General features: G+C 49.5%; 4 protein-coding genes and 18 pseudogenes across 18 annotated transcripts; 16 read left to right on the top strand and 6 right to left on the bottom strand.

The window, feature by feature from the left end:
- Positions 1–7,568: 7,568 nt before the first annotated feature.
- LOC102104796 (feather keratin Cos1-2 pseudogene) lies at positions 7,569–8,439 on the bottom strand (annotated as a pseudogene). The gene is made up of 2 exons (XR_015774693.1): positions 8,405–8,439; positions 7,569–8,103 (listed from the first exon to the last, which is right to left on the bottom strand). The product of XR_015774693.1 is annotated as a feather keratin Cos1-2 pseudogene (transcript).
- A 5,224-nt stretch (positions 8,440–13,663) lies between these two features.
- Positions 13,664–14,652, bottom strand: LOC102103892 (feather keratin Cos1-2 pseudogene; annotated as a pseudogene). Its single transcript, XR_015774672.1, has 2 exons — positions 14,611–14,652; positions 13,664–14,301 (listed from the first exon to the last, which is right to left on the bottom strand). The product of XR_015774672.1 is annotated as a feather keratin Cos1-2 pseudogene (transcript).
- A 2,459-nt stretch (positions 14,653–17,111) lies between these two features.
- Positions 17,112–18,066, top strand: LOC102103708 (feather keratin Cos1-2 pseudogene; annotated as a pseudogene). Its single transcript, XR_015774667.1, has 2 exons — positions 17,112–17,145; positions 17,441–18,066. The product of XR_015774667.1 is annotated as a feather keratin Cos1-2 pseudogene (transcript).
- Positions 18,067–24,902: 6,836 nt separating this feature from the next.
- On the top strand, positions 24,903–25,742 carry LOC102103523 (feather keratin Cos2-2 pseudogene; annotated as a pseudogene). Its single transcript, XR_015774679.1, has 2 exons — positions 24,903–24,931; positions 25,238–25,742. The product of XR_015774679.1 is annotated as a feather keratin Cos2-2 pseudogene (transcript).
- Positions 25,743–29,718: 3,976 nt separating this feature from the next.
- Positions 29,719–30,311, top strand: LOC102103344 (feather keratin Cos1-2 pseudogene; annotated as a pseudogene).
- Positions 30,312–32,184: 1,873 nt separating this feature from the next.
- Positions 32,185–33,076, bottom strand: LOC148182481 (feather keratin Cos2-3 pseudogene; annotated as a pseudogene). Its single transcript, XR_015774692.1, has 2 exons — positions 33,053–33,076; positions 32,185–32,677 (listed from the first exon to the last, which is right to left on the bottom strand). The product of XR_015774692.1 is annotated as a feather keratin Cos2-3 pseudogene (transcript).
- Positions 33,077–36,390: 3,314 nt separating this feature from the next.
- Positions 36,391–37,014, top strand: LOC102102974 (feather keratin Cos1-2 pseudogene; annotated as a pseudogene).
- Positions 37,015–38,743: 1,729 nt separating this feature from the next.
- Positions 38,744–39,756, top strand: LOC102103163 (feather keratin Cos2-2-like). The gene is made up of 2 exons (XM_005534226.3): positions 38,744–38,767; positions 39,142–39,756. Exon 2 carries the CDS (start codon positions 39,163–39,165, stop codon positions 39,490–39,492), a length of 330 nt encoding a protein of 109 aa, XP_005534283.2. The 5' UTR covers positions 38,744–38,767; positions 39,142–39,162; the 3' UTR covers positions 39,493–39,756.
- A 1,436-nt stretch (positions 39,757–41,192) lies between these two features.
- On the top strand, positions 41,193–42,150 carry LOC148182480 (feather keratin Cos2-2 pseudogene; annotated as a pseudogene).
- Positions 42,151–43,879: 1,729 nt separating this feature from the next.
- On the top strand, positions 43,880–44,892 carry LOC148182479 (feather keratin Cos2-2-like). The gene is made up of 2 exons (XM_088068145.1): positions 43,880–43,903; positions 44,278–44,892. Exon 2 carries the CDS (start codon positions 44,299–44,301, stop codon positions 44,626–44,628), a length of 330 nt encoding a protein of 109 aa, XP_087924271.1. The 5' UTR covers positions 43,880–43,903; positions 44,278–44,298; the 3' UTR covers positions 44,629–44,892.
- A 1,770-nt stretch (positions 44,893–46,662) lies between these two features.
- On the top strand, positions 46,663–47,286 carry LOC148182478 (feather keratin Cos2-2 pseudogene; annotated as a pseudogene).
- Positions 47,287–49,015: 1,729 nt separating this feature from the next.
- Positions 49,016–50,033, top strand: LOC148182477 (feather keratin Cos2-2-like). Its single transcript, XM_088068141.1, has 2 exons — positions 49,016–49,039; positions 49,414–50,033. Exon 2 carries the CDS (start codon positions 49,435–49,437, stop codon positions 49,762–49,764), a length of 330 nt encoding a protein of 109 aa, XP_087924267.1. The 5' UTR covers positions 49,016–49,039; positions 49,414–49,434; the 3' UTR covers positions 49,765–50,033.
- A 1,430-nt stretch (positions 50,034–51,463) lies between these two features.
- LOC148182476 (feather keratin Cos2-2 pseudogene) lies at positions 51,464–52,421 on the top strand (annotated as a pseudogene). The gene is made up of 2 exons (XR_015774680.1): positions 51,464–51,492; positions 51,795–52,421. The product of XR_015774680.1 is annotated as a feather keratin Cos2-2 pseudogene (transcript).
- Positions 52,422–54,150: 1,729 nt separating this feature from the next.
- Positions 54,151–55,163, top strand: LOC148182475 (feather keratin Cos2-2-like). Its single transcript, XM_088068142.1, has 2 exons — positions 54,151–54,174; positions 54,549–55,163. Exon 2 carries the CDS (start codon positions 54,570–54,572, stop codon positions 54,897–54,899), a length of 330 nt encoding a protein of 109 aa, XP_087924268.1. The 5' UTR covers positions 54,151–54,174; positions 54,549–54,569; the 3' UTR covers positions 54,900–55,163.
- Positions 55,164–56,603: 1,440 nt separating this feature from the next.
- Positions 56,604–57,518, top strand: LOC102113161 (feather keratin Cos1-2 pseudogene; annotated as a pseudogene). Its single transcript, XR_015774681.1, has 2 exons — positions 56,604–56,625; positions 56,915–57,518. The product of XR_015774681.1 is annotated as a feather keratin Cos1-2 pseudogene (transcript).
- Positions 57,519–65,391: 7,873 nt separating this feature from the next.
- LOC102112973 (feather keratin Cos2-2 pseudogene) lies at positions 65,392–66,341 on the top strand (annotated as a pseudogene). The gene is made up of 2 exons (XR_015774677.1): positions 65,392–65,419; positions 65,709–66,341. The product of XR_015774677.1 is annotated as a feather keratin Cos2-2 pseudogene (transcript).
- Positions 66,342–69,980: 3,639 nt separating this feature from the next.
- Positions 69,981–70,742, top strand: LOC148182474 (feather keratin Cos2-2 pseudogene; annotated as a pseudogene). Its single transcript, XR_015774678.1, has 2 exons — positions 69,981–70,008; positions 70,317–70,742. The product of XR_015774678.1 is annotated as a feather keratin Cos2-2 pseudogene (transcript).
- A 3,857-nt stretch (positions 70,743–74,599) lies between these two features.
- Positions 74,600–75,569, top strand: LOC102112786 (feather keratin Cos1-2 pseudogene; annotated as a pseudogene). The gene is made up of 2 exons (XR_015774669.1): positions 74,600–74,627; positions 74,936–75,569. The product of XR_015774669.1 is annotated as a feather keratin Cos1-2 pseudogene (transcript).
- Positions 75,570–80,624: 5,055 nt separating this feature from the next.
- LOC102112596 (feather keratin Cos2-2 pseudogene) lies at positions 80,625–81,589 on the bottom strand (annotated as a pseudogene). The gene is made up of 2 exons (XR_015774674.1): positions 81,562–81,589; positions 80,625–81,250 (listed from the first exon to the last, which is right to left on the bottom strand). The product of XR_015774674.1 is annotated as a feather keratin Cos2-2 pseudogene (transcript).
- Positions 81,590–89,122: 7,533 nt separating this feature from the next.
- LOC102112403 (feather keratin Cos1-2 pseudogene) lies at positions 89,123–90,066 on the top strand (annotated as a pseudogene). The gene is made up of 2 exons (XR_015774670.1): positions 89,123–89,150; positions 89,451–90,066. The product of XR_015774670.1 is annotated as a feather keratin Cos1-2 pseudogene (transcript).
- Positions 90,067–95,636: 5,570 nt separating this feature from the next.
- Positions 95,637–96,652, bottom strand: LOC148182473 (feather keratin Cos1-2 pseudogene; annotated as a pseudogene). The gene is made up of 2 exons (XR_015774684.1): positions 96,590–96,652; positions 95,637–96,292 (listed from the first exon to the last, which is right to left on the bottom strand). The product of XR_015774684.1 is annotated as a feather keratin Cos1-2 pseudogene (transcript).
- Positions 96,653–101,791: 5,139 nt separating this feature from the next.
- On the bottom strand, positions 101,792–102,807 carry LOC148182472 (feather keratin Cos1-2 pseudogene; annotated as a pseudogene). The gene is made up of 2 exons (XR_015774685.1): positions 102,745–102,807; positions 101,792–102,447 (listed from the first exon to the last, which is right to left on the bottom strand). The product of XR_015774685.1 is annotated as a feather keratin Cos1-2 pseudogene (transcript).
- Positions 102,808–105,721: the final 2,914 nt, after the last annotated feature.

The raw sequence follows: 105,721 nt of genomic DNA, 5'->3' as shown, positions 1-105,721 counted from the left end.
GCACTTAGGCAGATCATAAATTCCTTTGAATGCATGGCATGGAGAAATTTGCATGCAATGCTGTGCAGATGAGCACAAATGAGTCTGTGCATTTCTGGCACTCATCACAACAGGATGTGATGGCCATCCCTTCAGCTCGTGTTCCTCACCACAGCCTGGCCCTGCAGGCTGGGTTGCCTCTTGCATTCTCCATGTTAAAAAGCTTAAAAGAGCATTACCTCTGTGAAGGGAGAAATGCCAAGAGATCCTGCCCAGCTTGTGCATGGATCCCTGAGTGGATCTGCTTCCAGTGCTGCATGGGGAGTGCCTGTCTCATGGAGTCAAGAGCTTCAGCTGCACAGGGCAAGGAAGGCAGGGCAGATGGGGACCATGGCAAACCAGGTCAGGGGGAGGTTGTCAAGGGGAGGAAGGCTGGAAGCTGGTGAGTTTTGGCAATACAAAAAAGGCTTCTGCTCCTCTGTGGACTTTAACTTCAGGTGCTGTCAACTGCAAACTGGTAAGGACAAAAAGACACAATAGGGAATTTGCCAGAGGAACCTGTGCTCAAATATTTTTTCCTCCTGTGACATCTTCAGGAGACTCCCTCTCTTAGGAAACTTAAGCACCAGTCTCCTAACCTGATCTGATGTCTTGAGAGGTTTCTTGTTGAATAAGAAGGCTGCTGAGCTTGCCCTGCCTTTGGAGTAATACCATTTGCTGCTCTTTGATGTGGGCTCCAGGGATAATGTCCAAAGTGTTCCTAGAGTGACTACAGAGCTCTGGGATGAAGTAAAGGTGGGAGGGCCCAAGTTGGAAAAGACTGAGTAGAAAAGAACTCATCCTGTGGGTGAACACCTGACTGCAGGCTTTGTGTTGCAGGTGGGGATTTGGTTTTGATTGCCAGGGAAATGTCTTTGATGAATGAGGGGTATTGAACAAGGATGGGAAATATTTGACAAAGTCATGCAAATAATCTTTAAATTTCATAAGAAATCAACAGCATCTTTTACCTACCTTTTTATTCATCCTTCTCTTGGGTGTTATATTGGTATTGAATCTGTGCTGCTCACTGCACTCCTGAGGAGACATAGAGAAGTGGCTCCCCTTGGCACAGACAGGCCCTCTAAGGTTCCCAGAGGAACAGTTTTTCTACAGTAGCATCAGACCCCTCTAGACCTCCTGCTGCCTGGCTTGCCTGCAATGCTTTTAAAACATGTGTGATCTCCCTAAAGGCATCACATGGCCCTGCCCCTAATGAAGTGTGGAATGTTTCTCACCACTCATTAAGAACTGGAAGGCAAATCCTTCCCTTGTGGTTAATTAGGGAGCTTTTCCAGTTTTGTTGGCTTGTTTGGTTTTACTGGCACAGGAGATGGCCAACAGGAGGATTTATTCAGCTCTCAAGACAGTGGCATTTCCTTCTGTATTCTTTTGTCTGAGCCTTTGCCTTTTGTTTCTGGTAAAATCAAGACATTCTGATGATGCAAATTTAGTGGATCAAGATGCCTGTGTGGGAGATGCACTATTTAGCTCTGGTGAGAATCCTCTGAGCCTGGACATCTAGTGGAATTTTCACCCACCTTAAACTCCAGCTTGTATCTCCCCAGTTTGGCTATAAGGATTATTTGAGAGAGAGCACAGAAGATTTTGATAAAGCCAATGTGAACAGGATGTTCACTGCTCTGGTTGAATGCTGGGAACCAATTGTGTGATCCACATGCATTTCCTTGTGTGCCTGACATGCTCCAGCAAATGATTTAATGTGAACCCACCATGTGCCATCAGAGCCTGGGTCAGCAGCTGTGTCTGTCTGCTGAACCTCACACCCCTGTCCAAAGTGCTCTAGGGAGAGAGGTGGCAGGGTGAGGGTTTTTGTGAGTTGGACTGGTTGCTCTAATCAGCTGCATCTCTCACACAAAGCACAAGTAAATCAGCCTCCTCCTAACCCCACTGAGCCTTTGGAGTTGACACTGGAGTTACAAAAAGTGGTTTTCTCATGTCCAACATTTTGTCTCTAGACATTGTAGACAGTGTCTTTTTGGGTGGAAGTCTTCTCAATAAACCTGGATGTCTACTCTGATTTTTAAATTTTTTTTTACCTAGGTTTTTTAGTCTTTAAACTCTCTTGAACACCACTGGGAGAAAATTTGATCTTTGTAAAATGTGGCTTGCCTGACCAGTACAGTAACTTTTGGAGGAGATAAATTTAGGTCTGAAATTGCCTGTTTCTCCTCACTGATGATCTGTGACAAATAATTCAGGTGGAGACACCTGCTCTGGAGGTCGAGATAAATTCTTTTCCATTTAGAATTATATATCCAAATAAATATCAGAAAAGTCTCAATTAGCTCAGACAAGATCTATCCTGGAGCACAGTTTCTGCTTATTTATAACATGATAAGGAGATTGATGAGATTTTCAGATTCTTTTCAGATGTCCCTACTGGGATGGTGAAGCTATGTGTGGTATATCAAAGGCATTCACCTCAGTCCTTTCCTTCATCCATGCAAAGAGAGTGTCACTTCCCATGGGTGATTGATCACCTCCAATATCAGATCACCACCTGAAATACCTCTCCCCACTGTCCTGAGTAAGGACTGCAGATCAGTTGCCTGATGGACAGCTCAGATGTTTATTTGGATCGTTATGACTTAAACCTTAGCTGTGATAGGTGTTCTGACATCTGAAATGAGCTTGGGAACACTTTGATAGGATCAAAGACTGGGTGCTTTGCAATGCCCTTGCTGTGCTGGGGGAGCAATGGAGTGGAGAGGAAGAGGGAATACACATCCCTCTTCCCATCCATGAATGAAACAAGTTCTTTTGTTTTGCAGGCTCCCCAAGTCCTTGTTTACCCTCACCTGAGCTGCGAAATTAACGGTTGTGTTAATTAACACTGTTGGCTTATTGTCAGTTTGTGGAATCCAATGCCATCTTGGCATGAGAGGAGACAACTTTTGCATGAGAGAACCATGAAATATGCCCTGAGGTGGATGGTTGCCTGAGTGACAGGGTATGTGAAAGGGTTTGGGCAAGTGCCCAGAGCAGTTTTCACCTCCCATATCCTGGGATTTTACACTTCAGCAGGCTGAAAATCCTGGTGAATTGGTGTCCCAGCTGACAGAAGGGTGCTTTGCCTACCCCAGTGAAAACCAGGAGCTTTTGGCCCTGTGTTGGGGCTTGACCTGTGCTGGTTGAGCCATGACTCATTTCAGTCTGAGGATTGTGGTTAAGGCAGGGACCAAACCTCCTCTGGGAATGTCACGACTGAGCCAGGGATCCAAACTGCATCTGAGAATGCAGTGGTTGAGACAGAGTCTTAAATCATGTGAGGACACCATGACTGAGACAGGGACCCAAACAGCAACTCCAGGAAGCATCTCTTCCAACCTGAACCATTCTATGATCCCATAATTCCATGATTTTAGCATTGTCTCCTGTAGAAACACATGCATTCCCATTCCTGGTGACATTTGTTGTAGACTCAAGGAACAGAAAAGCAGTGTCTGTAACTGTGGAAGACTGGTGATAGTCCCTTGGCACTGGGGGGAATCCCTGCTCACACTCCCATACAGCCAGAGCTGCTCCAAGCAGTTCTGCTCCTGCTGGTCTCTCCAGGTCTCAGGTTTGAGCTGCAGCTCCTGCTCGCTCCACACTCCCAGCCTCTGTTTCTGGGGCTGCTGTCAGCCTTTCGTGGACCACTAGGCTGACAATAAAAGCCCCAAGGGCATCACCAGCTTGTGGGGTTGTGGGGTGAAGAGGCTGTGGTGTGCCCTCCTTGGCTGCGCAGAGCCAAGGGCAGAGATGAGTGATGAGACTGGGGGCTGATTTTGGGACTCCCACGTTGCCCAACAGTTCCACCAAGTCTGCTGTGACCTCTGGCTTCTCCACAGACTTCTTTGCCCTGGTGTGTCCTCCCAGACTGAAATGGAATGTTTGTGGCAGGCATGTCTGATGCCTTAGGATTTTAGCTTTTCTATTTTTCATGTATTTGTAATCCTGCAATTCTTTAGTGTATAACTCTAAACTCCATATAGCTTGTTAGCTACTGTCTTCACATTTTGGTCAGACAAGACAATTCCTTTCTAGGCCTGGGAATCAAGGACACCTCACTGTCTCAGGCTCTTGAAAACTATAAACTAAAATGAGTTGGGGGGATGGGGGCAAATTGGGGGGAAATTACTTCATTACCTGAAACTGTAATTGGAGGATTAACCCCTGATAGGTAAATGGACCAAACTTATAATTGCATGAAAAATTTGTGGCTGACATCTGTCTTGGGTGCAGCCTGTCTGGGAGGCTTTTGACTGCCCAAGGTGTATCTACTTTCAATAAATACCTGTTTTTATTCTGTTAATTTTGTCTAGCCTCTCTTTTAGGTAGCCATGCCAAGGCTTCATGTCTAACTGGAGGAGATGGGATCTTACTAAATGGTGAGGAGACCAGGGGGTTTTGGGGTGCTGGTGTATTTTTAAATTCCAGAATCAACAACTGGATCATCCACACTCTATAACATGTGGGGTGGCACACTGGGCTGGAGGAGTGGATGTGCTGGAGAGAGCAAAATCTCTGTGAAGGCTAATCTAATACCCATTAGATCCCTGAATGTATTCTCCAAAGCTATTACAAAATCTGACTGCAGCCAGGCCATGCATGAGCACAGCCCTGAATATTCCTCCTTAGACAACTATGAACTGTGACAAGCTATGACATGCCATACTCAAACCTTACCTCTTCACAAAAAGAGATAGCATTAGGAAAGAGACAGATTTTAATGCCCTGTTGACCATAAGGGAGGTTGATGAGGATTAGGAAGAAGCCCTAATGCACAGAAATCTCCCTGCCTGGGTAACATTAATGTACAACACCATGAACCGTGGGCAAGAGATGAGATTGAGTGATCTACCTTGTGAAACCAAAGATACAGGCTGCAATTTCAGTCAAATTAATAGCTCCTGGGGACTAGAACCCACTAAATGTCCAAACAGAACTCAGAGGTGGAGAGAGTTTATATAATCAAGCATTGGCCTTAGGCATTCCAAGAGCTGCAATTCAGAGGCAGCCTGCTGGGGTCATCCAGAGTTTAATTCATATCACAGCAATAGCAATCAGACAGAAAATACTCCAAACACTCGGACACCATGACCAGCTACAAGACAGGATAATAACTTTCTCTCTCCAAATTCAAGATCAAAACTCAAAAAACAGCTGGATGGCAAATGGGCCAGTCAGTCAGTTGAGTGGAAGCTTACCAGTAGATAGATTATAATGATAATATATTTTTATTTGTGTCAGTCCTCATCAACAATGACATTTGGAATAGATATGGGAGCACAAATTTCAATATTAACACAGCTGAGAAGCTGTGTCCCGGAGGGCAAAGACTTAAAACCACTGAAGTAAACAGAAGAAGAGCTAAGTGCCAAACCACAGGGGTTAATTTATGAGAAGCCGAACTTAAAGACCACAAAGAAAACATCTGTGGCTTTGATGTTTTGAAGACTTAAACCTGGCACCTGCCCAATGGCACTGTGTGGTCCTTTGGTTCAAATATTGACACTAACCCTGATAAAAATAATCTAAAACTTGGAGGTTAAAATGTGTGTGCCCTCTGAAAGTCTGAACTCCCTGACTCAAGGATCACTAATGTACCACAATACACAACTTTTGCTGTGTGAAAAAGAGCTTCTGAAGTTGTAGATTATTTGGAAATATTACAGGTTATTTCCAGAACCTGCTTCTTATATAATTTACCATTTTGATTAGTTCAAAAGCTGGGCAGGAGATTATGACTGACAATGGATTGTCAGCATCTCAATGAAAACACAGCCCTGCTAACAGCTGCAGTACCTAATTATTGCAATATAATCCAAATATATATCAATGGCAATGCCAGTAGCAGCATACACCCAGCATGGGCTTTATCTTAAGTGTTTTTTCCAGCCTTAATAATTAATATTATTTAGTTGTGTATATGTTCCCTGTGGAGTGGCTCCCTCTACAGCACTGTTTGTGTGTAGGTCTGACCTCAGCTTGTCCAGTAGTGGCCTATTGGCATGGTGATGAGGTTGGATATCTCCTCCCCAGCCTCTGCAGTGGAGACTAACACCATTAGCAGCATCCTGGGTCCAGACCCAGAGGCTTGGGAAAAGAGCAAAGTCCAGGTTCAAGGAGCTCTTGAGGACTGCCATGTGGACCACGCCAGGCTCCACCAACTCACCCTGAGCTGAAACTAACTGTGGTATGGGAATGGTATTAAAAAGATGTGTCTGACTGGCTTGTCCTGTTCTAATCCTTCCCTCAGCCTCCTCCGAAGCACAGTTTAGAGATCTCTCCTTGTGAGACATTTCTGTTGTAGTTTTATCTCCTAGCCAAAATAGCCAGAGGAAGAAAATTCTATTCCCAGCCGTGCACCTGTACATCAGCCAAACCCTGTTCAACCCAGCCTTGGATACTTCCAGGCATGGGGCAGTCACAGCTTCTCTGAGCAACCTGTTCCAGCCTGTACTTTTGCGTTCTGCAACTCAGGTGATGTAGCTGAAGCAACTGTCAGTGAAGATTGAAGCAAAAAAGGAGTCTTCAAGTATCTCAGCTTTCTGTATGCTCTGGGTAGATAGGTCTCCTTTTTCCTTCTGGACAGGGCCCATATTTTTCCTGTCTCCCTTTTATCAGCAGAATACCCCTGGAAACTTTTCCTATTGTCCTTGATGTCCCAGGCCAGCTTTAATTCTGTCAGGGATTTAAGTTTCCAAATCCAATCCCTGACTGCTCAGGCAATTCCTTTGTCACTACAATACCCAGTGGGGATGGAGGGATAACTGCTCTTGCAAGGAGCCATTCCAGAGCAAAGCTGGCATTTGGCAGTGGTGCAGACTTAAGAAGACTAAATAAAGCTGTCCCAAACTTGGAGGAGACAAAATACCACAGGACAGCCACAGATCTTTGGGCACTTTGGGAGTTTGCAGTCCCCATGGGGATGTTCAGCCCTGCCAGGTGCTGAAGGACCATACGGGGCACATCTACCTATGCCTGTGTGCACTGGCCATGGATCCTAGATAAGGTAATGGAGAAATGGGAAAGCAAGAGGTGAGATTATGGACTCTTCCCAGATATTTCTGTCTCCTCACTTCTGCCACCCTTTGGTGTCATCCTCTATTTAAGCGGTCTACCCCCCAAAAAAAACTCTTGAGAGATCTGTCCCCCAGGAGTCAAAGGGGCTGCTGTCCTCATACTGCCCTCCTAACCATGGGCTCCTCATTCAAAGGCAGCCGTGGTTGGGCAGCTCCCCTTTCACAGAGTGTGTTCCAGGCAGCAGTGCTCCAGCCTGATTTGGGAAGAGATGCAGCAAGGCTTCATGGAGTGGTGGTAATTGGTTTGGAGTAGTCAGGAGCACCTCTTTCACCTCCAAGGGACAGGGCACAAAAGAAAACCCAGGTTAGTGAGTCCTATGTTCTCCTTCCTGTGGGAATGAGGAAGGGTCCCTTTTGTGCCCAATCTAATCCTCTTCAAAAACAACCTTTCTCCCGCAGCTCACTAAAGAGTTGCCATAGAATAAATGAGGACTCTGGGGCCAAGATTTGGATGCAAAACAAATTTAATGAGTCAAAAGAAGAAAAGGAAGTGGCTCAGATGGAGCACTAAAAACAGCCATAAAGATGCCTGGCCTGCAGAGGGAGGGAGGCCACCAGCTCCATCTAGGCTGGCCTGGGGAGATATGGAAAGCAAAGGAAGGAGAGAGAGCAAGGTGAAAAATGGAAAATTAGATGCTCTTGCCCAAAGATGATGCCAGCAGATTTAGCAGGGATGACATCTGCTGCCACCAAAGCAGTTGGTGATGCTGGAGATGTCAAAGCCCCCAGAGCTGATGGGCACTCCCTGAGAGCTGAGGATGCTGCCAACGGCAGCGGAGGTGGAGGATCCCACGGCGGTGTTCTGTGGGAAGGAGCTGAGGACGGGGCCGGGCAGGGTCACCAGCACAGCAGGCGGCTCAATGATGACATGGGAGCTCTGGCACTGCCTGACACAGCACTCATTGCAGCTGCTGCCCAGCGAGCAGGGGCCGCAGGGCTGGCAGCAAGGGTCGCAGGGCTTGCAGCAGGACATGGCTCGGGGTCACAGGTGCACCTGGCACAGAGGACAGGCAGAAGCAGAAAGTGGGGACACGTGAGAAGCAGCACTGCACCCAAACACCCTGCAGCCAAGGCTGCCCACATTGCAGTGCCCAGCTCAAAGCCCAGGAGCCACCTCAGCCAATTCCCAGCCTCTCACTGTCTGCACGAGACCTTCTCTCCCCTGCCCTCTCCCAGCAGAAGCAACTCCCCCAGCCCTGTGCTCCCAAATCCCGTCTCAGCTGAGACCTACAGCCAGGAAAGAACTGCTCTTGAAGCAGCAGGAGCAGGAGTAGGAGCAGAATCTTCCCACTCACCTGAGGATTCCTGAGGAGAAGGAGGTGAGAGAAGTGGATGAGAGAGCAGAGACTGGGGCTGCCTTTTATAGCAGTCCTGCCCTGCCTCAGGCCCAGAGGCACCTTTGTGGAAGGCATAATTTTCTGACCAGCTCATGTCAAATGTGTACCATCCCAGCTAATGGTAGGGGCTGTGTCCTGGTTTCCTGCATTGCTGCCTTTTCATTTCCTGGTAATTTCGCTTGCTTTCCTATATGAAGGGCTACTTTTTTAAGTGCTGGGAGGATAAGTCCAAGGATTTCCGGGGCAGAATTACGTCAGCACAGGCAGAAGTCTCTGATCAAGTGCCAGAAGCATCCCTTGTGGGCAGGTGATGTTCTCGTGTGCCATTTCTGAGTGGTTTGTTTGTGTCAAAATTGTCATGAAGGAGCTCTGCTCTTGTTCTTGCGCATGCCTAAGAACTGCAATGTGAGGGGACATGACAGAGGTTTTGGACACTGTTTCCTTCTTCCACTCTTCTCCTTCTTACTCCATGCTGTCTCTGTCTCTTCAGGCCAGTCTAGAGGGGATGTGTTGCCCTCTCTCCCTCATCTTGAGAGGCAGATGGGCACCCTGCAGGAGCTCCACTGCATGTTAGTGGCTGGCCCTGGTTCTCTCCGTGTGCCACCTCCTTTTCTTCTGTAGACTCATTAATGCTGTGCATCCCTACCTGGTCTTTCGTTCTGTGCCAACATTTCCAGTCTGTTCAGTGAAAAAGGTAGTGAAGCTGTGGGTGGGAGTCCCTGAGTGGATTTTACTTTGTGTCCTTTCCCTTGCAGCTGATGAAGACATCCCTGGCTACTCTGCAGCCAGTGGCCATCAGGGAGATCCTGGATGCAAAGAGTGGCAGCAGTGAACATGAAAACTAATCTTCACTGTGGGGGTAACAGCTCAAGACCTCATTCCTTCCTTCTTCTCCTCTCCATTACCTGGTCCATGAGCATGGTCAAGACATGACACCCTTATGACATCTGTACCTCCTTCAGTACCTGGCAGGGCCCAGCTGCTGTCCAGACATGCAGGGCTGAGGTGATTCACAAGCTGGGATCAGTGTCTGCCACAATCAGGCTGTGCAGAGAAAAGCAATGTGTACCATTTGTCAATTGCTCCTCTGAGTGTTAACATCTAAGACAGCTACAACCTCCCTTAAAATGCAATAGCACAGAACAAAATTCTTATGCCTGGGAGCACACAAAGTTGCCTATAGGATGGGTTTTGCTGTGTGGCTGAGAGGCCTACTCATATGTCCTGGCCAATATTTCTTGAGGGCCCATTGCCACTGGTAGATTAACTCTTCTACTATTTCACCAAGTAACTATTTTACCAATGTGAAGCACAAAAGAGAAAACTGCTCAGCTTGTCAGTTGACAGAGGGTTGTGATTCCCAAGTGACCCCGTACAGTGAGAGTGAACTGGAACTTTTGAACACCTGGAGTTGGGGTAGCTGTGAACTATCCCACCATAAAGAGAACCATGTGTGCTTTAGTTAAAGATATAGATTACACTTCACAAACATTAACAGCCCAAAGTACATAAATTACACAAGTCAGAGAAGCTGCCTTTGAAAATTGAGCAGCAATTGACTACTTGGTGTTGAGACATAATCAGGGATGTGAAGAATTTAAAGGAATGTGTTGATTCAATCTTTCCAATAACTCTGGACTAATAGAAAAGAAAGAAACTACTAAAGAATCCAGCCAGAAGTGCTAGAGAGACAGGAATAGCTTTCTCTTGGCTGGTTTCATGGCCCCACACTCCTAAACTTAGGATGGTTAAAACAATCTCTTGCACTTACCAGGATTTCATGTGGTACTCATGACCTTAATCACTTGTTGCTTAATTCAGTGATTACTGCTGTGCAGAGTTGGGCAATAAAACAACTGGCTATGACATTTTAAAGAAATTATATTAAAGTCTCAAAGGGGGAATTTGTTACTGAAAAAGTTCTATTTCTTCAAGGAGTCTGCAGCAATGGGGGAAGATGCTGGAAAATTCTTTTGACTTTAGCACATAGTGTATGTTTCTATATTCATGGTTAATGCTTAGTTTTGTAGCAGGCAGTGCTTATTATAAATTCCAGAGATTAATGTGACCTTGTGTTAACTCCTTACGTCTGTGATTGTTAAGTCTTGTGTCAGCTAACGCTTCTTTATTTACCTGTATCAGTGATTAATATGTAGTAGCCGATATCTTAGTTTTGCAATGTCTTGGTTTGAAAGAGAGGTGTCTGCCAAGGAAGGTGGGAACCTCCATTGGAATGGAGAATATGACCCCCTTCCCTCCAAATTATTATAACTTTGAAATTAAGGGGCTTCCAGGCAAAGAGATGGGAAAAGAAATAACAGCTCTTTTCAGAACCCGGCAGCAGCACCAAACACCAGGGCCAGCCTTGTCTCGGCCGCAGGCGCTTTCCCCTTGGCTGCAGTTCCGGGCACGGCCAGCGGGGGAGCTGGTGGCTCCCGGCCGGGCAGAGGGGGTGCGGTGATTCCCCTGCGCCTGCAGGGGGCGCTGTGGTGCGGGCTCGGCCACGTCTCCCTCAGGCAGTGATGGCGGACGGGCTGGACGAGCTCCAGCAGGAACCTCGGAGCGGCAGCTGGAACTGCAGGGCAGGCTCACTGGGGCAGCAAGCAAGAGGCAGCAGAAACTCAGCAGCAGTGGCCCAGCTGCTGAATGTGGCCGGGAGAAGCTTTCCTGGAGCGGGAAAGGGCCCAGGGTCCCAGAGTTTCCCCTGAGGCACATGAGGAAATGGTGAGAAGGGTCCCTCTCTAGTGAGATAGGTTGTTAGTTAATAAGGTCCCAGTGCAACGGCCACTCCCACAAACAGAACTTCTCTCACGGTAGGAGGTCAGCAGGAGACTGAGCTTAGTGGTGGTGAGCTCTCCCCACAACGACTGCAGCCTGCTTTCCTCCGAATGTCATGAAAGCAAGAGTTGCACCTAGCTCCCTTTAACCCAGCCGAAAAATCGAAAAACCACAGTGTCTCTGCCCCTCCAAGAGAAACTCTCCAGCTAAGAGAGTAGCCAGCTGCATCTTTCCCATGGCAATTTGTTTTGTCTCTCTTAAGTATCAGTTGTTATGGTTTCTTGGCAACAGATGGGACAAAATTCCATGAGAGATAGAAACAAAAGGAAAAATCCTAAACCCCAAAATGAGAACAAGTATTGTGTGTCAGAGTGAAGAATAATGAGAGAAGTACATTATGACCTGACCACATATTTGGGATACTCTCACAGAGAAAAGATTCATCAGAAGATCTGGAACCATATCCAAACAAGTCGATGGACATAATTAACATACATGCATGTATTCAATAAAGTGATGAATATGTGTTCGTTTTCAGAGTACAACCTGGTCTGTTAGGTTACTGGCCATGTTTAGAGGAGACATCCTCACGCATTCAGCTCTGCTAATAAAGTAACGTCACCTTTCTGACACAGGAAATTGGTTGGAGAGTTTATTTCCCAGTTTTCAGTGACAGCAAGGCTTTGAGCAGCCTGGTCCTTGCCCGTGGCAGGGTGGTGGGACAAGATTGTCTAACCTAAACCATTTGATGGCTCTCGATCTGTGGGCTGTCCATGGCAGACCTTGTCTTCACCAGGGTCCATCTTCCTTTGTCTGCCTTGCAGTCCCCCTTGGGCACAGGTTTGGTCAAAGGCTTCAGTCAAGAAGGCATTGATGGACAGATTACATCTATCCATACATGGGAGAAATGTGAATTAACAGTGAAGCCCAAAGTCATTTGTACAAACTCAACCAAAAGTCATTTACCACTGCGTATCCTGAATATGGCTGATACCAATCCTAACTTCTGAAATAGCTCAGCACTGCATCTTTGGACAGAGCTGGGCACTGCATGAGCTGAGGGCCCCTGTGAGATGTGCACCTCCTCTGCCTGTGCTTCTGTGTGCAGGCTGTGGACCCTAGACTGGGTAATGGAGGGGAGGAGAAGATAGAGATGAGGTTGTGGCTATTTCCAGACATTGCTGTTTCCCGGCTGTTGGGAGAAAAAGGTTAAAACTGAAAGACTTGGAGAGGAGAATGATGGATTTGCACAAAGTGACCTTTTAGGTGGGAAGGCTGAGAATATCCATGTGGGAAACTTCACATGAGACCCGTTGAGATACCGGGACAGTCAGTGACCCGCCAGGATTGGACTGACCCTAATGGTGCCACTGTTCCCATTTTATGTGTCTCTGCAGCCTGGCAGTGCCTTGGGACCTTTCCATTAATGAGGTAATGAAATAAATCTACTCTTTGCATTTCAGCTGTGGTTTGGTGACTTGGACGTATCAATTCACATCAACCCACTCCTGTGAGCCTTTGGAGCCTCACTGTTCCTGATGGCCATTGACTGTGCAGTATTGTCTCGCTTTAGAAGACAAGTGTCTGCTAGGGAGGGCAGGAGCCTCCCTTGGAATGAAAATGACCCCACTCCTTCCAAATTACTGTAATTTTGAAATCAAGGGGCTCTCAGGCAAAGATCTGGGGATAGGAATAACAGTTCTTTACTAGTATGTATAACGAGGCACACAAACAACAATAACTACAACGTTAACAACAAAACAGAACCAGGGACCCCGTGACAGCTTTCTCGGCCGAGACGGGAAGGGATGGAGGAGAGGCTTTGCTTCACAAACCCCCTCGGGCCGGCAGTCCCGGTGCTCCTGCAGGGCTCTGAGGAAAACTCAGCTGGAACAGCAGGGATGAGCTGAGATCCTGGGTCGGTGTCTGAGGTGTATCAGCAGCTCTGCGGTGGTGGCTGGCACTGGCACGTCCTGGCAGGGCAGGGGGTGTGAGACCACCAAGGAAGAGAGAAGAAGAAGCAGCAGCTCCGTCTGGGTGATGGCGAATTCCCCTCTCCAAACTGCAACAGCTCCGAGAGAGTGTCTTCCTCTCGGGCTCAAGAAACCAGCCAGCCCCAGCTGCCCCCGCCCTCCCCTTCCCATGCCCCCCTTCCCCCCTGGGCCCAGCCAAACTCTTTGTGTTTCTCAAGCGCCCAACAAGTACCAGGCATCAGGTTTTCCCCTCAACTAATAGGCAAAAAATTCCATAGGTGAGAAGGAACACAAGGAAGCACACGCAACCCCCCAGCATTTTCCAGGTACGTTTTCAGCAGCTCCAAGGGGAAAGGGCACAAAGTAAAATTAACTGCAGGGACTCCCACCCTCTACTTCTCCACCTTTTATCCTGAGCAGAGAGGGAGACTTTCTGTGGAAAGAAAGGAAACTTGGAGGACAAGGCTAGGATGCAAAACAACTTTATTGACTCTAAGCAAGAAAAGGAGGTGGCTCACAAAGAGCACCATTAGCAGCCAGTAAGATGCAGTGGAGTTCCTACAGGGGGTGCACCTGCCTGCCCTTCAGAGGAAGGCAGTGCAACATGTCCCCACTAGGCTGGTCTGGGGAGACATGGACAGAAAACAGAGGACAAAGAAAAGTAGAAGGGAATAATGCGTTGAAGCTGTAAATACAATGTCCCAAAGCTCTATCTCTGCACAGAACCACGTTCAGAGATCTTGGAGGTTCTTGCCCGAGGATTTGCCAGCAGATTTAGCAGGGACGACATCTGCTGCCACCATAGCAGTTGGTGATGCAGGAGATGTCAAAGCCCCCAGAGCTGATGGGCACTCCCTGAGAGCTGAGGATGCTGCCAACGGCAGCCGAGGTTGAGGAACCCACCACGGTGTTCTGTGGGAAGGAGCTGAGGATGGGGCCGGGCAGGGTCACCACCACAGCCGAGGGCTGGATGGCCACGTGGGAATCCTGGCACTGCCTGACACAGCACTCATTGCAGCTGCTGCCCAGCGAGCAGGGGCCACAGGGCTGGCAGCAAGGGTCGCAGGGCTTGCAGCAGGACATGGCTCGGGGTCACAGGTGCACCTGGCACAGAGGACAGGGAGAAGCAGAAAGTGGGGACACGTGAGAAGCAGCACTGCACCCAAACACCCTGCAGCCAAGGCATCTCCTGGCCGACATTGCAGTGCCCGGCTCAAAGCCCAGGAGCCACCTCAGCCAATTCCCAGCCTCTCACTGTCTGCACAAGACCTTCCCTCCCCTGCCCTCTCCCAGCAGAAGTAGCTCCCAGTCCTGTGCTCCCAAATCCTGTCTCAGCTGAGACCTACAGCCAGGAAAGAGCTGCTCTTGAAGCAGGAGCAGGAGCAGGAGTAGGAGCAGGATCTTCCCACTCACCTGAGGATTCCTGAGGAGAAGGAGGTGAGAGAAGTGGATGAGAGAGCAGAGACTGGGGCTGCCTTTTATAGCAGTCCTGCCCTGCCTCAGGCCCAGAGGCACCTTTGTGGAAGTCATAATTTTCTGACCAGCTCGTGTCAAATGTGTACCATCCCAGCTAATGGTGGGGGCTGTGTCCTTTTCATTTTCTGGCACATGCCACATGCTTTTCTACATGAATTCTTCTGTAAGTGCTGAGATTAGTGGTTCAAGAATTTCCGGGATAATAAAAACATCGGGACAAGCAGAATGCTCAAGTCCAGGACTGGTGGCATCCCATTCAGGCACATAATGTAAAGCTGGGTCATTTCTATGTGTTTGCTCATGGAAAAGCCATAGTGGCAAAGTAGTATTCTCCTATCCATGCCAACCTTGAAGGACTGAAACCTATAGGAAAGGCTCATCCTGGAAAAGAGAAAAATATGAGGAGGCTGAAAAGTTCTGCACTGACCAAAACTCCCCCATTCCACTCCCCACAGTGCCATGTAGGGCAGAGGAAATAAAAGATTCATGAATGAAGGATGGAAGTTGAATCTTTTTGAAAGAAGTGTGGATGAACTAAATTATAGGATCAAAAAATCATAGAATGCTAATTGGGAAGGGACCCTAAGGACCATCTAGTCCAAACACCCCCTGCCACGTGCAAGGACACTGAAGTTAATTTAAGGGTTGTTTCTGGGGAGAGGGGATTTTTTTTTTTTTTCTCTTTTGCTCTTTCTCAAGATCTTGTCTTATTTTTTCATTGTCAGTGTCTTAAACAAATGTTCCCCAACTCAGCTCTATTTTGTTCTTTTCCCAACCCTCCATCCCTCACTGACCGTCTCTCCTGGCCAATCTACTCTGTATGTTTCCCAGACAGGTCTTTCAGAAGATCTCAACTGTCTTTGTAGTCCCAAATTTGTGAGGTTCAAGCACTAAAGGGTGTTCCCCGTGAGCTCCACACTTCAGGACAGGTGGGAGAGAGGGACAGAGGCCAAGTAGAGTTCTCCTGTGATAGCATCTAGTCAGGGAACCCTTTGGTGCAAGGCTGAGCTCTGTGGGAAGGGGCCTCAGTTCTCCCCTGGCAACCCAATTTTCCCCATGCACCCAGAGATGGGAAAAAGATCCTTTTGCTGTGAAGGGCTGGGGTTATTGCCTAAGGGAAGAGGAAATGGGGGAGGAGAGAGCTTCTGCCATGGAACAGTCCCAGGATGGGATTGCATTGGCAGTGACCTGCAAAGAGAGAGCAAGCATTGTTCTGACTGGTGCTCTGTTTCCAGTACCATGGCCAGAACTGGTGGTGGCTTGTCTGTGTCATCTTGCCAGCCCCTGTGAATAACTTTTCCTCTCCCAGAGGTGCTCTGTGTGCTGAGAGTTGGGAATGTGTTGTCTGCAAGATGCCTCAGCCCTGAAAATGTGTGCTGCCCCTACACTCCATCTCCCAACTCTTTTCCACGGATGGAACTGCTCTTCCTCATCCCTGGTTCTCTTCTATTTCCTCCATGTTTAAGCAGCACAGTGGGATACAGAAGGAGGGGTTCCAGTCAGAACACAACAGTTATTTTTTAGGCAAAGATCAACTTTAACAGGCCTGATCATGAAAAAGCAGCAGAATTTCAGCAGTTAACCTGAAAAAAAAATCACACCTTCCTACCTTTCCAGACACAGTTGCTAGGCATGCAATTTTTGGCAGGGTATGGAGGCCCTGGTGCTTGAACATGAAAGGAATTTAACTCAAAGATGTTTGACTTCCCCCATACCACACAGAAAGTCTGTTCTACATCTCACGACAGAGCACAACTCAGGCCCCAATCCCTTCAGTCCAGCACCCATTTGCTGAGAGATGAAACCACTTCCTCACTCAGTACCAGGCAGATGAGCTGTACAAGTGCATATGGCATTGGTCTGGAGAGGAGGAACCTGTGTCCAATCCCAGTCACCAGCAAAGCTCCAGCATAAGAGGATCAATTCAGGGACTTCAATTCACTGGTCTGCCTGGAACAACACAAGGATATGTGCACTCATGTAATGACAGTAAAAATTCAGCAGCTGAGGTCTCTGCTGCCACAGCATGGCCCCTCACACGGCAGTCCTTGGGCAAGAAGCACAAAAGTGGTGCCCATTTCCTGGCAACTTTGCTACAAACAAACCCACAGGAATGACACAAGTTCACATCAGCTGACCACATGGAATGCCAACAGCCCTTGATCTGAGCATTCTGCAGGTGCTGATGTGTTTATGTCCCGGAAATCCTTGGGCTTGTTCTTCCAGCACTTACAAAAGCCCTGAAGGGGAAGAGAATATGGCATGTGCCAGGAAATGAAAAGGCAGCAATGCAGGAAACCAACCCCTACCATTAGCTGGGATGGTGCACATTTGACATGAGCTGGTCAGAAAATTATGCCTTCCACAAAGGTGCCTCTGGGCCTGAGGCAGGGCAGGACTGCTATAAAAGGCAGCCCCAGTCTCTGCTCTCTCATCCACTTCTCTCACCTCCTTCTCCTCAGGAATCCTCAGGTGAGTGGGAAGATCCTGCTCCTGCTCCTGCTCCTGCTGCTTCAAGAGACCTACCTGGCTGTAGGTCTCAGCTGAGACAGGATTTGGGAGCACAGGGCTGGGAGTTGCTTCTGCTGGGAGAGGACAGGGGAGAGAAGGTCTTGTGCAGACAGTGAGAGGCTGGGAATTGGCTGAGGTGGCTCCTGGGCTTTGAGCTGGCCACTGCAATGTGGGCAGCCTTGGCTGCAGGGTGTTTGGGTGCAGTGCTGCTTCTCATGTGTCCCCACTTTCTCCTTCTGCCTGTCCTCTGTGCCAGGTGCACCTGTGACCCCGAGCCATGTCCTGCTGCAAGCCCTGCGACCCTTGCTGCCAGCCCTGTGGCCCCTGCCCGCTGGGCAGCAGCTGCAATGAGTGCTGTGTCAGGCAGTGCCAGGATTCCCACGTGGCCATCCAGCCCTCGGCTGTTGTGGTGACCCTGCCTGGCCCCATCCTCAGCTCCTTCCCACAGAACACCGCCGTGGGATCCTCCACCTCTGCTGCCGTTGGCAGCATCCTCAGCTCTCAGGGAGTGCCCATCAGCTCCGGGGGCTTTGACATCTCCTGCATCACCAACTGCTACGGTGGCAGCAGATGTCGTCCCTGCTAAAGATGCTGGCAACATCCTTGGGCATGAACTTCCAAGATCTCTGAACGTGGTTCTGTGCAGAGATAGAGCTTTGGAACATTGTATTTAGAGCTCCAGGCTTCTCTTTGCTTCCTGTACCCTCCTCTCTCTTATACTTACTGTCTGTGTCTTCCCAGACCAGCCTAGGGGGATGTTTTGCCCTCCCTCTTTCTGCAGGGCTGGCAGATGCACCCCCTGTAGGAACTCCACTGCATCTTAGTGGGTGCTCCTCTTGGCCTCTGTGAGCCATGTCCTTTTCCACTTTACATTCAATAAAGTTGTTTTGCATCCAAGCCTTGTCCTCCATATCTTCTTTTTTTTTTTCCATGGATAGTCTCCCTCTCTGCTCAGGGTAAAAGGTGGAGACGCAGAGTGTGGGACTCCATGTATTGGATTTTACTTTGTGCATTTTCCTTTGGAGCTGCTGAAGAACATCCCTGGCTACTCCACAGCCAATGGCAAACAGGAAAAAGATGGCTCCAAAGGGAGGCAGGAATGAGGAAAGGAAACAGCAGTGTCTGGGAACAGCTCACAGCCTCATCTCTTCCTTCTCCTCCCCTGCGTTACCCACTCTAGGGCCCATGAATAGCACATGTTGTCAAAGGCAGATGAGACAGGTACCTCACAGAGTCCTTTAGCATGTGGCAGGACCCAGATGCTGCCCAAACATGCATGGCTGAGGTGATGCAGAAGCTGGGATCAGCATCTGCCAATCGAATTGAACAGACTGTGGGGTCGCACTGTTAAGGTGAAGGAAACACTCAAGATTCTTAAATGCTCAAGGTCAAAAGGAACGGCAGAAGTCAGATGGTCCATGAACAATCAGAAAGTTTTATTAGTAAAATTAGTAAAGTTTTATTAGTAAATTACACACCTAGTGTGGAGATTGGTATGTTAGATTAGTCCCAGACCTACTATATAAACAATGGCGCAGTGTGTTTTGGATTTAGAAGTTTGGTGAAAGGGAAGAGAGAAATTAAAGAGGTGGGGATGAATTAATGGGGGAAAAAGAAAGAGAGGTAAAGAGAGAGGGAAAGAGAGAGAAAAAGAGATCACTAGAGAGAAAAGGAGATCACTGGCCCTTGTTCCAGCTTCCATCCAGCTGATAAAATGTCAGTTCCAGTTTCAATGTTGATCCAGTGCGTGAGATCTCAGTCCTGGTTTCAGCATCCATCCAGCTGTGCCAGTCCAGTCCGTTGGATGTCCAAGGTCATAAGGTGTGAAGAGCCAATTTAATTTTGATTTCTGTCTCAATACTGGTTGTCAGAGGCATGTGGGGGAGGCACTGCACATGTGACACTTGCAGGAGTCAGCTAAAAGATGGGAGAGAGCCTTGTCTCTGGGGAGACTATGCCTGGCAATCGGTTCATGTCTCACATGGGAGAGGCATTCAGCAGGGGAACACCAAAGTCATTGTACCCTCCAAACAGGTTCTCCAATCAGATGGAAAAAACTCTCCACCAAGAGACTGCCACCAAATATTTTACTGAGTCAACGGTCTCCTGTCAGCAGGGAGACTTTGGGAGGATCCAGGGGGCATAAAAGTAATTGCATCGCAAGCTCTGGAGCTCTTAGGGCTTTTTGGCTTTGGGCTTTTTGGTTTGGTTGTTTGAGTCTTGTCTTTTGGGGGCTTTTTTGAGTCGGGGCTTTTGGAGTCTGGAGCCCTTTTGAGTCTTGTGGTTTTGCCTTGGCTCCAGCCTGCTGAGGTCTGCTTCTTTGTCCTGGCCCTAGCCTGTTTTGTTGTCCTTTTTGCCCTGGCTCCAGCCTGCCTTTTGGCTCTTCTGTCCTCACTGGCCCTTGCTCACCCTCCCTCTATCTGGGCACTTGGCAGGACACCAGGTGACCTCTGAGCCTCATGTGTAGCCTGTGTCCTGCCCTACCCCTTCACCCATCCCACCTGCCGCCTGTCCTGCCTCCCTTTGTTCCTGTCCGTTGCCCTGCCCGTTTTGTCCCTGTGTTCCTGCCTGAGCCACCTGTGTCCAGCCCTGCTTGCCTCTGATCCAGCCTGCCAGTGCAATCCCCATCACCACCCTGCCCAGGGTCCCGCACCTCCTGCCCAATTCCCACTCACCTGGTGTCCAGCTGCCCGTTGTCGTGGGAGCTGTGCCTGTGGGGCTGTGCCTCTCTGAGAGCTGCACAGGCTCCCTGCCAGGCAGCATGCAGACACCCCTGCAGTGAGGACATCGACAGCACTGCCTTATCTTCTCATGGTAATACCTGATTTTGCTCTCTCCTTCTCTCCTCTCTCTTTCTCCTCACTCCCATCCTTTTCCATTTTCCTTCCCCCTTTTCAGTCTTTTCTAGACCTCATTAGTAGGGCAACTCCTTTTTTGTTTTTGTTGTTGTTTTTTCATTACCAATAAACTGTTCTCAGATACCATGTTGTCTCAGTTGCCTTAATTTTGTTCTGGACCATCTAGTTTTGAAATAACTCCTCATAGTTCCCCACAGTGGAACGCAACATGAGGACAGTACTCTGACTTGAGAGGACACCTTCTCATGGATATGTTTCTCTGCCCCAAAGATAGGTTTCTCTCTTTTTATGCAAAGGAGTTCTCATGCACAGTCTATTCTTTCAGACTTTTCTGGAAATGCATTGGAGGCTTCAGGGGTCTTTGGTGACCTTGATTCCCCCCTCCCCACAGTCCATATCTGCTTTGTGGCCTCATTCCTGTCCTTGTGCTGTCCTGTGTTGTGCTTCTCTCCAGGAACTACAGCAAGGATGTTTGTCCAAGAATCAAGCTGCCTGTCTCTGTATGGCCCCTTCTCCAGCCACATCCTGTTTTTTCTCACATCATCTTCAGGAAGTCCTGAAGGCACAGCAAAATAACAGCTCAGGCACACAATGCCCCATGGACTTTGTTTAGTTCCCCCTATGCTCTTCCTGCCCAGAGTTCATGGCTCAGACACCATCTGTGTCCATCTCACTGAACACTGGTGTAGGAGCATTAGAAGATGAGGGGCTCTCGTGCATGTCTCAAACCCACAGCTTGATGGCTGTGGAGCCACCTGAGGGTTCTTGGTAAGAAGACACTGTGAGAACAAATGGGATGTGTCTGGATAAATGGCCATGTGGAGGTAGGACAGCGCTTTTCTAGGACAAATGTCCTTGTTCTGGCTTCTGGAGAGAAGCACAGCACAGGGTAAGAGCAGGAATGAGGTGGAGAAGTGGGCATGGACTGTTGACCAAAGGCCAACAAAATGCAGAGGACTAAGAACACCAAAGACCCCCAAAGCCCTCTGACCCATTTCTAGAAATGTCTAAAAGAACAAACTGCACTTGATAACAAGTTTGCATAGAAGTGGGAAACTTAGCTCCAAGGCAGGGAAGCACATCTATAAAAAGGCAACCCCATAAAACCTAGGCAGCACCCCCAGGACCCTGGATACTCCATCAGCTGGATTGACACTGAAGCCAGGACTCCCTCCCTGCCTCCCTCCCTGCCTCCCTGCCTCCCTGCCTCCCTCCAAAAATATTCAGCTTGGAGCACTCCTTTACTAGTTTACTCTGTCTAGTTGTCTCTTCTAGTTCAGTGAACAGGAGCTGCAAAGTTTCAATTCAGCAAAAGAGCTCTCAGGATGACATGTTCATGCTGCATCAGGAGGGATGGGAAGTCCAGGAGACACAGAAGGAAGGGATAAAACTTCCCTGTCAGCCTCTGGAATCAGTCAGTTTGAATAGGGCCTTGCATCCGCTCAGGAGAGTCTCAATAGTAGCCAGATATGATAAAACTGATTCCAGGGCATGGAGGGAGCAGGAGTGAAGGAACTGGCTTAGGGACTGGGTTCAGATCTAGATAGTGGCTTTTCCAGGAGCATAAGCTTATGGGGAAAGGAAGGCTGCAGGTTGCCTGGAAAGACCAATAGCAAACAGCTGAACTTGGCAGGAGTCAGAGCAGGCAGCTGCAGCTTCTGCAGATGAAAGGCTGCATCTGGCAAAGGCCCAACCACTTTGCCAGGAAGCTTGCTTTTAATGAAAACCCTTCAAGAGGAGAGATAGTAGGTGGTTTCCCCATGTGGTGATGCCAGCTGATGCTGGAGTTCCTCTCTGCTCCCTGAGGGCATGAAATCAAGGCCAAATGTTTGAATGCCTGATAAGAACAGTAGAATAGAACAGCATTTTACTCTTACCAAATTAATGGAACAATGTAGCCTTGGAGAAACAGAAGTCATGAAGAACAATACAATTGTGCATTACTCAAAAGCTGAGCTCAAAGAACAGCCCCTTAAAAATTTTGGGAGATCTGACATTGATGACCACTGAAGAAGACCCCAAAAGATCAAATAATGACTTGCAATAAGGGGTGTGACTATGTAAATTAAAGTAATGCATATATATCAAGTAAGCAGGGATAGAAAATGAATATGTAATCAGTGTGTATGATAAAAATTCTGTTTACCCTATGCTTGGTGCACTTTATTGGAGACAGGATCCTCTGCCCAGCACTGCAATAAAAAATGCCTACTTTCTGAAAACTGTGTTAGAAGGTTTAATCTGAATGATTTTGGTATCATGCCAACACTGCCTTTTTAACTGCTGCTGTGCTAAATTCTTTCCACCTCAAATTCAGAGAGCCACCCACACATGGATGGCAAAAGAAATTTGGGATGTAAAAGAAAATGGTTTTTATTCCATGCTGAGAACATGACATTTAAATTCATATTTGCCTGGAAGAGAAGACAATACACATTTATCAGACTCCCAAAGGGGTGTAAATATTGTCCAATGATTGCACAGACTGTGCTTGCTGAACTTCTACTTTTTCTCTCCGTCTGGACATAAAATTGTTTTTAATCACAGAAGATGCCTACCTGAAAAGCTGCTAAAGCTGCTGGGAGTGTCCTTGGGGAAGAACCTCCAAGACCTCAGAACAGGATCCTGGCCAAAAGACATTTGGCTTTGGGACATTGTATTTAGAGCTTCTAGGCTGTTGGAGGTTAGAGGTTTTGTTTTCCTTTTGTCTTCTTTCTCTTAGGGATTTTTTTCCCAGTTTTGTTGCTAGAGACAATAACAACTGTCTACTTAAGAGAGACAAAATAAGTTGTCCCTGGAAGGGTGCAGCTGGCTGCTGTCTTATCTGAGTGTTTCTTTCAGAGGTGCAGAGATACCTTGAGAATTTGGGCTGGGAAAAAAAAGTGAGCTGGGCTCAGCTTCTGTGTCTTGCTCACTTAGCATTAGGAAGGGGAAAGAGGCTGTGGTCACTGTGGGAAGAATTCAACAACACTGTGGGGTTCTGCCTCCTGCTGCCTTGTCCTACTATGAGTGGAGCTCTGCTCTTAAAGAGTGGCCATTGCACTGGGATTATTAACACACTACCTCACCAAACAGGGGACCCTTCACCATCTGCTCCACTGCCTCAGGGGAAGCCCCAGGATCCCTGATCCCCCCTTCCCCTTCAAGGGACCTTCTCCCGGCTGTGTTTGGGAGCCAGGCTGCGGCTGCCCAGCCCCGCTGCTTCTCCGCCACTGTTCTGGGTTCTTCACTACACTGTAACCCTGCACCCCTGCCTGCTGGGCCCGCCACGGCTCCCACTGCAGCTGCGGAGTCTCTGACACATCTCATCTACCACTCCGGGATCTGCTCACCCCTGCCGTTCCAGCCACTGCCCCGAGGTTCCTGCTACAGCTCATCCAGAGGGGCACCGGGACCTGCTGCACCTGTGGGTTTGTAAAGGAAGCCCCTTCTCCATCCCTGCCCCGGCTGCGCCGCCATTACCCACACGCAGAGAGGCGGCCGAGCCCGCGCCACAGCGCCCCCTGCAGGCGCGGGGGAATCACCGCACCCGCCCTGCCCGGCCGGGAGCCACCAGCGCCCCTGCTGGCCGTGCCCGGAACTGCAGCCAAGGGGAAAGCACTTAGAGCAGGAAGAGATTGATTATTGGGTTTTCTGGGTTCTTTTGTTTGTTGTTGCTGCTGTTGTTGTTTGTTTGCCTTGTTAAATACCTACATACTGGTAAAGAGCTATTATTTCTTTTTCCTATCTTTGTCTGAAAGCCCTTTAATTTCAAACTAATAATAATTTGGAGGAAAGGGGGTCATATTGTCCATTCCAACAGAGATTGCCAGCTTTCTTGGCAGACACCTGTCTTTCAAACCGAGACAAAGCCATACTCCCCTTCTAAAATTTTCGATTAAGGAATGAAAATCTTTCAGGGTGGGAAGATATTCTTGGCCTTTTTTCCTGAATATGAAGCAAGAAATGGAGGATGAAGGAGAGGCTGCATTTCAGTTCTGTGGGTACTTCTCTGCAAGCACCACTCAGTTGTAGATTGGCTTCTGGCAAAGATGCCCGGCTACTCTGTGGTGCTGAAGGACAATACAAGGTGGGGGGCAACTGAGAGAATATTCACATGACCTCATGATGAGGAACACACACACACACAGACTAACTCATGTGTGCTCATGTGCATGGAGCCAAGAAAAAGTCTTTCTATTCATAGAAGGCCATAAAAATACCAGCAACTCAGGACTTCTTGGGAGCAACTCTGACAGGAGAGGACCCAGTAATATCGGGGAAAGACCAGGTCATAGACACATCACTGGTGTTCACAGATGGCCAACAGAGACTGCACAGGAAGAGGATGAGGCAATGAGACCAGCTGAATTTTCCTGAAAGCAATGTTTGTGTAGCAATGGGGTCAGTGCAGCAATGACTGACTGCCATAGAGAGTCAGGGGGGAAAACCAGAAAAGGATGCTTAATGTCCCCTCACATGGCAGTCCTTCGCGTGCAAGAATGAGAGCAGTGTAGATTCCTTGACAATGTTAGTGCAAAACCCCATACAGACATGACACAGCTTCACATCAACTGACCACATGGAATGCTACCATCTGAGCCTTCTGCCTGAGCTGATGTATTTATATCCAGGAAATATTTGGGCTTCTCATCCCAGCACTTACAGAAGACTTCAGATAGAAAGGCACATGGAATTAGACAGGAAATGAAAAGCTAGTAGTGCAGGAAACCAGGACAAAGCCCCTACCATTAGCTGGGATGGTGCACATTTGACATGAGCTGGTCAGAAAACTGACTTCCACAAAGGTGCCTCTGAGCCTGAGGCAGGGCAGGACTGCTATAAAAGGCAGCCCAAGTCTCTGCTCTCTCATCCACTTCTCTCACCTCCTTCTCCTCAGGAATCCTCAGGTGAGTGGGAAGATCCTGCTCCTGCTCCTGCTCCTGCTGCTTCAAGAGCAGCTCTTTCCTGGCTGTAGGTCTCAGCTGAGACAGGATTTGGGAGCACAGGACTGGGAGTTGCTTCTGCTGGGAGAGGGCAGGGGAAGGAAGGTCTTGTGCAGACAGTGAGAGGCTGGGACATGGCAGTGGTGGCTCCTGGACTTTGAGCTGGGCACTGCAATGTGGACCAGGTGCTGCCTTGGCTGCAGGGTGTTTGGGTGCAGTGCTGCTTCTCATGTGTCCCCACTTTCTGCTTCTGCCTGTCCTCTGTGCCAGGTGCACCTGTGACCCCGAGCCATGTCCTGCTGCAAGCCCTGCGACCCTTGCTGCCAGCCCTGCGGCCCCTGCCCGCTGGGCAGCAGCTGCAATGAGTGCTGTGTCAGGCAGTGCCAGAGCTCCCATGTCGTCATTGAGCCGCCTGCTGTGCTGGTGACCCTGCCCGGCCCCATCCTCAGCTCCTTCCCACAGAACACCGCCGTGGGATCCTCCACCTCCGCTGCCGTTGGCAGCATCCTCAGCTCTCAGGGAGTGCCCATCAGCTCCGGGGGCTTTGACATCTCCTGCATCACCAACTGCTTTGGTGGCAGCAGATGTCCTCCTTGCTAAAGATTCTGCTGGCAACATCCTTGGGCAAGAACCTCCAAGACCTCAGAATATGGAGCTGGAATCAAGACAAAATTTTGGGATATTGTATTTGGACTTTTTGGCTATTAGTTCCTTCTTCAACACTCTCTTCTCTTTTTCTTTCCTTTTTTGATGACACCAACCAATGCCACCTTGGTGGCCCCTTCCTTCTCCCCCTCTATCTGCAGGCCAGGCTGCCGGACACCCCCTATGCATCTTAGTATCTGCACCTTGTGCTGTGTCTGATGTTCCCACGTTTCTTCTTTAGACTCAATAAAGTATTTTTGCATTCTAAACTGGGCCTCTGATTTGTCCTTCTTTCCATGACAAGTTTACCAGTCTCCTCAGGAAAAAGGTGGAAAAGCAGAGAGTGGGACGGACTCACTGCTATGGATTTTCCTTCTGTCTTTTCCCTTGGAGCTGACATAGACAGAGATATCCTGACAGTGAGAGTGATGAGGTGCTGGAACAAGCTGCCAGAGAAATTGTAAATTTCTCACTCCTGCAAGTCTTCAAGGCAAGTGTCCTGGGGTTGCTCAGGACTTTGAGCTGCTTGGTTTGGTGGGTGCCGTTCTTGCCCATGTTTTGTGGTGTGGGTAGAGTGTTGCAAACAAAAAACTGTTCAAGTTCCCTTCCATCCCAAGTATTTCAGTTGACATAGTTGGGCAGATGGAACACCCACAAAACCATGATGGAGAGGCAAAGAGTAAATTTATTTCCTTTCCTCACTCCACACAGGAGGCTGAATCAACACTTGGGCAGAGATGCACAAATGGGAACATTGTCCCCCTTAGGTTAAGTCCTTGCTGGCAGGGGTCCTCTTTACACCAGTCCTATGATGTGTCTGTGCTTTATTGATCTCTGAATTTTTATTTTTCTCTCTCCCAAAATAGGTATCTCAAGCATGTCCGTGACAGGGCCTCCAAGTCTCTAAACACTAGCCTTGCCTCTACAGAGTGATTCTGCTTCTGCAAACACAGGATAAAACAGAATAAGGCATCCTTTATGGTTTTTCCCACACTGATACCCTTCTCTGACATTCTCAGCTGCAACGTCACTTGAGTGAACCTACAACCATTCTCCTCATTCTTCTGCTTTTAACCCTTTCCTCCCAACCCAAACCATTTCTAATGAAATCCGCTTTCACGGAGGCTTCACCAGTGTGACAAATGGGCTCTGTGTTGGGTAGCATAGAGTCCCCTTTGGTCACACTTGGAGCTGATTCTGTCAGATGTGGCGGGAAACACTGGACTCTTGTCCCAGAGCCCATTCCTGTAGTTTTCTTCCCCAGCTACCAAACCTCATCGCTTTTACACAAGACAGAATGTCCAACACAGTGTGAAGCACAATCAGATGAATAAAAATTTCAACAGCCAATTGTTATGCACGGTTTTGCTTTAGCCAACTGCCTTATCTCAAGCATCAAATTGTTTCCCATCTGATTTTCTCTTCCCTATCCACCTCAGAAAGGAGAGTCATAGAATGGCTTGCAGAACACTGGCCATCAGCCAAGGTCAACTCAGCACAGCTGGTAATAACCACCAAGGATTGGCAGTACAGACATGTATCGAGAAAGTCCAGCATGTGGTGGGAGAAGGGACCCTGGGGAGGTAGGGAAGCAGTTTTCTGGGAGAAGTGTCTCTGCTGTGGCTCCTGGAGAGCAGCAAAACACAGCACAGGGCAAGAGTAGGAGGTGGAGCAGCAGGCATGGGCTGTTGGCCTAATGCTGACCTAGGAGAGAGGAATCAAGACCACAAAGGCCCCTGAAGCCCCCAATCTCTGTTCAGAAGGAGCCAGAAGGATAGATTGGGCATGGAAAGTCATTTGCACAGGGAGCAAGATGATTGGTTCCATTGCAGGGATAATCTTATCTAAAATCAGTGTCCCCAGGAAGTCTAGGAAGTACTCCCAGAATCCTGGACACCATACCAACTAGATTGATGTATGGTCCAGGAGTATTGAGATTTCCCTTCCCTTCCCTTCCCTTCCCTTCCCTTCCCTTCCCTTCCCTTCCCTTCCCTTCCCTTCCCTTCCCTTCCCTTCCCTTCCCTTCCCTTCCCTTCCCTTCCCTTCCCTTCCCTTCCCTTACCTTCCCTTCCCGCACCTTCCCTTCCCTTCCCTTCCCTTCCCTTCCCTTCCCTTCCCTTCCCTTCCCTTCCCTTCCCTTCCTTCCCTTCCCTTCCCTTCCCTTCCCTTCCCTTCCCTTCCCTTCCCTTCCCTTCCCTTCCCTTCCCTTCCCTTCCCTTCCCTTCCCTTCCCTTCCCTTCCCTTCCCTTCCCTTCCCTTCCCTTCCCTTCCCTTCCCTTCCCTTCCCTTCCCTTCCCTTCCCTTCCCTTCCCTTCCCTTCCCTTCCCTTCCCTTCCCTTCCCTTCCCTTCCCTTCCCTTCCCTCCCCTCCCCCTCCCCCCCCCCTCCCCCCCCCCCCCCTCCCTCCCCTCCCCTCCCCTCCCCACCCCCCCCCCCCCCTCCACTCCCCTCCCCTCCCCTCACCTCACCTCACCTCCCCTCACCTCACCTCACCTCACCTCACCTCACCTCACCTCACCTCACCTCACCTCACCTCACCTCACCTTCCCTCGTTTCCTTTTCCTTTCCCCTATTTCCATGCCAAGTTTGCATTTTACTAATAAAATATGAAATGTTCTATGGACTCTCTGACTTTGGTCCTTCCTCTCAACCACCACTTTATACAAATCCTGGCTGTTGTCTCCCCGTTACGAGTGGGACACCTCACCCACTCACCAGCAACACTCCAGCAGAGAGGGTTGCATTTGGGATGAAGGCCTGTAGAGGCTGGCAGGATTTCTGGGCTTTCTCCCTGAACATAAAGGAAGAAGTGGAGGGTGGAGGAGGCAGAGGCTGCATTTCAGTTCTCTGGACATTTCTCTGCAAGGTCAAAGCAGCACTGTTCAGCTATACATTGGCTCCATCTCTCCAGGGCAACCAGTGCCTCAGTGGGGCTAAAACACGCCAAAGGGGGGCCGGCTGTGAGAACCATCATGTGTCCTCATGATGAAAATACTTGCAAATTGACACATGTGCTTAGGAAGGCCTCCCTTGAACCTTGCAATTTGGACATTCATAAAAGAAAACCACTAAAAAGTGGGTAGTCTCTTGAGGTGCTGGCGACAACTCTGAGAGGAGAGAACTCAAGCATCCCATGAAGGAATCCGGCCACAGAAATGGTCCTTGTCTTCTCAAAGGACCCACAGACAATGTACAGAAAGAGGGTGAGGTTGATGAGACCAGCACAATTTCCCTGAGATACTGTAAGTATGGCAAGAAAGAAAAAATCCTGCAAGCAGAAGCCTATCTCAGTGAAACAAAACATGCTTGCCAGAGAGAGGATGGGGAGAAGGAGAAAAGGATGTTTCCTCTAGCCTCACATGGCACCCCTGGTGCATGTGTACAAGAAGAATAAGCATGATTCACACAACATTTTTCCACAAATAAATCTACAGGAATAACACAGGTGAACACTGTGTGCCTACATGGAATGTTACTAGACCACGATCCAAACATTCGGCCTACGCTGACGTGTTTACATCCTGGAAATGCTTGGCCCTTGAATCCCGGACATTTGAGAAGACTTCAGATAGGAAATACAAATGCACACAGCAGAAGCCAGAAAATGAAAAGGCAGCAATGCAGGAAACCAGGACACAGCCCCTACCACTAGCTGGGATGGTGCACATTTGACATGAGCTGGTCAGAAAACTATGACTTCCACAAAGGTGCCTTACGGCCTGAGGCAGGGCAGGACTGCTATAAAAGGCAGCCCCAGTCTCTGCTCTCTCATCTACTTCTCCCACCTCCTTCTCCTCAGGAATCCTCAGGTGAGTGGGAAGATCCTGCTCCTGCTCCTGCTGCTTCAAGAGACCTACCTGGCTGTAGGTCTCAGCTGAGACAGGATTTGGGAGCACAGGGCTGGGAGTTGCTTCTGCTGGGAGAGGGCAGGGGGGAGAAGGTCTTGTGCAGACAGTGAGAGGCTGGCACTTGGCTGAGGTGGCTCCTGGGCTTTGAGCTAGGCAGTGCAATGTGAGCCAAGAGCTGCCTTGGCTGCAGGGTGTTTGGGTGCAGTGCTGCTTCTCACGTGTCCCCACTTTCTGTTTCTGCCTGTCCTCTGTGCCAGGTGCACCTGTGACCCTGAGCCATGTCCTGCTGCCGGCCCTGCGACCCTTGCTGCCAGCCCTGCGGCCCCTGCCCGCTGGGCAGCAGCTGCAATGAGTGCTGTGTCAGGCAGTGCCAGAGCTCCCATGTCGTCATTGAGCCGCCTGCTGTGCTGGTGACCCTGCCTGGCCCCATCCTCAGCTCCTTCCCACAGAACACCGCCGTGGGATCCTCCACCTCCGCTGCCGTTGGCAGCATCCTCAGCTCTCAGGGAGTGCCCATCAGCTCCGGGGGCTTTGACATCTCCTGCATCACCAACTGCTACGGAGGCAGCAGATGTCGTCCCTGCTAAATTTGCTGGCAACATCCTTGTGCAAGAACCTCAGAACATGGAGCTGGAATGAAGACAGAATTCTGGGATATTCTATGTAGAGCTTCTGACTTTTGCTTCCTTCTTCTCCTCTCTTTTCTCTCTTCCATTCCTTTCCAATCAATACCACTCAATGCCAGCTCAGTGGGATCTGTTGGCTTCTCTCCCTCCCTCTCTGCAGACCAGCAGATGTACACCCCTGCTGCACCTTAGTGACTGCTCCTGGTGCTCTCTGAGGACCACTTTATTTTCTTCTTTAGACTCAATAAAGTTGTTTTGCATCTAAGCAAGTTGGCCTCTGATTCTCTTTTCATCCACGTCAACTTTTTCAGTGAGCTCAGGGCAAAAGGTGGAGGTTGGGACTCCGTACACTGGATTTTACTTTGTGCCTTTTCTCTTGGAGCTTACATACACACCCCTCACTCCTCCACTGCAACTACCACAGGAGGAAGATGGTTCCCAAACTTGACAGAAATGGAGGGTGAAAAGGGGTGTGTGGGAATCAGCAATGCTTGGGGACAGGCCACAACTTCCTCTTTTCTGACACCTCCCTCACATTTAGTGTTCTGCCCAGTTGCTGTCCAGACACACAGGACTGAGGCACTTCACAGGGTGGGATCGGCAGCACTCACACAGAAGAGCTGATTGGGATCAGCTGTTCTATGGAGCCCTTTCCAGGTCAATGTACCATGAAGAAAGCTCTGACCCCATGAGGAGCCTGCACCAGGAAAGATTCCTGGCAGGACTGTCCACTGCAGTAGAGAGAAGGCAGAAATGGAGCAGGTCCTGCTGATTGGATTTCTTTCCCTGTTGGGGAGCTGCCCTGGAGCATTCTGTTCTTCAACAGGTGCAACTCTTTGAAATGACTCACCCTTTCCACGGGAATCCTTGGAATGAAAGAGCCCCATCCTTTCCATTCCAATCCTTGAACTGCTGGAAAACTGTATGGAGTTTTCCAAAACCTTCTGCTTTCCAGAGAGAAAAGGCTCCACCCCTTCACTCATAGAACAGGTTCTCCAGCTCTTTGGTCATCTCTGACACATGCAGAAGGGTTGCAGTGGCTGCTGGATTGAGATTTGGCACATTTCTCAGACAGTCCTGGCTTACCCTTCAGACTGGCACAAAGCTGCATTTTTAGACAAAACATTCTGATGCCTTTCTGAAGAAGAAAAAGGAGGGTGTGGGAATGGCCTCACTTGCCCACCCTGTGCTAAGATCAATAAACTCTGCACATGCTGTTTGTCCTCTGTCCATTTGGATAAGTAAAATTTCTATATTGAGACAAGGCAGGTGTTTGGAGAGACTTGGAGGCCCTTGCATGGACAAGCTTGAGGTCTCTGTTTTGGGAGATAGAAGATCAAAACTCAGAGAGCACAAAAAGCAGAGGTTGATCACAGTAGTGGTGCAAAGAGGAGCTCTGCTAGCCAGGACTGTGCCTACGGGTGCTGAAATTCCCACCTGTGTACTCCTGTGGGACTGATCTGAAGTGGGACAATGTTCCCACTTCTGGATCCCTTCCCGAGTGTGGATTCAACCTCATCTGTGCTGTGATGTAAGGCAATACATGTACTCTTTGCCTGTCCACCATGGTTTTCTGGTTTTTCCAGGTGCTCAACTGTGTCAACTCAAACACTTGGGATTTAAGGGAACATAAAGAACATTTATTTCATTTCCAGCACCACAGCCACCCCACAAAATAGACATTGGCAGCATCCACAAACCAAGTGGATCAAAGCCCTTCCCTGTGGATTTTGAGCCTCGAACACTTCCAGGAATAAGAAGTAACTTCTCCGTTCCAGTGCCTCATAACTCTCACTGTCAGTGATGTCTTTGTCACCTCTGAGAAAAATCCATAGCAGTGAGTCCTGCTCTCTGCTTTTCCACCTTTCTCCTGAGAAAACTGGAAGAGTTTTCACAGAATGAAGGAGGAATCAGAGGACCAGGTTGCAATACAAAAAGAACTTTATTGAGTCTAAAGAATAAAGGGAGGTAGTTCTCAGAGACAGCACCAGGAGCAGCCACTATGATGCCCCAGTGATTTCTGACGTCCTGGCCTGCAGAGGAAAAAAGTGCAAGAGGTGTCACTAGGCCGTCCATGAGTGGCAGTGACAGGAAAGGAATGGAACAGGAAAATGAGAGCAAGAGAAGAAGGAAAGAATAGTGCAAAGCTCTAAATCCAATGTCTTAAATTTCTGACTTCATTCCAGCTCCATGTTGTGAGGTCTTGGAGGTTCTGGCCCAAGGATATTGGCGGCAGCGTCTTTAGCAAGGACGACAACATCTGCTGCCACCGTAGCAGTTGGTGATGCAGGAGATGTCAAAGCCCCCGGAGCTGATGGGCACTCCCTGAGAGCTGAGGATGCTGCCAACGGCAGCGGAGGTGGAGGATCCCACGGCGGTGTTCTGTGGGAAGGAGCTGAGGATGGGGCCGGGCAGGGTCACCAGCACAGCAGGCGGCTCAATGACGACATGGGAGCTCTGGCACTGCCTGACACAGCACTCATTGCAGCTGCTGCCCAGCGGGCAGGGGCCGCAGGACTGGCAGCAAGAGTTGCAGGGCTGGCACTGCTGGCACTTCTCAGGGCAGGACATGTCTGGAGCCTGGCGCTGCACCTGGCGCAGAGGGCAGGGAGGGAGCAGAGCACACGCACACCTGAGACACAGCCCGCAAGGCACCCCCAGAAAGACAAGGCCCCTGCTGCCCATGGAGCTCCAGGCTGTGCCGCCCCAAACTGGGGATCCTTTGCCTGAGCCCAGCTCGCTCCTTCCGAGCTCAGCCTGGCCCAGCCTTGCTCCTGCCCGACCTGCATGCAAATCTGCATCTCAGCCCTGCCTCAGCCTTGGCCAGAAACACACGGCCTGCCCTCTGCCCCACACCTCCGCCACCATGGCAGAACAGCCCCAGAAGAAGAAGGAGCAGGAACAAGGGCTGGAAAGCTCAGTGCTGTGTCCTGGAGAGGGTGCAGGAGAAAGGGACTTGCAACTCACCTGTTTCCCAAGGAGAAGGAGGAGACAGAAGTGGTTGAGAGAGCCACCAGTTAGGCTGCCTTTTATCCTGGCCCCACACTGCCTCAGGGCCCACATTCCTTGCTGAATAAGTGAGGAAATCCCTGTATGAGCCCAAGGAATGGAAAGATCTCAGGGAATGCTATGTCATGTGTTGCTGTTTCCCTCTACAATGACTTTGCAGTTCCTGGCTTCAGGAATCATTGCTGCTCCCTCAAAGACATCTCTTTGGAGTGCTGGCATGTGAGATCCCAGGTTTCCTGGGGGCACGGATGTGTCAGTGTGGTCAGAGGACATGAAGTCAGTGCGGAAGGGATCCTGAGGAGGCAGGTGATGCCAGCTGGTGCACTTTTTAGGATTTTTTATTTTCCTGCTTCCTCGAAGGACCCTTCCTTTCCTCTTCTTTCAGTCTTTGGCTCTTTCTTTTTGGTGTCCCTTTACATGTGCCTTGTCCTCCTCATAAAATCTGTTTTTATTAATTTTCGGTCTGCAGAGTTCCTGAGGCTCCTTTTGCACTGCTTCCTGAACCACAGTGTGTGTTCACTACCTGCACATCCATGTTCTTGTGCACGTGTGTTAACACACCCCCGAATGCTGCTGGGTAGTGTACACCACTTGTGCAACCACATACTGAGCAATTGCATTTATGCTGATGTGATGGTAAGAGGGAACAGTATCTTGTATCATAACAGGGTAAGTAGAAGTGTTGGGCAGTGCTTCCTACTCCAAGTTTTGACTACAGTCCAGAGCTTCACAGTTCACCAAGGTGGTGCTGGATCTGGGCTTGGGACACTGGCCTTCCCTGGGGGCTCTGCATGCCCTGGGGACTACTGGCTACACATTAGTGTTTGGCAGCCCATTTTCAGCCCTTTTACGTCTGAATGGGCAGGAGGTTTGGGGATTAGAGCAGGAGGAAGCTGAATGACAGGATCTTGATTCTCTGAGTCCCTGCTTTAGGGAAGATGGGTCGAGCACTTTCAATCCAGGGAGCCTAAAGACAACACTGTTCATCACTGGTACTCAGCAGAATGGGGTTCAGCATCCATGGAACAGAGATTGGAACTTTCCATGACCACATCTCATTGTTCAGAGCACCTGTCCTCCTGGATGAACTGAAGGGCCAAGCCTGGTCACTGCTCCATGTGGAGAGTCAATTAGTCTCAGTATGAGATGGTGATGGAAGGCCATTCCTACCACCTTTCTCTGCTTCTTCAGAAAGGGATCAGAGTGTTTTGCCTAAAAAAGCATCTTTGGTGCTGTCTGTAAATGTGAGCCAGCCTTGCTTAAGGAATGTGTCAATTCCCAAAGGGACAGATTTCCATCCATTTCCATCCATCTCCAGGCTGCAGAGAGATGTCTGGTTCAGTAGGTGTCCTACCATAACTTTTGCTCTTTGGGAGCTCTCACCCAGCATTCTCTCATTTTCCAAATCAATTCTGATGAAATATCACCATTATGAAGGGAATTTGGTTTGTTTTGAAAACCACTGCTGTCTACCAATATCTTTAAGGGGTAATGCAGACTTCATCAATCTCTGACACTAAATGGAAGGAGATAGTGTGGAGGTAGGTGTTGGCTTCTTCTCCCAAAGAGCTAAAGTTCTTGACTGCCACTGTACCACCCAGAATGTCTATCCTACATCTCAGAGCTAGACCTTTATCCCTTCAGTTGCATCGCCTCATTTGTTATAAGGCCTTAGCCTGCACCCTACTCAGCACCAGTCTGAGTGGTGGCATTGGTCTGGACAGGAAGAGACTGTATCCCATCCCAGTGGACAAATGTAGGAGATAAGGACTAATGTTAATATCTCAAACATGGACAGCTGGATGTCCCTGGAGACAGCCAAGGCTTGTAGGTGTGTTTGGGCTGGCAGAGATGCTCTTCATGTTCCCCACAGCAGCCATGGCAGAGCTGTGCTCTGCACTGGGAGTTACAAAGGTGCCCATAACACTCCAGTTCTTTGTCTCCTGCTGAGCAGTGCTCACACAGCATCAGCACTGTCTCTCCAACATTCCCATCCTAACCAGGAGCTGGGGGGTGGCAAGATCCTGGGAGTGGACAAGACTCGGACAGTTGACCCAAACTGAGTAAAAGGGATATCCCACGCCATATGACAAGAGCTCTGATACAACAGCTATAGAAAGGAGAAACAAGGGTGGGCATTTGTTATTTGCAATGTTTGCCTTCAAGTAACACCATTACATGTGCTCAAACCCTGCTTCCTTGGACGTGGGCTGAAAGAACTTTCTGATTGGAAGTAGAGCAAAAAAAGAGGGTTTTTCATGTTTACTACTAAAGGCAAAACCTTTGGCTTTTGCTTTAGCCAATTGCCATACCTAAATATTCAGGTTGATTTCCTTCTTACTTTCTCATCCCTGTTCACCTGAAAAGGGAGAGTCACACAGTGACTTGGAGAGCACTGGCCTTCCAGCCAAGGTCAACCCAGCATAGTTGGTAATAACCAAGGATTATTGGTAAGAACATGTGGTGAGAAAGACCAGCATGAGCCTGGAGAAGGGGCACTGGGGACACTGGGCAGAACTTTTCTAGAGGAAGTGTCCTGGCTGTGGCTCCTGGAGAGGAACAAAATACAGAACAAGAGAAGACCAAAAACGAGGTGGAGAAATGTTGGCCGAAGGCTGACCCAGCAGGGACGAATCAAGATGCAACACATGCCTGCATGGAATGCCACAAGAGCATGATCGGAGCAGTCTGACTGTTCTGAAGTGTTCAAATCTCCTAAATTTTTGGGCATCTCATCCCAGCCCTAACACAAGACTTCAGATCGGAATGCACCTGACAGAAACCAAGAAATGAAGAGGCCGCAGTGCAGGAAATCAGGACACAGCCCCTACCATTAGCTGGGATGGTGCACATTTGACATGAGCTGGTCAGAAAATTATGCCTTCCACAAAGGTGCCTCTGGGCCTGAGGCAGGGCAGGACTGCTATAAAAGGCAGCCCCAGTCTCTGCTCTCTCATCCACTTCTCTCACCTCCTTCTCCTCAGGAATCAGGTGAGTGGGAAGATCCTGCTCCTGCTGCTGCTCCTGCTGCTTCAAGAGACCTACCTGGCTGTAGGTCTCATCTGAGACAGGATTTGGGAGCACAGGGCTGGGAGTTGCTTCTGCTGGGAGAGGGCAGGGGAGAGAAGGTCTTGTGCAGACAGTGAGAGGCTGGCACTTGGCTGAGGTGGCTCCTGGGCTTTGAGCTGGGCAGTGCAATGTGAGCCAAGAGCTGCCTTGGCTGCAGGGTGTTTGGGTGCAGTGCTGCTTCTCACGTGTCCCCACTTTCTGCTTCTGCCTGTCCTCTGTGCCAGGTGCACCTGTGACCCCGAGCCATGTCCTGCTGCCGGCCCTGCGACCCTTGCTGCCAGCCCTGCGGCCCCTGCCCGCTGGGCAGCAGCTGCAATGAGTGCTGTGTCAGGCAGTGCCAGAGCTCCCATGTCGTCATTGAGCCGCCTGCTGTGCTGGTGACCCTGCCCGGCCCCATCCTCAGCTCCTTCCCACAGAACACCGCCGTGGGATCCTCCACCTCCGCTGCCGTTGGCAGCATCCTCAGCTCTCAGGGAGTGCCCATCAGCTCCGGGGGCTTTGACATCTCCTGCATCACCAACTGCTTTGGTGGCAGCAGATGTTGTCCTCCCTGTTAAATCTGCTGGCAACATCCTTGGGCCAGAACCTTCCCGACCTCAGAACGTGGAGCTGCACTGAAGATGGATCTTAGGCAGAATGGTTTTCTGCCCTTGGTTTACTGTTATTTTCTTCAACGCTCTTCCCTTCCCTTCCTTTCCTCTCAGCACCACCCAATGCCAGCCCAGTGGGACCTGTTTGCCTCCCTCTGTCCCTCTTCAGGCCAGGCAAATGGACACCCCCACTGCACTCCAGTGGCTGCTCCTGTGTCCCCTTGGATCTACCTCCTTTTCTTCCTTAGAATCAATAAAATACTTTTGCATCCAATCCTGGCCCTCAGCTTCCTCCTTCCTTGTGTGGGAACTCTTGCACTCAGCTCACGACAAAAGGTGGAGGCAGCCGAACGTGGAGACTCCATAGTGGCGTTTACTTTCTGCCGCTTCCATTGGAGGTCACAAACCCTGTCTTCCCCAAAAGAGCTTCCAATCAGGAGAAGATGATGTCAGAAGGTCACACAAGAGGCAATGGGAAACTGCAGTGCCTGGGTATGCTCCACAGCCCCCTCTCTTTACACACCTCCCTCACATTAGATTTCTGCTCAGCTTCCAACCACACAGACGGAGCTCAGGTGTTTCATGGGATCAACTCAGTGGGAGGACAGAACCAAAACTATCCTCCCACTGTGTTGCAGGCTGCCACTCTTTCACCTTCTGGGTGTGGGAGAGGAGAAACTCTGCCATTTTCCAGCCTCCACCTCCCAGACACCGTCAAAAGTTTGTCTCCACGTGCCTCGTTCTCTCTGACATCATCATTTTCCCATAGCTCCTGGCTCAGGACAAAGGCCACGGGACTCCCCCATCCCCACAGAGCCACCAGAACCCTGGAAGCTCAAAGCTTCTCCATGAGGCTGGAGCAAGGAGCCTGGGAAACAGCTCCGTGCCACAAGGCTGCATGGACATGGCATGAAAGGGATGGCCTGGGTTGGGGATTGTCCTCAGTGAGACGGGAGTGCTGTGGGCCTCTCCAGGCTCCAGCAGGTCAGGAACTGGGGCTGAGTGTGTGTGCGTGGCTGGCACTGCTGGGCAGGGCAGTCCCTGCGGGGCTTGCAAGGGGTGGGCTGAGAGGCCAGCTCAGGCACAGCTGTGGGCACACACAGGGGCACTGGCACATTGCCAGCCTGCCCAGGTGTGCACAGAGATGAGCCCAGACGCACAGAGCCCAGCACACGGGCACAGGCACACGGCCACGGGGGCTGCACACAAGTGCCCTGCCCTGAGCACAACCATCCCCGTGCAGGCCACAGGCGCTCCGGGGCTGTTCCCACGAGAGCACGAGCACAGGCATGTGCAGACACTCGCACACACCGGGGCACAGCCACACTCCCACGCGCAGCATTGCGCGGGAGCACGTGGGGCAGAGGCCACAGGGAGGGTTGTGACTGGGGAGATGATGGGGAGCTCCCGTCCACAGCAAATTCTGAGCACACACAGCAGGACAGATGCTCAGGCTGCAGTGCCACAGGCGCCTCAAGGATTGTGCAGGATAAGGAGGAAGAGGGCAAAGAGTTTTGATTCAGATGACGAATCATAAAGTGGAGCCGTTAGGTGGTGAGGAAAAGACTGGAGGGCTGGCCGCAGATGAGGCCCTTCCAGTCATCAGGAATTACAAAAATCTGGCAGCATGATAAATCTCCACCAGAATGCCCCAGGCTGGCATCACCTGCCTCCTCAGGATCCCTTCCGCACTGACTTCATGACCTCTGACCACACTGACACATCCGTGCCCCCAGGAAACCTGGGATCTCACATGCCAGCACTCCAAAGAGATGTCTTTGAGGGAGCAGCAATGATTCCTGAAGCCAGGAACTGCAAAGTCATTGTAGAGGGAAACAGCAACACATGACATAGCATTCCCTGAGATCTTTCCATTCCTTGGGCTCATACAGGGATTTCCTCACTTATTCAGCAAGGAATGTGGGCCCTGAGGCAGTGTGGGGCCAGGATAAAAGGCAGCCTAACTGGTGGCTCTCTCAACCACTTCTGTCTCCTCCTTCTCCTTGGGAAACAGGTGAGTTGCAAGTCCCTTTCTCCTGCACCCTCTCCAGGACACAGCACTGAGCTTTCCAGCCCTTGTTCCTGCTCCTTCTTCTTCTGGGGCTGTTCTGCCATGGTGGCGGAGGTGTGGGCAGAGGGCAGGCCGTGTGTTCTGGCCAGAGGCTGAGGCTGGGCTGAGGTGCTGATTTTCATGCAGGTTGGGCAGGAGCAAGGCTGGGCCAGGCTGAGCTCGGAAGGAGCGAGCTGGGCTCAGGCAAAGGATCCCCAGTTTGGGGCGGCACAGCCTGGAGCTCCACGGGCAGCAGGGGCCTTGTCTTGCTGGGGGTGCCTTGCGGGCTGTGTCTCAGGTGTGCGTGTGCTCTGCTCCCTCCCTGCCCTCTGCGCCAGGTGCAGCGCCAGGCTCCAGACATGTCCTGCCCTGAGAAGTGCCAGCAGTGCCAGCCCTGCAACCCTTGCTGCCAGTCCTGCGGCCCCTGCCCGCTGGGCAGCAGCTGCAATGAGTGCTGTGTCAGGCAGTGCCAGAGCTCCCATGTCGTCATTGAGCCGCCTGCTGTGCTGGTGACCCTGCCCGGCCCCATCCTCAGCTCCTTCCCACAGAACACCGCCGTGGGATCCTCCACCTCCGCTGCCGTTGGCAGCATCCTCAGCTCTCAGGGAGTGCCCATCAGCTCCGGGGGCTTTGACATCTCCTGCATCACCAACTGCTACGGTGGCAGCAGATGTTGTCGTCCTTGCTAAAGACGCTGCCGCCAATATCCTTGGGCCAGAACCTCCAAGACCTCACAACATGGAGCTGGAATGAAGTCAGAAATTTAAGACATTGGATTTAGAGCTTTGCACTATTCTTTCCTTCTTCTCTTGCTCTCATTTTCCTGTTCCATTCCTTTCTTGTCACCGCCACTCATGGACGGCCTAGTGACACCTCTGGCACTTTTTTTCCTCTGCAGGCCAGGATGTCAGAAATCACTGGGGCGTCATAGTGGCTGCTCCTGGTGCCCTCTGTGAGCCTCCTCCTTGTCTTCTTTTGACTCAATAAAATTGTTTTTGCATTCAAACCTCGGCTTCTGATTTCCCCTTCTTTGTGTGACATCACTTGTGGATTCGTGATGAGAAACAAGGTGGAGGAATCCCAGCATTACAATCCCTGCACTGCAACTATCCATGTTCCCTTTCCCTTGGAGCTGGGAAAGATGTCCCTCTGTCTGAGGGTGCTGAGGCATTGTAATACCTTGCCCAGAAAGGTTTTGGATGCCTCAAGGCGGGAAGTGTGCAAGAGCAGGCTGGACACAGCTTTCAGCAAGCCGCTTTAGTGGCTGGCATCAGTGCCCATCTGTTGAGGGCAGGAGGAGTGGAAAGAAATGCTCTTCAAGTTGTCTTCCAACCCAAACCATTGCCAATGAAATCTGCCTGCAGAGAGACATCAGCAGTGTGACAAATGTGCTCTGTGTTGGGCTGGACTGAGTCCCCTCTGCACACAGGTGCAGAGATGACTCAGTCAGACATGGCAGGAGCCACTGCACTCTTCTCACAGAGCCCATTCCTGCAGCCTTACTTACAAAGTTTGCCTTTGTGAGCAACCAGGACACATGAGGAAGGCCTGCACCCAGGGAAGTGGCCAGCCCCTACTTCCTGTGGGAAGGAGGAGATGAAATTCTTTTCTTTTTCCCAGAGTATTTCCACATGCATAAGCTCTCACATTTTCTTGGGCAAACTGACTTCTACCAAGCTTCAAGCTGGTTTCTGGTTTGCTTTATTTTATCTTCTCTGCCCACGGGAGGAGGGGGAAGGATAGAGCGCCTTGCTGGGCACCATCCATCCAGCCAAGCTCCACCGGGCACAGCTGGTAATCCAGCCCGGGACAAGAGCAGGAACGAGCTGCAGAAACGCGCCAGGGACTGTTGGCCAAAGGGACATGTATTAGAGGGGAAAGCAGACCGCAAAGGATACCTGATGTCCCTAATCCACTTACAGATTGGGCCAGGCAAACAGGCTGCACGTCAAAACTCATGGGACGTCACCGAGAGGTGAGGGAGAGATGGGCAGGTATACAGGAAGAATGAGAGTGATGCCCTGAGAATTTTGCCACAAAGAAAACCACAGGAATGACACGGGTTTGTGTCATGTGCCTGCATGGAATGCCACCAGAGCATGATGCGAGCATTCGGCCGAGTGTGACGTGGTTATATCCTGGAAATTCTTGGGCCTCTCATCATGGCCCTCAACAGAACTCTCCAGATTGGAACGCAGACGGCAGAAGCCAGGAAATAGAGGCCGCAGTGCAGGAAACCAGGACACAGCCCCTACCATTAGCTGGGATGGTGCACATTTGACATGAGCTGGTCAGAAAATTATGCCTTCCACAAAGGTGCCTCTGGGCCTGAGGCAGGGCAGGACTGCTATAAAAGGCAGCCCCAGTCTCTGCTCTCTCATCCACTTCTCTCACCTCCTTCTCCTCAGGAATCCTCAGGTGAGTGGGAAGATCCTGCTCCTGCTCCTGCTCCTGCTGCTTCAAGAGACCTACCTGGCTGTAGGTCTCAGCTGAGACAGGATTTGGGAGCACAGGGCTGGGAGTTGCTTCTGCTGGGAGAGGGCAGGGGGGAGAAGGTCTTGTGCAGACAGTGAGAGGCTGGCACTTGGCTGAGGTGGCTCCTGGGCTTTGAGCTGGGCAGTGCAATGTGAGCCAAGAGCTGCCTTGGCTGCAGGGTGTTTGGGTGCAGTGCTGCTTCTCACGTGTCCCCACTTTCTGCTTCTGCCTGTCCTCTGTGCCAGGTGCACCTGTGACCCCGAGCCATGTCCTGCTGCAAGCCCTGCGACCCTTGCTGCCAGCCCTGTGGCCCCTGCCCGCTGGGCAGCAGCTGCAATGAGTGCTGTGTCAGGCAGTGCCAGAGCTCCCATGTCGTCATTGAGCCGCCTGCTGTGCTGGTGACCCTGCCCGGCCCCATCCTCAGCTCCTTCCCACAGAACACCGCCGTGGGATCCTCCACCTCCGCTGCCGTTGGCAGCATCCTCAGCTCTCAGGGAGTGCCCATCAGCTCCGGGGGCTTTGACATCTCCTGCATCACCAACTGCTTTGGTGGCAGCAGATGTTGTCCTCCCTGTTAAATCTGCTGGCAACATCCTTGGGCCAGAACCTTCCCGACCTCAGAACGTGGAGCTGCACTGAAGATGGATCTTAGGCAGAATGGTTTTCTGCCCTTGGTTTACTGTTATTTTCTTCAACGCTCTTCCCTTCCCTTCCTTTCCTCTCAGCACCACCCAATGCCAGCCCAGTGGGACCTGTTTGCCTCCCTCTGTCCCTCTTCAGGCCAGGCAAATGGACACCCCCACTGCACTCCAGTGGCTGCTCCTGTGTCCCCTTGGATCTACCTCCTTTTCTTCCTTAGAATCAATAAAATACTTTTGCATCCAATCCTGGCCCTCAGCTTCCTCCTTCCTTGTGTGGGAACTCTTGCACTCAGCTCACGACAAAAGGTGGAGGCAGCCGAACGTGGAGACTCCATAGTGGCGTTTACTTTCTGCCGCTTCCATTGGAGGTCACAAACCCTGTCTTCCCCAAAAGAGCTTCCAATCAGGAGAAGATGATGTCAGAAGGTCACACAAGAGGCAATGGGAAACTGCAGTGCCTGGGTATGCTCCACAGCCCCCTCTCTTTACACACCTCCCTCACATTAGATTTCTGCTCAGCTTCCAACCACACAGACGGAGCTCAGGTGTTTCATGGGATCAACTCAGTGGGAGGACAGAACCAAAACTATCCTCCCACTGTGTTGCAGGCTGCCACTCTTTCACCTTCTGGGTGTGGGAGAGGAGAAACTCTGCCATTTTCCAGCCTCCACCTCCCAGACACCGTCAAAAGTTTGTCTCCACGTGCCTCGTTCTCTCTGACATCATCATTTTCCCATAGCTCCTGGCTCAGGACAAAGGCCACGGGACTCCCCCATCCCCACAGAGCCACCAGAACCCTGGAAGCTCAAAGCTTCTCCATGAGGCTGGAGCAAGGAGCCTGGGAAACAGCTCCGTGCCACAAGGCTGCATGGACATGGCATGAAAGGGATGGCCTGGGTTGGGGATTGTCCTCAGTGAGACGGGAGTGCTGTGGGCCTCTCCAGGCTCCAGCAGGTCAGGAACTGGGGCTGAGTGTGTGTGCGTGGCTGGCACTGCTGGGCAGGGCAGTCCCTGCGGGGCTTGCAAGGGGTGGGCTGAGAGGCCAGCTCAGGCACAGCTGTGGGCACACACAGGGGCACTGGCACATTGCCAGCCTGCCCAGGTGTGCACAGAGATGAGCCCAGACGCACAGAGCCCAGCACACGGGCACAGGCACACGGCCACGGGGGCTGCACACAAGTGCCCTGCCCTGAGCACAACCATCCCCGTGCAGGCCACAGGCGCTCCGGGGCTGTTCCCACGAGAGCACGAGCACAGGCATGTGCAGACACTCGCACACACCGGGGCACAGCCACACTCCCACGCGCAGCATTGCGCGGGAGCACGTGGGGCAGAGGCCACAGGGAGGGTTGTGACTGAGGAGATGATGGGGAGCTCCCGTCCACAGCAAATTCTGAGCACACACAGCAGGACGGATGCTCAGGCTGCAGTGCCACAGGCGCCTCAAGGATTGTGCAGGATAAGGAGGAAGAGGGCAAAGAGTTTTGATTCAGATGACGAATCATAATGTGGAGCCGTTAGGTGGTGAGGAAAAGACTGGAGGGCTGGCCGCAGATGAGGCCCTTCCAGTCATCAGGAATTACAAAAATCTGGCAGCATGATAAATCTCCACCAGAATGCCCCAGGCTGGCATCACCTGCCTCCTCAAGATCCCTTCCACACTGACTTCATGACCTCTGACCACACTGACACATCCGTGCCCCCAGGAAACCTGGGATCTCACATGCCAGCACTCCAAAGAGATGTCTTTGAGGGAGCAGCAATGATTCCTGAAGCCAGGAACTGCAAAGTCATTGTAGAGGGAAACAGCAACACATGACATAGCATTCCCTGAGATCTTTCCATTCCTTGGGCTCATACAGGGATTTCCTCACTTATTCAGCAAGGAATGTGGGCCCTGAGGCAGTGTGGGGCCAGGATAAAAGGCAGCCTAACTGGTGGCTCTCTCAACCACTTCTGTCTCCTCCTTCTCCTTGGGAAACAGGTGAGTTGCAAGTCCCTTTCTCCTGCACCCTCTCCAGGACACAGCACTGAGCTTTCCAGCCCTTGTTCCTGCTCCTTCTTCTTCTGGGGCTGTTCTGCCATGGTGGCGGAGGTGTGGGCAGAGGGCAGGCCGTGTGTTCTGGCCAGAGGCTGAGGCTGGGCTGAGGTGCTGATTTTCATGCAGGTTGGGCAGGAGCAAGGCTGGGCCAGGCTGAGCTCGGAAGGAGCGAGCTGGGCTCAGGCAAAGGATCCCCAGTTTGGGGCGGCACAGCCTGGAGCTCCACGGGCAGCAGGGGCCTTGTCTTGCTGGGGGTGCCTTGCGGGCTGTGTCTCAGGTGTGCGTGTGCTCTGCTCCCTCCCTGCCCTCTGCGCCAGGTGCAGCGCCAGGCTCCAGACATGTCCTGCCCTGAGAAGTGCCAGCAGTGCCAGCCCTGCAACCCTTGCTGCCAGTCCTGCGGCCCCTGCCCGCTGGGCAGCAGCTGCAATGAGTGCTGTGTCAGGCAGTGCCAGAGCTCCCATGTCGTCATTGAGCCGCCTGCTGTGCTGGTGACCCTGCCCGGCCCCATCCTCAGCTCCTTCCCACAGAACACCGCCGTGGGATCCTCCACCTCCGCTGCCGTTGGCAGCATCCTCAGCTCTCAGGGAGTGCCCATCAGCTCCGGGGGCTTTGACATCTCCTGCATCACCAACTGCTACGGTGGCAGCAGATGTTGTCGTCCTTGCTAAAGACGCTGCCGCCAATATCCTTGGGCCAGAACCTCCAAGACCTCACAACATGGAGCTGGAATGAAGTCAGAAATTTAAGACATTGGATTTAGAGCTTTGCACTATTCTTTCCTTCTTCTCTTGCTCTCATTTTCCTGTTCCATTCCTTTCTTGTCACCGCCACTCATGGACGGCCTAGTGACACCTCTGGCACTTTTTTTCCTCTGCAGGCCAGGATGTCAGAAATCACTGGGGCGTCATAGTGGCTGCTCCTGGTGCCCTCTGTGAGCCTCCTCCTTGTCTTCTTTTGACTCAATAAAATTGTTTTTGCATTCAAACCTCGGCTTCTGATTTCCCCTTCTTTGTGTGACATCACTTGCAGATTCGTGATGAGAAACAAGGTGGAGGAATCCCAGCATTACAATCCCTGCACTGCAACTATCCATGTTCCCTTTCCCTTGGAGCTGGGAAAGATGTCCCTCTGTCTGAGGGTGCTGAGGCATTGTAATACCTTGCCCAGAAAGGTTTTGGATGCCTCAAGGCGGGAAGTGTGCAAGAGCAGGCTGGACACAGCTTTCAGCAAGCCGCTTTAGTGGCTGGCATCAGTGCCCATCTGTTGAGGGCAGGAGGAGTGGAAAGAAATGCTCTTCAAGTTGTCTTCCAACCCAAACCATTGCCAATGAAATCTGCCTGCAGAGAGACATCAGCAGTGTGACAAATGTGCTCTGTGTTGGGCTGGACTGAGTCCCCTCTGCACACAGGTGCAGAGATGACTCAGTCAGACATGGCAGGAGCCACTGCACTCTTCTCACAGAGCCCATTCCTGCAGCCTTACTTACAAAGTTTGCCTTTGTGAGCAACCAGGACACATGAGGAAGGCCTGCACCCAGGGAAGTGGCCAGCCCCTACTTCCTGTGGGAAGGAGGAGATGAAATTCTTTTCTTTTTCCCAGAGTATTTCCACATGCATAAGCTCTCACATTTTCTTGGGCAAACTGACTTCTACCAAGCTTCAAGCTGGTTTCTGGTTTGCTTTATTTTATCTTCTCTGCCCACAGGAGGAGGGGGAAGGATAGAGCGCCTTGCTGGGCACCATCCATCCAGCCACGCTCCACCGGGCACAGCTGGTAATGCAGCCCGGGGCAAGAGCAGGAACGAGCTGCAGAAACGCACCAGGGACTGTTGGCCAAAGGGACATGTATTAGAGGGGAAAGCAGACCACAAAGGATACCTGATGTCCCTAATCCACTTACAGATTGGGCCAGGCAAACAGGCTGCACGTCAAAACTCATGGGACGTCACCGAGAGGTGAGGGAGAGATGGGCAGGTATACAGGAAGAATGAGAGTGATGCCCTGAGAATTTTGCCACAAAGAAAACCACAGGAATGACACGGGTTTGTGTCATGTGCCTGCATGGAATGCCACCAGAGCATGATGCGAGCATTCGGCCGAGTGTGACGTGGTTATATCCTGGAAATTCTTGGGCCTCTCATCATGGCCCTCAACAGAACTCTCCAGATTGGAACGCAGACGGCAGAAGCCAGGAAATAGAGGCCGCAGTGCAGGAAACCAGGACACAGCCCCTACCATTAGCTGGGATGGTGCACATTTGACATGAGCTGGTCAGAAAATTATGCCTTCCACAAAGGTGCCTCTGGGCCTGAGGCAGGGCAGGACTGCTATAAAAGGCAGCCCCAGTCTCTGCTCTCTCATCCACTTCTCTCACCTCCTTCTCCTCAGGAATCCTCAGGTGAGTGGGAAGATCCTGCTCCTGCTCCTGCTCCTGCTGCTTCAAGAGACCTACCTGGCTGTAGGTCTCAGCTGAGACGGGATTTGGGAGCACAGGGCTGGGAGTTGCTTCTGCTGGGAGAGGGCAGGGGGGAGAAGGTCTTGTGCAGACAGTGAGAGGCTGGCACTTGGCTGAGGTGGCTCCTGGGCTTTGAGCTGGGCAGTGCAATGTGAGCCAAGAGCTGCCTTGGCTGCAGGGTGTTTGGGTGCAGTGCTGCTTCTCACGTGTCCCCACTTTCTGCTTCTGCCTGTCCTCTGTGCCAGGTGCACCTGTGATCCCGAGCCATGTCCTGCTGCAAGCCCTGCGACCCTTGCTGCCAGCCCTGTGGCCCCTGCCCGCTGGGCAGCAGCTGCAATGAGTGCTGTGTCAGGCAGTGCCAGAGCTCCCATGTCGTCATTGAGCCGCCTGCTGTGCTGGTGACCCTGCCCGGCCCCATCCTCAGCTCCTTCCCACAGAACACCGCCGTGGGATCCTCCACCTCCGCTGCCGTTGGCAGCATCCTCAGCTCTCAGGGAGTGCCCATCAGCTCCGGGGGCTTTGACATCTCCTGCATCACCAACTGCTTTGGTGGCAGCAGATGTTGTCCTCCCTGTTAAATCTGCTGGCAACATCCTTGGGCCAGAACCTTCCCGACCTCAGAACGTGGAGCTGCACTGAAGATGGATCTTAGGCAGAATGGTTTTCTGCCCTTGGTTTACTGTTATTTTCTTCAACGCTCTTCCCTTCCCTTCCTTTCCTCTCAGCACCACCCAATGCCAGCCCAGTGGGACCTGTTTGCCTCCCTCTGTCCCTCTTCAGGCCAGGCAAATGGACACCCCCACTGCACTCCAGTGGCTGCTCCTGTGTCCCCTTGGATCTACCTCCTTTTCTTCCTTAGAATCAATAAAATACTTTTGCATCCAATCCTGGCCCTCAGCTTCCTCCTTCCTTGTGTGGGAACTCTTGCACTCAGCTCACGACAAAAGGTGGAGGCAGCCGAACTTGGAGACTCCATAGTGGCGTTTACTTTCTGCCACTTCCATTGGAGGTCACAAACCCTGTCTTCCCCAAAAGAGCTTCCAATCAGGAGAAGATGATGTCAGAAGGTCACACAAGAGGCAATGGGAAACTGCAGTGCCTGGGTATGCTCCACAGCCCCCTCTCTTTACACACCTCCCTCACATTAGATTTCTGCTCAGCTTCCAACCACACAGACGGAGCTCAGGTGTTTCATGGGATCAACTCAGTGGGACGACAGAACCAAAACTATCCTCCCACTGTGTTGCAGGCTGCCACTCTTTCACCTTCTGGGTGTGGGAGAGGAGAAACTCTGCCATTTTCCAGCCTCCACCTCCCAGACACCGTCAAAAGTTTGTCTCCACGTGCCTCGTTCTCTCTGACATCATCATTTTCCCATAGCTCCTGGCTCAGGACAAAGGCCACGGGACTCCCCCATCCCCACAGAGCCACCAGAACCCTGGAAGCTCAAAGCTTCTCCATGAGGCTGGAGCAAGGAGCCTGGGAAACAGCTCCGTGCCACAAGGCTGCATGGACATGGCATGAAAGGGATGGCCTGGGTTGGGGATTGTCCTCAGTGAGACGGGAGTGCTGTGGGCCTCTCCAGGCTCCAGCAGGTCAGGAACTGGGGCTGAGTGTGTGTGCGTGGCTGGCACTGCTGGGCAGGGCAGTCCCTGCGGGGCTTGCAAGGGGTGGGCTGAGAGGCCAGCTCAGGCACAGCTGTGGGCACACACAGGGGCACTGGCACATTGCCAGCCTGCCCAGGTGTGCACAGAGATGAGCCCAGACGCACAGAGCCCAGCACACGGGCACAGGCACACGGCCACGGGGGCTGCACACAAGTGCCCTGCCCTGAGCACAACCATCCCCGTGCAGGCCACAGGCGCTCCGGGGCTGTTCCCACGAGAGCACGAGCACAGGCATGTGCAGACACTCGCACACACCGGGGCACAGCCACACTCCCACGCGCAGCATTGCGCGGGAGCACGTGGGGCAGAGGCCACAGGGAGGGTTGTGACTGAGGAGATGATGGGGAGCTCCCGTCCACAGCAAATTCTGAGCACACACAGCAGGACGGATGCTCAGGCTGCAGTGCCACAGGCGCCTCAAGGATTGTGCAGGATAAGGAGGAAGAGGGCAAAGAGTTTTGATTCAGATGACGAATCATAATGTGGAGCCGTTAGGTGGTGAGGAAAAGACTGGAGGGCTGGCCGCAGATGAGGCCCTTCCAGTCATCAGGAATTACAAAAATCTGGCAGCATGATAAATCTCCACCAGAATGCCCCAGGCTGGCATCACCTGCCTCCTCAAGATCCCTTCCACACTGACTTCATGACCTCTGACCACACTGACACATCCGTGCCCCCAGGAAACCTGGGATCTCACATGCCAGCACTCCAAAGAGATGTCTTTGAGGGAGCAGCAATGATTCCTGAAGCCAGGAACTGCAAAGTCATTGTAGAGGGAAACAGCAACACATGACATAGCATTCCCTGAGATCTTTCCATTCCTTGGGCTCATACAGGGATTTCCTCACTTATTCAGCAAGGAATGTGGGCCCTGAGGCAGTGTGGGGCCAGGATAAAAGGCAGCCTAACTGGTGGCTCTCTCAACCACTTCTGTCTCCTCCTTCTCCTTGGGAAACAGGTGAGTTGCAAGTCCCTTTCTCCTGCACCCTCTCCAGGACACAGCACTGAGCTTTCCAGCCCTTGTTCCTGCTCCTTCTTCTTCTGGGGCTGTTCTGCCATGGTGGCGGAGGTGTGGGCAGAGGGCAGGCCGTGTGTTCTGGCCAGAGGCTGAGGCTGGGCTGAGGTGCTGATTTTCATGCAGGTTGGGCAGGAGCAAGGCTGGGCCAGGCTGAGCTCGGAAGGAGCGAGCTGGGCTCAGGCAAAGGATCCCCAGTTTGGGGCGGCACAGCCTGGAGCTCCACGGGCAGCAGGGGCCTTGTCTTGCTGGGGGTGCCTTGCGGGCTGTGTCTCAGGTGTGCGTGTGCTCTGCTCCCTCCCTGCCCTCTGCGCCAGGTGCAGCGCCAGGCTCCAGACATGTCCTGCCCTGAGAAGTGCCAGCAGTGCCAGCCCTGCAACCCTTGCTGCCAGTCCTGCGGCCCCTGCCCGCTGGGCAGCAGCTGCAATGAGTGCTGTGTCAGGCAGTGCCAGAGCTCCCATGTCGTCATTGAGCCGCCTGCTGTGCTGGTGACCCTGCCCGGCCCCATCCTCAGCTCCTTCCCACAGAACACCGCCGTGGGATCCTCCACCTCCGCTGCCGTTGGCAGCATCCTCAGCTCTCAGGGAGTGCCCATCAGCTCCGGGGGCTTTGACATCTCCTGCATCACCAACTGCTACGGTGGCAGCAGATGTTGTCGTCCTTGCTAAAGACGCTGCCGCCAATATCCTTGGGCCAGAACCTCCAAGACCTCACAACATGGAGCTGGAATGAAGTCAGAAATTTAAGACATTGGATTTAGAGCTTTGCACTATTCTTTCCTTCTTCTCTTGCTCTCATTTTCCTGTTCCATTCCTTTCTTGTCACCGCCACTCATGGACGGCCTAGTGACACCTCTGGCACTTTTTTCCTCTGCAGGCCAGGATGTCAGAAATCACTGGGGCGTCATAGTGGCTGCTCCTGGTGCCCTCTGTGAGCCTCCTCCTTGTCTTCTTTTGACTCAATAAAATTGTTTTTGCATTCAAACCTCGGCTTCTGATTTCCCCTTCTTTCTGTGACATCACTTGTGGATTCGTGATGAGAAACAAGGTGGAGGAATCCCAGCATTACAATCCCTGCACTGCAACTATCCATGTTCCCTTTCCCTTGGAGCTGGGAAAGATGTCCCTCTGTCTGAGGGTGCTGAGGCATTGTAATACCTTGCCCAGAAAGGTTTTGGATGCCTCAAGGCGGGAAGTGTGCAAGAGCAGGCTGGACACAGCTTTCAGCAAGCCGCTTTAGTGGCTGGCATCAGTGCCCATCTGTTGAGGGCAGGAGGAGTGGAAAGAAATGCTCTTCAAGTTGTCTTCCAACCCAAACCATTGCCAATGAAATCTGCCTGCAGAGAGACATCAGCAGTGTGACAAATGTGCTCTGTGTTGGGCTGGACTGAGTCCCCTCTGCACACAGGTGCAGAGATGACTCAGTCAGACATGGCAGGAGCCACTGCACTCTTCTCACAGAGCCCATTCCTGCAGCCTTACTTACAAAGTTTGCCTTTGTGAGCAACCAGGACACATGAGGAAGGCCTGCACCCAGGGAAGTGGCCAGCCCCTACTTCCTGTGGGAAGGAGGAGATGAAATTCTTTTCTTTTTCCCAGAGTATTTCCACATGCATAAGCTCTCACATTTTCTTGGGCAAACTGACTTCTACCAAGCTTCAAGCTGGTTTCTGGTTTGCTTTATTTTATCTTCTCTGCCCACGGGAGGAGGGGGAAGGATAGAGCGCCTTGCTGGGCACCATCCATCCAGCCAAGCTCCACCGGGCACAGCTGGTAATCCAGCCCGGGACAAGAGCAGGAACGAGCTGCAGAAACGCGCCAGGGACTGTTGGCCAAAGGGACATGTATTAGAGGGGAAAGCAGACCGCAAAGGATACCTGATGTCCCTAATCCACTTACAGATTGGGCCAGGCAAACAGGCTGCACGTCAAAACTCATGGGACGTCACCGAGAGGTGAGGGAGAGATGGGCAGGTATACAGGAAGAATGAGAGTGATGCCCTGAGAATTTTGCCACAAAGAAAACCACAGGAATGACACGGGTTTGTGTCATGTGCCTGCATGGAATGCCACCAGAGCATGATGCGAGCATTCGGCCGAGTGTGACGTGGTTATATCCTGGAAATTCTTGGGCCTCTCATCATGGCCCTCAACAGAACTCTCCAGATTGGAACGCAGACGGCAGAAGCCAGGAAATAGAGGCCGCAGTGCAGGAAACCAGGACACAGCCCCTACCATTAGCTGGGATGGTGCACATTTGACATGAGCTGGTCAGAAAATTATGCCTTCCACAAAGGTGCCTCTGGGCCTGAGGCAGGGCAGGACTGCTATAAAAGGCAGCCCCAGTCTCTGCTCTCTCATCCACTTCTCTCACCTCCTTCTCCTCAGGAATCCTCAGGTGAGTGGGAAGATCCTGCTCCTGCTGCTGCTCCTGCTGCTTCAAGAGACCTACCTGGCTGTAGGTCTCAGCTGAGACGGGATTTGGGAGCACAGGGCTGGGAGTTGCTTCTGCTGGGAGAGGGCAGGGGGGAGAAGGTCTTGTGCAGACAGTGAGAGGCTGGCACTTGGCTGAGGTGGCTCCTGGGCTTTGAGCTGGGCAGTGCAATGTGAGCCAAGAGCTGCCTTGGCTGCAGGGTGTTTGGGTGCAGTGCTGCTTCTCACGTGTCCCCACTTTCTGCTTCTGCCTGTCCTCTGTGCCAGGTGCACCTGTGACCCCGAGCCATGTCCTGCTGCAAGCCCTGCGACCCTTGCTGCCAGCCCTGTGGCCCCTGCCCGCTGGGCAGCAGCTGCAATGAGTGCTGTGTCAGGCAGTGCCAGAGCTCCCATGTCGTCATTGAGCCGCCTGCTGTGCTGGTGACCCTGCCCGGCCCCATCCTCAGCTCCTTCCCACAGAACACCGCCGTGGGATCCTCCACCTCCGCTGCCGTTGGCAGCATCCTCAGCTGTAGTGGAGTGCCCATCAGCTCCGGGGGCTTTGATATCTCCTGCATCACCAACTGCTACGGTGGCAGCAGATGTTGTCCTCCCTGTTAAATCTGCTGGCAACATCCTTGGGCCAGAACCTTCCCGACCTCAGAACGTGGAGCTGCACTGAAGATGGATCTTAGGCAGAATGGTTTTCTGCCCTTGGTTTACTGTTATTTTCTTCAACGCTCTTCCCTTCCCTTCCTTTCCTCTCAGCACCACCCAATGCCAGCCCAGTGGGACCTGTTTGCCTCCCTCTGTCCCCCTTCAGGCCAGGCAAATGGACACCCCCACTGCACTCCAGTGGCTGCTCCTGTGTCCCCTTGGATCTACCTCCTTTTCTTCCTTAGAATCAATAAAATACTTTTGCATCCAATCCTGGCCCTCAGCTTCCTCCTTCCTTGTGTGGGAACTCTTGCACTCAGCTCACGACAAAAGGTGGAGGCAGCCGAACGTGGAGACTCCATAGTGGAGTTTACTTTCTGCCGCTTCCATTGGAGGTCACAAACCCTGTCTTCCCCAAAAGAGCTTCCAATCAGGAGAAGATGATGTCAGAAGGTCACACAAGAGGCAATGGGAAACAGCAGTGCCTGGGTATGCCCCACAGCCCCCTCTCTTTACACACCTCCCTCACATTAGATTTCTGCTCAGCTTCCAACCACACAGACGGAGCTCAGGTGTTTCATGGGATCAACTCAGTGGGAGGACAGAACCAAAACTATCCTCCCACTGTGTTGCAGGCTGCCACTCTTTCACCTTCTGGGTGTGGGAGAGGAGAAACTCTGCCATTTTCCAGCCTCCACCTCCCAGACACCGTCAAAAGTTTGTCTCCACGTGCCTCGTTCTCTCTGACATCATCATTTTCCCATAGCTCCTGGCTCAGGACAAAGGCCACGGGACTCCCCCATCCCCACAGAGCCACCAGAACCCTGGAAGCTCAAAGCTTCTCCATGAGGCTGGAGCAAGGAGCCTGGGAAACAGCTCCGTGCCACAAGGCTGCATGGACATGGCATGAAAGGGATGGCCTGGGTTGGGGATTGTCCTCAGTGAGACGGGAGTGCTGTGGGCCTCTCCAGGCTCCAGCAGGTCAGGAACTGGGGCTGAGTGTGTGTGCGTGGCTGGCACTGCTGGGCAGGGCAGTCCCTGCGGGGCTTGCAAGGGGTGGGCTGAGAGGCCAGCTCAGGCACAGCTGTGGGCACACACAGGGGCACTGGCACATTGCCAGCCTGCCCAGGTGTGCACAGAGATGAGCCCAGACGCACAGAGCCCAGCACACGGGCACAGGCACACGGCCACGGGGGCTGCACACAAGTGCCCTGCCCTGAGCACAACCATCCCCGTGCAGGCCACAGGCGCTCCGGGGCTGTTCCCACGAGAGCACGAGCACAGGCATGTGCAGACACTCGCACACACCGGGGCACAGCCACACTCCCACGCGCAGCATTGCGCGGGAGCACATGGGGCAGAGGCCACAGGAAGGGATGTGACTGAGGAGATGATGGGGAGCTCCCGTCCACAGCAAATTCTGAGCACACACAGCAGGACGGATGCTCAGGCTGCAGTGCCACAGGCGCCTCAAGGATTGTGCAGGATAAGGAGGAAGAGGGCAAAGAGTTTTGATTCAGATGACGAATCATAATGTGGAGCCGTTAGGTGGTGAGGAAAAGACTGGAGGGCTGGCCGCAGATGAGGCCCTTCCAGTCATCAGGAATTACAAAAATCTGGCAGCATGATAAATCTCCACCAGAATGCCCCAGGCTGGCATCACCTGCCTCCTCAAGATCCCTTCCACACTGACTTCATGACCTCTGACCACACTGACACATCCGTGCCCCCAGGAAACCTGGGATCTCACATGCCAGCACTCCAAAGAGATGTCTTTGAGGGAGCAGCAATGATTCCTGAAGCCAGGAACTGCAAAGTCATTGTAGAGGGAAACAGCAACACATGACATAGCATTCCCTGAGATCTTTCCATTCCTTGGGCTCATACAGGGATTTCCTCACTTATTCAGCAAGGAATGTGGGCCCTGAGGCAGTGTGGGGCCAGGATAAAAGGCAGCTTAACTGGTGGCTCTCTCAACCACTTCTGTCTCCTCCTTCTCCTTGGGAAACAGGTGAGTTGCAAGTCCCTTTCTCCTGCACCCTCTCCAGGACACAGCACTGAGCTTTCCAGCCCTTGTTCCTGCTCCTTCTTCTTCTGGGGCTGTTCTGCCATGGTGGCGGAGGTGTGGGCAGAGGGCAGGCCGTGTGTTCTGGCCAGAGGCTGAGGCTGGGCTGAGGTGCTGATTTTCATGCAGGTTGGGCAGGAGCAAGGCTGGGCCAGGCTGAGCTCGGAAGGAGCGAGCTGGGCTCAGGCAAAGGATCCCCAGTTTGGGGCGGCACAGCCTGGAGCTCCACGGGCAGCAGGGGCCTTGTCTTGCTGGGGGTGCCTTGCGGGCTGTGTCTCAGGTGTGCGTGTGCTCTGCTCCCTCCCTGCCCTCTGCGCCAGGTGCAGCGCCAGGCTCCAGACATGTCCTGCCCTGAGAAGTGCCAGCAGTGCCAGCCCTGCAACCCTTGCTGCCAGTCCTGCGGCCCCTGCCCGCTGGGCAGCAGCTGCAATGAGTGCTGTGTCAGGCAGTGCCAGAGCTCCCATGTCGTCATTGAGCCGCCTGCTGTGCTGGTGACCCTGCCCGGCCCCATCCTCAGCTCCTTCCCACAGAACACCGCCGTGGGATCCTCCACCTCCGCTGCCGTTGGCAGCATCCTCAGCTCTCAGGGAGTGCCCATCAGCTCCGGGGGCTTTGACATCTCCTGCATCACCAACTGCTACGGTGGCAGCAGATGTTGTCGTCCTTGCTAAAGACGCTGCCGCCAATATCCTTGGGCCAGAACCTCCAAGACCTCACAACATGGAGCTGGAATGAAGTCAGAAATTTAAGACATTGGATTTAGAGCTTTGCACTATTCTTTCCTTCTTCTCTTGCTCTCATTTTCCTGTTCCATTCCTTTCTTGTCACCGCCACTCATGGACGGCCTAGTGACACCTCTGGCACTTTTTTTCCTCTGCAGGCCAGGATGTCAGAAATCACTGGGGCGTCATAGTGGCTGCTCCTGGTGCCCTCTGTGAGCCTCCTCCTTGTCTTCTTTTGACTCAATAAAATTGTTTTTGCATTCAAACCTCGGCTTCTGATTTCCCCTTCTTTCTGTGACATCACTTGCAGATTCGTGATGAGAAACAAGGTGGAGGAATCCCAGCATTACAATCCCTGCACTGCAACTATCCATGTTCCCTTTCCCTTGGAGCTGGGAAAGATGTCCCTCTGTCTGAGGGTGCTGAGGCATTGTAATACCTTGCCCAGAAAGGTTTTGGATGCCTCAAGGCGGGAAGTGTGCAAGAGCAGGCTGGACACAGCTTTCAGCAAGCCGCTTTAGTGGCTGGCATCAGTGCCCATCTGTTGAGGGCAGGAGGAGTGGAAAGAAATGCTCTTCAAGTTGTCTTCCAACCCAAACCATTGCCAATGAAATCTGCCTGCAGAGAGACATCAGCAGTGTGACAAATGTGCTCTGTGTTGGGCTGGACTGAGTCCCCTCTGCACACAGGTGCAGAGATGACTCAGTCAGACATGGCAGGAGCCACTGCACTCTTCTCACAGAGCCCATTCCTGCAGCCTTACTTACAAAGTTTGCCTTTGTGAGCAACCAGGACACATGAGGAAGGCCTGCACCCAGGGAAGTGGCCAGCCCCTACTTCCTGTGGGAAGGAGGAGATGAAATTCTTTTCTTTTTCCCAGAGTATTTCCACATGCATAAGCTCTCACATTTTCTTGGGCAAACTGACTTCTACCAAGCTTCAAGCTGGTTTCTGGTTTGCTTTATTTTATCTTCTCTGCCCACGGGAGGAGGGGGAAGGATAGAGCGCCTTGCTGGGCACCATCCATCCAGCCAAGCTCCACCGGGCACAGCTGGTAATCCAGCCCGGGGCAAGAGCAGGAACGAGCTGCAGAAACGCGCCAGGGACTGTTGGCCAAAGGGACATGTATTAGAGGGGAAAGCAGACCGCAAAGGATACCTGATGTCCCTAATCCACTTACAGATTGGGCCAGGCAAACAGGCTGCACGTCAAAACTCATGGGACGTCACCGAGAGGTGAGGGAGAGATGGGCAGGTATACAGGAAGAATGAGAGTGATGCCCTGAGAATTTTGCCACAAAGAAAACCACAGGAATGACACGGGTTTGTGTCATGTGCCTGCATGGAATGCCACCAGAGCATGATGCGAGCATTCGGCCGAGTGTGACGTGGTTATATCCTGGAAATTCTTGGGCCTCTCATCATGGCCCTCAACAGAACTCTCCAGATTGGAACGCAGACGGCAGAAGCCAGGAAATAGAGGCCGCAGTGCAGGAAACCAGGACACAGCCCCTACCATTAGCTGGGATGGTGCACATTTGACATGAGCTGGTCAGAAAATTATGCCTTCCACAAAGGTGCCTCTGGGCCTGAGGCAGGGCAGGACTGCTATAAAAGGCAGCCCCAGTCTCTGCTCTCTCATCCACTTCTCTCACCTCCTTCTCCTCAGGAATCAGGTGAGTAGGAAGCCTCCTGCTGCTTCAAGAGCAGCTCTTTCCTGGCTGTAAGTCTCAGCTGAGATGGGATTTGGGAGCACAGGGCTGGGAGTTGCTTCTGCTGGGAGAGGGCAGGGGGGAGAAGGTCTTGTGCAGACAGTGAGAGGCTGGCACTTGGCTGAGGTGGCTCCTGGGCTTTGAGCTAGGCAGTGCAATGTGAGCCAAGAGCTGCCTTGGCTGCAGGGTGTTTGGGTGCAGTGCTGCTTCTCACGTGTCCCCACTTTCTGCTTCTGCCTGTCCTCTGTGTCAGGTGCACCTGTGACCCCGAGCCATGTCCTGCTGCCGGCCCTGTGACCCTTGCTGCCAGCCCTGCGGCCCCTGCCCGCTGGGCAGCAGCTGCAATGAGTGCTGTGTCAGGCAGTGCCAGAGCTCCCATGTCGTCATTGAGCCGCCTGCTGTGCTGGTGACCCTGCCCGGCCCCATCCTCAGCTCCTTCCCACAGAACACCGCCGTGGGATCCTCCACCTCCGCTGCCGTTGGCAGCATCCTCAGCTCTCAGGGAGTGCCCATCAGCTCTGGGGGCTTTGACATCTCCTGCATCACCAACTGCTTTGGTGGCAGCAGATGTCGTCCCTGCTAAATCTGCTGACAACATCCACAGTTAAGAGCCTCCAAGGCCTCAAAGCATGTTTTTGTGCAAGAGATAGTGCTTCAGGGCATTGTATTTTGGGCTTTGGACCATCACTTCCTTCTACTGTCCTCTCTTTTTCTGTCCCTCTCTCACCAGGCCGTCTAGTGTGTACCTGTCACCTTTCCTTTCTCTGCAGAGCAGTGTAAAGAGCGCCACTTCGGAGCTCCTTCTTAATGGCTGGTCCTGGTACTCTCTGTGAGACATCTTCTTTGAACTTATTAAAATTATGCTGCATTCAAGCCTCAGCCTTTGAGTAGTCTATTATTTTTTGGCAACTCCTGCAGTCTGCTCAACGAAACAGGAAAGCAATATGTGGGGCTCACTGCAGTGGATTTTACTTTGACCCCTTTTCCCTTCGAGCTACTTGGCAGCCAAAGGCCATCATGGAGACTTTGGCTCCAAAGGAGGGGTGGGAAACAACCACCTGGGGACAACCCACAACCTCATCTCTTCCTATCCTTCCTTCATTACCTGGCCTAGGGTCTGTGGCCAGCACACATGGGAACAAGCAGAAGGGACCTAAACCTCACACAGTCCTCAGCACTTGGCAGGAGCCAGCTGCTGCCCAGACACACAGGGCTCAGGTGGGTCACAAGTTAGGATTCTCAATCTATGGAGTGAAGTCTCCATCCCATGAAGTCTCCATCATCTACAAAAATATCTGATGTTTTGTTTCAGGTGTCCGTCTTCCCTGTGCAAATGACTTGTGCCTTCACTGCTAATGGGAACAGTTAGGAATGTTTTCATCTGTACTTGAAAATTTCTTTTTAGTCCTTGGCCTTCAGCCCCAGTCAGTTTTCCAAATATCATTCCCTGGGTATCCATGTTCTCTTGGGTGCAGAAAACGAACTCCTGAAGCCATTGCTGTGCTCCAAATACCAGCTCAGGTTCATAGCATTCTGTGATGCATGTGACCTTCCACACATGTTCCTCCTTCCTAGATCTCCAGAGGCTTTGTCCATCTCGTAGGGTGCTGGTACATCTTGCTCTGTCCCAAAACCACACTGCTCCAAGTGAGACCTGTTGCCCAAGCACTGGTCTCAGTTGCCAGAACCAAACCATCTCTAGCTCTGCTTCACTGTATGTATGACCCCTCCACATGGCTCCTTTTGAGAACCACAACATTAAAAAGACTATGAGCTACTAGAGAGTGACCAAGGCAGGCCACAAGGATGGAGAAGGGTCTGAAGGGATCAAATGAGGAGTGGCTGAGGTCACTTGGCCCATTCAGCCAGGAGAAGATGAGACTGAGGTCAGACCTCATTGTGGTATTCAACATCCTTCCGAGGGGCAGCAGAGGGGCAAGAACCAAACTCTTCACTCTCATGATCAGTGACAGAATTTGAGGAAATGGCTGGAGCTGAAGTAGGCCAGGTTTAGGCTGTATATCAGGAAAAGGTTCTTCACCCAGAGGGTTTTTGGTGGCTGAGCACTGGAAGAGGGTCCCCAGGAAAGTGGTCTCAGCACCAAACCTGACAGAGCTCAAGAAGTGTTTGGACAACACTCTCAGGTACTTGGTGGGAGTCTTGGAGGTGTCCTGTGCAGGGCCAGGAGCTGGACATGATGCTCCTGATGGGTCCCCTCCAACTCAGCATCTTCTATGATTCCAAGACTCTATGATTGTGCTGGGAAAGTCTCAGTCCTCATCTACCTCATGGGGAGATCCCATTTCATTACTAAAATACTGTTATGAGGTCCTCTCCAAGCCTGCCATTCTTCAGGGAGAAAAGACTGCATTCTTTCAGTCTTTCTGTTGAGGGTTAGGTTTTTAGAGTTTTTATTCTCTCAGGGAATTTTCTTCCAATTTGGTGCCAGGGAGATGATGAATGGACAGTGATCAAGAGACTAAAGACATGGCCATGTGCTTTGGCATACTGTGGGAACTGTTCTGTGTGTCGGAGGGGGGAAAGAGTGGGGGGTGGAGAAGTGAAGTGGTGTAGGTTTTGGCAGTTTGTTAGCTGGGGTTAGTTCTGTCCTTGCTGGGTTGGGAGTAGAGATGGTCATGTGGTGCTTCTTTGCCTTGAACCTCTCCTGTGCCACAATTTTTTAAAACACTGCCATGGAGCTCTGCCTATTGCCAACTTGTGAGTCCTTTTGCTTTCAAGAGAGGAACACTAAGAGACCAACATGGTCCACCTGGATGCCTGGCAGGAGTTGTACCTTCCCCCCTTTTCCCCTTGAGCCACCCCAGGAAGCGTTGCCTGGAGCCAGAGCAACACTCCTGCTGGATCTTTTCTCTGTAGGGTAGTTCGACATTGTGATTAAGCCCTGCCTCCCTTCCCAGCATGTACCAGCTGTCATTAACGGTGCCAAAGACCGATCACTGCTCACATGGGTGCCGGAGGAGTCAACTCTTCTTCTCTTTCCCTCATCTGAACCACCATCACAACCAGGATGGTCTGGATCTTGCATCGGAACAGCCCTGAAGCTGCAGGGAGTCACTGGAGCTGCTCAGTGCTCCCTTCTGGTTGTGGTCGTAACTACACCAAAGGGGGAAGTGCTTCATGGGTAGGAAAAGGCTACTACTGGGAATTTAGTTCTTGTTTGTGTTGCTGCTGTTGTTGTTGCTTGTCTGTCTTTTTATATGTGTGTGTTTATATATATATATATGTATATGCATAGTCTAGTAAAGAACTGCTTTCCTTTTCCCATATCTTTGCCTGAAAGTAATTTCAAAGCTATAACAATTTGGAGGGAGGGTGACATTTTTCCATTTCAGGAACCTCCCCACCTTCCTTGGAAAACAGCTCTCTTTTAAACCAGGACACTTTCCTCAGCACATGTTCTTCAGCCTTTGGTCATCTCTGACACACACAACAGGGTGGGAGCGGCTGCCGGATCAGGATCAGCAGAGGCCACATCAAGGGACTTGGATTAAGTGATGCCTTTTCTGGTGTAGAAGGGCCAGTCATCTGGAGAACCATGTGGGCCAAGATGACCCCAAAACCAATGTACACGTGACAAGGGCTTGCAGGAAGCAGATTTTCTTTTTCATGACAATGGTGCAACCGAGCAATTTGGAGATAGTGGGATCTCAAAGCACATCACTGAAGTATCATGAACCCAGCATCATTTCTGCTGCCTTAGTCTCAAGAGTTGCAGGCAGTGGGGAGTCTGCTTGTTCCGGAAACACCACCCTCTTCAGCCATGGGAGTACAATATTGAGACACTGCTTCATGTGGAGGAGCCCTGGGTGGCCTCAGAATCCCTGGGAAGAGCCACTAGAAAGCTTTAATGTTTCATGTAATTAGTGCTCAGGTATTTGAAGCCATCCCCAAGCATGAAGGAATTGTCAAATGCCTCTCAAGGAGAATATTTGGGCATTCATACCACTGTGTCTGTAAACAAGTTTTAACTACACTTGATCAAAATTACCTCCCCTTCTTAACAGGGACTCCCATCAGGCTCACTGTGCAAGAAATTTGGAGAGACAGAAATATGGAGGTTGAGTGCCACCAGAGAGGTCTAGTGCAAGAAACATCAGGAGAAGTACAATAGGGGGTGCCTGGTCAGTGCCTGGGAAAGAGAAGAGGAAAGATTTCAGAATAAAAATTATTCAACATAAAGGGAAGAACGCAACTGTCCCTTTCTGTCCTTCCTTCCTCCCCCCATTTTTCCCTGCTCCAATGTGAGCTGATCTGTCTCAGGTGGAGTGAGAGTTTCAGACAGTTTATTAAAGAAGCCTGGCCACTGAGTCACAAGGTGCCAAGAAGACCCCCCCTTGTTCTCTAAAGCCCTTCTCAGAGAGAGGAGTCCAGGGGGGGCTGGATCTTATCTTAGCCTTAGACTATCAACAGCTGAAGTTTTGCCACTTTGTCCCACAAGTTCTAACAATGGCAAATCAGATATATTTATGAAAGATGAGTTATTTATTAAGACAAATGAACAGACAAAAAATGGCAGATGAAAGGTCTTAATCAGAATTACTTACTACAAGGTATTAAATTAAAGCACTACTAGTAGATTACAGCATAACATAAAACAGTGCACTATATCAAGGTACTAAAGCTAGAAAAAGAAATCGAATTGGTTAGCAGTTAAATGCAATTTACCACATAAATGATGATATTGTACATATTCCTTTACTTAACTCCATGGGAGTAATCACAAAGCAGTGTTCCTACTCACAGGAGAAACTCCACACATTTCCATGAAATGTACAGAAGATTTCTGTTTTGTGGAAGCTTGCTGTGGCCCATGAGACCCAAATAACTCTCAACAGGAGCGCTTGTCCTGTTTGAGTTATCTGACCAGTTAACCAAAAACAGATAAACTGTTATGGGGGGTAAGATGCCCTGCTACACCATCCCACAGCCTGAAGTCTTTCAAGATCTGCTCCCATGAGAATCCTGTCCACGGGCTGCAGTCCTTCTGGGTAAGGCTGTTCCAGGGGCCACACTCCTGCTGCAGATTTCAATCTGGTCTGGCGTGGGTCTTCCATGCACTGCAGGAATCATGCCTCCCACGGGCTGCACGGAATCTCCATCCCATCACCAGACATACCTCCTCCATCTTCTTCTCTGAGCCTTGAGTTTCCTGGATTTTTAATGTAACCCACTGGTTCTGTTTTTCTTCATCCCACACTTCCTGTGCAGTGTTTTGCCTTTTCTTATATGTTTTCATGAAGGCTTGACCAGTGCCACTGAGAAGTTCAGGCTTGGCCAGCACTGAGTCCATTCTTTAGCTGTCTGGATCTGGCTTTGTAAAACATGGGGACAGTGCTTGGGATCTTGTAACCTTCTCACTGTAGCAAAAATCTTTTCATATAACAGGGGGTACAAGGAAGTATAAAGCAAATTTAGGTGAGTAAACAATTCAGAAGGAAAGAACCAGTTCAGGCTGATTTAATAGAGTATAAAATAAATATAATTTATTACATTTAAAATTCAACAGGAAAACATTTTGGCTTCAATAAAGGGCATATGCAACTTTGAAAAAATCTCAAAATAAGATATTATGCTGTAAGATTTGAAAATAAATTCTCAAAAAAATACAACAGCCTAAAGTCCTTAGTAGATCTACATCATGTCTCTGCCAAGTTGAACAGATGGAGCTAGTTACGGTCATTTCCATAATGTTATTATCTGGAGATCTGAACCGTGGTATATTGCATTCTCCCTGGGACTCTTTGAACCCACAGGGCACTTTACCAAAGGATTCTTCCTGGCAGATCCCTAAGGCAACAAAAGTCTGCATTTATGGAGTTCAGGGTCGCAATTTTGCCCTCTGTTCTGCACATCCACTGTACACCACAGACAGGAAACCTACCCCAGCTTTCTCCAAAATCCCAGTTAAGTCCCAGATCTGAAAACATGCAAAAACTTTATGATGTACTGTTCATGTTCTGCCTTGAGCTTCTGTCTTACATGTGTTTGGAGTCAAGTTGGAAAGACAAGTCAGTGAGTCAAGGTCAGGATGAGGCCTCATGACAGTATTCAAGATTCAACAATATCCAGCAATCACCAGGAGTGCTTGTAGAGGTAAGGAAAGCCCCGAGTCAAGCTGTGAAGTCACACATATGTCAGAGTCCAAATTGAACTTGGTGAGGTCCATGGCCAGATACAGGCACAGATGTGTCACAGCTGGAGCTGTGACTCTGTTCAGGGCCAAGTAATGGAATTTCAGCCTGAAACTTCCTCCTGTGGCAACAGAAGTTGGACCTGGCTGAAGCCTCCTGGAAGCAAAGTTCCAAGCAAGGCCACCATCTTGGTTTGAAAGACAAGTGTCTTCTAAGGGAGGCAGGACACTCCCTTGGAATGGAAAATGCAAATCCTTTCCCTCCGAATTATTATAATTTTGAAATTAAGGGGCTTTCAGGCACATATATGAGAATAGGAATAACAGTTCTTTTCTAGTCTGTGTAACAACTCAAACAAGCAACACCCCAGCAGCAGCACCAAACAGAACGAGACACCAGGGCCAGGCTTGTCTCAGCAGCAGGCGCTTTCCCCTTGGCTGCAGTTCCGGGCATGTCCGGCAGGGGCGCTGGTGGCTCCCGGCCGGGCAGGGCGGGTGCGGTGATTCCCCCGCGCCTGCAGGGGGCGCTGTGGCGCGGGCTCAGGGAACAAGCGGTGATGGCGGCCGAGACAGGAAGAGATGGAAGAGAGGCTTTGCCTCAAAAATCTCCTGGGGCAGCCGATCCCAGTGCCACAGCTGGACTCTTGGGAGCAACAAGCTGGAACGGCAGGAATGAGCAAAACTCCTGGGGTGGTAGACGAGATGTGTCAGAAGCTCTGCAGCTGGAACCACGGGATGTCTCTGCAGGCAGGGGGTGTGGGGATACAGTTCAGCAAAACCCAGAGCAGTGCAAAAGAAGTGGCGGGAGCCCAACAGTGGCAGCCCATCTCTGAGCAGGACAGGGTAGGCGAGCTCAGGATTCTGGACAACTGAGCCTATGGTGAAAAGTCCCTCTTTTAGTGAGGTACGGTGTTAATAAGGTCTCAGTGCAATGGCTGTTCTTATGAGCAGAGCTCCACTCACCATAGAAAAAAGGCAGCAGAGACAAAACCCTGCAGTGGTGATAAATTCTCCCCATAGCACCACAGCCTGTCTCCCCTCCAAATGCCAAGAGTGAAAGAGACTAGAGCTAACTCCATTTTCCCAGTCCAAACCTCTCAGCATTTCTGCCAGAAACCCTCAGATAAGAGAAGTGCAGCCAAATGCCCTCCTCCCCTGATCTTGGCCATTTCTTTTGTCTTTCTTAAGTACTCAGTCATTATTGTTTCCAAGCAAATTATGGGACAAAATTCCTTGAGGAAAAAGAATCAAAAGGAAAGATTCAAACCCTCAACAGCCACTAAAGGGAAGGGAGCAGCACACAGCTATGCTATGTGGGTTGAGCCAACTGTCCTACATATCACAGCAGAGCAACACCTGAATATGGATTCCTTTGATCCATATGACCCATTTGCTGGGAGGTCTCAGCCCTGCTCAGTCAGCACCAGGCTGCTGAGCTGTAGAAGCACATCTGGCATTGGCCCAGACAGGAGGAGCCTGTGTCCCACCCTGGTCACCAGCAACATTACACCAGAACGGAATCCACTGCACGATAACAACCTGCAGAAGTGTGCAGGCTTCCTTGGCTTTTCCCCCTTTTCTTAAAGCAAGAAATGGAGAGTGCAGGAGGCAGAAGCTGACTTCAGTGCCAGTTGTCTGCCAGCTTGAACCCGTGATTCCATATGAAGTGCCATTCCTGATGTCACAGGGGAGATGTTTCTCTCTGAGATCATGAACAATCCAGGGAAGAGTCCTGCTGCTCTGACCTGCACATGTCCTCAGAAAGGTCACCCAAGCACAGAACGATGCACGTGTGCTCAAACACACCTGCATGGAATAATGCAAAGATCTATATGCTCACACAGAGTCAGCAAAGAGTCAAGAACGCACAGAAATATGTTCTGGGAACTCTGCTTGGGACAAGTGGGGCAGAAAATTACTCAGGTATCTTGGAGAAGGATCAGGCCCCAGACAATTCCTGGTATTCCCAGAGGACACACAGAGATTGCACAGAAAGAGAATGAGCCAAATGAGGCCAACATAATTTTGCTCTGTGCACTGTCACAGGAGCAACAGGATCCAGCCTTCCCTGCAGATGTAGACCTGTGTGGCAACAGTGAGTGACCATCATGGAGAGATGGGAAAAGCAAGAGAAAATGATGTGTCATATCCTCCCACATAGCAGTCCTTGGGCATGTGGGAAAGAAGCACAAGACTGATGCCTATTTCCTGAAAACTTGGACAAAAAAACCCCACAGGAATGGAAGAGCTGAACACATTTGTCCACAGAAGATGCTGCAAGCCGATGTTCTGAGCATTCTAAATGCACTCAGCGTCATTTTTGCCCAGGAAATCCTTGAATCTCTCATCGTAGCACTTAAAGAAATGACCCTTCTTATAGGAAAGCATGCAAAATTAGGCAGGAAATGAAAAGGCAGCAATGCAGGAAACCAAGACACAGACCTACCAATTAGATGGGATGGTGCACATTTGACATGAGCTGGTCAGAAAATTATGCCTTCCACAAAGGTGCCTCTGGGCCTGAGGCAGGGCAGGACTGCTATAAAAGGCAGCCCCAGTCTCTGCTCTCTCATCCACTTCTCTCACCTCCTTCTCCTCAGGAATCAGGTGAGTAGGAAGCCTCCTGCTGCTTCAAGAGCAGCTCTTTCCTGGCTGTAGGTCTCAGCTGAGACAGGATTTGGGAGCACAGGGCTGGGAGTTGCTTCTGCTGGGAGAGGACAGGGGGGAGAAGGTCTTGTGCAGAGTGAGAGAGGCTGGCACGTGGCTGAGGTGGCTCCTGGGCTTTGAGCTAGGCAGTGCAATGTGAGCCAAGAGCTGCCTTGGCTGCAGGGTGTTTGGGTGCAGTGCTGCTTCTCACGTGTCCCCACTTTCTGCTTCTGCCTGTCCTCTGTGCCAGGTGCACCTGTGACCCCGAGCCATGTCCTGCTGCAAGCCCTGCGACCCTTGCTGCCAGCCCTGCGGCCCCTGCCCGCTGGGCAGCAGCTGCAATGAGTGCTGTGTCAGGCAGTGCCAGAGCTCCCATGTCGTCATTGAGCCGCCTGCTGTGCTGGTGACCCTGCCCGGCCCCATCCTCAGCTCCTTCCCACAGAACACTGCCGTGGGATCCTCCACCTCCGCTGCCGTTGGCAGCATCCTCAGCTCTCAGGGAGTGCCCATCAGCTCCGGGGGCTTTGACATCTCCTGCATCACCAACTGCTATGGTGGCAGCAGATGTCGTCCCTGCTAAATCTGCTGGCAACTTTGGGAAAGTTGAGAATCTCCAAGAACTCAGGACCTGGCTCTGGCCAGGAGATAGAGCTTTGGGATATTTCCTTTAGAGCTTCATGGCATTGTTCCCTTCTTTTATTTTTCTTTCTTTCCTTTGCTCCCCAGGCCATCCTAGTGGAGATGTGTTGTCCTCCCTCCCTCTTTAGCACAGGCAGATGGACAATTTGCAGAAGCTCCACTGCATTTTAGTGGCTGCTGCTGGTGCTCTCTGTGAGCTACCTCCTTTTCTTCTTTAGACTCAATAAAGTTGTTTTGCATCCAAGCCTTGTCCTCCAAGTTCTCTTTCTTTCCACAGAAAGTCTTCCTGTCTGCTCAGGATAAGAGATAGAGTCCCAACACTTAATTTTACTTAGTGCCCTTTCCCCTTGTAGCTAAGGAAAATGCACCAGGATACTGCGCAGTCAATGCAGGAACAGCGAGGCTCCAAAGGCTCACAGGAGTGGGTTGATGTGAATTGATACGTCCAAGTCACCAAACCACAGCTGAAATGCAAAGAGTAGATTTATTTCATTACCTCATTAATGGAAAGGTCCCAAGGCACTGCCAGGCTGCAGAAACACATAAAATGAGAACAGTGGCACCATTAGGGTCAGTCCAATCCTGGCGGGTCACTGACTGTCCCGGTATCTCAAGGGGTCTCATGTATGTGCAGTTTATCACAATGCTGTGCTTTTATGACCTTTGAGTTTTTTGATCTCTCACTCTCCCAGCAGGAGGCTCAAGACTGTCTGTGAGAAATGCCTCTTAAGGTTCTGATAGCTTTTATATTAGCTCTCAAAAGAGGCAGAGGATAATCAGCAGTAAATATGTGACGTTTCCCACATGGTTATTCTCAGCCTTCCCACCTAAAAGGTCACTTTGTGCAAATCCATCATTCTCCTCTCCAAGTCTTTCAGTTTTAACCTTTTTCTCCCAACAGCCGGGAAACAGCAATGTCTGGAAACAGCCACAACCTCATCTCTATCTTCTCCTCCCCTCCATTACCCAGTCTAGGGTCCACAGCCTGCACACAGAAGCACAGGCAGAGGAGGTGCACATCTCACAGGGGCCCTCAGCTCATGCAGTGCCCAGCTCTGTCCAAAGATGCAGTGCTGAGCTATTTCAGAAGTTAGGATTGGTATCAGCCATATTCAGGATACGCAGTGGTAAATGACTTTTGGTTGAGTTTGTACAAATGACTTTGGGCTTCACTGTTAATTCACATTTCTCCCATGTATGGATAGATGTAATCTGTCCATCAATGCCTTCTTGACTGAAGCCTTTGACCAAACCTGTGCCCAAGGGGGACTGCAAGGCAGACAAAGGAAGATGGACCCTGGTGAAGACAAGGTCTGCCATGGACAGCCCACAGATCGAGAGCCATCAAATGGTTTAGGTTAGACAATCTTGTCCCACCACCCTGCCACGGGCAAGGACCAGGCTGCTCAAAGCCTTGCTGTCACTGAAAACTGGGAAATAAACTCTCCAACCAATTTCCTGTGTCAGAAAGGTGACGTTACTTTATTAGCAGAGCTGAATGCGTGAGGATGTCTCCTCTAAACATGGCCAGTAACCTAACAGACCAGGTTGTACTCTGAAAACGAACACATATTCATCACTTTATTGAATACATGCATGTATGTTAATTATGTCCATCGACTTGTTTGGATATGGTTCCAGATCTTCTGATGAATCTTTTCTCTGTGAGAGTATCCCAAATATGTTGTCAAGTCATAAAGTACTACTCCATTATTCTTCACTCTGACACACAAAACTAAAATATTGACTAATGCATATTAATCACTGATATAAGTAAATGAGGAAGCATTAGGCTGCATTAATCTCTGGTATTTATAATAAGCACTGTCTGCTACAATAGTAAGCATTAACCATGAATATAGGAATCATACACTATGTGCTAAAGTCAAAAGAATTTTCTAATATCTGCCCCCACTGCTGCAAAGACTCCTTGAAGAAATAGAACTGGTTTGTTAGCAAATCCCCACTTTGAGACTTTAATATCGTTTCTTTAAAGTGTCATAGCCAGTTGTTATGTTGACCTAGTCTGCACAGCAGTAAGCACTGAATTAAAGAACAAGTGTTTAAGGTCATGAGTACCACATCACATCACAATAAGTACAACAGATTGTTTTAACCATCGTAACCATCTGAAGCTGAGGAATGTTGTTCCACTCATGAAACTAGCCAAGCGAAATCTAGTCCTTCTGTCTCTCTAGCACTTCTGGCTGGATTCTTAAGTTGTTTCTTTCTTTTCTATTAGTCCAGAGTTATTGGAAAGATTGAATCAATACATTCCTTTAAATTCTTCACATCCCTGATTATGTCTCAACACCAAGTAGTCAATTGCTGCTCGATTTTCAAAGACAGCTTCTCTGACTTGTGTTATTTATGTGCTTTGGGCTGTTAATGTTTGTGAAGTGTAATTTATATCTTTAACTAAAGCACACATGGTTCTCTTTATGGTGGGATAGTTCACAGCTACCCCAACTCCAGGTGTTCAAAAGTTCCAGTTCACTCTCACTGTACGGGGTCACTTGGGAATCACAACCCTCTGTCAACTGACAAGCTGAGCAGTTTTCTCTTTTGTGCTTCACATTGGTAAAATAGTTACTTGGTGAAATAGTAGAAGAGTTAATCTACCAGTGGCAATGGGCCCTCAAGAAATATTGGCCAGGACATATGAGTAGGCCTCTCAGCCACACAGCAAAACCCATCCTATAGGCAACTTTGTGTGCTCCCAGGCATAAGAATTTTGTTCTGTGCTATTGCATTTTAAGGGAGGTTGTAGCTGTCTTAGATGTTAACACTCAGAGGAGCAATTGACAAATGGTACACATTGCTTTTCTCTGCACAGCCTGATTGTGGCAGACACTGATCCCAGCTTGTGAATCACCTCAGCCCTGCATGTCTGGACAGCAGCTGGGCCCTGCCAGGTACTGAAGGAGGTACAGATGTCATAAGGGTGTCATGTCTTGACCATGCTCATGGACCAGGTAATGGAGAGGAGAAGAAGGAAGGAATGAAGTCTTGAGCTGTTACCCCCATAGTGAAGATTATTTTCCATGTTTACCGCTGCCACTCTTTGCATCCAGGATCTCTCTGATGGCCACTGGCTGCAGAGTAGCCAGGGATGTCTTCATCAGCTGCAAGGGAAAGGACACAAAGTAAAATCCACTCAGGGACTACCACCCACAGCTTCACTACCTTTTTCACTGAACAGACTGGAAATGTTGGCACAGAACGAAAGACCAGGTAGGGATGCACAGCATTAATGAGTCTACAGAAGAAAAGGAGGTGGCACACGGAGAGAACCAGGGCCAGCCACTAACATGCAATGGAGCTCCTGCAGGGTGCCCATCTGCCTCTCAAGATGAGGGAGAGAGGGCAACACATCCCCTCTAGACTGGCCTGGGGACACATAGAGAACAGAAGGTAAGAACAAGCAGAGTGGAAGGTGGAAAGAAATATCTGTCATGTCCCCTCATGTTGCAGTTCTTAGGCATGTGAAGAAGCACAAGACCAGTGCCCATTTCCTGACAACTTTGCCATAAACAACCCAATCAGAAATGACCAAAGTGACCATGACCTGCCCACAAGGGATGCCATCACCCCTTGATCAGAGCTTCTGTCTGCGCTGACATTTTCTGCCTGAGAAATCACTGACCTTCTCATCACAACAATTACAGAATTAGCCTTTCATATAGTAAGCATATGGCAGAAGTCAGGAAATGAAAAAGCAGTAATGCAGGAAACCAGGGCACAGCTCCATTATTAGCTTGGATGGTTTGCATTTGCCATGAGCTTGTCACAAAATAATCACTTCCACAGAGGTTCTACAAGGCCTGAGGCAGAGCAGGACTGCTATAAAAGGCAGCCCCAGTCTCTGCTCTCTCATCCACTTCTCTCACCTCCTTCTCCTCAGGAATCAGGTGAGTGGGAAGCTTCTTCTCTCCTGCTCCTGCTCCTGCTGTTTCAAGAGTAGCTCTTTCCTGGCTGTAGGTCTCAGCTGAGACAGGATTTGGGAGCACAGGGCTGGGAGTTGCTTCTGCTGGGAGAGGACAGGGGGGAGAAGGTCTTGTGCAGACAGTGAGAGGCTGGCACTTGGCTGAGGTGGCTCCTGGGCTTTGAGCTAGGCAGTGCAATGTGAGCCAAGAGCTGCCTTGGCTGCAGGGTGTTTGGGTGCAGTGCTGCTTCTCATGTGTCCCCACTTTCTGCTTCTGCCTTCCCTCTGTGCCAGGTGCACCTGTGACCCCGAGCCATGTCCTGCTGCAAGCCCTGCGACCCTTGCTGCCAGCCCTGCGGCCCCTGCCCGCTGGGCAGCAGCTGCAATGAGTGCTGTGTCAGGCAGTGCCAGAGCTCCCATGTCGTCATTGAGCCGCCTGCTGTGCTGGTGACCCTGCCCGGCCCCATCCTCAGCTCCTTCCCACAGAACACCGCCGTGGGATCCTCCACCTCCGCTGCCGTTGGCAGCATCCTCAGCTCTCAGGGAGTGCCCATCAGCTCCGGGGGCTTTGACATCTCCTGCATCACCAACTGCTATGGTGGCAGCAGATGTCGTCCCTGCTAAATCTGCTGGCAACTTTGGGAAAGTTGAGAATCTCCAAGAACTCAGGACCTGGCTCTGGCCAGGAGATAGAGCTTTGGGATATTTCCTTTAGAGCTTCATGGCATTGTTCCCTTCTCCTCTCTCCTCTTTATTTTTCTTTCTTTCCTTTGCTCCCCAGGCCATCCTAGTGGAGATGTGTTGTCCTCCCTCCCTCTTTAGCACAGGCAGATGGACAATTTGCAGAAGCTCCACTGCATTTTAGTGGCTGCTGCTGGTGCTCTCTGTGAGCTACCTCCTTTTCTTCTTTAGACTCAATAAAGTTGTTTTGCATCCAAGCCTTGTCCTCCAAGTTCTCTTTCTTTCCACAGAAAGTCTTCCTGTCTGCTCAGGATAAGAGATAGAGTCCCAACACTTAATTTTACTTAGTGCCCTTTCCCCTTGTAGCTAAGGAAAATGCACCAGGATACTGCGCAGTCAATGCAGGAACAGCGAGGCTCCAAAGGCTCACAGGAGTGGGTTGATGTGAATTGATACGTCCAAGTCACCAAACCACAGCTGAAATGCAAAGAGTAGATTTATTTCATTACCTCATTAATGGAAAGGTCCCAAGGCACTGCCAGGCTGCAGAAACACATAAAATGAGAACAGTGGCACCATTAGGGTCAGTCCAATCCTGGCGGGTCACTGACTGTCCCGGTATCTCAAGGGGTCTCATGTATGTGCAGTTTATCACAATGCTGTGCTTTTATGACCTTTGAGTTTTTTGATCTCTCACTCTCCCAGCAGGAGGCTCAAGACTGTCTGTGAGAAATGCCTCTTAAGGTTCTGATAGCTTTTATATTAGCTCTCAAAAGAGGCAGAGGATAATCAGCAGTAAATATGTGACGTTTCCCACATGGTTATTCTCAGCCTTCCCACCTAAAAGGTCACTTTGTGCAAATCCATCATTCTCCTCTCCAAGTCTTTCAGTTTTAACCTTTTTCTCCCAACAGCCGGGAAACAGCAATGTCTGGAAACAGCCACAACCTCATCTCTATCTTCTCCTCCCCTCCATTACCCAGTCTAGGGTCCACAGCCTGCACACAGAAGCACAGGCAGAGGAGGTGCACATCTCACAGGGGCCCTCAGCTCATGCAGTGCCCAGCTCTGTCCAAAGATGCAGTGCTGAGCTATTTCAGAAGTTAGGATTGGTATCAGCCATATTCAGGATACGCAGTGGTAAATGACTTTTGGTTGAGTTTGTACAAATGACTTTGGGCTTCACTGTTAATTCACATTTCTCCCATGTATGGATAGATGTAATCTGTCCATCAATGCCTTCTTGACTGAAGCCTTTGACCAAACCTGTGCCCAAGGGGGACTGCAAGGCAGACAAAGGAAGATGGACCCTGGTGAAGACAAGGTCTGCCATGGACAGCCCACAGATCGAGAGCCATCAAATGGTTTAGGTTAGACAATCTTGTCCCACCACCCTGCCACGGGCAAGGACCAGGCTGCTCAAAGCCTTGCTGTCACTGAAAACTGGGAAATAAACTCTCCAACCAATTTCCTGTGTCAGAAAGGTGACGTTACTTTATTAGCAGAGCTGAATGCGTGAGGATGTCTCCTCTAAACATGGCCAGTAACCTAACAGACCAGGTTGTACTCTGAAAACGAACACATATTCATCACTTTATTGAATACATGCATGTATGTTAATTATGTCCATCGACTTGTTTGGATATGGTTCCAGATCTTCTGATGAATCTTTTCTCTGTGAGAGTATCCCAAATATGTTGTCAAGTCATAAAGTACTACTCCATTATTCTTCACTCTGACACACAAAACTAAAATATTGACTAATGCATATTAATCACTGATATAAGTAAATGAGGAAGCATTAGGCTGCATTAATCTCTGGTATTTATAATAAGCACTGTCTGCTACAATAGTAAGCATTAACCATGAATATAGGAATCATACACTATGTGCTAAAGTCAAAAGAATTTTCTAATATCTGCCCCCACTGCTGCAAAGACTCCTTGAAGAAATAGAACTGGTTTGTTAGCAAATCCCCACTTTGAGACTTTAATATCGTTTCTTTAAAGTGTCATAGCCAGTTGTTATGTTGACCTAGTCTGCACAGCAGTAAGCACTGAATTAAAGAACAAGTGTTTAAGGTCATGAGTACCACATCACATCACAATAAGTACAACAGATTGTTTTAACCATCGTAACCATCTGAAGCTGAGGAATGTTGTTCCACTCATGAAACTAGCCAAGCGAAATCTAGTCCTTCTGTCTCTCTAGCACTTCTGGCTGGATTCTTAAGTTGTTTCTTTCTTTTCTATTAGTCCAGAGTTATTGGAAAGATTGAATCAATACATTCCTTTAAATTCTTCACATCCCTGATTATGTCTCAACACCAAGTAGTCAATTGCTGCTCGATTTTCAAAGACAGCTTCTCTGACTTGTGTTATTTATGTGCTTTGGGCTGTTAATGTTTGTGAAGTGTAATTTATATCTTTAACTAAAGCACACATGGTTCTCTTTATGGTGGGATAGTTCACAGCTACCCCAACTCCAGGTGTTCAAAAGTTCCAGTTCACTCTCACTGTACGGGGTCACTTGGGAATCACAACCCTCTGTCAACTGACAAGCTGAGCAGTTTTCTCTTTTGTGCTTCACATTGGTAAAATAGTTACTTGGTGAAATAGTAGAAGAGTTAATCTACCAGTGGCAATGGGCCCTCAAGAAATATTGGCCAGGACATATGAGTAGGCCTCTCAGCCACACAGCAAAACCCATCCTATAGGCAACTTTGTGTGCTCCCAGGCATAAGAATTTTGTTCTGTGCTATTGCATTTTAAGGGAGGTTGTAGCTGTCTTAGATGTTAACACTCAGAGGAGCAATTGACAAATGGTACACATTGCTTTTCTCTGCACAGCCTGATTGTGGCAGACACTGATCCCAGCTTGTGAATCACCTCAGCCCTGCATGTCTGGACAGCAGCTGGGCCCTGCCAGGTACTGAAGGAGGTACAGATGTCATAAGGGTGTCATGTCTTGACCATGCTCATGGACCAGGTAATGGAGAGGAGAAGAAGGAAGGAATGAAGTCTTGAGCTGTTACCCCCATAGTGAAGATTATTTTCCATGTTTACCGCTGCCACTCTTTGCATCCAGGATCTCTCTGATGGCCACTGGCTGCAGAGTAGCCAGGGATGTCTTCATCAGCTGCAAGGGAAAGGACACAAAGTAAAATCCACTCAGGGACTACCACCCACAGCTTCACTACCTTTTTCACTGAACAGACTGGAAATGTTGGCACAGAACGAAAGACCAGGTAGGGATGCACAGCATTAATGAGTCTACAGAAGAAAAGGAGGTGGCACACGGAGAGAACCAGGGCCAGCCACTAACATGCAATGGAGCTCCTGCAGGGTGCCCATCTGCCTCTCAAGATGAGGGAGAGAGGGCAACACATCCCCTCTAGACTGGCCTGGGGACACATAGAGAACAGAAGGTAAGAACAAGCAGAGTGGAAGGTGGAAAGAAATATCTGTCATGTCCCCTCATGTTGCAGTTCTTAGGCATGTGAAGAAGCACAAGACCAGTGCCCATTTCCTGACAACTTTGCCATAAACAACCCAATCAGAAATGACCAAAGTGACCATGACCTGCCCACAAGGGATGCCATCACCCCTTGATCAGAGCTTCTGTCTGCGCTGACATTTTCTGCCTGAGAAATCACTGACCTTCTCATCACAACAATTACAGAATTAGCCTTTCATATAGTAAGCATATGGCAGAAGTCAGGAAATGAAAAAGCAGTAATGCAGGAAACCAGGGCACAGCTCCATTATTAGCTTGGATGGTTTGCATTTGCCATGAGCTTGTCACAAAATAATCACTTCCACAGAGGTTCTACAAGGCCTGAGGCAGAGCAGGACTGCTATAAAAGGCAGCCCCAGTCTCTGCTCTCTCATCCACTTCTCTCACCTCCTTCTCCTCAGGAATCAGGTGAGTGGGAAGCTTCTTCTCTCCTGCTCCTGCTCCTGCTGTTTCAAGAGTAGCTCTTTCCTGGCTGTAGGTCTCAGCTGAGACAGGATTTGGGAGCACAGGGCTGGGAGTTGCTTCTGCTGGGAGAGGGCAGGGGAGAGAAGGTCTTGTGCAGACAGTGAGAGGCTGGCACTTGGCTGAGGTGGCTCCTGGGCTTTGAGCTAGGCAGTGCAATGTGAGCCAAGAGCTGCCTTGGCTGCAGGGTGTTTGGGTGCAGTGCTGCTTCTCATGTGTCCCCACTTTCTGCTTCTGCCTTCCCTCTGTGCCAGGTGCACCTGTGACCCCGAGCCATGTCCTGCTGCAAGCCCTGCGACCCTTGCTGCCAGCCCTGCGGCCCCTGCCCGCTGGGCAGCAGCTGCAATGAGTGCTGTGTCAGGCAGTGCCAGGATTCCCACGTGGCCATCCAGCCCTCGGCTGTTGTGGTGACCCTGCCTGGCCCCATCCTCAGCTCCTTCCCACAGAACACCGCCGTGGGATCCTCCACCTCTGCTGCCGTTGGCAGCATCCTGAGCTCTCAGGGAGTGCCCATCAGCTCCGGGGGCTTTGACATCTCCAGCATCACCAACTGCTTTGGTGGCAGCAGATGTCGTCCCTGCTAAAGCTGCTGGCAACATCCTTGGGCAAGAACCTCCACGACCTCAGGACCTGGTTCTGGGCAGGAGATAGAGCTTTGGGACATGGCAATTATAGTTTTGAGCCACTGTCCCCTTCTCCTCTCTCCTCTTTATCTCTTTCTTTAGCTATCTGTGTCTCCCCAAACCAACATGAGAGAACCTTTTGCCCTTCCTCTTCCTCCTTAGGGTGGGCAGATGGACACCCTGCAAGAACTCTTCTGCATCTTAGTGGATCTTCTGGGTGCTCTCTGTGAGGCACCTCCTTTTCTTCTTTGCACTTAATAAAGCTGTTTTGCAACCAAGCCCTGGGCTCCAAATCCTCCTTCTTTCCATGGCTACTCTTCCAGTCAAGTCAAGCAAATAGTTGGAGAAAGCAAGTGTTGGGACTTCCTGGAGTGAATTTTACTTCATGCCTTTGGAGGTGTCGAAACCTTCCCTGGCTACCTCACAGAGAGAATGGTCATCAGGGAGACCCTGGCTTTGAAGGGTTCCAGCAATAGAGATGGGAAACAACGTCCTGGGGACAGCCCATAACCTCAATCTCTGCCTTCTCCTCTACCCCATCACCTGGTCTACAGTCTGTGGTTAGCAGAGATGGTCAAAGACAGATGAGATATGTACCCCATACACTCCTTCATTACCTGGTGAGGCCCAGCTGTATTCCAGATATGTGAGGCTGAGGTGACTCACCACCTGGTATCAATATCTACCATATTCAAGCTATGCAGTCACAGTCCCTATTCCTGTGAACCAAACACCCCCATGGGCTACTGCCTGGCTGGGCTGTTGGTCTTGCTTGGGCAGAGTTTTCTTCATTTTGGGGTTCTCTTTTTGTTTTTGTTCCCTTGTCTCAGAGAAACTACAGATAGCAATTCTGAGCTTCCTGGAGGTGGATCCCACAGGTCCTGCCTGTCACCACAGGCAGCCACACTCCAGCAAGCTGGTCAAGATGGATTAGCCCCCACTCCAAGAAAGAAGAATATGGAAACTGAGACTTTCTCTTTCATGGCAGCTTTCTGTGAAGGTGGGATCTTGGCTTTGAAGGTAGTTGCTTTGGATTTTCAACTGTAGTCCCTTGTAAAGACTGCATTTCACAATTAGAAACTGTTTTGAAATGAACTTCAAAATCTTTGCCAGCAGCAAAAAAGCGAGCATATTCCTGGGGTCAGACTGCCCTGTGCTGGTGTGGACAGACTTGTCCTTTCCTCTCCACACTTGCACAGTGCAGAGCACAGCAACAGCAGCAGGGGAGCCCCATGAAGGGCAGGAGGAAGTGGCAGCAGTGCAGACCCCACGTGAGCTGTCAAGTCCATCAGCCATTAAAACTGCTCTAAAGGACCTTGCCTTTCCCGGTAGGGATTACAATTATCTTGTCCCTTTTCTCCTGGGAACACATGGTCACCTGCCATCTTGGAGGGAAAGGGTATGATGCTGTCTTTCCCTTGTCCCTCAAGCCATGCAACCACCTAGGGAAGCATATTTATGGAATTTCATGTCTCCATATTCCCATTGGTTTTGTTAGGTTCAGCAATTTTATATCTAGCAGTAATTACCATCATTTTTTCCCTGTTCCATTTGTTAGTAAACTGTCATTTTTTCACTAAATCTACTTTATTGGTGGAAAAGGATTGGTTAGAATTAAGGGAAGATATTATAAATAACTATGTAGTTATTGGCTTTTGCTATTATGTATCAGCTTTTGCAAATTATTATTAATCACAACAGTTGTGATAGAGTACAGTTTGTTATCACTTTTAACTGCTTTTAATAAAGTATAGTTCGTCTGATTTCTGTGGCCAAATGCCTTGGGCCCTGTGTAGCTTGTATATTTTAGTGTGATAAGCATATATTATAGTTTAGGCTTAAGCAAAATATTAAAACAGAGGCTATGTGTTGTAATGACTTTTGCAAAAGCAGCTAATGATTTTATTTTTGTAACTAACTGACAATAGTGATAATAACTCAGATAAATTCGTGAAATAGCTGATGTTCATTTAAATAGCTAGAACTGTCTTCATGATTTGATAACACTGAAAGAACCATGCAGATAACATCGAAAGAAAGGATGTGAAGAGGACTTCTGCCACTGACCTTTTCAAATATCAATCATTATCGCTTGCTGAGACCACGAACAAGGAGTCATGGTGAGGAGTAACATTCACCTTGTGAAGAAAAGGCATACACAATTCCCAGAAATCACATCTATGCTATTGCACGTACTCAAAGAAGATGGGTCAGGGGTCAAACCAAGCTAAGGAATTCCTGGAACATGTAAAAAAACTCAAAAGAATGTTTAAATATGTATAATATTTGTTAATACATATTTAACCAATGCAATGAAAAAGTATATAAGAAGAGTTGTTATAGTTAACCAGCATGCCTCTAGCAATGGCTATGCACCCAGTGCTGCAAAGGTCCCTTTTATCCCTTATTAAACTTTAAAAATTTCAAAGAATGAGGCTCATTTCTCACAGAAGATTACTCATTTTAGAGTGCCCAGCTCATTAAATTATCTTAAATCAAGACAACCCCAGCCACTGAAATTTTCAAAACCTTCTCTGTTCCATTCTCCTTGGGACAATTGCAAATTTTCCTTTGTAACTTAACCAGTTCTGTTGCAGACTGAAATATTACTGCTTACTCTGCCTCCTGATAAATGAATTTTGTCTTTACAAGCGGGCAGAGTTTGGGGTGAATGGAAGCAAAGGAGGGTTGGCTTTTCTGACTCAGACCCCTTCTCAGGGAAGTGGAATGAACTGGTATCAGGCTCAGGGAGTCCCACCTCCCTCTCTGCCTCCTTAGTTTTTACAGGTGGGTGGAGTTAAGGATGCAGGGAGGTTTTGGTTCTGCTGCATTAAACTCACAGGGGCTGAGGATTGTGACATCATGTTCAAGGAGGTTCACCTTTTCCTCAGGGCTGAAAAACTAATTCATTCTCAACACCTCCCCCAGCAGTGTTAATCTGCAAATTACCGAAGGGCTCCAAAGCTCTTTGGTTTTGGACGAGTTTGTTTAACTGGTTTTTCAGGTTTTGGGCTAACTTCTTCTGGGCATTCCATTCTTGATCTGCCCTGAGGTGGGCTATTGTTTCAGCCCCCAAGGCAACTTGCAACACAATCAGGTCTTTCTGTTGCTGCTCCACAACATATTTCTCTTTGAGTTCAGCCTCCACCAGTATGGATACCAGTGGAGTATCTACAAAACTTGCTGGGGTTTGTCCCCCATCTTTTGCCAAAGTACAAGTTTTCTCTTAAACTAACTGCAGATTTTTCCAGTTTTCCTTACCCCACATCCTTCTTTATGAGGCTGGACAAGGTTTATAAACTTTTAGCAATTCTATCAGTAGAGAACAGGTCAGATCAGTATTTTCCCAGGATTCTATGACCTTTTTGCTGGAGAATTGGTTTCAACCAAAAATTATTTTCTCCTTTATTCTGCAAGGAGTATTTCTCTCTGTATAAAACACCTCTTCATCACCTCAAGAGTATCCTACTCGTTCTGCCAATTGAAATGTAAGGCCCCCAAAATCTCATTCAGTGTGACACTTACACGGGCCTTGGTTTATCATGTACTCTGAGTTAGACACGCAAGAGAAAAACCAAGAAGATACTCTCAAGAGGTCACAGAAATCAAAAACCTTTTACTGACAACCTTAGAAAATCAAGGAACTTTGACAAAATCTTTCAAGCAGCATCCAGTCAACACAGAACACTTCTCAAAGCATTAATTTAATCTGTTCAATTTAATAGACTCAAAGCCCATCTGATTTTAAATTACTCAAAATTCTGAGGAAGGAATTAGAAGAAGAGGAAAGAGAGAAAGACAAAAAAGCAATAGAAAAGAACAATCACAGTACCATTTCTGGTTCCAATGGTGCTCAGCCTATGGAAATTCCAAGAACAGGGAGGGTCAAAATATGTTCTTGCCTTGTGTCTCACGTTAAATACCCTCTGACTTCTCTGGGTTGCGGTGGGACTTCCAGACATCTGGCCAGGGGTTGCGGGGAGGGGGGAGCATTGCCTCTGTTGGAAAATATACGAAGTATAAAATTTTTGTTTAATAACTTTAGTCAGTTTTCACAGGATCACAGAATCTAGATTGGAAAAGACCTTTGATATCATCACGTCCAACCTATGTTTGCCTGTTGGAGTCAGAGGCACAGAAAATATTCCCTTATCTGTGCTGACAGACTGACATCCAAGAGAACACTGAGCTTAGCCTAAAGCCATAGAGAAAGCTTCTAGAACTAAGTAGAGAAACTGAGAATGTGAGTGTGTGAATTAGATAGAGTTGTATTAAATCACTGGGTGAAAAGTTTGGAGTTTGGAATTTTAGTTATATTAGTATGTGAAATACAAGATGGAGGATTTGGGGCATTGTCTCTTTCTCCTTGTTCTTCTTCTTTCTTCATCTTCTTCCTCTAAGTGTTTTTGGGTAATAATGAGTGATTGGATGAAAGAGTACGCAGTGCAGCACACAGGTGTCGGGTCATTGGGTCACTAAAGAAAATAAGTTACTTGGCATTTGATTATTGGGTGAATGGACACATAAAAGGCCTTGGAGAGATTCTTCACCCCTCCATTTTGCACCTTGCTACCCTAGTGTATATAGCTCCTTGTACTCAGTATATATGTAATATAGATAAGAAAGGAAGACTAAACAAATAAACAACTGAGCCCAAACACAAGAAAACAAGTCTTTCTCCCTCTTCTCCCCCCACCCCACACCCCCCCCCCCCACCCGAGGAAAAGAAGCAAAAGAACCAAACCACCAGTGTCCCACTCTGACATTTATGACATTTTCAGGGGAAGACAACTGAAGATTCTTTCAAGGGTATTGTTCCACTAAGTGAGGCCTGATGAGCTGAACATCCCAACAGACTAGGAACTGCACAGAAGATACACAAAAGATAATGACTATCAATGGCCATTAATGGACCATCAACTCCAAATAACACTCCTGGCATGCTCTGAGACATCTGGTCTCAGAAAGGAGAGACAAGAATGAGGATCTAATTAGCACCAGAGGCGAAGGCAAAGAGATCGGTAACCAATAGGAAACCAAATACTAAGAACTGCATAACTTGAGACTGATCAACACTGAACCAATGAATCTCTATGGGTCCCAGGAATTGTTTTTCCCTTCTCCATTCCTGACACCCTTTGGAGCCAGTCTCCCTAATGGCCTTGGCTGCTGAGAAGCTATGGATGACTTTGTCATCTCCAAGGGAAAAGGCACAAAGGAAAGTCCCATCATTTGCTTTCTCCGGCTATTTTCCCTGAGCAGACTGGAAGAGTTGTTACAGAATGAAGGAGGACTCAGACGACCATACATGGATGCAAAACAGCTTTATTGAGTGTAGAGGAAAAAAATACTCAGAGTGGCTCAGAGAGGGCACCAGGAGGAGCCACTGAGATGCAGTGGGGCTGTCCCTCTGCTTGGCCTGCAGAGGGAAGGGAGAGAAACAGGGGTCCACTGAACTGGCTTCAGAAGACATGGACAGCAAAAGAAGGAGCAAAAGGAGAGAAGGAGAGAACAATGGCTGGAAACTCTAATTACAATGTCCCAAAGCTCTATGTCCTGTTCAGAACCAAGTCCTAAGGTTGTGAAAGTTCTTGCCCAAGGGTGTTGCCAGCAGAATTAGCAGGGACGACATCTGCTGCCACCATAGCAGTTGGTGATGCAGGAGATGTCAAAGCCCCCAGAGTTGATGGGCACGCCACCACAGCTGAGGATGCTGCCAACGGCAGCGGAGGTGGAGGATCCCACGGCGGTGTTCTGTGGGAAGGAGCTGAGGATGGGGCCGGGCAGGGTCACCAGCACAGCAGGCGGCTCAATGACGACATGGGAGCTCTGGCACTGCCTGACACAGCACTCATTGCAGCTGCTGCCCAGCGGGCAGGGGCCGCAGGGCTGGCAGCAAGGGTCGCAGGGCTTGCAGCAGGACATGGCTCGGGGTCACAGGTGCACCTGGCACAGAGGACAGGCAGAAGCAGAAAGTGGGGACACGTGAGAAGCAGCACTGCACCCAAACACCCTGCAGCCAAGGCATCTCCTGGCCCACATTGCAGTGCCCAGCTCAAAGCCCAGGAGCCACCTCAGCCAAGTGCCAGCCTCTCTCACTCTGCACAAGACCTTCTCTCCCCTGCCCTCTCCCAGCAGAAGCAGCTCCCAGCCCTGTGCTATGAGAGCCCCTCTTAGTTGAGACCTACAGCCAGGAAAGAGCTGCTCTTGAAGCAGGAGGAGGAGCAGGAGCAGGAGAGAAGAAGCTTCCCACTCACCTGATTCCTGAGGAGAAGGAGGTGAGAGAAGTGGATGAGAGAGCAGAGACTGGGGCTGCCTTTTATAGCAGTCCTGCCCTGCCTCAGGCCCAGAGGCACCTTTGTGGAAGGCATAATTTTCTGACCAGCTCATGTCAAATGTGCACCATCCCAGCTAATGGTAGGGGCTGTGTCCTGTTTTCCTGCATTGCTGCTTTTCATTTCCTAGTGCATTCCATGTGTTTTCTTTTATGCAAACTTATGTAAGTGTCAAGATGAGAGGTTCAAGAACTTGAGGGCAGAAAGACATCAGCACAGGCCGAATGCTGAGATCAAGGGCTAGCAGCATCCCCTGTGGGCAGGTGTTGTGAACCTGTTTCATGCCTATAGATTTTTTTTTGTTCAAGTTGTCAGCAAAGGGGCACCACTTCTGTGCTTCTCACCTGCATGCCCAAGGTCTCCAATGTTTGGGCACATGACAGAGCTTCAGGTTCCTATTTCCTTTTTCCACTTTTCTCTTACTTTTGTTGTTATTATCTCCCCAGGTCAGTCTAGTGGGGACATATTGAACTCCCTCCTTTCACAGGAGAGGCTGATGGACAACCTGCAGGATCTCCACTGAATCTTAGTGGTTGCCCCTGATACTCCCTGTAGGAACTATTCCAGTCTGCTCAAGGAAAAAGATGGCGGAAGAAGAGTGTAGGAGTACCTGCAGTGGATTTTACTTCGTGCCCTTTTCCTTGGAGCTGATGAAGATGTTCACTGCTACCCTACAGCCAATGGCAATTAGACTAACAATCCAAAATACACTGGCAGTGGAGATAGAAAACAACAGTGCCTGGGAACAGCCCACGATTTCATCTCTTTTCCTTGTTCCGTTGCCTGGTGTGCATGGCCAGCAAACAGGAACAGATATGTCCCTCATACCTCCTTTAGCAAATGGCTGAAGGGCCCAGCAGCTGTTTTTATATTCAGTTCTCAGACATTTCACAAGTTGGAATTGGTATCTAGCATGCTCAAGCTATGCAAGTGTCATGGTTTGGCACTGGCCCAGCACCAGGTGCCCACAAGAGTGGCTTGCTCACCCTCCCCTGCTACAGCTTGGCAGCGGAGAGGGAAAAAAATGAGTGACATAAGAATCAGGAGAAAACACTTCAAGGGAAAAACAGGCTCAACTTAGAGTTGCAAAGTGACTTTACTACTATCAGAATCAGAGGAGGATAATGAGAAGTAAAATAAGTCCTTAAAACACCTTTCCCCCTGCCCCCCCTACCCCCTCCCCCCCCCCCCCTTCCAACCCCAGCCTCTCCCTCCTTCCTACCAACAGTGCACAGAGACAGGGCATGGGGGTCTTTGGGTCAGTTCATCACTGAGATTTTTTTTTCACGGCTCCTGGAGAGGAGTCCTGCCCCTGTGAGGCCATGGGGTCTCTCTCATGGGAGACTGTTCTCCATGAACTTCTCCAGCGTGGGTCCACTCTCACAAGCAGCAGTCCTGCCACACCTGCTGCAATGTGAGTCTCTCCCACAGGCACACAGTCCTCCCAAAACTGCTACAAAATGGGTCTCTCTTCCTACGGGGTGCAGTCCTCCAAAGATAGGTTTCTCCAGCCTGGAAGCAGGGGCTTCCTCTCTCCACCAGGTCTTCCACTGGATCACAGCCTCCTCCAGGCATCCACCCACTCCAGCATGGGCACCTCCCCCATGGGCTGTGGGTGGATCTCTGCATCCCCCGTGGATCCCCATGGGATGCAGGGGCTCAGCTGCCTCACCAAGGCCTTCACCATGTTCTGCAGAGGAATCTCAGCTACAGCACCTGGAGCACCTCCTCTCCCTCCTTCTCCCTGACCTTGGTGTCTGCATGTTGTTTTCCCTCACATGTTCTCACATCCTCCTCCTCCCTACAAGGAGAAAAACTGTGTGACTTTATTTTTATTTTCTTTAATACGTCATCACAAAGGCATTACCGACTGTCACACTGTATTATGTGAATGGTGAAGTGACAACATAGACTCTCTAGCTTTGGTTGCAAAAAAGAGCAAATTTTATTCTTCCAGATTGTATTTTATAGACAGTTCTGAGAAGGTCCAAGAAGGTCCGAGAAGGTAAAACTCTCATTGGTCATGAAATTAACACATCACCATCACTGGAGAGCTAGGAACACCACCCCTTGACCGTTTCTTACAAGTAAACAACAAGGCAACAAGCAACACCTGAAAAGGTTGTTTTTCCTTCTCTAAGGGTTGTTTGGATTCCTCCTTATGATTTCTCAGGCCAGAGTGAAGTGAGAAATTTGTGGGACTTAGTTTCACACAGGCTCAAGCTAATGCCTGAATCCTAAAAATCTCTCATTTGACCATTGTCAGTTCCCACCGACCTCTCTTATTGGCCCAGTCTTTACCAGCAGCATGTCCATCTTCAGAGTCATTAGGAATTGGCTCTTCCTATGTCCAGAAACCAAGGCTTCACCTGCTCCTAGTGAGACCCAAGCACTGGTCTCGGTTGCCACCACTCAAATCATCTCCAGTTCCTCTTCACTCAGTGTGTGACCCCCACGGACAGCCCCTCCATGTGGGTCCTTGTGATGAAAAACTCTCAGTGCTCTCGGTAGGTCTCATTTAGTTACTAAAATATTGTGATGAAGTCCAAGCTCTCACATCCCTGCTCTGCAGACATCAGAGCCTCTGGACAATTCTGGAGTGTCGCCCTGAAAATTCAGACTTTTGATCTTGTTCACATAATTTCTAAGAGCTTTCCCAAGACAGTGACTGCAAACATAGATATGTATACATTCTTTCTGATACAGTTCTTTTGATGGACGTCTCGCACAACCAGTGTGATTGGAAAGGTGGTAACCTAACTATCCAATCCCTGGTCATTGCTGAGAATCTATAAATATTGAAGTTGTAAAAATAAAACCATTTTTTTCCTTGTCATATGGGAGCTGTGTCTGTGTGAATCATTGTGTGTCCTACAGTGACACTGGAGTGCTTGGACCAGGACACTTCCAATGTGATGAAGGACCTGGGCAGTTGCTGCAAAGTTGCATTCTACATCTTCTGTCACCTCCAGGAGCTTCTCGCTTCCTGAGTAAATACAAATCAAGACTGGAAGAGAGGGGTAAAAGGAAGCTGTGAAGTGTTGGCATGCATGTTGCATTGCATATGCCAGGCAGCAAATAGCCTTGAACCCCATCTGGAGTGCTGTCTCTAGGTCTGGGACCCCTAACACAGCATATCCCCAACAGAGGGAGGACGTGAAACTGCTGGAAGGAGTCCAGAAGAGGCCCATGAAGAGGATGAGAGGGCTGGAGCACCTCTGTTATGAAGACAGGTTTAGAGGGTAGGGGTTGTTCAACCTGAAGAAGAAAGCTCTGGAAAGATCCTTTTGCACCTTCCAGTACCTAAACAGCTTCTAAAATAAAGCTGGAGAGGGACCCTTTTCAAGGTCATGTAGTCATAGGATAAAGGGAAATTGCTTTAGACTGAAGGAAGGTAATTTTAAAAGAAATATTAAGAAGAAATTCTTTACTGTGAGGTTGGTGAGGCACTGGAACAGCACCTTTTCCCTTAGGCAGTAAGCCCAGACCTTTATGCAAAATGGATTTTTGTCTGCTGATCTCTGGGTGCATGGGGAAAATTGGGATGTCAGGGGAGAACTGAGGCCCTTTTCCCTTGCTCAGCCTCACGCAGAAGGGCCTCCTGCTTGCGTGTCAAGACAGGAGAACTGTACCATGCCCTCCTAGCTTCCACCTGACATGAAGCGCATGGGGAATCTCAGAAATTTGGGATTATAAAGATAGCTGAGATATTCTGGACTGTCCTGTCTGGGAAACATGAAGAGTGGATGGCCAAAAGACAAAGACAGTGAGGGATGGATGATTAGGAAAAGTTGTAAACCTGCCACTGGTGCCCAGGTAGGCAAGTACAAGAGCGAATTAACTTCATTGCCAGGAATATCATCAAATGGGAGGAAAGAAATTTATCCATCACCAATTTGATGCAAATAGGCAGACACTTTGTTGGGGGTGCCTGGAACACAGGGGCTAGCTCCTCCATAAACATGTTCCACTTAAAAAACAAAACCCATCCATTTTATAAACTTTTTTTCTGCTGAATCATCATTACATATATTCTTTTACTTATGTAGATTATGCATATTATGCCCACTCTTAAATTTAATCTTTACATTGATCAGTTCCAATAGTCAATAACTTTATCAATATTCTTATCCTAAAACAGTCATTGCTATCTACTAAAGTCTACTGATTGGAATCATTGATATTAGAATCAAGATGGGGAGGGTAGTGGGTTTCCAAGCAGCACAGCTAGTGAGCATAATGGTCTCCACAGTTTCTTGACAAAACCTAAGGGTCCACTAATTTCTTGCTGAGGTTTCTATGGTTGCACATTTTAAACACAGCACTCCTAGTATCTCGATACCTTATTCTTCACTATTTTCTACTTATAATCATAGCTAACCCTTTTTATATCATAAAATTGATTATTTGATCAAAACATTCATAACAAGGGGAAAAGCAGTAGAAGACTGTTCTGGCTGGGACAAACAGGAAGCAGAAAACATAGAAGGTAAAGGAAAAATACTCAATGCACTTCTAATTCCCATAGTGAATGTAAAACCAGAAAGACTGGCTGGCTTCCAGATGGTTGCCCCCTTCCTTTCCTTCCTCTATGGGACAGAAGCAAAAGTAAGGTGGAAATGGTTGCAGCTCAAGATGAAGACAGAAGGGTTGAATATCAATAACCGCCATGGGCAGTGCAGACTTGACTTGGGGAATATTCATTTAACTTATTGCCAATTAAAAATAGAGCAGGATGATGAGAAGCAACCAAAAAAATAAAACCACCTTCACTCCATCCTCATCCCTATTTCACAGCATCAACTTCCCTCTTCTATTCATGATTCTTCTGTTTCTTCCACCCCGAAGCAGTGCAGTGAGACACAGAATGTGGGGTTGTGGTCTGTACACAACTGTTCCTTCCTGTCACTGTTTCCACCCCTCATTTTTAATGTGCTCAAGCATGAGCCCTTCCCATAGGCTGCAAACTATCAAGATTGGCTCCCATGTGCATCCTGTCCATGGGCTTCAGTTGTACCAGCTTGGGTCGTCCAAGGGCCACCATTTTGCCAGGATCCTGCTTTAGCATGATCTCTGCACAGACCACAGTTCCTACAGGATCCATCTACCTGTTCTGGCATGGCATTATCCATGGGCTCTTCTGTGGATATCTGCTGCACCATGGTCTCTTCCATGGGCTACTTGGGACCTTCTGCACCATTGCCTGTGGCAACTTCTCCTCCTCCCCTTTTGCTGATCTTGGTGTCTCACATTTTTTGGGTCATCCCTCACTTCTAGTGGAGTGTGCTGCCCTTTCCTGAATGTGTTTTCATGGAGACACCACCAGCATTGCTAATTTCTTCATGTGGGGCAACAGTGCATCCATTTAGGAGGTAACTGAAACAGGCTGTTATGTGTGGCTGTCCCTGGATTCTTCTTACAATGACCACCCCTTCAATCTTCCTTCCCCACTACCAAACCTTCTCAAGAAAAATTGTATTATTAGTCACACTTAAAGATTTGGAAGAAATGCTCCAAAAAACCCAGCCATCTACTGTCCTTTCTAAATCCTACAGGAAATGGAACAGGTGCAGCCTTATTAGGACCATTTCCTTAATATTATTATTGTCAGATATTTACTCATAGATTTATAGAATCACAGAATATCCTAAGTTGGAAGGGACCCATCAAGATCATCAAATCCAACACCTGGCCCTGCACAGATACCCCAACAATGCCACGCTGTGCCTGAGAACATTGTCCAAACGCTCTTTGAGCTCTGGCAGCCTTAGGGGTTGTGACCATTCCCTGGGGAGCCCATTCAGTGCCTGACCACTGTCTAGGGGAAGAACCTTTTCCTAACAGCCAACCTAAACTTCCCCTGACACAACTTCACACTTTTCCCTTGAGTCCTGTCCCTGGTCACCAGACAGAAGAGATCAGTATTTGCCCCTCCACAAGTCATAGATTGCACTGAGGTCTCCCCTCAGCTTCCCCTTATCCAGACTGAATGAACCAAGTGACCTCAGTGACTCCTCATACAGCTTCCTCTCCAGACCCTTCCCCACCTTTGTGTCCCTCCTTTGGACACTTTCTAATAGCTTAATATTTTTCTTATATTGTGGTGTCCAAAACTGCCCCCAGAACTCAGGGTGATGCCGTTCCAGTGCTGAGCAGAGTGGGACAATGCCCTCTATTGCCCAGCTGGCAATGTTGGGCCTGATGACCCCCAGGACATGGTTGGCCCTCCTGGCTGCCAGGGAGCTGCTGACTCATATCCAACTTGCCATAAACCAGGACCCCCAAGTCCCTTTCCTCATCTCTGATCTCCAGCCTCTCTGTCCCCAGTCTGTCTGTACATCCAGGGTTGCCCAGTCCCAGGCACTTGCCCTTGTTGAACTTCATATGGTTGGTGATTGCCTACCTCGAATTTGTTGAGGTCTCTTTGCAGAGCCTCTCTACTTAGAGGCAGTTGACAGCTCCTCCCAGTTTTGTATACTCTGCGAACTTACTTACTATTTGTTCAAGTCCTGCATCCACATTGTTCATGGAGATGTTGAAGAAGATTAACCCTAAAAGTGAGGAACCTCACTGGAGACCAGCTGCCAGTCTGATGTCACCCCACCACTGTCACCCTTTGTACCTGACCCATGAGCCAGTTGCTCACCAATCACACAATGTATTTATCCAGCTGTGTCCTGGATATTTTGTCCAGAAGGATCCTGTGAGAATTGGTATCAAAAACTTCATAGAAATATGAAAAAGATTGCATCAGTTGGCTACCATTCAGCAGCTAGGTAGGTTACCTTGTTGTGAAAGGAAATTAGATCTGACAAGCAGGGCTTTCCACTCATGAACTCACACTGGTTGTGAAAAATGACTGCTTGTTAATTTTGTGGTTTTTTAATATCTCATAGAATAATCTCACTAATTTGACCAGGGATTTTACTACAAGCCAAGACTGACACACATGTGGTCACACATGCCTTCATGGAACAAACAAAAAACTGTACATTCAAATAAGGTCAGGAAATATCATTAGCTGACAACTCTGTTGTGGAGATGCAGCATGTCCCCTCACAGAGAAGTCCTTGGGCATGTGGGAGAGAAGCACAAGAGCAGTGCCCATTTTCTGATGACTTTGCCACAGAAAAGACCACAGGAATGACAGAGGTAATTATCACCTGCCCACAGGGGATGCCAATGACTATTAATCTGAGACTTTTGCCTGTGCTGACGTCTTTCTGCCTCGGAAATCCTTGATGCTCTCAACCCAGCACTTACAGAAAGAGATCTTCATATAGGAAAGCACGCGGAATCAGCCAGGAAATGAAAAGACAGCAGTGCAGGAATCCAGGGCACACCCCCCTATTATTAGCTGTGATAGTTTGCATTTGACATGAGCTGGTCAGAAAATTATGACTTCCACAAAGGTGCCTCTGGGCCTGAGGCAGGACAGGACTGCTATAAAAGGCAGCCCGAGTCTCTGCTCTCTCATCCACTTCTCTCACCTCCTTCTCCTCAGGAATCAGGTGAGTGAGATCCTTCTGCTCCTGCTCCTGCTGCTTCAAGAGCAGCTCTTTCCTGGCTGTAGGTCTCAGCTGAGACAGGATTTGGGAGCACAGGGCTGGGAGCTGCTTCTGCTGGGAGAGGACAGGGGAGAGAAGGTCTTGTGCAGACAGTGAGAGGCTGGCACTTGGCTGAGGTGGCTCCTGGGCTTTGATCTGGGCAGTGCAATGTGGGCCAGAAGGTGCCTTGGCTGCAGGGTGTTTGGGTGCAGTGCTGCTTCTCACGTGTCCCCACTTTCTGCTTCTGCCTTCCCTCTGTGCCAGGTGCACCTGTGACCCCGAGCCATGTCCTGCTGCAAGCCCTGCGACCCTTGCTGCCAGCCCTGCGGCCCCTGCCCGCTGGGCAGCAGCTGCAATGAGTGCTGTGTCAGGCAGTGCCAGGATTCCCACGTGGCCATCCAGCCCTCGGCTGTTGTGGTGACCCTGCCCGGCCCCATCCTCAGCTCCTTCCCACAGAACACCGCCGTGGGATCCTCCACCTCCGCTGCTGTTGGCAGCATCCTCAGCTGTGGTGGCGTGCCCATCAACTCTGGGGGCTTTGACATCTCCTGCATCACCAACTGCTTTGGTGGCAACAGATGTCGTCCCTGCTAAAGCTGCCTAAAGTCTTTAGGCAAGAGCTTACAACATCTCAGAACCTGGTTCTGGGCAGGAAATAGTGCTTTAAGCCATGGTATTTAGTATTTGAGCCATTGTCCCCTTCTAGTACTTTTTGTATTTCCTTTTCTTTCTGTGTTTCCTTCAGCCAGCCTAAGAGGACGTGTTGCTCTCCTTCTTTTGGGCAGGCAGGTGGACACCCTGCAGGAGTTCCACTGCATCTTACTGGCTGCTCATGGTGTTCTCTGTGAGCCACCTTTGTTTCTACCTTACATTCATTAAAGTTGTGCATCCAAACCTTGGCCTCTAAGTTGTCCTTCTTTCCATGGCAACTCTTCCAGTCTTTTCAGGGTAGAAGGTGGAGGGGAAGAGCGGGGACTCCCACTCTTTCTGCCATTTCCATTGGAGTTGATGAAGAACATCCCCAATTACTCCACAACCAATGGCAAACAGGGAAATGATGGCTCCAAGGGGTGTCAGGAATGAGGAAACAGCAGTGTCTGGGAACAGCTTACAGCCTCATCTCTTCCTTCTTCTCCCCTGCACTACCCAGTCTACGGCAAATGAGCAGCACATGTGGTCAAAGGCAGATGAGACAGGTACCTCACAGTCAAAAGGAGCAGCAAAATTCAGTATCTGCATAAAGTAAGAAAGTTTTATTAGTATATGACATACTTAGTCTACACTAATTGATAATTATAATTATAATTGTAATTGATATGTTATAGTAGTCCCAGACCTACTACATAAGCACATGGCAGTGGACTTCGGATTAAGTGGCTTAGTGAAAGGGAAGAGAGAAATTAAAGAGGGAGACATTAAATAATGAGGGAAAGACAGACAGAAAGAGGGGGAAAGAGAGGGAAAGACAGGGAAAGAGAGCAGTAAAGAAAGAGAACTAGAGAGAAAAAGAAGTCCTGCTACCAGCATCAATCCAGCAGGTGAGATGTCAGTCCTGGTTTCAGCATCCATCCATCTGTGACAGTCCAGTTCACTGGATATCCAAGATCCTAATGGCAATGGCCAGTTTTGGGGTGGCTTCTCTGCCCCAAAGACAGGTTCCTCACTTTCTGTGCAAAGGAGTTCTTATGCAAAGTCTGTTCTTTCCCTTTCTGGAAATGGGTTGGAGGCTTCAGGGGTCTTTGGTGACCTTGATCCCCCCCTACAGTCCATGTACATTTTGCGACCTCATTTTGCTATCCTGTGTTGTGCTTCTCTTCAGGAACTACACCAAGGCTGTTTTTTCCAGAAAAGTGCTGTCCCACCTCTGTATAGCCCCTTCTCCAGCCACATCCTGTTTTTTCTCACATCATCTTCAGGAAGTCCTGAAGGCACAGCAAAATAACAGCTCAGGCACACAATGCCCCATGGACCTTGTTTAGTTCCCCCTATGCTCTTCCAGCCCAGAGTTCATGGCTCAGACACCATCTGTGTCCACCTCACTGAAAACTGGTGTAGGAGCATTAGAAGATGAGGGGCTCTCGTGCATGTCTCAAACCCACAGCTTGATGGCTGTGGAGCCGCCTGAGGGTTCTTGGTAAGAAGACACTGTGAGAACAAATGGGATGTGGCTGGATAAATGGCCATGTGGAGGTAGGACAGCACATTTCCAGATTTCCAGGACAAATGTCCTTGTTCTGCTTGGATACTCCATCAGCTGAATCAATGCTCAAGCCAGGACTGGTGATCTATCTTCCTTTCTTTCTCTTATTTAATGCCTCTCTCTTGCTTTTCTTTCACTCTACTATATATTGACAATTGTCTTTGTTTAAACTCAGGCGTCTGCCAAGGAAGGCGGGAACCTTCATGAAATGGAGAATATGAAACCCTTCCCTCTGAATTATTATAACTTTGAAATTAAGGGGCTTTGAGATAAAGATATGGGAAAAGGAATAACAGTTCTTTTCTAGTCTGTATAACAACTCAAACAAACAACACCGTGGCAGCAGCACCAAACAGAACGAGACACCAGGGCCAGCCTTATCTCGGCAGCAGGCGCTTTCCCCTTGGCTGCAGTTCCGGGCACAGCCAGCAGGGGCGCTGGTGGCTCCCGGCCGGGCAGGGCGGGTGCGGTGATTCCCCCGCGCCTGCAGGGGGCGCTGTGGTGCGGGCTCGGCCGCGTCTCCCTCAGGTGGTGATGGTGGCTCAGGCGATAGAGGAGAGGGGAGGTGGCTCCCTTTGCAAAACTCTCAGGGAGCAGCCGGTCTCAGTGCCACCATGGGTGGTGAAATGTGCTGTAACAGGAACTGCAGAGTGGTGAGCTGGAACTGCAGAGGTGAGCAGACTCGGGGAGGCAAACAAAGCATAGCAAAAAACCCCAAAGCTGTAGCAGGAGCAGTGGGGGTCCAGGTGGATGTGGGGTGCCAAAATAAAATGTAGCAAAAACTTCCAAAGTAGGGGCAGAAAATGGCAGGGCTGGGCAGCCCCAAAAGTAGAGAAGATGGAGAGTGGGCGTTGTTTTGGGCTTTCCCTGTGCTTAGACATTGATGGGGTGGCAGCAAACCAGGAGAATAGAATCACTCACACGCCTGATATAATTCTCCTGTCTGGCTCCAGGAAGAACTGAAGAGAGTCATACAGTTTATTTCAGGCAATTGATTGCCTATAGTGTGCCTTTAACTGCTGCTGTGCTAAATTCTGCAGAACTGGTAACTCCAATTTAGAGAGCCTCCCACTCGTGTGTAGCAACCCTGGATGTAAAATAAATGTGGGGGTTTTTTTATGATGCCATGCCAGGAACATGGCAAGGCTCAATTTGCACTTGCCTGGAAGGGTAGACAATAGACCTTTATCAGACTCTTACAAGAGTATAAACATTTCCACATGATTGTACAGGCTGTGCTTGCCAAACGTTTACAGACGGTCTCACTTTCTCTGGACATGCAATTATGTCATATTCTAATTGCAGGAGATACCACCACCAGCAGCCCCTCTGAAAAAGTGAGCAAAGCAGCAACAGTAGTGTGGCGAGCAGTTAATGAACTAGAAATTGAGACTACACCTGAGGAATGTCAAGGCCAAACTGGCCCTGATGGACTAAAGGCATTTTTATTTCTCAACTCAAGTGCATTAAAGAGACAGAACAGAGACCCTCTGAGTGGGAAAAGGTACTTCTGTCATTATTCCAAGCTGTTATACACCCTGAGCAACTAAGGGGTAACCTGTCTGGGCCAACTCTGCTGAGACTTGTAGTGTTCTATCTTTCCAGGAACATTACCGGGAATTGTGCCAGCATGTCCCATTGAAGACTGAGTTACTTATCAAAGAACTCCTTATCATTTTGGTAGGAGCAATCATTGCCAGGAGGAACCAAATTTGGGTCACACATCAACAAACTCAACCCACAGGGCTGAAACCTTCACTTCTTTTGTTTATGCTAATCAATATGGTAAGCATCTGCATTCTGCACTACACACACTTCTCTCTTGTGGCTGCAATTTACTGGGGCAACAATTACAAAGGAAGGTGACAGTCAAAAGGTAACATAGGATAATAAAAAGGGAATTCCACTCCTAGCAACTAGATAATAGTAGCAAGTATTAATTTTCCTTTATGATCCCACAAACCATAAACCACACTTCTTGTTTCAAGAGTGCACGGTGCTTCAGTATATACCATGTACCCAATCATTGTGTCAGGATTAAATCTCAATGGAGATGCACTCTAGTCCCTAGAGTACAGAGTATGGTCCTGAGGGAATGGATGAGCTTGTGCAAGAACCCCTTGTGATTTTGTATTTGTAGACAACATTATTGTACATACAAGTACCCTAATATTTGTGCTTGTAACTTTCTCGACATTATGGGATATGATTTTAGTTTTTCAGCTCCTGTTATGTCTTACCGCTGAAGATGAATAGATCACGCGGACACGGGTCGAGGTGTGGTGAAAGAAAGAGAAAGTTTATTTTTCCTCCCACGATTTATAGACTTTTGACCACGGCCAGGGATTGGATGGTCAGGATAACACTTTCTCGCTGCACTGGCCATGAGAGATGCCCATCACAAGACGTGAAACAGAAAGAATGTACACATATCTATGTTTACAGTTACTGTCCCGGGGAAAGTCTTTAGAAAACTATGTTAGCAAGCTCAGAAGCTGAGTATTCAGGGTGACAGTTATGTCTTACCAATTGTTATGATTTAATTATACACTGACTTAAGACCAGCAACCTATTCCTACTGAATGAATCTCACTTGCATGTGAAAAATGCTATTGAAGGAAGCTTGGGAAAACAGACAGAAAATTTTGATTACCATTCATCCTGATGTAGAAAAATCCACTGGGTGATGGAAAAATCAAAGAAAGACAGAGGACATCATTGCTGGGACATTTAAACTGGGTAGTCACCAAGAGCAACTGAAGCTCTTAATAACACATTGCACCCTGTGATTCTCCTTCTGATGTTAATAGTTTTGCCTTTTATTTTCATAATAAGATTGTATATTAAAATGTAGGGGATTGTAAAGATATTAACTTCCAAAACCAGAGACAGCTTATAGAGCTTTTCCCCTTTCTCTCTCTCGCTAGTTGTCCTTTTTCAGTCCAAGTCCATATTGATGTTTGAGCCACCGGTGATAAGATGATAAAATGATAAAATGATAAGATGATAAGATGTCTCAAACACCAATAACCAGCTAGCCATGGAGCCAACCAAGGACTGTTGGTAAGAAGGCACTGTGAGAAAAAACAGGCTGTGGCTGAAGAAGAGGCCATACAGAGGTAGGCAGCCCATTTTTGCAACAAGCGTCCTTGTTCTCTCTCCTGGAGACAAGTACAACACCGTATGGTGCAAACACAGGAATGAGGTCACAAAGTGAGCATGGACTGCCAACCAAAGGTTGACCCAGCAGCAGTGAGCACTGGTTTGGTCAAAGGCCTCATCCAGGTGATGCCTTAAGTTTTAGCTTTCATATTTTTCAGATTATGTGCTGCCCAGGTGTGTAGTTCTGAGCTTCATATTAAGTGTTATTAAGCTCTCTTCACAGAATAGAATTGTAGATAAAACAATCCTTTTTCAGCTTGAGACCAAGGACAGCTGTTACAAGTTTCAGGCCCAAAAACATAAACAACAGTGGACTGCAGAGGGAAAACAAGAAGGATGGGACTTCATAATCTGAAGCCGTAATTGGACAATTAATCCCAATATGCAAATGGACAAAAACTTATGACACTGTGAGACCTCGTGACCGGTCATCAATTTTGTGACTATTTTGGATTCCTCTTCAGTATAGCCCTGGCCAGACTCTTGTACTGCCCAGCGTGTATCCATTAAGGCCTTTTAATGAATACCTACTTTATTCTTTAACTCTGTCTAGCCTCTGTTCAAGGTCAGCCTCTCAAGGCATCACAGGAAGAACCTGATGGACAGATTACATACATTCATACATGTGAGAATTGTCACAAATTTATAATAAAGCCAGAAGACATATTCAGATGGAAGTCATTTACCACTGCGAGTGGTAAATGAGTATGTAAATGAGTATCAGCCAAGTATGGCTGATTGTCAATTACCTCAGCTCTGCATGTCTGGATACCAGCTGGGTCCTACCTGTGCTGAGGGAGTGTATCTCATCTACCCGTGCTCGTGTGCAGGCCATGGACTGTAGACCAGGCAATGGAGGGGAGGAGAAGGAAAAGGTGAGCTTGCAGGCTGTACCCAGACATTGTCGTTTCCCTTCACAGCTGTTGCCAAACTTTGGAGCCATGGTTCTCCTGATGACCTTGTCTATTGAGTATCCAGGGATGACTTTGTCAGCTTTAAGGGAATTAAAGCCTGTTCTTTCTCCACCATTTTCCCTAAGCAATATGAAAGGTTTGCCAGAAAATGAAGGATGACTCAGAGGCCAAGGCTTGGATGCAAAAGTATTTTATTGAGTCGAAAGAAGAGGACATGGCTCACAGAAAGAACCAGAAGCAGCCCCTAAGATGCAGAGAAGCTCCTCCAGGGTGACCATCCGTCTACCTTAAAGAGGAAGGGAGGACAACAGGCTCCCCTGGGCTGGCCTGGGGACAAATGGGCAGCACAGAAAGAAGATGGAATAGTAGGAGAAAGAAACATCATCCTAAAGCTGTAAACAGAATGTCCAAAAGCTCTGTTTCCTGACCAGAATCATGTTCTGCCCAGAACCACGTTGTGAGGTCGTGGAGGTTCTTGCCTGAGGACGTTGCCAGCAGATTTAGCAGGGACGACATCTGCTGCCACCAAAGCAGTTGGTGATGCTGGAGATGTCAAAGCCCCCGGAGCTGATGGGCACTCCCTGAGAGCTGAGGATGCTGCCAACGGCAGCGGAGGTGGAGGATCCCACGGCGGTGTTCTGTGGGAAGGAGCTGAGGATGGGGCCGGGCAGGGTCACCAGCACAGCAGGCGGCTCAATGACGACATGGGAGCTCTGGCACTGCCTGACACAGCACTCATTGCAGCTGCTGCCCAGCGGGCAGGGGCCGCAGGGCTGGCAGCAAGGGTCGCAGGGCCGGCAGCAGGACATGGCTCGGGGTCACAGGTGCACCTGGCACAGAGGACAGGCAGGAGAAGAAAGTGGGGACACATGAGAAGCAGCACTGCACCCAAACACCCTGCAGCCAAGGCATCTCCTGGCCCACATTGAACTGCCCAGCTCAAAGCCCAGGAGCCACCTCAGCCAAGTGCCAGCCTCTCACTGTCTGCACAAGACCTTCTCCCCCCTGTCCTCTCCCAGCAGAAGCAGCTCCCAGCCCTGTGCTATGAGAGCCCCTCCTAGTTGAGACCTACAGCCAGGAAAGAGCTGCTCTTGAAGCAGCAGGAGGAGAAGAGGTTTCCCACTCACCTGAGGATTCCTGAGGAGAAGGAGGTGAGAGAAGTGGATGAGAGAGCAGAGACTTGGGCTGCCTTTTATAGCAGTCCTGCCCTGCCTCAGGCCCAGAGGCACCTTTGTGGAAGGCATAATTTTCTGACCAGATCCCAGCTAATGGTAGGGGCTTTGTCCTGGTTTCCTGCACTGCTGCCTTGTCATTTCCTGGCCTCTGCCACATGCTTTCCTATATGAAGGGTCATTTCTCAAAGTGCCAGGATGACAGCATCAAGGATTTCAGGGCAGAAAGACATCGGTGGACAAAGAAGGTTTAGATCAAGGGCTGTTGGTATCCTATGCAAGCAGGTGATTTGTACCTGTCTCATTCCTCTGGACTCCTTTGGTGGCCAGAAATCAGCCCTGCTCTCATGCTTCCTGTACACATGCCCAAGGTCTGCGTGTGACATGACACATTTTTTCTTTTGCTTCCTTCATCACTCTGTCATCGATACTCAGTGTCATACTCAGGTGGGCTTCTGCTGGGTGTATTTGACTCTAGTGCTGTCCTAAAAGTACTCAGAAAAATTGTGCAGTCTCATTGGCCTCATCTCATGTCATCTCATGTCATCTCTGTGCACTCTCTGTAGGTCCTCTGTCTTTCGGTGGTGCACTTGAGTCTGTTCTGCCAGTGTGAGGGTTCCATGCAGAGCACACATGTCAGTGTGGGCTTGTGAGGTCTTCATCCTGAAAGCATGTGCAGATCATGGTGGGGGACTCCCCCTTGTTGTGTCCTCGAGTCCCACAGTGTTGCCAGAAGGAGACCATTTACAGCTGAACAGTGCTGTCTTCAGCCTTGCAGAGAAGTGTCCAGAGAAATGAAATGCAGCCTCTGCCTCCTGCACCCTCCATTTTTTGCTTTATGTTTAGGTAGAACGCCAAGAATGTCTGTCCACTCCTTCAGGATATAAATCCCTAATAGATCCCTTCTGGTATAATGTTGCTGGTGATGGGGAAGGGACACAGGGTCCCCGTGTCCAGGCCAGTGCCTGATGCACTTCTACAGCTCAGCAGCCCAGTGCTGAGTGAGGCAGTGCTGAGACCTCCCAGCAAATGGGTCTTGGACCTGACCCACGTTCAGGTGTTGCTCTGCTGAGGTATGTAGGACAGCTGGACCAAGCCATCATAAGGGTTGCATAGCTGAGTGCTTCTCCCTTCCCTCTGATGGCCTTGCTGGAATCTGCCAGGCAGTTCTGCTGGGAGGCTTCAGCCAGAACCAACTCCTCTTCCTATTGGGGCAGCTTTCAAGATGAGGTCCTCGTGCTTGTAATCTGAGTTAGATCTCTGGCTGTGACTGTATCTGACCAGGACCCCATTGCTCTGAATCTGGACTTTGATACGCACGTAACTTCCCAACTTGACCTGGGATCTGTCTCATCTCTGTGAGCACACATGGTGATTGCTAGAATTTGCTGAACCCTGGTTGTTGTCGTGGGACCTCATGCACACATCATCTGATGATGTTAACATTAAGGAAATCACCATAATAACCTCCATGTGTTTAATTTTCTGAGATACCTACCAAGAACATTGGATGTCTCTATTTTTAGAGTATTTCTTTTTAAATCTTTAAGCACGACTAGTAATACCATTTTTCTTGAGAAAATTCAAAGTTGTCTTCTGCTTCCTATCTGTTTCAGCAGGAACGTCCTCATTCTCCCACTCTTTTTCCCCTCTGAGGACAATGGGCGGTGATGTCAGTTAGTCCTTGTACTTGTCTACCTGGAAACCAGTGTCAGGTTTACAGCTTTTCTTTTCCCAGCCTTCCATCCCTCACTGCCCCTCTCTCCCAGACCAACCACTCTTCATGTTTTCCAGAAAGGACAGTGCAGAAAATCTCACCTGTCTTTGTAGTCCCAAATTTCTGAGGTTCAAGCACCAAAGGCTGTTCCCCATGACCTCCAGGCTACAGGAGAGGTGGGAGCTCAGAGGAGCGGCATGCTATAGTGATCCCTTTCCTGCTGTGCTAAATTCTGCAGAGCTGGTAACTCCAATTTAGAGAGCCTCCCACTTGTGTGTAGCAACCCTGGATGTAAAATAAATGTGGGGTTTTTTTATGATGCCATGCCAGGAACATGGCAAGGCTCAATTTGCACTTGCCTGGAAGGGTAGACAATAGACCTTTATCAGACTCTTACAAGAGTATAAACATTTCCACATGATTGTACAGGCTGTGCTTGCCAAACGTTTACAGACGGTCTCACTTTCTCTGGACATGCAATTATGTCATATTCTAATTGCAGGAGATACCACCACCAGCAGCCCCTCTGAAAAAGTGAGCAAAGCAGCAACAGTAGTGTGGCGAGCAGTTAATGAACTAGAAATTGAGACTACACCTGAGGAATGTCAAGGCCAAACTGGCCCTGATGGACTAAAGGCATTTTTATTTCTCAACTCAAGTGCATTAAAGAGACAGAACAGAGACCCTCTGAGTGGGAAAAGGTACTTCTGTCATTATTCCAAGCTGTTATACACCCTGAGCAACTAAGGGGTAACCTGTCTGGGCCAACTCTGCTGAGACTTGTAGTGTTCTATCTTTCCAGGAACATTACCGGGAATTGTGCCAGCATGTCCCATTGAAGACTGAGTTACTTATCAAAGAACTCCTTATCATTTTGGTAGGAGCAATCATTGCCAGGAGGAACCAAATTTGGGTCACACATCAACAAACTCAACCCACAGGGCTGAAACCTTCACTTCTTTTGTTTATGCTAATCAATATGGTAAGCATCTGCATTCTGCACTACACACACTTCTCTCTTGTGGCTGCAATTTACTGGGGCAACAATTACAAAGGAAGGTGACAGTCAAAAGGTAACATAGGATAATAAAAAGGGAATTCCACTCCTAGCAACTAGATAATAGTAGCAAGTATTAATTTTCCTTTATGATCCCACAAACCATAAACCACACTTCTTGTTTCAACAGTGCACGGTGCTTCAGTATATACCATGTACCCAATCATTGTGTCAGGATTAAATCTCAATGGAGATGCACTCTAGTCCCTAGAGTACAGAGTATGGTCCTGAGGGAATGGATGAGCTTGTGCAAGAACCCCTTGTGATTTTGTATTTGTAGACAACATTATTGTACATACAAGTACCCTAATATTTGTGCTTGTAACTTTCTTGACATTATGGGATATGATTTTAGTTATTTCAGCTCCTGTTATGTGTTACCGCTGAAGATGAATAGATCACGCGGACACGGGTCGAGGTGTGGTGAAAGAAAGAGAAAGTTTATTTTTCCTCCCACGATTTATAGACTTTTGACCACGGCCAGGGATTGGATGGTCAGGATAACACTTTCTCGCTGCACTGGCCATGAGAGATGCCCATCACAAGACGTGTAACAGAAAGAATGTACACATATCTATGTTTACAGTTACTGTCCCGGGGAAAGTCTTTAGAAAACTATGTTAGCGAGCTCAGAAGCTGAGTATTCAGGGTGACAGTTATGTCTTACCAATTGTTATGATTTAATTATACACTGACTTAAGACCAGCAACCTATTCCTACTGAATGAATCTCACTTGCATGTGAAAAATGCTATTGAAGGAAGCTTGGGAAAACAGACAGAAAATTTTGATTACCATTCATCCTGATGTAGAAAAATCCACTGGGTGATGGAAAAATCAAAGAAAGACAGAGGACATCATTGCTGGGACATTTAAACTGGGTAGTCACCAAGAGCAACTGAAGCTCTTAATAACACATTGCACCCTGTGATTCTCCTTCTGATGTTAATAGTTTTGCCTTTTATTTTCATAATAAGATTGTATATTAAAATGTAGGGGATTGTAAAGATATTAACTTCCAAAACCAGAGACAGCTTATAGAGCTTTTCCCCTTTCTCTCTCTCGCTAGTTGTCCTTTTTCAGTCCAAGTCCATATTGATGTTTGAGCCACCGGTGATAAGATGATAAAATGATAAGATGATAAGATGTCTCAAACACCAATAACCAGCTAGCCATGGAGCCAACCAAGGACTGTTGGTAAGAAGGCACTGTGAGAAAAAACAGGCTGTGGCTGAAGAAGAGGCCATACAGAGGTAGGCAGCCCATTTTTGCAACAAGCGTCCTTGTTCTCTCTCCTGGAGACAAGTACAACACCGTATGGTGCAAACACAGGAATGAGGTCACAAAGTGAGCATGGACTGCCAACCAAAGGTTGACCCAGCAGCAGTGAGCACTGGTTTGGTCAAAGGCCTCATCCAGGTGATGCCTTAAGTTTTAGCTTTCATATTTTTCAGATTATGTGCTGCCCAGGTGTGTAGTTCTGAGCTTCATATTAAGTGTTATTAAGCTCTCTTCACAGAATAGAATTGTAGATAAAACAATCCTTTTTCAGCTTGAGACCAAGGACAGCTGTTACAAGTTTCAGGCCCAAAAACATAAACAACAGTGGACTGCAGAGGGAAAACAAGAAGGATGGGACTTCATAATCTGAAGCCGTAATTGGACAATTAATCCCAATATGCAAATGGACAAAAACTTATGACACTGTGAGACCTCGTGACCGGTCATCAATTTTGTGACTATTTTGGATTCCTCTTCAGTATAGCCCTGGCCAGACTCTTGTACTGCCCAGCATGTATCCATTAAGGCCTTTTAATGAATACCTACTTTATTCTTTAACTCTGTCTAGCCTCTGTTCAAGGTCAGCCTCTCAAGGCATCACAGGAAGAACCTGATGGACAGATTACATACATTCATACATGTGAGAATTGTCACAAATTTATAATAAAGCCAGAAGACATATTCAGATGGAAGTCATTTACCACTGCGAGTGGTAAATGAGTATGTAAATGAGTATCAGCCAAGTATGGCTGATTGTCAATTACCTCAGCTCTGCATGTCTGGATACCAGCTGGGTCCTACCTGTGCTGAGGGAGTGTATCTCATCTACGCGTGCTCGTGTGCAGGCCATGGACTGTAGACCAGGCAATGGAGGGGAGGAGAAGGAAAAGGTGAGCTTGCAGGCTGTACCCAGACATTGTCGTTTCCCTTCACAGCTGTTGCCAAACTTTGGAGCCATGGTTCTCCTGATGACCTTGTCTATTGAGTATCCAGGGATGACTTTGTCAGCTTTAAGGGAATTAAAGCCTGTTCTTTCTCCACCATTTTCCCTAAGCAATATGAAAGGTTTGCCAGAAAATGAAGGATGACTCAGAGGCCAAGGCTTGGATGCAAAAGTATTTTATTGAGTCGAAAGAAGAGGACATGGCTCACAGAAAGAACCAGAAGCAGCCCCTAAGATGCAGAGAAGCTCCTCCAGGGTGACCATCCGTCTACCTTAAAGAGGAAGGGAGGACAACAGGCTCCCCTGGGCTGGCCTGGGGACAAATGGGCAGCACAGAAAGAAGATGGAATAGTAGGAGAAAGAAACATCATCCTAAAGCTGTAAACAGAATGTCCAAAAGCTCTGTTTCCTGACCAGAATCATGTTCTGCCCAGAACCACGTTGTGAGGTCGTGGAGGTTCTTGCCTGAGGACGTTGCCAGCAGATTTAGCAGGGACGACATCTGCTGCCACCAAAGCAGTTGGTGATGCTGGAGATGTCAAAGCCCCCGGAGCTGATGGGCACTCCCTGAGAGCTGAGGATGCTGCCAACGGCAGCGGAGGTGGAGGATCCCACGGCGGTGTTCTGTGGGAAGGAGCTGAGGACGGGGCCGGGCAGGGTCACCAGCACAGCAGGCGGCTCAATGACGACATGGGAGCTCTGGCACTGCCTGACACAGCACTCATTGCAGCTGCTGCCCAGCGGGCAGGGGCCGCAGGGCTGGCAGCAAGGGTCGCAGGGCCGGCAGCAGGACATGGCTCGGGGTCACAGGTGCACCTGGCACAGAGGACAGGCAGGAGAAGAAAGTGGGGACACGTGAGAAGCAGCACTGCACCCAAACACCCTGCAGCCAAGGCATCTCCTGGCCCACATTGAACTGCCCAGCTCAAAGCCCAGGAGCCACCTCAGCCAAGTGCCAGCCTCTCACTGTCTGCACAAGACCTTCTCTCCCCTGTCCTCTCCCAGCAGAAGCAGCTCCCAGCCCTGTGCTATGAGAGCCCCTCCTAGTTGAGACCTACAGCCAGGAAAGAGCTGCTCTTGAAGCAGCAGGAGGAGAAGAGGTTTCCCACTCACCTGAGGATTCCTGAGGAGAAGGAGGTGAGAGAAGTGGATGAGAGAGCAGAGACTTGGGCTGCCTTTTATAGCAGTCCTGCCCTGCCTCAGGCCCAGAGGCACCTTTGTGGAAGGCATAATTTTCTGACCAGATCCCAGCTAATGGTAGGGGCTTTGTCCTGGTTTCCTGCACTGCTGCCTTGTCATTTCCTGGCCTCTGCCACATGCTTTCCTATATGAAGGGTCATTTCTCAAAGTGCCAGGATGACAGCATCAAGGATTTCAGGGCAGAAAGACATCGGTGGACAAAGAAGGTTTAGATCAAGGGCTGTTGGTATCCTATGCAAGCAGGTGATTTGTACCTGTCTCATTCCTCTGGACTCCTTTGGTGGCCAGAAATCAGCCCTGCTCTCATGCTTCCTGTACACATGCCCAAGGTCTGCGTGTGACATGACACATTTTTTCTTTTGCTTCCTTCATCACTCTGTCATCGATACTCAGTGTCATACTCAGGTGGGCTTCTGCTGGGTGTATTTGACTCTAGTGCTGTCCTAAAAGCACTCAGAAAAATTGTGCAGTCTCATTGGCCTCATCTCATGTCATCTCATGTCATCTCTGTGCACTCTCTGTAGGTCCTCTGTCTTTCGGTGGTGCACTTGAGTCTGTTCTGCCAGTGTGAGGGTTCCATGCAGAGCACACATGTCAGTGTGGGCTTGTGAGGTCTTCATCCTGAAAGCATGTGCAGATCATGGTGGGGGACTCCCCCTTGTTGTGTCCTTGAGTCCCACAGTGTTGCCAGAAGGAGACAATTTACAACTGAACAGTGCTGTCTTCAGCCTTGCAGAGAAGTGTCCAGAGAAATGAAATGCAGCCTCTGCCTCCTGCACCTTCCATTTTTTGCTTCATGTTTAGGTAGAACGCCAAGAATGTCTGTCCACTCCTTCAGGATATAAATCCCCAATACATCCCTTCTGGTATAATGTTGCTGGTGATGGGGAAGGGACACAGGGTCCCCGTGTCCAGGCCAGTGCCTGATGCACTTCTACAGCTCAGCAGCCCAGTGCTGAGTGAGGCAGTGCTGAGACCTCCCAGCAAATGGGTCTTGGACCTGACCCACGTTCAGGTGTTGCTCTGCTGAGGTATGTAGGACAGCTGGACCAAGCCATCATAAGGGTTGCATAGCTGAGTGCTTCTCCCTTCCCTCTGATGGCCTTGCTGGAATCTGCCAGGCAGTTCTGCTGGGAGGCTTCAGCCAGAACCAACTCCTCTTCCTATTGGGGCAGCTTTCAAGATGAGGTCCTCGTGCTTGTAATCTGAGTTAGATCTCTGGCTGTGACTGTATCTGACCAGGACCCCATTGCTCTGAATCTGGACTTTGATACGCACGTAACTTCCCAACTTGACCTGGGATCTGTCTCATCTCTGTGAGCACACATGGTGATTGCTAGAATTTGCTGAACCCTGGTTGTTGTCGTGGGACCTCATGCACACATCATCTGATGATGTTAACATTAAGGAAATCACCATAATAACCTCCATGTGTTTAATTTTCTGAGATACCTACCAAGAACATTGGATGTCTCTATTTTTAGAGTATTTCTTTTAAATCTTTAAGCACGACTAGTAATACCATTTTTCTTGAGAAAATTCAAAGTTGTCTTCTGCTTCCTATCTGTTTCAGCAGGAACGTCCTCATTCTCCCACTCTTTTTCCCCTCTGAGGACAATGGGCGGTGATGTCAGTTAGTCCTTGTACTTGTCTACCTGGAAACCAGTGTCAGGTTTACAGCTTTTCTTTTCCCAGCCTTCCATCCCTCACTGCCCCTCTCTCCCAGACCAACCACTCTTCATGTTTTCCAGAAAGGACAGTGCAGAAAATCTCACCTGTCTTTGTAGTCCCAAATTTCTGAGGTTCAAGCACCAAAGGCTGTTCCCCATGACCTCCAGGCTACAGGAGAGGTGGGAGCTCAGAGGAGCGGCATGCTATAGTGATCCCTTTCCTGCTGTGCTAAATTCTGCAGAGCTGGTAACTCCAATTTAGAGAGCCTCCCACTCGTGTGTAGCAACCCTGGATGTAAAATAAATGTGGGGGTTTTTTTATGATGCCATGCCAGGAACATGGCAAGGCTCAATTTGCACTTGCCTGGAAGGGTAGACAATAGACCTTTATCAGACTCTTACAAGAGTATAAACATTTCCACATGATTGTACAGGCTGTGCTTGCCAAACATTTACAGACGGTCTCACTTTCTCTGGACATGCAATTACGTAATATTCTAATTGCAGGAGATACCACCACCAGCAGCCCCTCTGAAAAAGTGAGCAAAGCAGCAACAGTAGTGTGGCGAGCAGTTAATGAACTAGAAATTGAGACTACACCTGAGGAATGTCAAGGCCAAACTGGCCCTGATGGACTAAAGGCATTTTTATTTCTCAACTCAAGTGCATTAAAGAGACAGAACAGAGACCCTCTGAGTGGGAAAAGGTACTTCTGTCATTATTCCAAGCTGTTATACACCCTGAGCAACTAAGGGGTAACCTGTCTGGGCCAACTCTGCTGAGACTTGTAGTGTTCTATCTTTCCAGGAACATTACCGGGAATTGTGCCAGCATGTCCCATTGAAGACTGAGTTACTTATCAAAGAACTCCTTATCATTTTGGTAGGAGCAATCATTGCCAGGAGGAACCAAATTTGGGTCACACATCAACAAACTCAACCCACAGGGCTGAAACCTTCACTTCTTTTGTTTATGCTAATCAATATGGTAAGCATCTGCATTCTGCACTACACACACTTCTCTCTTGTGGCTGCAATTTACTGGGGCAACAATTACAAAGGAAGGTGACAGTCAAAAGGTAACATAGGATAATAAAAAGGGAATTCCACTCCTAGCAACTAGATAATAGTAGCAAGTATTAATTTTCCTTTATGATCCCACAAACCATAAACCACACTTCTTGTTTCAACAGTGCACGGTGCTTCAGTATATACCATGTA

This window comes from Pseudopodoces humilis, chromosome 29 (assembly GCF_049639895.1).
Source record: "Pseudopodoces humilis isolate 2021_Gansu_Grassland_sample_001 chromosome 29, ASM4963989v1, whole genome shotgun sequence".
Taxonomy (NCBI): domain Eukaryota; kingdom Metazoa; phylum Chordata; class Aves; order Passeriformes; family Paridae; genus Pseudopodoces; species Pseudopodoces humilis.
This window is presented reverse-complemented; position numbering and strand designations above follow the sequence as displayed.

Bases quoted from the DNA above. Each gene is read 5' to 3' on its own strand.
- LOC102103163 (XM_005534226.3), top strand. From the start codon at position 39,163: ATGTCCTGCCCTGAGAAGTGCCAGCAGTGCCAGCCCTGCAACCCTTGC.
- LOC148182479 (XM_088068145.1), top strand. From the start codon at position 44,299: ATGTCCTGCCCTGAGAAGTGCCAGCAGTGCCAGCCCTGCAACCCTTGC.
- LOC148182477 (XM_088068141.1), top strand. From the start codon at position 49,435: ATGTCCTGCCCTGAGAAGTGCCAGCAGTGCCAGCCCTGCAACCCTTGC.
- LOC148182475 (XM_088068142.1), top strand. From the start codon at position 54,570: ATGTCCTGCCCTGAGAAGTGCCAGCAGTGCCAGCCCTGCAACCCTTGC.